The sequence below is a fragment of the Mizuhopecten yessoensis genome, unplaced genomic scaffold (genome assembly GCF_002113885.1).
Source record: "Mizuhopecten yessoensis strain PY_sf001 unplaced genomic scaffold, ASM211388v2 scaffold3901, whole genome shotgun sequence".
Lineage (NCBI taxonomy): Eukaryota > Metazoa > Mollusca > Bivalvia > Pectinida > Pectinidae > Mizuhopecten > Mizuhopecten yessoensis.
The window spans coordinates 73,382-187,478 of NW_018405276.1; the positions used below are offsets into that span (position 1 = coordinate 73,382).

Sequence of the window (114,097 nt, forward strand, 5' to 3'; positions counted from 1 at the left end):
GACAGGGGAGGAGGGTATCGACAGGGGAGGAGGGTATAGACAGGGGAGAAGGTTACAGACAGGAAAGGTTATAGACAGGGGAGGAGGTTATAGACAGGGGAGGAGCTTATAGACAGTTCTTAAAGTTAGGTGGGAGTTGAATTTTCATTCGCATATTAGGATGAGAATTTGCTTGTTTTGCCATCTCATAATTATTACTGTGATATGTTTTTATTATGTCTGTGTAAAAATCGTCAGAGTCGTTTCCAAGTTCCAACGTATTCCGATCCCAGATTGTCTGGTACTTAGGCGTTAAAGATGACTGCGATGTCTGCTGTAGAGAAGCATGGACATATAAAACTTAAATACGTGTCCTTTAGCTGGGTCCATACAATTGTCTGTCAGTGGTCGCATATACATTTTCACGCAGTCAATCATTTCTAGCTGAATCAGGAAGACACCCTTTCAAAGAAATGTACATTTTGATGACATGTTATTCTTGGTATCTTCAGAAAGTGTGTTCATTAGCACTCTTGGTCGAACGCATCAACGGTATCGTGATTGGTTTTATGGTTCATTAACGTTTTTATGTGATTTTACATGCAATTATAAGTATTGAATAATTAATTTGCTTTCACTACCTCAGTTCAAATTTTTTTTGAAGCTGTCCAAATTGAAAACCGCCACTGAATAGAAGCAGCTTGTCCAATCAATATACAGAAAAGGCTGAAACACTCATCGTGTATACGTCATCAACTCTTATCTTTTGATATATTCAAAGAAAAATTAATCAAAAGTTCGATGACGAGATGAAGATTTATTTATCTCCGTGTCTTATGAGGCGACAACTCATCTTCGACTCCGGTCTGTCATGTAGAACACGTCACGGTACCGGTTAGGTTCGCAGGCTCATTGACACCAGATATTGAAGCAGATATAAACATATCTATCATCCCTAGCCACGTACAAAGAGAACATGACTTTAATTGGACCTTAGCTCTTTACTGTAAGCATCTACCGAGGCGTAAAGACGACTGTTTCGCTATCTCGATCGGGTATCTTTCTAACGGGTAGATCGTCTACTGAGGACGAATTCTTCCCCCAGGGACGGTTCAGCTTTCCATCAAAGACCGATATGTCACCTAACGGTATTTTTGTCCGTAATAGTGACGTTTGTGGGTGAATGTAGGCTTTGTTTATCGTCCTTGGGGGAACGAGAGCGGTTGAAGACTTTCCACTTGATACGAGGAAAATTGGGCAATTACTTTTATTCAGTCCATACAATACGGTTTTAGCTATATTATCCGTTATTTAAATAGCGATATGCTTTCAAACCTCTCTGTATACCCGGAATTTGAATGGCATCCCAATTCGGCGGTGATAGAACCAGTTGTACTCTGGATACACGCAGAGGGACTTCTTCCTTATATAAACCCGGGTACCTTTACCTCTCGTGTCCCAGCACGACTTGAATCTAAATGTACATAAACATTTTCAAATACATCCTCACCATAAATTAAACATCCCAGACCGTTATCGGCATGTCACGTTTGCCAATAACACGTATATATACACACACATATATATACCCGTCCTCGACGGAATCAATACTCAGCTTTTTAACATCCTAATTTAAACTTCTTCAACATTGATGAACAGTTACAGGGATGTATAAAATGCTTTCAGGGCGGCTGTTTGTTATGTGTGTTAAGTAAACTAGAGGCGAACAATGGCTCTGTACAATTACTAGTACTCGATCCTGGCATCACACCACTCCCAGATCTGTCGGCGGTCATATAGATGGTACTATATTTGAAGTACGTGTAAGATATATATCAATAATATAAATAGCTCCAAACTTGATGTCATAACATTAATTTTTAATTGAACTCGGGGGTTTGTACGATGGTGAAATAAGGGTTCCCGATACAGGACATACGTCACACGAGACGGGCATTGTTTCAGGTGACAATAGGTATGCAGTAAGACATACAGGTATGCTTTATGTATAGAGGTAGACTTAAAAGACTATACCTGTGGTACCAGGTATTATTAGTCCACTATTGTCAATGGACATTGAGAGTGTGAAGAGAAACCGAATTCTACTCAGCCGTGGAGCAGGATGAGACAAGTTTTAGTTCGAGATCTGAGGCTGCGAGGCATGACGCGCGGGGGTCGACACGGGGGTGCTAATTATAATTAAAAGGCATTAATTAAAACCAATTAAAGTGACATCTGAGTAGTGTCAGGATCTGCATGACATAAACTTATCAACAAACATGAGTTTGTAAATAGTTAGACAAATTGGTCGAATATTGTTTGGTATAAAAACATGGGTATCTGAAATAATCATTTGTGATCTTACGTAATGGATTTAATTTCTGTTACAATTGCCTCACAGTCAATTAAGATAAGTATTGATTTATACGGGGTGATATTCCTATCCTCTCTATAAACGGTGTTGATACGAATAAAAAATGCGTCATTCTGCTCAAAATGCTTTCTTGGCTACCAAAGTCAGAGATTTAAAAAATGCAAAAGTCACCGGTAATTTATGCTTCAATTTGTGGTCCGATAGCAATGTATTAGCTTTATTTAGCATGTGCCTTTACACTATCATTTATCTAATTTTTAACTAAATCGCATTATTGGTCCATTTATAATATTTATTTCATTTAGTATGTAAATATTTTTAAATGTGATTAGTTTAAATATAAATGCAGGTCCCCTTTTTAGAATCTTTAAACATCATCATCCGTTTAAATAATGTAGTAAACCACGGATATTATGATTTTAATGGGCTATAAAATAAAATTGAATATTGATATTTGGTATTTCTCAAAGGATAAAATGCACACACCATCAACGGGGAATCTTAGTGTCAGTCATCTCAAAGTATTGACTATAAGGGGGTAGGTAAATACGGGGAGATTTTAGCGGCCCGAGAGTATAGTTATTAATAATCTGCGCCCCAGCCCACAGGTAAATCGTTAGGTGTTGGGCTACAGCGGGAGCTAGGACCCACTTTGTCGTTTGTATGTACCTGTGTTTGAGATCAATATATTTCTACCCGTTGCACAACCCGTATAGACTATCAAACATCTTCTTACATTTACCGTTGTTTGTGACATTTTTTTTTACCTGTATAGGACTAATCACAGGTAATCCCTCTCCAACAGGTACGTACATGGTTACCTGTACTTATTCTTTTCAGCCTCATTGGCTAATTATTCATAGCCTGTTCAACAGGTATTGTGTTAGTTGGCGTACCTGAGTCGGCCCCTTCGTGTGCCCCGATAGTGAGGCAGCACGCATGCCCCAAGAATCATCTTGGTCATTTTCACATCCGAGCGGATAACAGCGGTCCATAGTGTCGCATCATGTCCCGGAGAAAGCAGGCCAACCCCAGGCCTCTGAAAGGTAAGGCGACTATTTCTAATTACTTATTCGAGTAAAATGAAAGTTAGTTCAGCTTTGTTATGTCATGTCATCTGCCGTATATAACTTTTGTTGAAGTTTTTACCTGGTTCGATAGTACGTACTTATGGATCCCAGCCAGGTACATGTAAATAACGATTCAGGTGTGTTTACCTGTCGGCTGTGATACCTAAGCTATAGGGAAGCTGAAATGGATATAAAGGAATGTTAAATAAAATTGGCTATTATTGTGTATAACACTTATCACGGTGACCTCAATCGCTGAATCTTGTATTCGGGGATGAAGGGGCCGTTTGTATTATAGTTACAGGTAGATGTAATGTACAGGTGTGCTAACACACCTACAAACGGGATGATGATGTGAGGGGGTATTTTGAAATATGGGATATGTTTATTGTTCGCTGCTGTTTCTGTCACGGTGTCGTGTATGGGTAGCTGGTCTACGTTTGTGGTGAAGACGGATGAAGTGTACATACTTGTGTACCTGTTTCTCGAGCACCATGCTTCTCCGGTCCGTTCCACGACATCACTTGTACCTATTCTCCCGCTCAACACTTTCTGGTGCGTGACCGTGTGACTCATGTTATCCTCATCACCTGGTGATGATATCGGCAGGTACAAACTTACCTACTCCCACGAAGCATCATCCATGGCGATGTCGCTGAAAACAAACTCACCTGTTCAGTTGCAAGTCGGTAAAAAAATTAATAGAGATGCACCTTTCATAAAGTATCTCTAGCAATTATACATATTTTACATAAGAATTGTCTGCTTACAATTATAAATAGGTGATATATGTGTGTTGATATATAGAATGTAAATAATGTTGTGTTTTTTTTACTTGGAGCTTGAGTTAAACTGTTCACTACCCCCTCCCCCTTATCTAGCGTTGTCCAAACGAGTTCAATGTTTTGATAGGAGGAAGGCTACAGGTAAATGGCATGTCACCATTAATTAGCCAGAATGTGTGAAAAGCCGGTGATTAGTGTGCCCGGGTAGACACCCTGATTAGGACTCATTGTGACAAGCAATCAGACCAGCTTGACATACCTGTAGTATAATACCTGACGGTTTACCTGTTCAGCAGGTGACCTGCGCTCAGGTACAGCAGACGTATCTCCATCACTTATCTACAACTTCACCTGCCAACTTTATATATGGTACTTTATATTACCTACCTATGTATTGTATGTTACCTACCTATTTATTGTGTGCTATATACACACACATACACTACGTGGGCTGTTTGCTTTATGACAAATACGTTCCGCGTTTATTTTCGGTACTGTTTACATGAAATGAGATTTACTATCTTTTCATACATTTACCGCAGAGTTTGTTTTTTTAGTCAGACTCTCAAATTGTAAAACATGTAATTTTATCCTACATGTACCAGATGGTACACGCGACCATTTAAATGGCGTTCACACATACAGTGTAAATTGGACACTCTTCATCCTCATCCTAGCCAGCGATTATATTCGGGGAAACAGGATGACTATCTAAGATTTTTTATTCACCATTATGTTAAGCCAGCTCTACCTAACATCTCCGGTATGACAGACGCCGTCCATCGCGACGCGCCATGAAATATTCACGACTAGATGATGCTGGGACCAAAGGCTCCGTCCGTATACACCACAAAGGCCGGCCTTTGTCCCCTGGCTTCCCGCTGAAGCCGTTATCGTCAAATTCACCTGTGTGTCCTTGCCCCATCATACCTGTGTCATCATACCTGCGATAAAATTCGCCCAGCATGCCGACACTCTCCTCTCAGATGCTGCAGGTGTTCGGCTGTGCTTACCACCGAGATAGGAGCTCGTGCTAGGCTAGGGCCCAAAATTACCCCCAGATAATAAGCGGTTGCTAGGCAGTGGAGCAGCATCACTACCCCGGATGTTTGATTAGGGTATTTGTCAGGTCCTAGCCAGGTTTTATGGGGCTGACAGATGAAGTGTACAGTGCAAACATGAGAGTCTGATTAGATTCGGGGCCTGGAGTACCTGGGAGGGTTTATATACGTCACTGCACTCCTTTCCCGGTGACAACCACAGTCGCCAATTCAATACATCGACCAGGGTATGAACTAGTGTAATGGAACGCCGAGGAGAAGCATTGACGACCGTCTCACCCGAGTGATCAGATGCGGTACAATAAAGTGATGAGGATGAAGACTGTAGGCATCTTACCATTAGCTATTCAGAAATACAATCTGCGGCTGTGGAGCCCGACTTTAAAGGCTACACACCTGTGGTATAACGTGCCTCATTGCATCCTTTATCCTCCATCAACCACCCACCGTCCATTTTTGTTTGAGAAGTCACGTGACATTCAGCATCATCACTTCACAAACCTGTTTGTTATGAACCAGTGGGTTGATTTAGAGGGAACGGAAGGGGGACGAAGTCACAAAAAATCCTTTGATTGTAGATCGCTTTAATTCCCATGGTTTATGTATTGGCGAGTCGTTTGCGAATTCAAATCCCTCTCAAAAATTTGCAGCAAAAATATTTCGTGTAAAATTATTAGATAAATGTCTGTTTGGGGGCATGGCATCATGTCTTGATTTGCAGTTATGAAAAAAAATAAATGGGAAGAAACCTTTATAAGTGACCTTGTCATCATAACAAGGTCACTGGGAGATAAGACAGGAGGAGATAAGGCGGATCTCAATCATGACTGTCTCCAGCACGCCGAGCATCACATGGTAAAATTCTCAGCCCCAGCCGAACTGTTCCTTCGCTTTTGACTTCGTGGTGACCGAAAAGTATGGCTTATCTTTATCAGAAGTTCACCAACATCCCGTCAAGCCCAGCTTTGTCCTCGCCATCCTTATCGCTCTGTGTGGCAGTGGGTCACTTGTTTCGTGTTGCCATAGCGTGCACAAGACCGCATTACATACACACAACAACCTGACTGCAACAGATGTCGACTGTTTCCGGTGTAGGAGTACCGCGCACTGCCGTTTTGTGGCGGGAAATTACTGGTGCTGCAGCGGCTGGCGCTCGTGACAAAAGACAATAAAATCCATGTCTCGACTGTGCTTAAATCGCTGTGTTATTGCAGGTTAATGGAAATACAGCCCTAACAATCAATGCCGCAAACGATTAAGTGAACAATGTCTTTGTTTTTATGGCAGACTAATTTATTATTTATTACATGTAAAGAAAAGTGAATAGCGATATCGCCTTTTTGGAGATGGAAATATCTGTTTACATTTATTGTTTTGTGATCAGAGCACGCTATAATCGGAATGTTTGCCTGTTACAGTACAAAGCAATCGTGTTGTTATGAGTGTACGTATAATGGTCCTTGGTGATTATGTAACAACCATTTTATATATACCCTGTCCAATACAAATCGGTATCACATTGTCGGTACTACGGTTTACGGTCGGTATTCTGTGATTTAGGGAACAACTTCATGTATAACTGTGATAATCCGGGTCCTTTTTATCCTTTAATAAATCGCCATCGACACAAATTGGCTGTCGAAGGTTGATTTTCAGATTAATTTCTCTAATACATCCATTTATATCCGCCGAACAAAAGTAGGGTATGGAGGATTAGAACTGACCCCTCGTATCCACAATAAGAGCTGGTCAGTAAGCATCTTGACCTCCACCACTGGTCAGGGATGGTAATCCCGTGTTATACGGTGATGGTTGGAGAGGCTTGCTTATTTGGAACTTAAGCATTTAATGCGATTAGCAATTCGTTTCTGATCGTTTACCGATATAAGCTTCTTAATTCTTAGCCGATGCATGAATGCATGAAACAGGTGATGCTCAGTAATGTATATCAACGTATTGATGACGAATACGGGGAAAATAAAAATAAAGATTAAAAAAACATTTTAAGTTTGAATATTTCATTTATTTATTACGGTTGTAAATAACTGAAGCAATAAAGCAAATAACAGTCTGTACCAATTTCGCCTAGTTGATATTATAGATATTTTTCTGCGACTTTTCCAATTGCAAATTCACGAATAGATAGCTAAATTTGATCGACACGTTTTGATAATATATATATATATATATATATATATATATATAGTACGTGTGACGTTATCCTGTAGTATTCCTGTCTACCATTCCAACGACAATAACACCACAGCATTAAGGGTCCTTTCAGTATAAGGATTAAACAAACACGCATTAGTAAGCCGACTTCATCCCTTATAAGGAAGCAGAAGTTGCCGAAAGACTTGTTCGTCCAGTTGTGACAGGCCCTTGGTCAGTGTGCTGGTCAATGTAATGGTTAGCCTGATGCCTGAACAAACAAGTTAGGAGAATTAATTCGGACATTTAATACCTCTTACTGTCCGGAGCCAGTTAAGTGCTAATCAAAAATAGAAACGGTTCTGTCGTGAAAGAGAAGTGTTGTTACTTGGAATTGTAGCCTTTGCTAGGGATCACGGGATGATTATCAAGTCACTCTGACAAAACGAGTGCAAATTAACTCAGAGAAAATCCCGTACATGCTGAAGCTTATCCTGTGCCCGGGATTTCCTTCAAGTATCTTACGACTCTGTTCATTTGAGTATATGGTTCATCACGGCCCTGATGACAGATTCAATACGTAATATAGTAAAATGAGTATTACGGTCGTGGGTTATAGTGTTGAATCAATGTGTCAATATCAGTGAGTCTTTAGAAACTCTGATCCAAAACAAGTAGAACATAGCACGTTTATGGCATCTCGGCACTTACCCGTCAAGTATTGTCCAAGTTTAGAGCAAAAATAATATTCCAATCTGTAAGAAATCGCGTTTAATTTATGACGTCACTATGTTCATGACGTCACAATGATTGGAAACTTTTATTTGATTTATTGCGATAACGCTCACGGTGAACTGCTATACGGATGCATTAAGATTTAGGTAGCTTCGTTTGAAGTATGGAGATTGCACAAACGTAAGAGTGTTGTTGTTTTTCTATGCAGCCAGACCATCTTTTTATTACTAATTCAGTCATCCGAGTTCGATATTTATTGGTGTTCTGTATCGGGCACTTGATCTGGGATGTGCATGTTCAGATGCGTCTGAGCAACGCGGATGTAACTTGACATGTGACCGTTCTTTACAAACCTACACGAAATGTCCATATATACATATATAATGAACCGCTAGCTCCTTCTCACGTACCCCGCTTTGTCCCGTGTGTACTCCCCTGCGTTGAAAATGCTAATTGTACAATTATATGGATGCTCACCTGATTAGCACCCATATCTATACAGACTACAGACTGTATATATAGCGAGGACGGGCGACACTTAAATGTTTATATCATGCAAGACATTTCGGGAAATTAAGAAAAAAATCTTTACCACCTGTTCTGTCGAAAGATGCATGTAATATACACCTATTGTTCAGAATATAAAATATACACCTCATTGAATTATTTAATATGTCTATCTGAATGTCTAAGAGACTGCGCGGTGTTACGGTCGAAGGCCTTATCGCCTCCGGAATATCGGGCAGTCGGACTACACTGCCTCCGAATACAAGACCGTTTCTTAATTTAGTTAAAACATGATTTTTTTGTAAAATTAAGCAAATTGCTCGGGCACAGGTTTGGCCAGCTGAATCTGACAAAGTCAATCTTATATAATATTATCAATTGATTGTGCATCAAAATAATAATTATAAAACTTTTATTTGAGGTTTTGCTGATATATAAGCACACACTCGCCGGAGACCAGAAAAACTTCTCTTGATAAAAAACCCACTTGTATTATAAAAGTGTTAGTACAGTCAAGTACCTTTATTTAAGACGTTCTTAGAAAAGCACATCATGATACCAGTAGATGTTTATTTCTTACCCAAGTGAACTTTATATGACAGGAGTTTAAGTCTTAAACCCGGTATCATCGATTTCTCATATCGCAAGGTGCTGCACGGAGGTTCTCAGGTACGTTAAGGGATAAAGGTACGCCACACTTAAATAAATATTGGTAGACCCGCTGATGATATTTTGCTTTCTACCTTTCTCTGTATTCTAAGTCAGTTTTCATCCAAGTGGGATGTTTGACTATGTTTGTCAGTCGGTGAATTTGGCCTTGTTTTCTGTCGTCCAGGGGAACAGCTCGGCCCGAGGGGGATGCCTTGCTTGCTATTAATTGTAAGGAGCTGCCAAGTCAATATTGCTCTTGAATGGTGTGTTCAGTACTTAGCACATAACGGGGTAGACATTGGGAAGTCCTATAAGTGATGTCGTCCATCGCTCTCAGCAGTGTTTCTAGGAGCATGTTCAGACAGCGTCCCCGCCCGGCCATTATCATACCTTACCTATGGCCTGAGTTAGGAGTGATGGCGACCGTGCCCCGGAGCGCGCGTGCCACGCGATGTAGTATGACCGGGTATATATAAGTACAAATGCAACTCCTAAATCGATGGGTTTAGATACAATCAAATGCTTCTGTTGATATGAAATGCATTCATTCAAATGCAGACACGATTTTACGTCATTGAATTTAGTTTCAATAGCTAATGACAAATACAGGTAAATGTTGAAGCTGTCATATATTATGTAATGATTAAACTGAAACAAAATGTCAATGTTCCAGAATGCAAAATAATCATCTCTCGGTAACATACAACAATATACTTATATTTCTTCATAATCTTCACACACAAAAATTAATTGAACTTGACGTATCATTATGCGAAATATAACTTGTGTATTAACTGGATTCTGCCGAAAGCAATCGGCAATTAGTTTTGTAAATGGTCCAACGACCATGCGTTTGTCTGTTTAAGTGTAAATTGCAGTTTGTCATAGATAGTACTGACACAGTATTATGCCATTTTAATGCATTTCGTGTCATTTATTGCATTTTAATGATGATATTGGAAATATTGGAAATTTATTATGACAAATACTCGGGTGAGTCATCTTATTGAAATGCTCATCATTTAAATGTTGCTTACGAAACTTTAAATTAATTTATAATCTCAGCACAAATCTTGAGGCAAGATGGGGACCCGTTTTTACCAGCCCGAGATCTCGTCTGAACCGGTAGTCTGCTCCGCAGCAAGAAATAATTAGTAACTGTAAGATTTATTGAATATTTAATCTCCTTTTTGACACGTTTCCATCTCGTACCGATGTGACACCACCAGGTTTTTAAATGTACCCTCGAAAAGGTCTCAGCATCCAACCGTAGCGAATACTGGCTCGGAGATGCACAAGAAAGATTTGACGCGTGTATTGGAACATTTAAAACTATTTCAGGAAGCTCTAGTCTTTGTTCAAACTCAGTTTCTCGATAAACTATTAACATTTCCTCGTCCCAAATCACTGCAACTTTTATTAATGTGGAATTTAAATGAGGTCTGAATATATCTAGCAACCCTTGTAAGTCGTTTGTTCATGAATAACATGTCCCATCTCGCGCGGGATGCTTATATATAGTTCCCGCGCTCTTCTGACTTCCAGCACGAGACCTTGGGCGCGTTCGATCCGCTGATGCGGAGATTTGTGACAATTCAAGTTACTGTTTTATTCTGACAACCGTTGTAGGTGGAAGAATTTCACCTGATCGCTTCACATTTGTTTCCAGGTGGCATTTTAGACATGCAAACACACAAATATCGATTCGAACGCCTTTACCTGAATCAATCATGGCGACTCCTCGGCACGAACTCTGAGGTTTGAGCAGGGGTACATAGGCATGCCGACTGTCGGTCTAGATTGTAAGGGTTTCATGCGAGATGCTCTAGGTCTTGTCAAACGCTCGGTACATAGACCAGATTTCACATACATATAACTGTTATAACTTATAATTACTATTGCTGTCATCCTTAGTCGATAAAAATTGACTCATCAAATTTCCTTTACAAACGTGTTTACGTTGATCAACGACAGGCATCTGTACATGGATTAAAAGGGTTAAAAAGTGAATATTTTAATGCTGGTTAAGGTAAAATTTCATGGTCTGTAAAATTGATATATATTGCAATTAAAAAAAAAACAGTATTTTGGCGTGTTTTTTTTTTTAAGTTTGGCAAACCCGCCTCAAAACTATATATTTTAGACTTCAGCTTCCTATCAGTAGTTCTAAATAAAGTGTGTCGGTGAAGTTAGCGTGGTCTGGTCGATGGACGCTGCTATTGGCTACCCGACGCCAGAGTTGATGAAACCTCTTGGTTCGTGTTGGCAGGCTTTCAAAGTGTCGGCGATAATGAGAGTGGGAGGGGGACGAGGGTACGCGACCCCGCCATTGATGGCTACCCGTATACACCAAACACGACTTTCCTCAAGATGTTTGTTGTCGAAGCGACAATGGCGACCTGACAATTCCTCTGCACGAACCTCGCGCCCAAACAGACAAACACATGGTACCCAGCACTTTCAGCAGCAAAATGGCCCCTCTCACAACGTCCTATTACCTACTACCCGTAATCATGGTCCTACCGTTAAATCCTGTATAGGGCTTGTTTGCTTCTGTGTATAATTGTTTCCCCGCTCATGGGACTTGAAGGATTAATTACATAATTAGTGATTCGATCAATGGTAGCAAGGTAAAGCCATGGAAAACGGTTGCATCACGGTACGTACCGAAATAAAGACATAATTGGCGAGAGAAAGACGGTCTACATAAGTATGAACGATGTGTCTTATGTGTGGTTTGAACCCCGATTTCTCTCTAAAGCGAGTTCATCGGAGGAAGGTCTAGATAATTGTCGTAGTCTTGGCGTCAGACCAAATCTAATTGGTTTACGTCTACAACGTCACGGAGCTGGGCGCTTGAGATACATAGTCACACTCAGTTTCCGGATCTTCACCAATTAAATGTTTTAGATATGTGGTCATTAGGATTCCCAGTTGATAATTCAATGACTCACTGGATTTTATTTAAAAAAACTGTTAGCTTATTTTTTTGTCATTTATTCACAATCCCGAACCTCATTTCCGGTCTTACTAAAGCGCTATGTGAATAAAGTCCTAATTATGAAATGTTAAGAGTACTGCGAGTTTTGCGGACTGATTAACAATTAGTAATGAGCTGTGTCTGGCTATTCCATGGGTCACTTCAGGTCAGCGACCCAGATTTCATATCGGAGTAGTACGCAGTTTTAAAAAAACCCAGTTATTATTGTTATCCCGATCGGTATGGGGTGTTAGCCGAGTTGTGTAGCGGCATCTCGAATAACGGGCTTTTCTCTTCTCCCAGATTGAATCCAGCAGAACACGTTATAACCTACATCTTTTAAAAAATAAATTACCCATTAATAATTTCAAAAGATCTTTTATTTTTTTTACAAATCAAATCAAACTTTGCCCTATTCATCGGACACAGTGCCGGGATGCGCTGGGGAGCAATGTACAGTGGGACAGTGCTGAAAGCCGGTCGCGACACGTACTCACTACAAAGTTGGTCCTGTTTTCTATCTACAAAACCTTTAAGCAAGCACGAAAAGTAGGCATATTTATTTATCCTTGGCCATACAGAGCCTGGCTGGGGAGTCAATACTTTAAGAAATTGACATATTGATAAGCGGGAGAGATGCTCTATTGAGAACCGCGTTAACAAAGCTCCCTGTGTGAAAGGGGGCTAAATTCTGTAGGTAAACGGTGCTAGTCGAACGGAAATCACCGGTCGATAGCGGACTGTTTGATCAAGACGCGGATGCTATACAAAAGGAAAGGGAGCTGTGGAAATTATGTAAATATTCCCTCACCTATCGATGTTGTCGCTTTACGGATAAAAACCTGGACAGAATTCAAAACGTTTGACTCATGCCGAGATGTATTTGGAAGCTGGCGACCACTGAAGGAGACATCACGGCGTATTGGGGCGTTTCAATTCACAATTATGCTTGATGCATTCGAATGGTTTCGTTTTCCTCGATTGCTGGGTTTCATTATGAATAGAATGTAATCATTATTAGAAAAGTTTATTTGAATAAAGTTTACCGTATTGAAGTGTATTTAACACGTGAAAACTTGGGCCTGTTTTATCACATGATACCTTGTTCCACCGCTAGCGGCAATCTTGACTGATTAAACTTTTCTCATCCCACAGGTGTTGTTTGGGACTTCAGGGTTTTAAAATGGAACCGAACATATTGAGATGAGTAATTGAGAAGTAACTATATTTTGAATTTTTGTAACAACTATTTCTAAGTTTTTGTTAGTCCTTGTAATTGGCCACGTAATTAAGAATCCTCAAAGTTTCTGGTACTTTGGACGCCAATTACTGTGATTTTCATCGATAATGCAAATAATTTCAGCTCGGACAGTTATCAAAGAGCGGTGACGAATCCTTTATACACTGGAATGATAATGAGACTCGCTTTGCTCATCACGTTTTGAGAACTTATGTAAAACTACACGCGCGCTTTAGGGATGATTGCCCAGTAATTTTCTCTCTGTTTAGCCGTTACGTACCAAATGAAGCAGTCTCATTTGAAACTATCGAATTATCTTTGCCATTCGGACTTTATTCTTCACAATGTATAGAGACCAGCCTTCGTATTTAAATGTTTTGTATGGGGTTCAGCCTTGGAAGTAGAATCGAGACGATCATTACAGCCCCAAAAAACTATTGAAATACTAATATAAAAGATGGCAGGCTTCCAAACCATTCAAAAAGCCAGTCATACATTTTCTGCGCGTCAACTTGTTCCACATGTATCTTTTTAGAATGTCTGGGGCATCCTTGTGTTCAAGGGACTCGTGTAACTGTATCTGCATAGTCATGTCCAAACCGGCCCACACCAGCGCTATCGGTGAATCTACCGTTATAACCCAGTAATGGAAATATATGGGGGCGTCCATTGAACTGTGACATTGATGGGGATACAGTTTGTCTTCTCAGGTAGTCAAAGGTAGACATGCAATTTATACGAACAAATACAAACATACCTGTGATTTTAATTGCATTTGATTTATACAGGTGATTCAGTTACCGTGAATACATGAGTTCGGCAGGTCGGGTATCATGGCACTTTGCCAAATCATTATAACGGATGCATACTAGTAGGGTTCATTTATCAATCGTTATGTAGGTCTTTGTGGGAATTCTATAGACTCATATCTGGCCAAGATCGTACTGTGCAATAATTATTATTATTATTATTATTTTTTTTATCTTTAAAGAACTTTTGAAATACAGTATTTGCGTGACTTCAAAAAGAGGTGCGTCAGTATTTGTTGCCATGACTCCAGAACAACTTGCTTTGCCCATCATTGGGGCTCTTACGGGTGTCAAATAAAAAATACACCTTTTGGTCAGTTTGATATGACGGATTGCTGCTCATCAGTGGGTTTCCCGGGGGTTCAAAAAGTAAAACAAAAAAAGATATGAGGAATTACTAAACTACAAAGTCATGATATTTTAGCATGAGTTAATTTATATCTAGCGATGTCACAGGTTTACCCCTTTGAGCGCCCCTTTATGACGTTTCGGTATCCCATTATCCCTATAGATAAAGCCCCACAAATCGATTTTTGCCATCAAAAGGAATTTGTTAAGTGGTATGAATTCAGTGATATTGAAGAGGAGGAGTCTTTTGTCGGAATTCAGTAGCATACCCATACAGGAACACGTCTTCCATAACTGTTTATTTCTTAATAGAAACGTTTAAACAAAGTTGGATGTTGGCCCATGTACTTTTTTAGCTGCTGAGTAGGGGGTTTAAAACTTCCCGTTAGATTTTAAGAGTAGAAGGTTTACCAGGTGGGGATTTCTATCAACTTTCTTCCTTTTAATATTAAGATTCATCATTACTTAGAAATGTACTTATAACAGATGACAGATACGATTAATATAGATTTGATGTCAAAAACGTCCCCCCTTCATCGACTTTTGATCAAACATTTTGTAAAACCATCCAAGAGAAGATTTAATTCATTTTTTTTTATATATATATGTTACCTCATGTATGTGCTTTTTATTTTATTCTAACTACTCTTTTAGTTTTCAATTCAAAAATATCCTGCAGGTTAATTTGTCGGCATCGGCCCTGCACTCACTGTTATAAGAACTATCATAGATAAAATGTGATTATCAAACTTTCTCAGGTGTTCTACAAAAGGGGTTAAGCAATACTTGAAACAATACCAATAACAATAATATTTCCCCTTATTGTTTTACTTTAAAAAAAATGTCTGCCTTTTTTCTATCTGGACCTGCAACTGGTAGAGTGAAATTCAGAATTCAAATGGAAATGATTAAAAACTTGAAATTCAGTCGGTCTTGTTATACGAGATTGATTGAAAGGATGTCAATTTCATCAAAACAGAACAAAAGGCTATAAATTCGAGTTTCTTAATTTAAATTGTTTTGATCATGGAGTATCCATTGGTTTTTGAAATGTAAGTAATCGTCCAAATTAATTGATAACTTCACACTTTCTACCTTATCCAGAAAACCAAATTCAAACCAGTTCTGGTGGATTGGTTGGCCTGACTTGTTTTGAATTAAGGAATCTGTTGGGTCATGCCAGCTGTCATCAGAGTGAAAGTACCTCCAAACACAAAAGATGTCTAATAAAACCCCGACAATAGAGTTTACCTGGCTGCAGAAAGTATTTCTGAAACAAGAGCCAAAAGAGTCTTTTCCTTTCTACTTGAGACCATTGTGTGCCCATTGGGATTTATTTTTCTAAGTAGCCTTTGGCTTATAATTTGCCTTTGAATTAGCTGTATAGAGTTGGTCGTACACTATGGAACATGTTACAGGGATAACATCCAGGTAATACCTGGCTATGACTTAAACAATGCGTGAAACACCATCTATTGTAGCTTTAATCATGTCCCGGAGCTTGTTCCAACATTTAAACACTTAAGCAACTTTCTCATTTCCAGATTTCTCTTTCTATGGTTGGATAATTATTTTTAGTTCACTTTGTGTTTGGAAAAAAAAAAATGTTAGTCTTTACTATGAGTGAATAATTATTTCTGTTTCATTTAAGATGTGTTTGAAAACTCCCTCGTTAAGTCGTTGTAGAGAATAGTGTCTGAAACTTTTGCCACAGCTATTGTGATGTGTCGGGCAGCAGCCTTTGTCCAAGATTGCAGAAGTCAGTTGTAGTTTGAGTCGGGAAAGAAATATTGCATGCAGTGGAAAGATTAGAGGATAGCATTTCACTTTCGTGTACCGTCTCTCGGGGTAATCATGTGGTATTATCGTTACACCAATTACTTTACAATTGGGCCGTGAACATATGTATCTGACTCTGTTCATACCTGCAGAAAAAAATAAATTACCGCAGTGGCGTGATTAATAAAAATAATTGCCAAGGTAGTTGTTTTATAAGTAATAATTATTTTTCGGTAATTGTTTCTTTTCCGTTTTATGTTTACTATATTATCACTGAATTCTGATCCGAATGGAAATTACTAGTCAATGTAGATGTCCCCCTCCCCGACAGCCGATATACTTGGGTTCATATTCGTTGGATACAGAATAAAGTGTTTGGTGACAAATTGAGTCATCCCTGCATGCCGGTCCTGCTCATCGGGTGGTGAACTAGTACTATAGAGAAAACAAAGTTCTCCTAGAACCACATTCCTTCCTAATTACACATAGTACCTGTCACACAGGTAAAATTACCTGTCAACCATTTGCATGAGATTCCAATCACAGGTAAAGAAGCCCTCAAACCACTGTTTGCCCACCTGAACAAATTTAGCCACTTCACAGTAGTCATAAATATTGCGGATAAGAAGATGAGTTGATTTATTGTCATAGACGATGCAGTTTTTTTGAAGGGACATTTTTGGTACAGGTAAACTGGATGTTTGATGACAAGGTATGTTATCTGCACCTTGCTACTAAAATAACCATGGCCACAAAATACATAGACATTTTGACAACATAAAATGGATTATTTAACAAGTTTAAGGATGAAAGATAGCCATTTGTTTTCAATGAAAGCTTCAGTTAGCTTCAATGAAATTATTCAGAACTTCAGGATTCCAAAGAAATAAAATCAAACTTTAGTCCTGTATTAAATCAGAAAAAATGAAAAAATTCTTGGAAATTTGTGTGATGGTGGAAAACATCAGAGCCTTGAAGGTTTTAAGCGTCCTTTAAAATGGTCGTGTTTATGGGATGTGGTGGTTTGTTTCAAATAAAGATGTGAAGTGGCAGTATACATATTCGTGTGACACAGGTGAAATATCTCCAGTTTGAGATGAAAGCCTTCCCTGTCTAAGGGTTCAATACTTTACCGATAGTAATCCCCAGTCCTGTGCTGTATCGATCCTATAGCAAACACTGCCGCGTCATCTCCGAACAATTTATTACAGGGACGTAGGATGCTTGAGGGGGCCTAGCAGGAACATGGTAACCCCTCCTTCCTCTCGGTAGAACAAAAGTCCAGATTTATATCAAGCTCCTTTGGGTTTTCTCAACATCAGTAAATACTTCACTGTAAATTTTCATCAATAAATAAAAAAAAAACTCTTTTATTTGTCCTTTTTGATTACTTTTCCCACAATTTTTCTTTAATGTGGTACATTGTATACCAAGAATTAAAAACTATTTTCAATAAATTAACTAAAAGTAAAACCCCAGTATAACGCCCCTGTTTATCACTACAGTAAAACCCCAGTATAGCGCCCCTGTTTATCACTATACAGTAAAAACCCAGTATAATGCCCGTTTATCACTACAGTAAAACCCCAGTATAATGCCCCTGTTTATCACTATACAGTAAAAACCCAGTATAATGCCCCTGTTTATCACTACACAGTAAAACTCCAGTATAATGCCCCTGTTTATCACTATACAGTTTAAACCCAGTATAACGCCCCTGTTTATCACTACAGTAAAACCCCAATATAATGCCCCTGTTTATCACTATACAGTACAACCCCAGTATAATGCCCCTGTTTATCACTACAGTAAAACCCCAGTATAATGCCCCTGTTTATCACTATACAGTAAAACCCCAGTATAATGCCCCTGTTTATTACTATACAGTAAAGCCCCAGTATAATGCCTTTATTTCATTTGCCACCCATTCATCACCAACATTTTTTAAATAAATATCCCTTTTTCTTAGCAAATCATTTATCTATACTTCTCCCTGATATATTGCCAAACCTTGTTATTATTACAATACTTTAAGAGATAAATTGTATCGAACGACATTGACATCAATTCCTGTGTGACAGTATTCAGACTGAACACAGGCATCTGTACCGTTCATAATTATGTTAATAAATATCATAATTTGATACACTTCTAAACTTGACTCGGTGAGTAATATAAAGTTCCTGTCCGGTTAAGATACAGCTGTCTGAGAGAGGAGATGTTGGGGCATTCTTCTACGAAAAAAGAAAACTAACAATACAAGCCCCTGTGACTTTGCTGTTATTAGAAAAGTGTTAAGTTGATTCAATTTATAATTAAAATTATTAATATTTCAAATATTTGTTTAAAAAATTAATCACTGAAGCAGAAGAAGATTATAAATTGAAATGTTTTTTGGGGCATTTTATCCTATTTCCCTGTCAGTACCACAACCCACACCTGTGGTCTCACTATACCTCAATCCTCAACATCCTGGAGAGAATGATATTTGAAAATCTGACAAGGGATGTTGTATTGTCATACGGACTCGGCTATCACTTCAGCCATCAGTTTGTTATCTGCTACATTTAGATTTTCTGTTCCGAGGGATTTACACGCAGCTTTGTACACATCAAAATGATCAACTTCACACTGGGAAGGATTAAATACATTTTTCAATTTCAAACAAAATTTCTCCTTGGATGATAGAGAAATCTAGGAATATGTCGCATTTTTCATGAATATGTATGAATCTATTTTAAGAAGTAAACAGTTATTTCTTTTGAAGGATGTCGAAAGCTAATTGGAAAAGTTTTGAATACCCAGTAGGTTACTTTACATCACATTTTATTCCGTTGAAAGATATTTGATGCTAATTGAAAATTATCATTTCCGCAATAAATGATAAGTAGGAAGTTTTAAGTTTCTGAAACTTCAGGTTTTATACCAGACAAAAACTATTAACTGTAATTCTCAGAACTTAATTATATAAATGTTTGTGGTTCAATGTAGCATTATCAGATTTGTAAATTTAAGTTCCCGTTAGAATAGAGGAAGTTTTAACTTGAATATCTTGAGCGGGGAAGCGTGTAAGATGGTACAGTAATGACAATGAGGATAAAAATGTCAATAAATATGGAGGAACTCGATCTGAAGGTCAGAAACAAAAGCACCAGGAACATTTTCTGTCAACTTTAGATTCTGTTGTTGATAGAGTAAATAAAAAACATAAGCATCCTTCAGATGACAAATCGTGATAGCAAGGCTGACATTGGCTGTGTATTGAGGTGAATTGTGCTAGGGCAGATATTTCTGGGTGGGCATTGGGGAGGGGGATGAGTATGGGGGGATGTTGATTGTATTTACTGCATAGAAGTGTGGCTGGGACGTAGTCATCACGTCTACCCCGCCATTATCCCACCCGTGCCAGTCAATGCCTTTAAAAGCCACAGTCTCCTCTTTGTTCTGTGATGTGCGGCAACCTGATATTTTCTATACATGGGTCGCTTGACCTTCCACTGTTTCCTTTCATTATTTTTGATGATGGTGTGGTTGTTTCTGGTTTCTAGATTTCCAAAAAGATGCTGATAGGTTTGCACTGAAAAACCTTTCAGGCTTCCCTGTAGAATTTTTTATTAATTGAACTAATATTAATATTTTTCTCAAAATCCATTACTGTCGCTTTATAAAACAGATTTAAGGTTTTATCAACTAAATTGTATTAACATTTGAAAAGATCTTACTGATACTTAAAGAAAATAGATAAAGCTCAATTATTGAACACTGAAATCAGGACCAGTTACAGGGGGGGGGGGGGACCTGAATATCCTACGATGTATTAAAAGCTTGCCCAGGAACAAGATCGGTGTCACGTTTCAACGGGGTATATCAGATCGTTAATATCGGATGTTTAATTTCCGAAGCCGCAGACACCTATCATTGTATAGATGTTATTATGAATGCTCCTCAAGCCACGGCAGTGTAGGAGGATTTCAAATTTGATTGTACCTTGTCTTTTGATGGCATCGGGGTAAATTTTTATCAAGAATCTGGGATACGAGCCAAACAAGACGAAGCACATCACCGTTAGATAATTGTTTTGTCCTCCAGCTGAGGGTGCTATTGTCTAACGGGGCTTTGTCTGCTGTATTTACGAAGCGATGTATTTCAATACCAATCTCTCGGTTACACCTCTGGGGTACACCTATCATTCTGTCCTTGTTTCAAATTCCCCGGGTTCTTTTAAAGGTCGTTAACACAATCTGATAAAATTATTAATTATATCATTCATTAGTTTGATCAATTAGCAAGGTTAATCGAGTATCACTGTTTTATACAAGCTTCATGGGACATTCGTACCGATATCGAATTGTCAGACGCAGCGCACAAAGTCTGTATTCATCCCCCAGTCCCTATTGTCCCAGTGTAATTGAATTCTGACACCCCTATATCACCAAATATGGCAGATAGGTGCTAGATTGGCCCTGATGGAACCTGGAAGGGAGTTTGGCTGGTGTTAGAGCCGGCCTTTGAAGTGGACACAATAGATCTGGTTATCCTGTCCAAATATTGAGTCAGGCTGAGTCAGAATACTAAGACCAGCATAACATGATGGCAGCTAAGTAGAGCTATTGTCAGGTACTATTGCAACAAAAGATAAAAAGACTTGGACTGTGTAAATAAGTATGCTTACAATGGGGCCGCTAATCGGGATGAGAATGTTTCTGAAACAACACGGGTAGAGCCCTACCTGTGGGTAGATCCTGGGGCACACCTATTGTGACCGTCAGCATCTTGTTTTGTTACCAGCTTCCAGGTAATTCTCAGGTGGATGTAGGTGTTATGACAGAGGTAGATTTAGATAATAGAAATAAAGGTACAGCTGCCTGGTTCTCAGGCCCGTCGGTTCGATGATAAACATTTCGACCATAGTACCTAAACTTGTTAATATCCGGGTGGTCCGAACAATTTTGTTGGCTGTTTGGTCACCATTGACAACTGTAAGCCCGCTACTGTATCTTGCTCTTCTGTTGGTGTAACTGTTTAGTAAATTCTCTCACCTGCCTCCCTCCCCTATTTACCTACTTACATGGGATGGATTTTATTCTGAGTTCACCACAGAATGACCAACTTGGGTTGGAAGCTTCAGATGTGTTTTTATTAGGGATAGACTTAAGAAATATTGAATGGCTAGACAAATAAATAGCAGACTTAACTTGAATTGCCAGGGGACATACTTATAGCTTCTATGGGTGTTTGTTGGAGAGTTTAACAGGGTTATATAGGAAAGAATGGGAAACCTGTTACTCAGACTCCCTCTTATTGGAAACATCTTTAGAACATATTACACCGAGTAGAACTCTCTAGTGAAACTGGTACTTGGACTAACAGTGAACTGACAGACTTGTATCAAAGCTGTATCAGCTTAACGAAATATTTAGGTAGATTTTTATTAGCAATATTTTCTTAATCATTAAAGTTTGAGGACAATTTTTTTTTTCTTGGATTCAAAATAAATTACTGTATACTTAAAATATTCATATTTCAGTTAATAGCTCTATTTTTTTTTATATATTTTTTTAAATGACTAAGTTAACATATTAATAGGGAAGTTATTTGATACAACTAACTGCTGTATTCCTGGGAAGGTGTTTTAACTCATTCACCCCTTAAGACACATTTGAACTCTTCCAATTCAAAGGTTGGAAAAGTTCATTATGAAATTTCAGGGGTGAATGAGTTAATGAATGGTGTAAAGACTAATTCCTCCAGTCAGTATTTGCTGAGTTTATACTGTTTGTTTTAAGGATATCTCCCTACCCAACTTTGACAAGCATCTCCTTTCCCAGGAGAGTTCTACACTTGACATTCCTGTAAATTATCTTTGATGAATCAGGTGTTAAATATTGACCTGGTCAATATGTTCAAAATGAGTTCAAAATTAAAAGAAAAGTGTAATTATTTTCAAAAAGTATTGCATCGAAAACAAACTGGTAATTAAATTACTGAATTGGCTAATACTTAAAAGTAGAAAATGGAAATAGCCCTGCAGTCAACAGAAACGATTTATTATTAGCTAGCAACCTTAAGCCGCAATATACACTAAACCTATTTTTTGTGGTGTTTTTCTTCATTTTTTACATATAATTTACATTAATTTTATATAAATACTATGTTTTTAGTTTGGGCTGATTGTGAATTCCTTTTATAAATTGATAGTCACTTTCACTTCAACAACCCGGTATAGATGCTGTACTGGTGTTAATATTTATCTGTTTTCATTATCTCAGTCATTCACGTGGGTGTTAATTGTCGGTAATGGTCACTTAATTTCTTTATTACAAATAAAATCAGAGAAGAATTCCAATTGATGTCTAGCTTCTACTGCGACGGGATGAATTACCTGTGATACAGGTAACACGTTGAATTACCTGTGATACAGGTAACACATTGATGTAGCTTTGATCTCCGTGTTGCTAGGGGCTATTTCTAACATCATAGTGATAAGCTAAATGGCTTTTCATGTCCCAATGTAATGGTCAAGGTACTCACTTAGACTGGCCACTTGATGAGATTGACCAGCCTGAGGGCTTTGGTCAACAGCTGAACTAAACCTGCATCTAGTATGATGCAATATTATCTTCAGGCCGCTAGTTGAAGGTGAAAAGTGGATCGATACAAATTGTTACATGTTTACCTTAATTTCCAAAACTAAGGTTTGATTTTCTGTTTAAGATGGGTTTCTGTTTCTTTCATTATTAAATATAATTTTCAAAATATGATTGATTCAACAATCAAGTTTTTCTCTGTATAAAAATATTAGCACAAAACATGTTAATTAATTTAGATCGATGCAACAACAACAAAAATTATAAAAACAAAATCATGGAAATTAGTTGAAACTTTTATTGTAATTTCTCCTCTTTCTGTGTGAGACCACAAACACAGGTGGAATATGGCACGTTTTTATTCCTCACAAACAGATAACAATATGTTTCATCTGAGTTTAATCTTTGAACAACTCTTGATAAGATCAGGAAGAAGAAAATGGTGGAAATGTTATCTTTCTGTGTAATGGTTAGCCTTTGTATCTGAAGTCAGTGACTGAGTTTGTTCACCATTAGCCACCCACCCACCCCTGACCTCTGACCTGTTAGATGAGGGGTGTCGCTTTCCTCCACCTCCCAACCCACGCTAAACAAAGACCCTCCTCAGTCTAGTGGGGAGGGAGACCAGGATGCGTGCTACTTCACACTTGCCTCTTTCTGGTGTTGGCACGGCAACAGGCTGCTATTGTTCCAAGTTAAATGAATGCTTGGGAATTTTTAGTTTTCCGATTTCTCTGATTTCAAAGCTAGTAGTTGATTGAGGATGTGGCCTTTTCATGTGCTCATGTCTTTAGTTTGTCCTCATTGATGACGAGTATATAGATGACTATCAACTCGTGAAGGCCACCTCTTTGTCAGGACAAACAAAGGTTAAATAATGGCGACTGTAGATTTAAACTTCATCCAAGGAAGTCTTATAAATAAAGTCTCAAAAAGTTTTGAATACAATTTTTTTTGTGAAGCCTGAATAGGATTAATACATTGGGGCTGCAGTAACTTTAAATTGACATTACATTGGTGTGATGTGAAAAGATCAGATGATTCGGAGGTATACTCTTAACACTGAGCTTGATTTGAATATTTGAGACCGGCTAAATATGCTGGTGATTTAATCAATAAGTGTATACCTGCCTTGAGTACAATGCACACTGCACACCTGTATTTACCTGAAGGACTGATCACCAGTCTAAGATTTGTACAAGGTTAATTATGGCAGTGTCCACATTGTGCTTCTGTCTTTGTTCAGATAGTTCGTAATATTGTATTTAAAAATGGGGCCGAGTACTTTGTATGCCGTGACATCTTTTGATGCCGATGTTTAGCCATCAGATTCAGGATGACACGTCCCGGGCCGTTTAATGACTAAAGCTGTTGTGTACTTGGGTTTAACCGTTATCAGCGTTGGTCTGAAAACACTCCAGCCTTGGGGAATATTGGTTTTACAGCCCTGAAAAAAAGGATAACAATGTCCCCAGCCTCATCTATAGATTTAAATTGTATAATCGGCTCAAGTAAGAAGCTGAAGAGAATGAATCAATTTTAACAATCAACCAAGGATATTTGAAAAACCTTGACGGTTTCTTTTAAAGCCGTAAACAGGCTGGTCTCCTGCGTGGCTCTTACACTTTAGTTTATATTGATAATAAATCTTCTTTTGAGTCACTTCTGCTATGAAGATGGAACATTTTATAAGGAATAAACTGATTTGTTCTGTTTTTGCCTATAACATTGTAAGTTTTCCAGTCAGAAAATATATCTATTCTAAAAATTCTTTTCGTTTTTTCAGATTTTTATTTTGTTTTACATATATTTTAGATTTACTGCCAGCTTTATTTTTGCTATGTCAGCATAATAAAAATAAAAGTTTTGTAGCATTGGGTGCTCCCATGTGTATATTGATCACGATAATCGCCAATCATGGCAGATCGTAAATCTCGTTAATAGGGAGGGTTCAACTGTTAATTATCCAGGTAGAACTGATGCGGGGGGAAAATTTCACAGGTAAGTGAGGATAATGTGATTGAAATGATCTGTTAAGGATAACTAACACTAACCAATTCCCAAGTGTGGACCTGCCTGATGGTTATGGGTTTAAACAGAAAAACACACACAATAGATTATTATCATCACAGATAATAGCATCTCAGTTTGTATTTAACAGAGCCAATCAATGGGAGTTAATTAAACAACCGAGCTAGCAGAAACAATAGGAGTGGATGTGGTTCAGATTTCTGGACTCTGTTCAATGCCAATGTTTTGAGTTGGACAACAGAACAAAGCTGTTGGCGTTATCTCGTAGCTCTATCTGTGCGATAGCTGCTAGCTACACCAGTGTGAATATATACCAGAATGTCCTGAGATGAAGCTCAATACGACATTCCATATAAAAACCAATTGAAACGTAGTGTTCATTGTAGGCAATGATTGGGTGCGATTGGGCAGGATGATAAGAGATTGGAGGTATAGAGGCATCTACCCCGCAGTCTGTGGTGGGAATCTCCTGTCCGGCCCCGCACAGATCCCCATAGATAATGTTGCTTAGCAATGAAGCCACATCAATAAATCAATATCTGTGATCAAACCTCTCCCGGTTTTGTACCTGCAGTTGATGTGGAGCGGGCTTATGGCCCCCAGTTTACCTGGATTAGCTGGCTACAGGTGTGTCTGTCAGAGTATCTATAACCCGTCAATGTATGCCTGTAACCTCAATTGATTCAGGCCATTTTGAAATTCTGCCAAAAAAGATGATATCATTAAAAGACTGATAAAGATACGTGAGGTATCATTTTACGAAGGCAGATTTGGTGACATTTCTTTTATTTTTTTTAACTTGATAATGAATGTGCAGTAAAGAATTTGTTACAAGGTAATAATAGCATTACTATCTAACGATATAAATTGGACATTAATTCCTAATTGTTTCTTACAAAAGTATATAAAGAGAGGAAATTGTATTGAAAAATCATTAAAAAGGGAAATAATTCTCATTTCCTGCACCAAAAAAATATGATTTAGAGATATGTCAGATAGATCAATCCTTAAATCTTTGAGGCCTACATTTCGCGAGAGTGCAACGGAGAAATGTTCCCCTATGACAAATCATCTGATAATGTGCTGCAATTTCAGTAATTTATTTGTAGTACTGTGGGTTTTGAAAAATTTTCAAATGTGTTGTGGACTTTTAAGATTCAGCTTTCCTGATGAAACCACCACAATCTGTTTTTAAAAACTCGATATATATAACGTAAATCTGATATAATTAATAACTGCTGGAAAATAAAGGGTAATCTATATTTAAATCTGAGCTTCATGAATTAAGTAAATCAAAAGGGTTTTAGGAAAGTTGATCAATGTTTTGATGACTGTTCATCGATTCATAATGCTTCTCATAAAATGCTACCAAGACAACCAAACTTCCTGCAATAATAATTCCCTGTTCAAAAGGTCAAGTGGGTAATATACATGTCCAGTGCATGTCTGTCTGACCCATGACTGACCACTGCTGGACAGTGGTCAGTCCTTGTCACATCAATCAGGTGTTGTCTGATTGGCAATGTACTGTTCATGGTCAGTTTCTGATTTGTAATAACTACGTTGAGCTTACTCCCATCAATCATTTTTTGTTGCTTTTTCCAACACAGAAAATATTGAGTTATTTCCCCTGATGCACTTGTCTGATCACACGAGATCTACCTAAATTATAGAGTTTGACAATTTGTTAATAAAGTAAAACAAAACAAAAATGATCCTCATCAATTTCAAAATTATCTTTCCCCCTGTTTATTAGATAAAATCTAGTCTTGGTACAAAATCATATTGACCTAAAGTTATAGATTGAACATAACAAGTTGATAGTTGGGCTAGCTATAAATAAAACAAAAGTGGTTATTGCTATGTTACAAAAAGTTTCCGTGCGTAAGTTTTGTAAAGAAATTGGATTCTGTAATCTTGGGAAATGATTTGTGTTACAGAATTGTTATAAAAGTAGCGTAATTTCCATAAATTAATTGTCACCAACTAGCGCTAATGATGCACATGATGAGTTGATGAATTTCCTGTCATAAATTATATCAACGTTGTTCCTGATGCAAATGAAACTTTATGCTGCATATGAAATGAATATGCATCTGAAGTTAGGATAATGCAGGTAACACACAGGTGAGAATTTCTCAGGTGTACGGAGCAGATACATCTTTGTTTTTTGTATCTCTTTTATGATGTATATGTCCACTCGACTGTCTTCATTTGCATATACAGCCATGAACGCGATGTAAGCTCATCAATCATAGGCTGCAGTACGAGTGATGAATCATGGGAGCCATGTCGCAGCTAAAAAGGCTGTCATCAGCATCTCAGGAACAACATACAGGGTCAAAGGTCAACTATAGTCTGCTCTGGAAAATGATGGGTTGAGGAGGAAGTCCGAGGTTGATGGAGAAATGGCCGGCCTCCTCTGGCAGGACAGTTTCGCGGGCCATATACATCACATTTTACGTGTACAGGTGTAAAAGATGTGACTTTCTCACGTATAGTAGACGGCTCACACAGGCGAGTCTAGTAAGCAGACTCCATCGGTGCCCACGGGAGGGACACTTTATTGTTTTAAGCAGTCATACAAATTTCTAACTTCTCATAAGATTAAAAGAAAAAAAAAAGTTTTGTCTTTTATTTAAACATCTTTGCTACAGCCTTAAGAAAGAATTTAGTGCATGACACAAATTATAGTTGATATCAACGAAAATATCCTAAGATCAAATTTTAGTAAAGTCTATTTTCGGTTTTTAAAACATTGCTTTGCTAACATATATTTTCTTCAATGATACCAGTAAATGGATCTGTTGCAATATTCAACAGAGTAATTCAAAAAACAAAATTATGCAAATTTTTGAGGTTTGCTTATTGTGATGAAGCACCACCATGCACTGGTGTGTAAGTGGTGTTTAACACCAGTGGTGTTGGGAGAACCTTTATTTTATTGTTATAATGTTAAAACCAGATCATCTCCCTCGCCTTGCAGCTTCAAATGCATGTGTTGTGCCACATTTTTTTGTGACACAGTGTAGTTTGTTCTGAGCTGAGCGCTGCGTGTTCCGGCGACAATTACAGCTAATTTCCGTACTCTGTTGTTGTTCATTGGTCTGTAAAACATCCTCATCGGATGGAGTGGGTTCACTGATCAGCTTTCGAGATGCGGAGGAGATTGTTGTGGTTTAGTAACCTGGGTACGTTCCCGAGGCTGTAACCATATATCATGGTGCCCATCCATAATGGACTATTGTGATATGATGTATTTCAACACGGGGACAATTTACCTTAAGTAAAATGAATCGCCCAATATTGTTCTGTATGAAATTTAACACCAAAGTTTTTCTTCAAATGTAGGTGGATAGCTGCATGAAAGGAAGACGGACAACAGCTCCATGTGCTGGTGTTCATACCCGAATCAGGCTCTTTATTTCACCATATTTCTTTACATGAATTAAGATAATGGCTGTTGACACATCGATGGGTTGTAGAAGACCATGAGCTCGGTGTTCTGTTCACTGTAGTGATATGGGCCCTGCCTACTCTCCCGCTTTGTATGGGGTAGAAATTGAAGTATTTTCAAGTGGTTTTCAATGTGATGACATAGGATGCCGATCACAGGGTAGATAAGAATACTCCATTTTGACAGTTGTAAAAGCTCGGCCTTGAGTACGAGTCGCCAAAGAGACGAGATACTGTTCATTGTTAAACAAGTTTACAATCGAAGATGGAAGTGATAAAGGAGAGTAATTTTTTTTAAAGTTTTATTAGGGATAACTTAATTTATAATTGATGTCAGAGAACGGCATCTGACAGCATAACAGACAAACCTGATTTATCGTCTTCCTCCACAATGGCTGCCTCTCTTTGACGGTACTGGTTGTACCACTTGTATATAACGTCAAGTGACAAAAGAAACTGGGGAACTCTCTTGTCTGATGAGGTAAAATGATAGAAGTGTTTTATATGAAAAAATATATAGATGTGAACTTCGACCTTGTAGAGAAACTGTAAGTGGCATATAATATGTGGCTTTGTGGTACGACTTCATACGCATGTCGTTACCATCCTAGAACAGATGTCGGGCGATGGTGATGCTACATCACCTGTCTATAAATAGACAAACATTACCTGTACCACTCACCACCATCCCATACCTGTGTACAGGTAAAAGATGCTATGTGGTCGTTAAACGTGAATTAGGAGAATACCTGTGTAGACTACCTGTTACTGATGAAGATGTGAATACCTGTGCCGGGAACAATTGACATACACCTGGGCATGAAAGGTTTAAGGTACTCTAGGAAAGGTGTGGGCACCATCGGGGTAAAAAGGAGGCAAACAGGACAAATACATTAAGTGGTTCAAGCTTAAACTGTTCCTTAATTTGCCCATTGGAGCTAGGAACTAGAGTGTGAGAGAGTGTGGGAATGGTACAATCTGAAAGATGGGGAAAGGGAAAGAATGACCTTAACAGAAAAATTTGGGACTGGAGGGGAGGAGGGCTAGAGAGAGATTAATGATGGGAAGGAAAGAAAGACTGGGCCAGTTTACAGGAGGAAGGAGATAGACTGAGAATAGGCTTGGAGGGGAGGAGGTTAGGTTAAATAGATAAATTAAAACGGAAACTATCTGTTGAAAAGTTTTGAAATATTTCAACGAAAACAAGTGGAGCTGCTAGAGCAACTGGGGAGATAACGTGAGATTTTGGGGTTGGAGAGATAATTATAAATGGCTACAGCTGTCACACAAGGTCTAATCACACCTGTATTGGTTCCACACAGGTACACCCAGGTAGAGTTTTGACACCTGTATCTGTAAATGCCAGCACAGGAAGGTTGTGTGTTCGTACTACACAAGAGATTACACAGCTATCTATGGAAATCATCTGGCATCGTTCTCATCATCCCGAAGTCACTAACGGTCAAGTCACGCAGTACAGATTCTCGCCCAGATAGTGTCCCGGGGTTATCGCCGACGTTCCTCGTTGGGTTCATTGTTCGATTGTTCTTGCACCGGCTGTATTCTCCCTTGTCATGCAATGTGGCCTTCAATCTGCTTCGCCATCTTTTGAGAGCATCACTCAATTTTTCCGCCTCTTTTCATTGGAAAATATGTGGTCGTCATTGATACCCATGTACACCCCTGTACATCTTACGCATCGACTTTTAACATCAGTCATTATGGAAGAATTCATCATTTAACATTTTTTTGAATAGCACGATGAATCATCGTCAAGGTTACAAAAAATGTAGTAATTCAGTAAAAACCTGCAAAGAAATGGGCACACGATACTTGTTTATCGTGTTATTTAAATACCTATTATGATAACATTACCCAATACACCGATTCTGATTACTTTTGAATTCATAAGTTAAAATATCTTTAAAATATACTTAATTAATAAGTTTGTTGCATACAAGCTGACCACCTCCCTATTAAAAAAAATCCTGATGGATATTCAGGCCTTCCTTACCTTAATCTCTTGAAACAAAAACAAAAAATTTAAAAATAAAATATTCTAAACTATGTTTATTTGTTATTGAATTCACTTCAAAACAAATTAAAATCAGATGTTGTAATACATGTATATATTTCTTTTAATTTCCTAATTTCTCAAAAGTTATTTTTTTTTAATGTGAACAGAAGTACTTAAGGTAGATAGAATAATGTAACATGTTATGAGTATGATAAATAAAAGATAATTTTATTGTAAAGAAAATATTTAGGTAAACTGCTTGTATACTATCATAGACAATTTTACTTCGTGTGATCATGCTGTATACTATCATAGACAATTTTACTTCGTGTGATCAGGTTGTATACTATCATAGACAATTTTACTTCGTGTGATCATGTTGCAGAAAATAACGGGTTCCATCACCTTTCACCTGTCGTCAATACCTACCTGTGTCAGATTTAACGAGATCAATTTGTATGACACCTACAGGTATATACCGGGTTGCCCCTGGCACATGACACCAACAAGTAATCGTATGGGTCTGTAAGACTGCCGGAATGTCAGTATTGTTACAGCCAATTTTATTGTCCCTTTATCAATTACCCGAAAATGCAGAGGGCTGTTTAGAGGACAAAGCAGGAGTACCTAGGGATCCATGGCGATCTGTAAGGGATGGCCCACAAACTGCTTCATCTATCATAAAGTAATAAAAGCTGATTGCTGCGTTTGGTTATAGGGCTGATCCAGTGATAACTCACATAGATTGGGGCTATATTAGGACAATAGGGACCATATCTCTGAACTAGTAATCTTCATCCACAGCATATACACCTGTTGTCAGCTCCAGCAATCTATCTGATGTACAGGTGAAGCTAGAAATGGACAGTTATTTAAAAAAAAAAAATGAAAAATCTTTGTAAATCGTTTACTGGTGGTTTCAAAACTATATAATGAACGGAACACTATTTTAAATTTAGACAATACAGTTAACAGGTAAAAATTATCTGAAATCCCTACTTTTTAGTGTACCATCAATTAACAAGTCCAAATCAGCTTTTGTGAAAGATTTTGACAGGTTTCTTAGACAGTGGAACTCTTTAGTAAAAGATACAAGTCACTGAAAGGTATCTCCTTAAGGATGTATGCTACCTTATACATTATACGTTTATTTTGTGTAAGAGTTAAGGATATAAGCTGCCTTACATACCTGTGATTTGCGTTTGAGTGAAGGTTATATACTACCTTATACATTTTACCTGTGTTTTGTGTTTGAGTTAAGGATATATGCTACCTTACATATTATACCCCTGATCTGTGCCAAAGTTTAGGAATAAAGACATACATCCTTAACACATTTAATGAAATGAAATAAATATGTCATCAGGGAAACCTGGCAGGGTTGTACCTGAGCGGTCAGATGGCCTTCGCTGACACCTCCGTATAGATTTTACATATAGTGCGTTATGACAGGTATGGACATATAAATACACCTCAAGTATTATCATTACAAATATTTAGTGTTTGTAGACAGAAAAATGTAAACCAGCTACTTCATCTTCTTGCTGATAATATTTGGCATTCGTGGTGACGATTGCACGCCTCCCACCGCCACGTGCTGTGACAGGTTGCCATGGCAATGCCTTCAACACACATGGACGACATTCCGTTGTACCCTGAATGTGCCTGTGTCGGTATGGACCGCAGGCTCGAGGCGGCGGCGGCGGCGGGTGTACACGTATTTCACCCATACCTGGGCAGAGACAGGTCCTATATCCAGTAAAGCTTTCAATATTAATTTCTAACATTTTCTCCTCTTCAAACATTGAAACATGCTTTTATGCATATACACACTTTTCACAATGGAATGAAAATGGACTTTGGTTATAACGATAGCGGGAGTCGATGTAGGGTGTGGGATATAACCTCACTGATAAATATTTGTCTTGTGCTTTGGTGTAATTGCTGGTATGGAGAGTTGCTTTACTGACGTGTTGCTGTAAGGACTGAAGATCAGTAGTCCTGGCATTAAACAGTTTCAATCCTAGCAGGATTGTACAGATCAAACGATTCCTTCTAACTCGGATTGCTTGCACACTGTACTGCCATTGCCCCGTTCAGACAAAGCTACATACACTAGCAGAACGCTTTTATTATTGGAAAGTTAATTGCGCGATGCTCCAATGTTGAAATATTTAAAATTTTCATCTTTATCAAAGGTGAATTCTGCACTTTTGAGCTGATTGATGTCTAAGTCAATATTTGTACCTCGATGGCAAAATAGCTGTATCTGTGCATTTCGATTAGCAGTTTTGAGTTATGTACTGGTCTTGGCTTACAAACCTGACTTGGGATAAAATTAAATGCTTGTGTGTATTCTTACAGGCTGAACTATTACTTTACTTTTTATTTTTAAAAACTATCAAAATTTCCTCAACTTTTTATCGGTAATAACCAGGAAATTGTCTTAAATCCCAAATTTAAACATCGTTGTTGACATTAGATTTGGATGGGTTATATTGTTATCAAATATTTATTTAATTTACTTAAATTCTAAGAAAGAAATCTTTACCTACAGACCTACCCTAATGTAGAATTATTTTTGTATTTTTCAGCTCTGGATGACAATATCGAGGCAGAACAAGATGAAAGCCTGTCAAACATATCCTACAAAATGGTGGCCGTTGCCGACCACATACAGCTTAACGGGGAAACGCAGCAGGACTCGGTAAAACATTTATATTTGCCATCTCATCATCAGACAAAGATATGATGCCTTCAGAACAAATACAATTCTATTTGATACCAAAAAACTCCCATAAATATCGTTAAAATCACGAATGCACAATGGAATTAGCAGAAGAAAATGTATGTGCACAAATGTATATATTAAGTGCACTAATAATTTAAAGTTTTCAGATATCTTTTTTTCCCAGTGTATTTATACATTGAGATTACCAGATTCTGTTTTAGATACAAAAATTAAGTTTCAGTAAAATTTCAAATAAAGTTATGTTGATTTAAAATTTTAATCAAGATCCAAAGCCTTCATTCATTAAATGTTCTCTTTGATGCTGGTATGCCTGAAAGATTCTCATGAACTCTATGAGATTCTCAGAACAATGACGCGTTTAAAATCCATTCTGTCTTATTTCGTACGGAATTCTTCATATTATTTAAATCCACTGATCCATATAAGATTGCTGAGACAAGCCAAAATCTAGCCTGTTATACCTTCATAAAAATTCAACTGTCTCGTCCATCACAAGATAAACATGAATTTGAACTTTAATTAAATCCCACACAACTAATGTGACCGCCTGTTTATTGACACGGCAGAAACAAATAATACCTGTTCGTAGCCTCGATTACTTCCGAATCTTTGCCAAAGATTGGTATGGACGATAACGCTCAATGCACAGAAACAAAACCATCCCCAATACCAAAGTTCAGGTAATAAGTGATCACTGAGGGCCCATCATTTAATAGACACGTGATCAGGTCCTGTTTATCTTAGTTTAGGAGGTGTAATACTCTTAACCTATTACATGATGCATGAAGAAGATTTCGGAGATCCGTACTTTATTGAGATGTGCCCATACAGGTACATTCTGGGGCTAGATTGTACTATCATACCAATATTTACAACAGGATTTGAAAAACAAGCTCTAGTTTTGAGATGAATTAATTAACCACCATGCTCAAAACTTAAAAATTGAAATATTTTATAGAAACCAATGTTCATGCATTTTTAAGTTATTAAAGAAAATCACATACGGGACTTTCAGAAAGTTCATTTTGTTATAAAGCATCAACCTTAAGGAAAATTGGAAAATGAAATTGTGTTCTAAAGTTAGAGGCAAAATTAACATTGATGATGTATTTCTCGATTAGATTGAGCTAAAAATTGTCCATCTCTTTGGGAAATAGGACCAAATTTGAACGCCAAAAATGTAGACAGGGATAACTCAGGATAGATACTTTATTGTACATCTAAAATGTTAAATCTTGTTATCAAATGGGAGATCTTGATAAGATATTGAGTCCTTCCGTGCAGCAGTAATTGGGAGTTCTTATGTTGGGATTCCGATCGGAGATCTGTCATTTAAGAAATTGAGCTAGTGCAGCAATGAATATGTGACACCTGTACGATCGTGGTGTCCCTCATTAAAAACTCCTGGATCCTTGAGATGATTGTCTTGTTATATATAATGATGGTGAGTTAGCCGTTCTTAAGTAAATAGTTCAAAACAAATTTAGGCCCAGATGACTTTCAGTAGCGACAGTTTTTTACATCCACACGCTACTTATGCGTATATACCTGACCGACATCAGCTATATCAACAGTGGGATACCAAACGACTAATTACAAACCCAAGGTCCGCACTCAAGTCCTCACAGAGTAATTTGCCAAGGATAAATACAAAATCCAGAACAGAAGTTAGTTCTATATTCAGCTATTGAATATCACAAATGAACTGACGGTTTGAAAGGCGTGTATTATACGCGCGAGCACCACACAGATTACCGCACACTGTTATGAATACTGGTACAAAAACAACCATCACAGGTAGCCGAGATGGAGATCTCTATACAAATATCACTGATCACTTAACTCCTTAACTGTTTGTCATCAATTTCATGGTGCAAGGAAATGAGATAATTATTTGATGGGAGTGTTTTTTATCAAATGAACAAACAGTCTGTGTTCATCGCCATGGGAAACCACAGGCTGTGGCCACTGATGGCAAATCGGTGTATAAGTCACGGGTGTATAGATATTCCAGATAATTAGCTGTCCTTAATTTGTTCTATTCGGGGCTCAGTTTTTAACATATTATGAGCATGATGACTAATTTATGCGAATTTTATAACAAAATAACTTTTGAGAAATACCTAGAAATTTACATATTTATGCAGGTGATTCTTATTTGTCTTTAGATAATTGTCCAGATTATGCAAGGAGTTCGTTAAAATTGTACGTTAACTTTGGTTAAGCTGACTAGGCATTTGAACAACAGTGTCCAGGCTCGGAGGGGCCGTCGGGAAGCTTGGTTAGCTTAAGGACAAATTAACACAAAGTACAAAATTTTCAAAATATTCAATTTTAAAACTTAAATTATATTTGTATGAATGAAAAACTTTAATGTCATAGAGTAAAATATACAGAAATATCCCATGTTCCTCATTATGAAAAAAATAGGTAAATGATTCATGAAGCTAAATTGATCAGGACTGGAGCTTTCACTATATGTAAACAACTTGATGTTTTGTATGGATTTTTCACTAAGAAAACAAAACTGAATTTATCATAATGACGAACCTAAATTTAAGATTTGGAGGAGATATGCTTTTATGTAGTAGTTTAATTATTCATTAAAAAATTAAGAAAAATAAAGTTATTAATATTTACCGATTCCAAGCATAAATGACCATTGACAAAAAATATTTCACAGGCGTGTTGGTTTGGAACTCTCTTGTTTGGGAGGTACATGTCTAAGTAAGGTACTCTATAGCCTTAAATGTTCACAAAAAAAGGAATAAGAAAAATAAGATATACTTCAATATCTCACTGGTATAAATCACCTGAGTTTTGCATTAAAAGTTGTTTGGCAATATATGAAGCAGGTTTCACGCATTGTGAAACAAATCTTAGAAGAAAAGAACCCTGCTTTTGACTGTGAAGACTTAAAATGTAAATTACAATATGCAAATGCTGTGTAGATGTTGCTGAGATGGTGCATCAAGCTAGCTCACCTGTAACACACGGTGCATATATATGTATATACATTGGTCTTTACCGTTACCTGTGAGTTATATATTTACCTGAGATTTACATGAGATTTACCTGTATGTATGTACCTGTGGATCCAGATGACGAGGCTTTCTCCCGACCAGAGCCTGAAGCTGTCATTATGTGCATATTTGTATAGATATAACAAGACATTGTGTAGGTATTTGGCCGGAGGCTAGACTATCCTGCACGTTAACGGTAGTCGGGAGAATATCGTCTGTCAAAGGCAGATTCATCTTGTGTAAGTGCTGTTATGCATCTGATGACAATAGGTAAAATATGAAACAGGCTATAACTCCCTGCCTCAATCATAAAGCAATGATTACAGTACTCCATCATATCTGTTTCAGGACCCCGATGACTTTGATGAATACGGTCCCTTAGTCGTCGATACCTCCAGGCAGCCGTTAGATGACGATGATGAGAAAGATACCACAGACCAGGCTAGATCAACGTCTGCTCTCCATCTCGCAGAAACACAAGCTCAGCTCGATCTAGGACCTCACCTGAGCGCCGAATTGTCCCCGGTCGTTGTTTCTGTTGCGGGTCAGGAAGACGCACCCTCTAGTCAGCCTATCACAGACCTCCATCACCAGTCGATAGACGACCATCTCCCCCTCGTCAACGACGATTCTAATCTATCTACGTCCAGAACTCCGTCCATCTCCTCCTCGGATCAGCTCAGCCCCGGAGGTTTCAGTTCTAGTATATCTTCCTCCAAGACTCACCGTCGAGGAGTCAGGGTAAGTCACATTTAAGTCTTAGTACTGGCCTTGAAATATTGAGACCAAATCAGGAAACGTTGGGTGTCCGTCCTGTTGTGATTTGGTCTCTCCATCTGTTAAACTACTAAACAATTGGTGTGATTTCCCCCGGAATTGTTTCCATATGGCACCTGTATTCTAAAATCACTGTAGCATTACTCTGTGTGAATTGATGTGAAAAGAAAATCTTTCCTTTCCCTTGTAATTCTTATTTCTGTGGTAACCAACCTCTGTCCTCAACTGTATTTTAATATAAAACTTGATGGTTTATATTTTCTTCACAATTGACTAGATTTATCATCAATAAGTTCAGAATTCTGGTGTTCTTTTCTACTGTTAAGTTTGTAACCGACTTATTTTATAGATAAATATATGTATGTATTTATTCTGACATCTGTTTTTAAAGGAAAATTAAAGTATTCTTTTTAAAAATGTGTTTTCAAAATACTGATCATGATGTCTTCCCATTATGAAATTATTATGCTTTCAATAATATTAGGTTCTTGTTTATGCATGCTTTCAGCAAAATTTAAATGAATTTGATAAATGAATTTGACTACATTCCACAATATTAAAATTTTAATTTTATGTATCTCTGAGAAATATTTAATTATACCATCAAGTTAAAGAATTATTGCTTTTCTCTTCTCATACTTGTCCACTACTGCATATATCTAAGACATGTTGAATTTGAAGTTGACTTGTAAAATTGACTATTCTATAAAGAAAACATTTGTCATTTTCGATAATATTTTCATGAATTTATATCTTTTATCACAAAGGATTAGTAAAGTGAGAGAAAAAAAATCCAAGATTTTATTATATAAACAACTTGAGAGTGAAAATGTTCACATTTATTAGAACAAAAACATGTTATATATGCAGTGGTGACTCATTTAATGCATCTTCTGTCTGTTGGTCTGTGTGTTTAAGGGCGAGAGACACAGACAGTAGGTGCCAGTGTGTTTCTGTGTGAGTGGCTCTTAGTCTTTACCATTACTAGTAGTACAACGTGGCTAAAATTAATTTCAGAACCACTCTATAAGTAGCGAAGATTTAGCCCCCAAGGACGATGATCAAACTGAGAACAAGGTACTGTTTAACAAATTGCTATTGTCCATGGTGAGAAATGGGAAATGGCTATCTAGTGTATATATATTGACACCCTATTGTAATCATATCATCAGACCCTTGGGCAAGTGATGAACTGCCCATCCAGCTGAGCATGAATGGTGACGGTTTACATGTATACTGCATACCTCTAGGTAACACAGAGGTGGGGACTAACAAATTGCACTGCTTAACACTTGCTAACCACATCCATTTACATTTGTCATGGCTTATATCACTGCTTGCTTAATGCTTCATTCCCCATGTTCATTGTATACATAAGACCTGCAATTTTCACCTTCATTCAATTTATCTGCTCACAGCTTAACTCATGTGAAAATATTTAATGACTTGAAAACAAATAAGGATAGAAAATCAATAATAAAAAAAAGAAACCAACCTTATTAAAAATAATTCATCCATTTTAATAGCAAGTAATTAACATAATTTGTTACTAATTGATCAATGAAATGCTGTAAGAGTTACCCCCCTTCCCCCACTCAGCATGCCTGAGGCTGAAATCCTAGGGCTGCTAGGCATCAGTAGAGATGCAGACATGCCAGCACACAGCATGTAGGATAGACTAGAGGAATGTGTCACATGATTTGCTGTAAGTAGTGTAGATATCTGTCTTCAATGTAGCTAGATATATGTTTAAAATCATTTCTTTACTCATTTCTTGGAACTGTTAATAGAGAATTACACTCTAATTTCCCTATAATGCATGCCTCAGATTTCACTGTAACAGCCCAGCAGAATGATGACAGGAAAGAGGACATGTTTGATTTCCTATTGAGATGCTTCAGCTGCTGTTAGCTGGCAGGACACTTGTGAAGTGTAGTGACATTATGCATGTGTATAATATATAAAATAGAGACCTCTGGTCTTCTGGTGTTAAGTATTTTATTACAATGATTTTGTATGGACACACATTAATTAGGCTAGCTGAAGTAGGCCTAAATTCTGAGCACACATAATTTATAATCTTGATACCTTAGTGTTGGGCTTATGTATGTGGTGGTGCATGTCTGCTGTGGTTGAATACACAGTGACCAGAGGTCAGTTTATATGTTTTATTTATACTGCAATTCTAGACTGTAAACAAACCCAATAGACATAATTCCTACCCATCATTGTTTATTTTCGTTCCTAATGTTTGTTTATATTTGCATAAATTATTTGTTTTCTTGCAATTTTAAATTAAATCATGTTGATATATCCAGTCTTTCTTTAATTAATACTGATTAAATTAAAATTGATATATGATTTGTACTTTAAAATGAGGCTGGTATCAAATTGAAATCTATTTCATGTTTTATTCAAACTTATTTTTAAAAAAAATATATGGCCAAATAATAGGTAAACATCGGAATATATTATTTTATTTCAGGAATATTTGAAATGTTTTGATGGAAAACAAAAGCTTATTGGAATCACATTTATTGTTAATATTAATTTCTAATAGTGTTTATATTGATATCCTGTTGTGATTATAATTTTATTTATTGTATATATATATGGTATTAGGTGTTAGCTCTAGGTAAACATTCAACAGCGGTTTTGACAGATTTCTAGTGGTTTAAAAAACTACTTTATATGGCCTCAATTCGTTCTTTTTTGTTCGATGCTATAAATTTTCATCAACTTAGAGTTCAGATTTTGTGTTGAAGATTATTATAATAAACTGTACGTGGTATATATATATTGTTTTGAATAATTACGCTGATATAACTTAATCATATTGATATATGATATCCTTATCGATACTGGGCAGGTTCTACATTTGAGATATTTATATACATACCCAAGTATGTCAATATTTGATGGTAGTTTACTCATAAATGTACGTGTTATATATGTGAAAAATTAGCAAAGACTCTTAAAACATTTAATATGGATGCAGATATAATCTTGCTCTGTCAAAAGTAAAAAAATAAATTGAAAAAGTTCATATTGCAAATGTGGACTTATTTGATATGCTTGATTGATTACCGCTGAATCATGTCCTAATGTTGTTCTTCATCAGTGAGTAATGAATCAGGATGGGAATTTACCAACAGGAAGTCCATATATCATAATACATGGGAGGTCAGCGTGACCATCAAATAATTCTGGAAAAACAGTCTCCACGAGAATTTAACAAGATTTTTTTCCGTGACAGCCATTATAATGACAAACTGCAGGATATATATAGATACATGATGGTGATAATGAGGAAAACCTCGGAAAACACATTTCTGGCTAATGGCTATTATGCCTGAGTTCATCAGCTGACAAGATGATGAATCCGACCCTGCTGGGATAGAGGCAGTTGGGATAGCTATTGCTGTCGTAAGGTGGCAAAAGTCCTCCGAGCCACAGTGATGTGACGGGAGAATATTGACAGCTCTTAATACCTGTATAGGACGCTGATGCCCCGGGTCATTCCTGGACGTGGTTCAGTGAACCTCATATCACAGACAAGCCTGTAGAGATACTTGGGCTTCATCAGGCCCTGTCATTGCTGTTCTGTCGCAGGTACAGGTACATGTCTCAGGTGTACCAATGACATTACCTGGTCATGTTTGTCTCATTTGTAAATGGACAGGTGATCTAGCTAGCAGGTTTTGATGTTTTTGGCAGCGCATATGGATGTGTACTGGGAGAAGTGACTTTGCTTGTAGTGTTGTCCCGTTAGACTGGTTAGTGATTGTGGTGAACACTGTTTACACGGGATGATTTATCCGACCTGTAGCTGTTTATGAGTCTGACCCATTCACATGAGCGTACATGTATTTCTAGATCTTCCTCCGTGTGACCGATGGAAGATGAAAAGTCTTCTTGCTGCCATAAATGTTTTGTAGAGACAGATTTATGAGTTAGTTACATTGACGCTGTCTCTTTCAGATCTTACCTGTAGCCAGCGAGACTGGGGAGAGCCGCTACGTCTGTCCTATCTGTAACGAGACTCTGTCTTCATCCCACGAGTTAACCGTCCACATCCGAAGCCACAACACTCACACCGGCTCCGCCTCTCAGGCCAACTCATGTACGATCTGTGGGAAGAGTCTTAGTTCTCAGAGCTCCCTCGATAGACACATGTTGGTCCACTCAGGTAAGTCAACACTTCTAACATGAAAATTTAATACAGAACAATATCTTTTTTATTTATTATAAATTACTTGAAGGTTTCCCTGATAGTGGTGGTTGGTTATCATCTTTACCTTGAAGTCACGGTCTGTGATTTTCCACCAGGTCTTGGAAGAATTTCGGGTCAATTTCCACTTGGGATAAACTTTTTATAGGACTTTTGGTAATAGTTTGAGTTTAAGTTTTGAATCAAAAGCCTAGGACGTTTCATGTCATAGATGTGTCGATATCCTGTTTTGGAAATACTCATCCTTTAGCCTACTCTTACAGTAAGAAACGATATCTTTGTAAAAACCAAAAACATCTTGCGTGAATAATATGGTACTTTTACTGGAAGTTTGATCCTTAAACAAAAATTGGTTTTGTTTGATCTCATAATGCAATGCTACCTGTTACAAAAAGTATCAAAGCTGTTTTTGTTATGTTTTGTATATACACAAATTAACTGTTCACCTGAGCATTCTCAGGTGTGTTAACGAGGTTTTATAGTCCTGTTTTATGTACTGACTTTGGGGGCTATGTGAATATGCTAGCTTATCAAGCGGTACCACATAATATATATGTATTACGGAAAATAGTTTTGGGCAAAAATGTCTTCAGCGAGTAAACAAGTAAATATTAGGGAAACATTTCTGTGCGAAAGTGAAAATCATTGTAGTTTGGATATTTACTTATATTGTATTGGTAATTCAGTTTGACATTTGCAACTGTGAAACTGGTCATTTGAATATGTGATGTAATGTAAATTATTCTTTATACCTGTGTCAAGTAAAAAATGTTTTTTTATCTTTGTATATAATTTCAGTATTTTACCTGTATTGAGTAACTTTTGATTTATCAACATGTGTAAGATTTTGAGTTATATTATTACCTGCCCAAGACCACTCAGGTAAATTTTCACCTGTACCCACAGGTGATTTGTTGAGAACAGCTCCGTGTGAGGCTTGTGACTGGAGTAATTTGTTTGTTGTTACATCACCTTACGACAGGGACTGCTGCTGGGGGGGTGTTTACGGCATCCTTGTCAAAATATATACTGAACACTCTGGATTATGACGAAATACATTTGAAGTATCCCCCAGGGCACATGTATGATTACATCTAGAACTGAATACAGGAATTCAATAAAACTGACATGTTTTTACAATAAATCTTATACGAGATGATCTGATAATTTTAGTGACAAAGCAGGAGAGATATTTTTAATTTGTTGACATACTTGTGACTAGAGGTAATATAAATAAAATAAAAAAACGCTAACAGGTTTTAGTTTTCCTTTTTTTTTATTTATTGATTTGCATGAATATGTTATGCAGTGCAGGCAGTTTTAGGACTATTTTGTTTTTTAGGGCTGAACCAAGAGTACTTCTGAATAGTTTTATTTTACTTATAGTGCATATATTCCAAGATTTTTGACCGGATTGGACAGCAAATTGATCTTGAATTCACATAGTTGGAAGCACATATTTTCTATGACAACTATGTTATATTTTATAATAATATGCCATAAAATATACCTGGCCATCATATTACATATTTTACATTCAACTTTAATTGTGTGCCTTTCACAGAAAATTCAAAAGTTTATTGGAATTTAGAAAGTTAGTTACTGAAATGTTTTAAAGTTGGCCTGGTCCCATACAAAGTGAGGTTTAGGTGTAAGGTGGTTTATAGAAATACGAATTCAAGCTTTCATATAGATACTATTGTCCAAACTTGTTTAAAACTCAGTCACATAGTTGTCATAGAAAATATGTGCTTACTTGTAGAATTCAAGATCAATTTGCTGTCCAATCCTGTCAAAAATCTTGGAAAAATTCTGGGTTTTCCAAAGATTGTTGGTTAGCCCTTTCACCACTGTAGACCATAATGGATTCATCCATAACAATGCATGGTAAAGTCTACTGAAGTTACATAGGGGTAAAAGGGTGATATTTGTTCAAAAGATTTTTAATAATATTCACCTAAAACTAATTAAACTTTAAACTTTTGCAGGTGAGCGACCTTTCAGGTGCAAATATTGCAATATGTCATTTACAACGAATGGCAACATGCACCGACACATGAGGATCCATACCAAAGAGACGGAGGCGAACGCCCATAGCTGTGGCAAAGTGCAGAGGAAGCGAGCGCCGTCTTGGAAGCCCAAAGTGAATAGTTTTATCCACATTGAGCCAGCATCATCTAAACCTGTCGGAGGCCTGACCAGGTCCCCACAGTTAGTTGGAAATGATCTCCTGCAGGGGTCGTCTCAGCTGGCAAAGGAGCTCACCTCCGATTCCCACACGAGATACCAGTATGGTAAAACATCCACCCCAAAGACATCAATAGCCCCTGGCGTGAAGAGATCATTCAACTTCATCAATGTATCCCCGGGGGAATGGCCAATGCCGCCAATCAAACGTAACAAACTATTTGAAGAGGGAGTAAAACTGGAGAGTGAAATAGCCCAATCCAGTCATCAGGCCACTCCAAGAAGTATATCACCATCTGCTGATAAATCTGCTGAGGATATGGAGGTAAAACTTTGAAAGCTAAAAGATATTTGTTTGTTTTAAGTGCCTATCTTAATTTCTTTCTTTTTGAATGATTTTAGAAAAACAAAGAAATGTGAATCTTTGCCTTTGTAAAATAGAAAAAAAAATACAAAAGTGGAAACACAACAACATTATTATAAAGATTGTAAAAGTTTTGGTATCAAAAGAAAATAATTTAAAAATATTTGAATTTTGTAATGACCTTTGTGATGACCTTATCGGTGACCTTTATGATGACATTTGTCTTGGTTTTGTAGGTGTTTGAAAGCGAGGACAAAGAGGTGGAGCAGCTCCACTGCCCCGCCTGTAACAAGGCTTTTATTTGTAAGTATGGCCTGGAGAATCACATCCGGGAGAGCCACCCCAACTTCTCCTCGCTCAAGTGTCATCTTTGTCACATGAACTTCCACACACTTCGCAGCCTGAGTCTGCACAAGACGTTGGTGCACGCTAAAGCGCGAAAGACGGAGAAGGAAGATGACGAATGCAAGGAGGATGTCAGGGCAGCTGCGGCAGCCGTTATAGGATTTTATGATCTCAGCTTTGTCGACTTCTCCATCAAAAAGTTTTCTCTGATTGCAAAGTCGTGGTGCGAGCAGAATGCAAGGAAGTCAAGTAGCGTTTATCACCATTTTGTTTGCAAGGAATGTTCCAAAGCATTTCCATGCAAGGGTGCATTGAAACTGCATCTCAACACCCACAGTCGTGCCAAGACATCACAATGCCCGCTCTGCGAGTGTGACTACATGACAACTAAAGAGCTCCACCTGCACATGATAAAACACATGTCCGACAAAGCTTTCGCTGATGTTCAGAAACCTGTGCAATCCAACCGTCGTAAACCAGCTAAGGACACGAAAGCCGAGGAAGTCGGAAAGCACGATTTCTTGGCTTCATTTGGCCTCACTGCCAATGTCGAGTCCCTAGATGTGACGGAGAAGGAACACAAACCAGTATTGTCTGGTAACAACTTCAAAGTTCACGAAAGAAAAGAAAACAATGAATACTTCGCAAAACTTGGACAAATATTCTCACCAACTGTCTCACCGATTCACCCGTCCAAGAAAATGGAGCCTACAGAAAATGACAATGACTTTGCAAACATCGCCAAGATTTTGCAGACATCTGCAACCGGGGGTCTCCTTGCTGGACTGCCAGGACATGTAGCCGGCCTGGAACAGCTCGGCCTGCTCAATCAATCTCAACTGGCAGCATTCATGCCAGCATTCTTAAACTCCTATAATCATCCGTCCTTCCTGTCTACCATGCCCGCCATGATGAATGCAAGTCACATGATGAGTTTAGCCAATCAGGGAGATCCTAGTCCACTCTCCACACCCCCACCTTCTGGTGAAGGCAACAGTAGTGGAGGCAGTGCGTCGTCGCCTAGCAACGATTCCAAGATTGCTTTCCCATGCAAATACTGTGACCTAGTCTTCCCGAATTACAGAGCACTGAAAAGTATGTATACTTTTAGTTATTTCTTACTGAAGATAAGGGGCTAATGTTACGATAGCCCAGATAATGATCTGAAATTGTTTTTTTGATAAGTTTGTAAGATTCATGTGTTTATCATAAAATATAGAAATAAATACAAGATGTTAAAAAGACTAGTGGATATTTTTGAAATCCTAATTCATTATCAATTACTTCATTTATATGTTTTATATTATATACCTGTATTACTCTTCTTGGCTTAACCTTTGACCGTTGACCTTTGACCTTTCAAAACTGCATCATAGTCTTGTTCACGATGTATATCATGTCTTCTTCTCTCCTCCACCACGCCGCGTAGTAAGTATGGATCACTGACGCTGGCCACACTGTCAATCTTGCCCATTTTACTGTAAATATTCAACAATGCATCATGTCAATGAATATCGTGTCTCACTGGTGCTGTTTATTATATATATATGGTTGTTTGTGCATGTCTTACCTTTCGTTGATGTCCTATCGTTAGACTGTTTATACACTCAGGATATTTATCTACAATTCCATGTTGACCGTTTTTGTTTTTAAATCTTCCTAAAAGGGTTGATCTTTTTTGTTTGGTGTTGTGAAGCTGTGCCTTTTTTCCCCCAAAAAAATAAATAAAAGTTGTATATTTTGCCATCAGTTTCCCATATGCATCCTCTTACCTATTTGGTGATTTCCAAGTTTTTTGGTAATTTTCATAAATTTTCTTAATTTTCTTAATTTTATTTTCTCATTTTTGCCAAGAAAGATCTTCTTGCTTTTAAACACCATTTAACGTGAAGATTATGAATCGTGCGCTACTATCGGTTTCTTGATATTGTGTCTGACTGTTACCTCTAATCCTTTTTTATTTGTCACGGTAGAGTTGGACATGCATGTAATTAGTCAACAAACATTTGCTAAACAAAATGTAATCCATTTTTAAAAGGCTTACTAAAGGAAATGATCAGACATGGAATCTGCATGAAGTTTGAAAAATATTTGGAAAAAAACCCATTTGAATTGCAAAATAATGTGTAAAAATACGAAAAAGGCTGTTGTGATATTTTTTTAGCATTGTGAATAAAAGCATGTCACATGATTTTGGAAAATGTTGATTTGAATATGCATGTGCAGCTTGTCTCGTTGACCTGCATGGCTGATTGCTGGTGTCTATAGACAGTCAGTCTGAAACAGACCTATCACCTCAAAATTGTCTTCACAGATATATCTACGATGAATATAAATCACATTAATAGTATCATGTTTTGATTCTGTAAATCAGCATTTTTTTTTTATGATAGAGGTACCAATTGTGCAGGTTTATTTAATATATTCATCGGCTTAATGCAATTTATGATTGTAAAATCCCACCAACTGCCAGGTATCATATTGTCATAGTTAGGAGGTGTAGTGTAAAATAGAACACAGCAGTTTGATAGGGTTACACAATTAAAAAGGTTAGACTCTGTGTGAGTCGGGGTAGTTATTGCTGGTTTTAATTTCTAATAAGAATAAAGGAAATTCTTATTAGTACTTAAAAGATATTTTTGTTAATTGTAATTTAACTTTTTTTCAGTTCACCCTGAAATCATTTACCAGTGGAAACAGTAATATTATACATAAACATGTGAGGAATTTTGTGAATTTCTGAATTTGAGATAAATTTGAGCAGCTGTGATTATGCATTATTTTTTGTTGTATATAGGTCACACCCGTACCCACCTTGGACTTTCTCCTTACAAGTGTAATCTGTGTAGCTACTCCAGCGCCGACAAAAGCACCCTCATCCGCCACCTCCGCACACACAACGGTGAACGCCCCTTCCAGTGCCGCGTCTGTGACTTCGCCTTCACCACCAAGGCCAACTGTGAACGCCACGTCAGGTAAGATTCAAAACCCAGCGATTAACTTGATTCAAATTATTAAGAGATGCGATTCAAATAGCTCTTTCACTGTTTTCTGAATATTATGCATCAAAACACTTAAATGAATATTTTATTTTTGAATAATGCTTATAAGAAACCTTCTGTCTTTTCTTTTGAATTTGAATATTTCATATTGTAAAGACCTGACTGTAATGAAAAACTAAAGGCATAATATTAAGGTTTTACTGTGTTTAAAATTTATGATATTTCCAAAGTATTAAGTTGTTTCAAATTGATTTTGCACATAATGTAATGTTTCCTATTTCGTTTTCAGGAAGAAGCATGGTAAAATAGTCAAAGAAGATATAGAGATGGCGATCGGTTACAACAAGTATGTAACTGAACATTCTGCCATGGATTCCTTCCACTCTCCAGACACGGTCTGCAAGTACTGCGGTGTTGACTTCAAGTTCTTCCGTGCGCTGAAGCACCATTTACGATCCCACAGCAGCTGTCGTCAGAAGCCGTTCCAATGTACCCGCTGTGACGTCGGTTTTTCCACTAAAGCCAATTGTATCCGTCACGTCCAGAAACAACACACCGAGATCTCACAGAACCATATAGAACAATATATCGTCGTCCACGAACCACTCCTAGGGGAAGGAAGCGACCGTTCAGACGGCGCTCTTTCAGATGACAACACTAGTCAAGAATTACCCTCTCACCCGCCAGCCGCTCACTCCAACTCCAGACTGAGCATGACCCCGAATAGCAGTCGTGCCGAGTCTCCACTCGTTATTAAGACAGAACCAATCGACCCTGACATGGAGGATAGGCCGCTAGATTTTAGCGTGAAATCCTCGTCTGCCAATTCTACCCCTAGTGTCACCCCTAGGGCAACACCAAACAAAAAGATGGCGAAGTCTCTTGGAGATGAACTGCCCATGGATCTATCAATCAAGAAGAAGAGTGAAAGCCCAGTGGTGAGTGCTACCTGTTATATGGAGCATTGTCAGTGATATAAGCGTGATGGTATGAGGGCACCACTGTAAATGTAGTTGGGGGCGGGGGGAGGGGGTATCTTGCGTCGTAAGAGACGTTGAAGAAACCAAAACTGATGTGCTGCCTGCAAGTTTAATTCTTTATAACTTCTGTTTTTCTCCCGTTTTTTTACCCCTCTGTCTGTATGCACCTTCAAAACGTATCTAATAATAATAATACAAAAACAGACAAATTAATCTTGCTATGAATCTACCTTTTTGACATATCTTAGGGTTGAACAATTCAAATACTTTGTGAAAGTGTATGTAACAATTGCTTCAAAAATGTTTTACAATCTTTTTCTTCAGATGTTGTCAAATAACAAACTGAAGGTTATGTACGACAACACCCTACACCAGTGCCAGTTCTGTCCGATGGGCTTCTCCAGTCAACGTGTCCTCGACCGTCACATCTGGCAGCTCCACCCACAGATCGCTGAGATAATGGGTAAACACTACTTCACCCCGATCCTCCCGTCACCAGCCGATAAGTCAATGACCTCGGGAAACCTTCGCCTGCCTCTGAAGCCGCCAATCGGAGATGGAGCTTTAGACAACAGATCACAGACACCAAAGTTGAACAACAACTCAGAAATGAAAAAGTCGGCCATCTTAGATAAGATCAAACGTGAGGCGAGCTCTCCTTCTGGAAGCCTTCAAGGTGGGCTTATTTTCTGTTCTCTAGATAATTTCAATCATTCAAAATTAATACCAAGTTATTAACATTTCATCGACAACTAACATCAAGAAAATGAAAATTAACAACTCAACCCACAGTTATTCAGGTTTTGCTTTCATGTTGTGTAACTTGACCCCCAGATAAATGTATTACATTCCTAACCATTGTGTCATGATACCGTCATGTTTCTGACAGTATTTTCAATATGCAACACTTCGCTGTTACATCTAGGTTACGATAGTCATATCGTAGGGGTGTCGTTATTGATGGTGTTTATTTTTTACTTTGCTACAAAATGTGTCATTTTAAACAGCAAAGTTCATCATACATGTATATATTGGGACAAAATAGAATCTCAAACTTCTTCTCATTTAGCTAATTTCATATAAATCGTCAGAAATTGGAAGTTGTTTGGGATTCAGCTGCTGTTTACACCATATTTGACTCGTTTACTTTACCGTTTAATGCACTAGTTCCTGCCGTGTAAGTACATCATTGTGTAGCTATAGATTCTGACATCTACAAAGAAGAGTGCATTTTTACTGTTATTATTTCTTTTTATATTCTTGTATGTAAAATACTCTTATGATTATTTTTCTTTGAGCTATTTCATCAGTTTTTGATGCGTGATTGTTTAGTTTTGTCATCATTGTCGTGTGTAGATGAAAGGTTTTTTTCATAAATTTTACTTTTGTTATGTCTCTGTTTTAAATTGTCCAAAGGAAACGAGATGAGTTTTATTTTGAATTTTAATTCTACAGCAAAGAGTTTTGTGTATTGTACTCTCTTACTCTAAATGTCAATTAATAGTTTTATATTGTTGGTTGTATGCTATGTCACTGTGATGTTAAATTTGCTTTATATTTATTTGGAAGGGAAATATGTTCAGATGGAATTTGAAATTCTTTTTGATTATTATTCATTGATTTCCAAACCAAAGAATGGTTATAAATTAATTTGTGAGTTCACAATATTTCTACACTGAAATTAAAATAAATTATTGTATAAATTGTCAGAAGAAGCTTTTGTGTGACGAAAACGAATTATTTTAAATTCTAACGAATGTGCATTTTACTACAAATGTAAGGTCAACCCCGTATTATCCAGTTAATAAGCCTGAAGAGGTTTCAAGGTTTCTGAAGACATGTTCGTTTTCTCTATCGGAAAGTTTAAAAGTCTGTAGAATTTCGCTAGTTTCTGTTTGATGAGAGCCCATTGGTGAGAAGAGTGTGAAAGATTAAAGGTTACTGAGAATAGACAATATCCATTATGTGCCCGACTGTAACGCTGGCTGTACTGTTAACAGGTAATGACCCTAACTGCGACTTGGCCTCCGTCAAGAAGATCATAGACACCACCAACGCCAACCATTTTCAGCTGTACCTACAAGAGAACATCGGAGACTCGGACTCCCAGGACCGCAGCGAGGCTGCTGATGGAGAATACGAGGATCTCGACATGCCAGAAATATCTGACACGGACAGAGAGGAATCGGCCCTCGTGATCGCTGAGGATCCTCCGGTTCTGAGTCCCCGCTCCAAGGCAGACACCAATTCGGAGACCAGGAGCCTCAACGGTGACGACGATATGCCAGATCTTAACAAACTGCTCAGCAGTGAACTACGCCAACAGGTAACATTCTTAAATACTAAAATTATATTCAGATTCCTTCACAACATTTTTCATCAGTAAAAGTAACATCGATTCTTAGTTATGACTTGACATGACAGAAACCATGGACAATCAAAACTGCAATGCATCATGGGATATTGGCTTCCAGGATATAAGTGTTTGTCTGCTATATGTTGGATAAAGCATTGCACAGTTGATATAAAATCGGTATAATATGATGTTTGTTGTAGGTAATGAACATGTTTCAAAACATCACTCACAGCAAGGATGTATTTGATCTAAAAATGAATTGAATTACACAAAAGAATCGATGCTAAATCTCAACACAGTGTCGACTTGAAACACTAAGTTATGATCATGACATCATCAAGAAGTGATGTCATCAAAAAATTATCATGCAATGATGCTGTTTGAATTTTAAAAGAAAGACACTTGAGCTTCCAGAATCCTATGATGAAAGCTGATATTAGGTTAAGTTGGTATATGTCTATGTAGGAGCCTATATGCAAAAATGCTTATGTATAAACTATTTCTGTGCAGATTCAGGCAGCACAGAAAGCCGAGCGTGAGTACATCCCCAACCATCAGAAAATAAAGGGAGATAACATTAAAAAGAAGCGCAACTCCTATGCTGACTCTCCCCATAAGCTGCAGTGTCCATACTGCACTCGAACTTTCCCTTGGGTTAGCTCCCTTACAAGACATCTCCTAACTCATACAGGTATGTTAATCATTTCACTTCAGGTCAAACTAACTTGACAAATACAGACATTCCTAGAAATATCTGCATCAACAGAAAAATTGCGGCATTTTTTTTTATCTTTGACCGTAATTTAAGCTGCTTAAACTGTTGACATCGCAATTAATTAAATTAAAGTTTATCTCTGAAATTTAAAAGATATTATTTCTTTTCGGTTACTGTGGGAATAATATAGATAATCTTTGTGTCTGTTGCAGGTCAAAAACCATTCAAGTGTCCAAAGTGTCCAGTGACATTTTCAACAAAATCTAACCGAGAGCGTCATCTGATCCGTAAACACGGAGTCAACATGATGGACCCACTGTCTCGGCAGACCATGGACAGACCGTACAAGTGTCACTTGTGTGTCTTCAGCTCCTTCTCCACCCAAGGTACGTACAGAATAGACCTTCTACATCTCTAATGGTCAGATATACCTAGTTTAGAATTGGGACTGTAGCATCCTCCATACCCCAGGGATTACGCTCACTTTCGCTCTCTACACCCCTGGAATATGTCATAGCGAAATTGAAGGCTCAGTGTGCGCCACCTTGTTGATGAGACGAGAAGACTAGTTTGATCCTTTGATGTACATCAAAAGAATCTCGCGGTCACATAACAATAAACAATGACTGGCTTTGAAGTCAGGCGTCACTCCTTTGTAATTTTCAAAGGACAGGTATCAGCCAAGCGATCGGTCGTGTTTTTTTTTTACCTAAGACCAATCAAACAGCTATCTTCGTGCCTTCAATTTTGCTATGATAAATTCCTGGGGTGCAGAGAGCGAAAGTGAGCGTAACCCCTGGATATCGAGGATGAGACTATAGGTACCATTAGAGAACTTTTAATATACATTTTCATACTTTTTCTCTGTAACAATTATTCATACAAAAGAAATTACCATAAAAATTCATACAGAAAAATTTTGTGCAGAATGTCTGAAAACAAGAATAAATGTTAAAAGTTGACAGTAGAACTTTTCTACCCACTTACAGAACTAAAACCGTTTGTGGTTATTTACAGTACTGTACTTTACTGTAGCTGAGAGGTCAAGTGATATTAAACAATAGGAAAATTTCATAATTAATTGTCAACTATTAAACATAAGAAAAAAATGTTATTTGAGACCCCAAGCCAATTTTTTTAATGGAACCAAAATGAGATATTTAAATGTAACTGCTTTTCCTCCAATAGGAAACCTGCTTAAGCATTACAAGGAGCGCCACAGTGGCTGCAGCCTCCCCGAGTCCCTCATCGACCTTGACAAGGCTGTCACAACTGGACTGGCCACTACCTTGAGTGGTGAGGAAAGGTCACTAGCCCGCGATAGAGCTCTGGGCATTTCCCAGGACGATGTCCTTGAGAACAGTTCCTATGCTGCGGAGGAGCAGCTCAACCAATCAATGGTGAGAAACGAAATAATAACCGTAAAAATATTGTAAATAAGTTCATAGAACTTTTTTTTAATAACTTTTGTTTGGTACATATCTCAGTCTACTGGTCTTAATGTATGTTTGATGCGGTTTGTGTCGTCATATAAGACATATAAGACATATAAGACTGAGTTTAGAGGAAAGATGTATGTATAGTCTGATATGTACTGTCTGTATTATAACCTTACTAAAATTATTTTGTGTGATGAAAAATATTCATCACCTTTTCATTTCAATTTTAATTTCTGGTAAATCTGTGAGCCATTTGTGAAAATGTGATTTATTTTTGTTTTCAGGAGAACGAACGTCCAGATGACCGATTCATGTCAATCACCATTGATTCAGGCTGTAAGTCGGACAATGAGGAAGAAGATGACCTGGAGTTATCGACCCCGTCCATGCCCACCATGGAGGATATAAATAACTCCATTAACACAAGCCTCAACAGCTCAACAAAACAGTTCACCGGCTCGGCCGAGCGACAGATCAACCCAGAGCGTGACAACTACAATGTTGATAAAATCACTGATTGCTGGAACTGTGGCGAGAAATTTGTGTCTCGCAAGTTGTTAGTACGTCATCTCAAGGAACACAACATCGATCTGCCTTTCAAGTGCTACCTGTGTGACGCTTCCTACGATGTCCGCCTGGATTGTCTCTTGCACCAGGAGAAGTTCCACGCCTCCGATTGGGTGATCCTGAAGGACAAGAACAAGGTGGACAATGTCGACTCGTTTTCACGTCACATGGACAAGGTCGTCGAGAACAACTGTAACAAGGTCGACCAAGGCGTTATCCTTGAGATCCCCGGCCAGAGTGCCGACGACCCCAAGATGGAGGTGGTGTCTGCGGACTATATGCAGCGTAAAGTCTACTGTTCCCTGTGCCCCAAACGCTTCTGGTCCCTGCAGGATCTACGCCGACACATGCGATCCCACACAGGTACACACCTTTAACAACTTCATATGTACATAGATCGTTTATTTCTCTTTGAAAATATATTTGAAATTACAAAACCCTCGAATTTGTTTCCTTTCCAACAGAAGTCAGTTTGGTGACCACTCATAGGGTTTAATTGAAATTCAAACACAGGTGTTTTTTAGAAAGAAAACTGCAGACATTAATAAGAAACTCTTTATTATAGTAGCTTATCGAAAAATTCTACTATGCAACTATTGCTGTATAAACTTGTCACTTGGGACCCCAAAACTTAAAGTCACATTATTTGTAGGTGAGCGACCATTTGAGTGCGACATCTGTCAGAAGCGGTTCACGCTGAAACACAGTATGATGAGACATCGTAAGAAGCACATGGAGACTGGTTCCCTCAGCCCCAGTGATGACGAGGATATCAACCCCTCCACTGACGATTTATGTAAGTAAATCTCTGTCATCTAACCTCTTGGCTTCATCGTAGCTAACACATTCCCATCAGTATATCTATCTGTCGATAAACATATTACTTCATCGCAGGTACATCGTAGCTAACACATTCCCGTTAGTATATCTATCTGTCTATAAACATATTGCTCTTCAAGATTTTTTATCATAAAGTTTTCATGATTTGTTAATTTTATGTTTTGGGTCTTAAAACTTCTTAACATTCTGGTACACTTGTATTGCATTGCATTTTTGTCTGGTGAAGGTGACAGAGTACATATCGTACTAGTCATTGAAATGTCACATATAAACACTTAATGGTTGTGCTATATGAATCTTTTCACAATCCATACTTACCAACCTGAAGAAAATGTTTAGAAAATCTGGTACCTTAATGTTGTCAAAGCTGCTTCATTATAATAGTAATTCCATAGAGTGATATTTTCACGTACGGGTATTTGTATGAAATGTTATTCCTCGAAAGTGTTGTCACTAATATGTAATTTCTATTCATAAAATAGGTTCATAATTTAACTTTATTTGTTGTTTTTTATAGCTTCTCTAAAGATCAAGGGTCCACGCTTGCTTCCCAAGCCTAGTCCAAGCATCCTTGTCAAACAATCGACAATCCCGATCCAGCTCTCCCAGCCTCTCCCAATCAGGCCTATGACAAACATGTCTGGTATTCCCGTCATCGCTGCCATGCCAACCATGACTTCAATGTCCGCTATGCCTACTATCCACCTCAGCAACAGTTACAACTCGGTCAGCATCAACGGAGACAAAGCCAGGGTAAGTTGTTCAGCCTTTGTGGCATTCTAATGCCGAAAACATGTCTGATTTAGATCAAAGATACACTCCATCCTCTGCATAAACCAACGGGGTTGGATCTTCCAACACATCATCAGGAGTACATTTAAGCTTCGTGTAGCAATGTCACACTCTGAAAAGTCTCGGTGTGTGTGCATATAACTAATGCTGTAAAAGGATTTTTTGTGTGCCCTAATTTCTGTGTATTCAATAAAATGGTCAATTTCCCAGAATCTATTCTCATGGTATCGGGTGGAGTAACCAAGGCACCAGGTGCTTTGGTAAGGGTGGATTCAGTTGCTATTTATTTGACAGTTCACAAATTTGTCCACAAAAAAGAGAATCCTGCAGAAAGAACCCAGCCTGTACAGTATAGAGATTCGGTAATGAACGGTCACTAGCACATGGCCACTGATGTTGTTGATGTAATGATGTACAATACTTTTTCACAGCAGGTATCCTGATCTCTATAAATTTAAAGCCATGAATCACTTGCAAGGAAATCTGATAATTTCTACCTATGATTCCCTATAAAATATCTATATAATCATATTTGCTATGAAGGATTTTAGTAATGTATGTTTAATTTGTGATAAAATTGTAACGCTGCTATCCATTCTGTTTTTCAGGAAGGGCAAGGTCAGCGTGCTAACAGTATCATCAGCAAATTGACGCCATCAGTAACTGCTACACTGGGGTCAGCACTAGGATCAATGGGAGAGGGCAAAGACAACGATATTTTACACAGTCTGCTTGGAGTGGAGCTGGGGTCTATTGACAGTATGTTGGACTCTGCAGACAGCGCAGCGAGACTCCTCGGTGTGAATTAAAGGGTCTGTCATCATGGCTCCTCAGACTAGATCGGAGATCTGTCGGGGAGGCACCTTGGAGGGTATTAGAGGTTCAACACAGTCGACTAGGAGTGGAGATAAAATATATTGGACTCCACAGATAGCGCAGCATAGCTCCTCGGAGTAAATAAGAGAATCTGTCGGGGAAACGCTTAGGAGCAAATGAGAGGATCTGTCAGCGAGACTCCTCGGTGTAAATTAGGGATAATTTATCATTTCTCGAGGATGACACTTACATAAATAAAAAGCCTACATGAAGGCTACAACGTATGGAAGAACTTGAGTATTGTCAGAACTCCACTTAATGACGAAAAAATCTTAGCCAAAATGAAAATCAAAAATGGACTTTACAGGAAATGTCTGTTATAAGACATCTGTTTGTGCTGTGAGACACGAGTTGTTCGTAGCGAACTGTTGGACATTGTAGGAATTGCTGAATATAAGTTGGTGAATTTCACCACATTTTGCGTGATGTTATTTGCATAAATGGGATGACAAAAATTAATAGTTGCCAATGTTAATGAGATGATGCAACGGAATGAAATATTGCTGTCGGTTATAATGCTGTTGTAGAAGCGAAAACTATTTACTGTTAAAAATGAGTCGGCTAGTTTGAAAATAGAAACTTATTGCTGTAAGGTTACTCATATTCAGATTAATGAGTACTTCAGGACGAATGAGTTGCTAGATTTTGTTTTAACGAATGTGGACTTAGAATCTGTGATATTTCACTTGTGTGTGACCAGTGTTTTAAGGCGGGTGTGAGTTTAGAACGAGGAAGACATCTGTGTGTGACCAGTGTAATATAGTGGTGGGAGAGTATAAAATCAGAAACACTGTGATCCTTTATTGAACAGCATTATGCAAATATGTAAATGTGTTCATGTACTTTGTTAAATTTGACAACATATCAGTTAATGCAATTTTTGTACATACTGTAATTAATTTGTGCTAGAGATTTTTTGTACAGATTTTATCAGATGTATTTAAATTTGGCCATTCTTTGATATGTTTATATACATGCCAAATAATGGCCAACCCAGAGGTGTAACATGTAATTTATAGTTATTATATTTGTATAAAAGTGACCAGGGATCAAACAGTGGGAATAACGATGTGGCCGTAGGTACTTAGACAGTTTTATTTTTAGTTTAATTAGTACATTCCTCAAATGATTGGTCTGTGATGCGTGGTTGCGTGCCACCTAGTTCATTCCTCAAGTGATGCGTGGTTGTGTGCCACCTAGTTCATTCCTCAAGTGATGCGTGGTTGCTTGCCACCTAGTTCATTCCTCAAGTGATGCGTGGTTGCGTGCCACCATGACCAGCAATATATGCAAAGTGTTCAGTCAAAGGGAGATAATTCATACTGGGCAAAACATGATGCTGAAATAAAAGGCAGCGGGGGCGACATGTTCTGTGAACATGAAGACTTATGTCCCAGCCATTAATCATTCCCAATCATTTTGTCTGTGAACATGGAGACTTATGTCCCAGCCATTAATCATTCCTAATCATTTTGTCTGTGAACATCAAGACTTATGTCCAGGCCATTAATCATTCCCAATCATTTTGTCTGTGAACATGGAGACTTATGTCCAGGCCATTAATCATTCCCAATCATTTTGTTGGAGTTTTTTTGGGTGTTTTGTTGTACATTCTATTTTCGTATCGCTCTCTTTAAGTATTTATAAAACTAACCTAGTCTCTTCACAAAGATCTGTACTATTTACATTAAATTTGTTATTTATGATTTTTACTAGAGTGACAATGTTCAACATTCACTGATAGCTGTAGTTTATTTTAGTTACTCTTTTGTCCTGCTGTTTTTATCATTGTATAGCTTAAGGTATAAATATATGACAGATGATAATTTAAACCGATTGAGTTTTGATGAAATTTTATCGATTCATTTATTCATTTTTGCATTGCTTCAATGGCATTTACAGTTTCAAGGCTGTCGCTGAAAGAACCTTTCTCCGGTATGATGTACCTAATAGTCTGGGCTGTCAGTTTGCTCAAATACGGCTACCTTCAATTTTGCTGACATTCTTCATATTTTAAATTATTTTCTTCATTTATTTACATCAAGATATGTTGATAATTTATTTATTGCTAGTTTATGGTTTTAGTTTTGATGTGACTTAAATTCATATATAACCAATCAAAAGTGTTATGAATGAGAGACAGACAAGTAAGTTGTGTGGACAGATAAAAAATGTGTACGCTCATGAAATAGGCTGTTCCACATTAAATATGACTTGTTCTCGTGAGAGAATCGATCTCTAATACAGGAAATTCCTTTTAATGTCATGTGACCGAGAAACACATAAAGGGTGACATGAGCTTGGTGAGAATTCTAGGAATATTCTGTCTCAGACATTTGTAAGCTTTACTGTTTTAACACAAAGAAAGGTCAAACATGTTATGTCTCAAGTCATAGGCTCAAAATATCCTGATTACAGACGGTGGTTTTAAACAAATTGATTCAAAACACATGATGAGATTTACACAGGTGATCAGCCATCCTTCAGATGAAATGTAGTGCATTTTGTTTTAATTTTGTAAAATGGCTGTATATATGTTTTTGTATATAAATCATTTGTTACAAATTGCATTCCAGAAGATAAAGATCTTTGATTTTCTGTTGAAATTGTTTGCAAACATTCCATTTTCTTCTGACAATGGATAAACCGAAATATATATTTTTAAAAAGAAATTTCCTATTTTTCAGATTTTCATATCAAATTGTGTACATGCTGATTGTAAATTATTTATTTTATTGTTTTATACTGTGTGTTTTCCACAAGTGATGGGTTATTTCTTCTGATGTTGAAATAAACATCTCATAAAACTAAACAAGGGGTCTTTGTTTTCTGTTCTCAAATACTTGTCCAGTGTACTATTGACATGTAGCAGAATGCTGAAACACGAATTCCACGGAAGTGGATGTGTTGCCTACCACCCACGTTGATTTGAAGATTAAGATAAAAATCCACATGGCTGCCAGCGTGTGACTGACATTATAGAAAGGTCTAAATCCACATGGCTGCCAGCATGTAACTGACATTACAGAAAGGTCTAAATCCACATGGCTTCCAGCGTGTAACTGGCATTATAGAAAGGTCTAAATCCACATAGCTGCCAGCATGTAACTGACATTATAGAAAGGTCTAAATCCACATAGCTGCCAGCGTGTAACTGACATTATAGAAAGGTCTAATCCACATGGCTGCCAGCGTGTAACTGACATTACAGAAAGGTCTAAATCCACATGGCTGCCAGCATGTAACTGACATTATAGAAAGGTCTAAATCCAAATGGCTGACATTATAGAAAGGTCTAAATCCACATGGCTGCCAGCATGTAATTGACATTATAGAAAGGTCTAAATCCACAATGCTGCCAGCGTGTAACTGACATTATAGAAAGGTCTAAATCCACATGTTTGACATTATAGAAAGGTCTAAATCCACATAGCTGCCAGCGTGTAACTGACATTATAGAAAGGTCTCAAATGTTTCCTGAAAATCAAAGCACTCTGTCTAGAGTTACAGTGCTGAAACAGTGTCTCTTCATGAAATCCAAGATGGCCAAAGGTGACCATATTGGTTTTCAGATTCAATTGAAAATCCACTTTAGTGGATAATTGATACTTTGTGTATATGTAGTAAGTTTAATGAAAATCAAAGCAATCCTTCAAGGGTCGTAACAGACTTTAAATGGGGTGGGTGGGGGCGAATCAATGAACAGAGATGAGGGGGGACACCAGATGAGTCGATGAACAGAGACGAGCGGGGGGCACCAGCTGAGTCATGAATCAATGAACAGAGATGAAGGGAGACACCAGGTGAGTCATCTTTGTCATACATGCCATATCTTAACGATTTGTGCGCAAGACTCACGAAAAATACTTCAGAAAAATTCCTCACAGTGAGACATATTTCTCACGAATTTCATTCGGTCTCATGAAAAGAAACAGAGTTTGGTCAATCTTAGTGATAAACAATAGCTACATGGATTCACAATGACCTTGGTCACTGAGAGGTCTTAAGTCACAGGCCAAGCCAATATGACTCCATTTTAACATCCACTATTGGGCTGAATGGGTAAACATATTACCTGTCCCACTGACTGCAGTATTAAGAGTGTTACATTGGTATTTAAACGCAATGTTTCGATATTATTCATACAGTTGACTTAACTGACTTGGCACGTTGTGGCCTAGCGAGTCGTTTTCAGCAGCATAGAGTCGAGAAACCTGTCATGTACTCTTTGAACAGATGATTCCAAAGCTCGCAAAACAAGTTTTCAGTTACTGTTTGTGTTCAAAAAAATAAACACTTATAAGTATAAGTTACTCATACCAGTAATATCTAGAGCAGGTAAAAAGGAGAGGGGGGGAGGGGCATTCATGGGAACAGGGGTTCATAGGTAAATAGAGGACAGTCTTAAAGAAATCCTCCGTAAGATCAGCAGGGCTAAAAATGACATGAAAGTTTCATATATGTGTATAAAATTTCCTTTATTTTGAATCAACAAATATTTTGGAAAATTACAAAAGAAGTCCAGTAAAAAAAATCAAAGAAGTAAACTATATAGTCAATTATACAGTAAACTATATAGTCAATTAAACAGTAAACTTCATAGGCAATTAAACAGTAAACTCTATAGTCAATTAAACAGTCAACTATATAGTCAATCAAACAGAAACTATATAGCCAATTAAACAGTAAACTCTATAGTCAAATAAACACTTAACTATATAGTCAATTATACAGTAAACTATATAATCAATTATACAGTAAACTATATAGTCAATGAAACAGTAAACTATAGAGTCAATTAAACAGTTAACTATTTAGTCAATTAAACAGTCAACTATATAGTCAATCAAACAGAAACTATATAGTCAATTAAACAGTAAACTATATAATCAATTATACAGTAAACTATATAGTCAATTAAACAGTTTACTATTTAGTCAATTAAACAGTCAACTATATACTGTATAGTCAATTATACAGTAAACTATATAGTCAATTATACAGTAAACTATATAGTCAATTAAACAGTTAACTATATAGTCAATTAAACAGTTAACTATATAGTCAATTAAACAGTTAACTATATAGTCAATTAAACAGTTAACTATATAGTCAATTAAACAGTTAACTATATAGTCAATTAAACAGTTAACTATATAGTCAATTAAACAGTTAACTATATAGTCAATTAAACAGTTAACTATATAGTCAATTAAACAGTTAACTATATAGTCAATTAAACAGTTAACTATATAGTCAATTAAACAGTTAACTATATAGTCAATTATACAGTAAACTATATAGTCAATTTAACAGTTAACTATATAGTCAATTAAACAGTTAACTATTTAGTCAATTATACAGTAAACTATACAGTCAATTATACAGTAAACTATACAGTCAATTATACAGTAAACTATATAGTCAATTAAACAGTAAACAATATAGTCAATCAAACAGTAAACTATATAGTCAATTAAACAGTAAACTATATAATCAATTATACAGTAAACTATAAAGTCAATTAAACAGTCAACTATATAGTCAATTAAACAGTAAACTATATAGTCAATTAAACAGTTAACTATTTAGTCAATTAAACAGTCAACTATATACTGTATTGTCAATTATACAGTAAACTATATAGTCAATTATACAGTAAACTATATAGTCAATTAAACAGTGAACTATATAGTCAATTATACAGTAACCTATATAGTCAATTATACAGTGAACTATATAGTCAATTAAACATTAAACTATATAGTCAATTAAACAATAATCTATATAGTCAATTAAACAGTAAACTATATAGTCAATTATACAGTAAACTATATAGTCAATTATACAGTAAACTATATAGTCAATTAAACAGTTAACTATATAGTCAATTAAACAGTTAACTATATAGTCAATTAAACAGTTAACTATATAGTCAATTAAACAGTAAACTATATAGTCAATTAAACAGTAAACTATATAGTCAAATAAACATATTTAGTCAATAAAAAAATCAGTTGGGATATACTACAATCATTGTCTTTGTGAGAATTATACAGTACACACTCAAGCAGAGTCAATTTTTTTTCAACATTTTGACTAAGTTAGTATTCCCTGAGAGAGATCAGAACAAAATCAAACAACAGACAAATGGGATTCTATTCAGCCACAGGCAGCTTCAGAATCCAATGAGGAAAACTTGCATTTTGTCTCATGGTCTTTAAAATCTTTTTATACAATAACCTTAATCTTTCCAAATAACCTAATGTCACGCTATCACAATTGGTAAAATTTAAACAGTTTTTCAGTGATATTTAAAAATTCAGATCTTGTATCTGGAATGTTTCTTGATTCTTGACAAAGACTCCCCATGGTGGTTCATTTTCAGATTTTGTTTGTTATTCTAAGAGATTTGTTTCTGAAAATAGAATGCTAAACTCGCAGCAAGATTTCGTCCGTTTTTTGGCCATGATTAGTACCCAAATTGGTACACCATATCACAGGCTTTAAAACTTGTTTTATTTCTGTAAGTTGATGTGCTAATTGCAACAAAATATATTGCATTTATAACTATACACTTTCATATTACATGTGTATCANAGCAATAGGTCACTTGAGCTAAAGCTCAGGTGACCTAAAAACCCAGAAATCAACATATAAACATGCTATCCTCCACAATTTCGTCGACGTACGTCGGTTTTTACTGGTTTTCTGATATATTTATTTTGAAGCCATCTTGTACTCTTAAAAAGTTCCTGAAAACAAAACTATTCGGTGGAAATGCTGATAAATATCTCTTGTTATACTGTCAGAGGAAAATACTCAAATTTAATTTTAAAGTTCTATTTGTATCTTTTTCTGACCGTGTACAAATTGTGGTAGCGTAACGTTAAATTTACACTGAGGAAATATTTCACTATTTCAATCTTTCCTTTTCAAATATTCCTCAACATTTCATTTACATATTTCCCTCTTTAATTTGCCAAAACCTTTATAGCACTTAGCATCTACAAAGCCACTCTTTTGTTTGTTGCAATCTATCCACAAATACTGACAGTATAACAAGGTTTAACTGACAAATACTGACAGTTTAACACGGTTTAACTGACAAATACTGACAGTATAACACGGTTTAACTGACAAATACTGACAGTATAACAAGGTTTTACTGACAAATACTGACAGTTTAACAAGGTTTCACTGTATAAATAATACATAAATGTAACAATACTGAATCTTATCTAAGATTACAATTTCCAGTTTGTTTATAAATCCAGTTTTTACTTAGACACATTTCCTACAGAGAAGAACATAGGACACTGATTGGACATTGATTGACTTAGTTTACAGACGCTGTATCTCTTCACCTCATAATTTGTTTCTTCTTTGGTTCAACCTATAATTTTTCAACACTACATAAATATGTCATAGTTTTATAATCAACAAATCATTTTGCGCTCTCTAGTATTAAGCACTTCCCTCAAAAGACCGTATACCAGTATATTTTTGCTGCGGTTTAATTTTTTCGCCTTTTATCACTACAGCGAACATTTGTTAATAAGTTTGTAATAGCCAGGGTCCTGTGAAGACAGTCCAGGTATATAGTTTTAAGTAACTCCTGAAGACTCATTTGAACTCTTCAAATTTAAAGGTTGTGATAGTCCATTACGAAATTTCAGGGAAGAATGAGTTCAGCATTCCATCAACAGGAAACCTGTGATCCTATTTCTATTCTTAAGACATAATGATCCGTTCCTGCCTTCACACCAAGTCTGGCCCACATACAGTTCCTGGCATGGAGGGACATCGCAGTGTTTTTTTTTACATTAACCCGTGTGGACACATTTCCGTTGTGTTTCAAGAATCAAAGTTGTCATGTATACACCTCACTGTTGAAAGCTCTGTAACAGAAAACACAAGATTACAGTACTTAAGGAACGGCAAGAGTAAAACATCAAAAGAAACAAAGCTAGTGAGTTTTGATGGACATCAAGAGAAGTGACAGCAGTTTAACAGTTAAATTGCCCGGCTTTGAAGTCAGTGTAGCTCCTCCGTAACCTTCAAAGGAAAGATAACAGCTGAGTGATTGGTCAGGTTTTTTATACTTCAAACCAATCAAATAGCTAATCATGTGCCTTTGATTTTGTCATGTGATGTTCCAAGGGTGTAGAGGAGAGTATGGGAGCAGTACCCGTGGATTTGGAGGTGGATACAGCGATGTACTGGCACACCCAGACAAACCTGTTGACACTCACCTGTTCTTATCCTGTTAGGATACAGCGATGTACTGACACCCCCAGACAAACCTGTTGACTCTCCCCTGTTCTTATCCTGTTTGAATACAGCGATGTACTGACACCCCCAGACAAACCTGTTGACTCCCACCTGTTCTTATCCTGTTAGGATACAGCGATGTACTGACACACCCAGACAACCCTGTTGACTCTCCCCTGTTCTTATCCTGTTTGAATACAGCGATGTACTGACACACCCAGAAAAACCTGTTCTTATCCTGTTTGAATACAGCGATGTACTGACACACCAAGACAAACCTGTTGACTCTGACCTGTTCTTATCGTGTTTGGATACAGCGATGTACTGGCACACCCAGACAAACCTGTTCATATCCTGTTTGGATACAGCGATGTACTGACACACCCAGACAACCCTGTTGACTCTCCCCTGTTCTTATCCTGTTTGAATACAGCGATGTACTGACACCCCCAGACAACCCTGTTGACTCTCCCCTGTTCTTATCCTGTTTGGATACAGCGATGTACTGACACCCCCAGACAAACCTGTTGACTCTGACCTGTTCTTATCGTGTTTGGATACAGCGATGTACTGTAACACCCAGACAAACCTGTTGACTCCCACCTGTTCTTATCCTGTTTGGATACAGCGATCTACTGACACACCCAGACAAACCGGTTGACTCTCACCTGTTCATATCCTGTTTGGATACAGCGATGTACTGGCACACCCAGACAAACCTGTTCATATCCTGTTTGGATACAGCGATCTACTGACACACCCAGACAACCTGTTGACTCTCACCTGTTCTTATCCTGTTGTTCCTGGATCGTTTTCTGAATCTTCTCCAGATCAGGGAGTCGACCGAGGTACGCCATGAGCCGAATGTAGAGGATGCCAGCCCACATCTTCATCTTATCTAACTGTATGTTATAATCGTAGATACAACGCTCCCACCACGCTCGCACACGCCCTGACACCGTCAAGTGGAACTCTCCTGTCTTCTGGCACCCTGTGATAGCACTGTAACAGAGAGGTGGACACAAAATATAAGTGTTACCTCGCAGTGACTGATGTTGTTGACTGCTATTAACTAACCATGGCTGACCTTCACTAATACCGATGGTCCTTGTCTGACCTTGAGTGTCATTGTATGACCTTGACTAAGCTGACTGACCTTGAGTGTCAATGACTATGCTGACTGACCTTGAGTGTCATTGTATGACCTTGACTAAGCTGACTGACCTTGAGTGTCAATGACTATGCTGACTGACTTTGAGTGTCATTGTATGACCTTGACTAAGCTGACTGACCTTGAATGCCAAGACTATGTTGACTGACCTTGAATGCCAAGTCTATGATGACTGACCTTGAGTGTCAATGACAAAGCTGATTGACCTTGAATGTCAATGACTATGTTGACTGACCTTGAGTGTCAATGACTAAGTTGATTGACCTTGAATGTCAATGACTAAGTTAACTGACCTTAAATCTCAATGACTATGTTGATTGACCTTGAGTGACATTTACTGAATTTTAATGAATGTAAATGACAATAACTGACGTTGACCAAAGATGAACGACATTGAATACTGTTGACTGACCTTGATGTGAAATGACTTTAACTGACCTTGACTGATAATTACTGACTTTTTTTTATAAAGTTTTACAACAATTATGAAAAAAAAAAATCTCACTTATACCAATCACTCTTGTTAGCCAGGATGGAAGCATGCAGAGGATCTTAATGCCTGAGAAAACCATAGTTATACCCTGAGAAAACCATAGTTATACCCTGAGAAAGCCATAGTTATACCCTGACTAAACCATAGTTATACCCTGAGAAAGCCGACGAGGTCCACAGGTGAACCAATACCTGTTCAAAGTTCTAGCCTGATTGGGGAGTCGAACCCCGGCCGTTTTGATAAAAACCAAGTGCACTATTCACTGTGTGACCTTGACTGATATTGACTGACCTATTAATAATAATAATAATAATTTGAGGTTCTTGTATACCGCTTTATCACAACCTAGTTCGTAGGTTGTCTCGAAGCGTTTCACAAATTATTATCCCTCGTTATCGGATACCTAGATACATACCTCCTTGCCATGATACTGTATCTGTCGACCACATGACCATGCTCCCTACAAATAGCTCGGATGGTGTTCATATTCCTGTAAAGAAAATTTACAGACTACAGGACACACACTCCAAGCCTTTCAGCCAGTGAATAAGAAGTCATTTCATGTTTATAATATTCACGTTTGAACCGACTCATATTTACTATATTATTGTATGTTGAAATGATTAAAATAATGTTCTAGCAGTTAGTGTTACAGGGACTTTAGAAATGTCTTCAAAATATCCCCACAGTCACGACTGAAGCATCATAGTAGATTGCATTTAAACAGGACCATTGGTCAGCTGCTCAACGTTTGTTTTTTCCTACACTACATTCAGGTGACAGATTCCATCAGTCTTAAAAGGGTATATTACCATAAAAATTTAATAAAATAACGCCTTCAGATATCTCTTATGCTCCCTCCCATCTTTCCTAACCCGTTTGCCCAATGCAAACAGAAACCCCTGACCACTGGGTATCAGTGAACAGAAACCCCTGACCATTGGGTATCAGTGAACAGAAACCTCTGACCACTGGGTATCAGTGAACAGAAACCCCTGACCACTGGATATCAGTGAACAGAAACCCCTGACCACTGGGTACCAGTGAACAGAAACCCCTGACCACTGAGATCAGTGAACAGAAACTCCTGACCACTGGGTATCAGTGAACAGAAACCCCTGACCACTGGATATCAGTGAACAGAAACCCCTGACCACTGGGTATCAGTGCACAGAAACCCCTGACCACTGGGTATCAGTGAACAGAACCCCTGACCATTGGGTATCAGTGAACAGAAACCTCTGACCACTGGGCATCAGTGAACAGAAACCCCTGACCACTGGGTATCAGTAAACAGAAACCCCTGACCACTGGGTATCAGTGAACAGAAAACCCTGACCATTGGGTATCAGTGAACAGAAACCTCTGACCACTGGGCATCAGTGAACAGAAACCCCTGACCACTGGGTATCAGTAAACAGAAACCCCTGACCACTGGGTATCAGTGCACAGAAACCCCTGACCACTGGGTATCAGTGAACAGAACCCCTGACCATTGGGTATCAGTGAACAGAAACCTCTGACCACTGGGCATCAGTGAACAGAAACCCCTGACCACTGGGTATCAGTGAACAGAAACCCTGACCATTGGGTATCAGTGAACAGAAACCTCTGACCACTGGGTATCAGTGAACAGAAACCCCTGACCACTGGGTATCAGTGAACAGAAACCCCTGACCATTGGGTATCAGTGAACAGAAACCCCTGACCACCGGGTATCAGTGAACAGAAACCCCTGACCACTTGGTATCAGTGAACAGAAACCCCTGACCACTGGGTATCAGTGAACAGACATACATTGTTGTGCTCTACATGTGTCAATACCAAAATCTCAACAAATGCCATTTTCATTCATGATTTCTTTTTTCAAAGAACTTTTTTTCTGTAGAGTTTATCAAAACAAGAATGTATTTCAAAGGTCTTACATGAAGGCTGTGTAAACGAGTTAAAGCCACACGGTAACAGTAGAGGGGTGACCAAAATCTGTAGTTGATCACGCATGTAGAGAAGGGGCCAAAATGCTTTTACAGGGGGCAAAGGGTCAAGGTTACACCTCCTTTCAACCAACCTGACAAGCAGCAGCATTGTCCGTGGCATGTCTTTGAGAACAGTCATGATTTTGTCAAAATGCTTTTGTGCCATGATTCTCATGTGCTCTAGATCTTTGTCAGTCATGCGGTTTGGGAGTTGGAAACTCCCGCGAGAGATTGGCCTTTGCAGAAGGATTTCACCCAGTACGACATGATCTGACAAGATACAACAGGAAACAAACTTAAGCTAATAATGGAGGAAATACCTAAGTGAACTTGTCTAGAGACTGAGTAAGAAGAGATATTACATCACTGCCAGGCAGACATCTCGTGTAAGGTAAGGGAGATAACCCTGTAAGCCAATCAAGCAATTAGTTAAACAAGGAAAGGTCAAAACAGACCAAAAACGGAAGACCAAAAAATTAAGGCCATTTTAATTTAAAAACATATACCGTACAGCAGGAATTTTTTGCAGCCACAAATTTTAACAATTTTAAATATTTTGTGATTTTAAATTTCAAAGATCTGTCGGACGAAAGATGTATTTTCTTTTACCATATTGGTTTAAACTGCATAGTGTTGAAATAACTATTTCAACCCTAACACGTTTCCCAATAACCCCCAGTAGCAGTGACTTACAGGTGGTATAATGACGAAATATGCCATGAAATTACCAGAAGCTCTGTATGTGACACTTTGCGGACGATACAAGTAGACCGGGTTTGGTCCTGTGTACAGCTAAAGAATTGCTCCCTAGGGTAACTTTAAAATTGACCAACTTTGAAGTCGACTGTCTCAACGCTGTTTTTTTCAAAGGAAAGGTAACAGCCTAGCGATCGGGCAATTTATTTAACCTGAAACCAATTGAATAGCTAATCGAGTGCCTCTGATCTGGTCATGACTTGTTTCAAAGGAGACGAGCAGGTTAGCCTGCGTAACTATAACAGAACCCCTGAAATGTCAGGGAAGCAGAAACATGAGCCAATGGAGGTATGTGTGTATTATTTAAGTCTCACCCGAACCGCAAAACAAACCCAGCCAGTAAAGCAATGGCAACCATTGTTTTCTATTAATAGAAACAGTGACCTTGACCTTTGATATATGACCATGAAACATGAACTTGTACCAAGGTATGTTTACTGAATGCAGTAATGATGTCAAAATTGCAAAGCGAAGGAATTAGAGAGACGACACTTGGGGAAGATCCACAGACGAATACACAACCGAGAGTGACGCTATATCCCTCCTGAATAACTGCCTACTAGTCAGACTTGTAACGAGAGAAACGGGATAAATTTCCTTTTGATGAACATAATACTCAGTGTTTTAAATTTTGCCTATCTCAATGTGGATCCGCTTAATTGTCAAAATCATTAACTAAAAAAAATTACCTGCTGTAAGGTATGTTTGTAACAGAAGAGAAACTGACACTGTACAAGTATAGTCTAAAATTATTAATCCAGTCAAAAATACACAAAGCCGGAGTCTCATATATGTGTGATACATTGGATTGATTATATTGAATATAATATATGTTTTTTTCATAATAGAGATCAGTCGTTCCTCCTGGGGAGCCTGAATGGGCTTAACCACTCTGGGATTTCAATTTTCAAAGTTCTGCTAAACACTGATACATATGTATATATATGTATGAAAATCTAACAAACTTGAAGCTTAATATATAATGGATCATACAACATTATATTTATAAAATTTGAATAAACTACACTAACCCTACCCCAAAGTTTATGAGAATTTGAAAGCTTTGTGTAGCATCCAGAAAGTTGAAAATGTTCTCAGATTCCATTGTCTAAAGTGTATGTTTCCTTTAACCTTTTATTGAAGGGACTTAAGTTTGTACGATTTAAGGTCCTTTTGAAGAGGACATTTTTTTCATTTTCATAAAAGTATTTTTTCATAATTCTATACATGATCTTGGAATTCTACCATAATGGAAAATATTTTGAGGGTGATTTAACTTTGCAATACAGCTAAACCTCAAAACATTTGTTATTGCTAACTCACTTAACACCAACATTTATTAATGCCCCTCCCCCTTGTGTTTTTCTTAGCAATTTGTTTACAATATGAATCCTGTGTATTGCTTTTCATACTAAAATGTAGCTGGAAAATGCTGGCAGTATAACAAGGTTTTACTGACTAATGATGACAGCATAACAAGGTTTTAATAAACAAATGATGAAAGTATAACAAGGTTTTACTGTCAAATGATGACAGTATAACAAGGTTTTACTGACAAATGATGACAGTATAACAAGGTTTAACTGACAAATACTGACAGTATAACAAGGTTTAACTTATAAATGGTGACAGTATAACAAGGTTTTAATGACAAATGATGACAGTATAACAAGGTTTTACTGATAAATGATGACAGTATAACAAGTATAAATTTGGGCAATATAACCATGCACAATGCTACTGCTTGGGTTGTGATAAGACCAGGTATTCTAACATGTTATCAGTGATCCTGAAGGCCAAGCCTTATCTGGTATCGGGCAGTCTGGTAAACAGACAAAACTGATTTAAGATTAGTACGACATTGACTTAGATCAGGGCCTCATTGTTCCATCCGATTAGCTTGATGTTGAGTTATAGAAACTTAATATCAATATCATCTTTTATAAAATAACGAAACTTGTAACAAAAACACAATTATCAGGGGTTCCAGATGCTCATCTGATGAGAGTAAATGCAAGAATATCTGTTATTTGTAAATTTTATGATATTTCTAAAACGTGTTATTCAAAAAATGTTGGCGATCACTTAAACCAATGATACTTTGAGTACAGGAGTCGAACGTTACTTTTAATCATTAGTGAAATTTACATTAATTTACCTAAATATTTTTAGAATCAGATGGAACTCTCTATCCGGTCAGGCATGTTTTGGAAACTATTTCATATGCTAAAATCAAAGTTTTACTTTCTACACAAACAATGCATGTATTAAACGTGTCGCAACGTTTCAAGACCGACTGGTCCCATTGTCAAGGTATGACTGTGTGAGACCGACTGGTTCCTTTGTCAAGCTATGACTGTATCATATGATACTTGTAAAATGAGCCAGGAAATTTTGATTTGGAAAAGCCTTTTTGCAATAACTACAAGCAATACATTTAATGAAGATATTCACGCTTCTCAGGAAAGGTACCTGAAAATGAAATACAAGCACATAGGCATGTCCTTGAAGGTTCCGCGGAATCGATCCCACATCTTATCGTAATCCTCCTTCCACTCCACCTGAACGTCCTTCGGCATTTTGTAAAACTGCCGTTTAGAGGTTATACGGTGACGGAAGAACGAGTTTGTCTTGAACTTTATAGGACCTTGTTTAACCATCATAGAAAAAATCTGGTAATCTGGAAAACAAGGCTAAAGATGAGGACAGCAGTGTTTAACTGTAGCATACACCAGGGAACATCAATATTTACTGTCAACACTGAAGACTCATTAACAACTGAAAATTGTTCGCAATGTGGGAATGCTCACTTTTTTTTGCATTGAGTTAATTAAACAATAGGAAACTATCCAGATGTTAACATTTATTTAGAGATTATAGATACGTAGCATAAATAAACTTCACAACCATTACCAACGTGAATATTTCCACACCGCGATCAGTTCAGTAAGTCACAACCCAAACATTTACACATGCCAGAATTTTCACTTTATAGCTAAACCTTCATCAACAAGAGCTAAATTTCATTATCTTAGGCCAAAAAAAATATATGTGAGTTTCAGGTATCACAAATTACCCTAGATTTTCACGCCAACCCTAGATATTTTATCACCTACTTGTATCTAAGATTAATTTATTAGCCAGGCAAAGTTCACAGCCACTCATTAAAATGGACTTACTTCCGGTTCTGGGAGTGTGACCCTATTCTTGCCAAATTGAGAACCATTGTAATGCGTGGAAATGCATTGTAAAATTTGAAATTAAGCATAATATTAATTCACGAAAATATAAAATTAACACTAATATAAAATTATTTCCCTACTATTGGACCCTATTTTTTGTTCATGCATGTAACCTGAAACAAACATTTATTTTGGTTTAATTAAAGGATATGACAAGTTCTCAACACGTAGACGTAACAATACACGGTATGGTAGCAGATTTATACAAATTGTTTTGTAAAAAAGACATAATTGTGAGATGTCAACAGGATTTTTCTTAATCAGACTGATCACAGTTTATGATTTTAGATAAAATATGCCCTCACTGATCCCGACTTATCTATTTTATGAATCAATCCTAGGAAAATTACTGTTAATAATTATAAACTATAACTTTCTGTTTTTAAGTTAAGAATTGTTAACTCAAGTTGAACACAGAGGAAATATACATAAATGGCTTTGATTTGATGTATTTATGCTCAAGTGAAATTATCACCTCATGACTCCTTCAAAAATAGAAAATCATATTTCAAATTGGACGATGCTTATAGAGTACTGGTGTCAACTTTTAGCAGCTAATTAAAATGAACAACATCTGCACCTTATGGCTATATGCTACCTTATTCAGTATACCTATGAATGGAATTGAGTTATATCCCTTATAGGGTTGTAATTTTGAATTATTTAAAGACTGAGTGTATATAAGTCTCAACAATGTATTTTTTCTTGTGAACCTTTTAAAATTTGTCGCCATTTAATTTATCATGTCCTAGTTTTGTAAATAATACAGCATTTTTCACAGCTCAGTCAGCGTGGAACTTGTTTTGAAAGGCAAGGTTTGTTATAGTAAGGTAGCATACATCCTTAACCTATCTAATATATGACTTTTTTTTGTTTATAATTCCTTCAATGAAATTTGACAATCGATTCCTACTCAGAGACATATGAATCAATTTTATCCTGTCCTTTGACGCTAAACCAACTCGGTACCTTACCTTCAACCCCAAGTTCCTGGGAATATTTCTGCATGTTGTCCTCATTTTGCATAACAATTGCCTTAAACAAATGGCACAGGGACTGTCTATGGGAGGGCGTGAGGATATCGTACAGACCATGGTCCAGAAGCACAAGTTCGGCCTTTTTGTCACTTCCTTTACGTACAAACACTGCAACAGAAAGGAATAAATACACATGCTTTTTCTAAGAAGCAGTGATGGATTAGCTCCCCTTACTTACAAACACTGTCTATGGGTAGGGATGTTGTACAGACCCTGAACCACATGCTCTTCCATAACATAAACAAACAAACATGGTAACAGCATGGATGTGATTGGAGAAAGCAAAAACAGAAAATAAAGCAAATGATTCAGAAACTAGGAATTACAATTGAACAGAAACGGTCTTTGGGCAAAGAGATCTTACCGTTTCCTGGGTGAGGGTCAGCATGCACAAATCCAGAAAGGAAAATCTGCTCGGAGAAACACTTGACTAGTTTCTGATCCACCTAACAAATACATTAAGGAGAACAGTCACATCATACATTGGTCATTCTCTTAGGGACACAGATTCAACAGATGTCATAACAACTTTAAAAAATTATGAAATTGAACTACTGCTTTTTCATGTCTACTTAATTTGTAATTGAAAAATATCTAAAGTTAATAGATATTGATTCCTTTATACTAAAATTTACAATTAAGGAGTTGTCTTTCTTATCTGAACCGCTGAAATTTTAATGACTTACACATATTATGAATTAGATCATATTTTGAAATTATTACATAATAGATATAACGAGTTAACTTACATCTTTAAGAGATAAACCCATATCCTTGATAGCACCGGAGTCACTGATCTTACAACCCTCGATGAATTCTGCTGTCAATACTCTCTGTAAACAAACACAAGTTATGCATTTTATTAATATGATCTTAAGGTAGAAAATCAAAACAATTTTCTTGATAATTTCATTGGGGGCTCTCACTCATTAGTAATCCATATCATCTGTATTTCATATTTCTNCTCTGGAGTTCGGCAGAGTCAAGCCTCTTCTCTAGGTGTCTTTTTGGAGTCTTGATGTTAAATTTTAAGTTTAAGTTGTATTAAGGGTATGCTAAGCAAGTAGAGTGAGTAGCCCCTGATATGCCAAATGTTAATAATGTATACATGTACTTCTCAGTGTATCTTATTCATGTTTTTGCTAACATGTGTAATAAACAGATAACTGTTTATCGTGTTTTAGTTGTATATAAAATATATATATATATATATATAGTGACATCATTAACAATGGCAGAAATTTTGACGTCATAAACAATAGGTTGTATTGTGACGTTTAAGTCAAAAGCTTTAAGATTTATATATATATAATTAAGTAGAGATGTACTTACTTTGGTGGTCATGTTCCAGAAAATCTTCGGTACGTAGACATAGTTTAGGTGTTGGAGATCTTTCAAGCACCGCTCTCCATTTTTGCCTTCATTAATAAAGTCTAGTTCCAACTCCAGTGTTCCTTTCAAATCCTGAAATATTTTAAAATCATCACTAGTATTAAGGCAAACCAGTGAATCCAATAATAATTACATAATCTAGAACTGTAAGCTGCAGGCCAACTTCATACCCCCAGCTACTATGTAATTTACCTAATTCCCATCTGAATTAAAAATTAAATTCCAATTGCACAATTTAAAGTATACTGTTCAGTATTACTGATGATTTTGTAATTATATAAAGGACCGTAACTCCAACAAAAAAGACTGGATTAATAAAAAGTAGATCAGCAAATTCAGAAATTTAAGTATTGTTTGTAAATATATATGTATATGTGCAATTTCACAAAATCTGAATAACAAATGTAGAAATACTTTTATAAAAGTAGCAAAACTTCCACAAAATTAAAATAAATTAAGTTCAGGTGTAGAACTTCAGAGAATTATAACTATATAACTGAAGTTTCACTAATTTCAGATAATCTTATTCACTTTTGGAGGGAAATTGGTCCATTTTTCTGGCCTAAAGGGGGCCCAGAAATATCCCACTTTACACAGTTTACCTGGGTATTATGGCTGGTGTTGATTTCCTACCTGAAGTGCCCAAGCAAACCCAAACTTTGGATGCAGCCAGCCAATCAGCTCCAGTATAATCTCACAGGTCTTAATGTCACCATAGAAACGGTCCTGGAGGTCAATATACTGGACCTGTAAAATCACCCATGTTAGGTTACTGTATAGTTGTCGTGATTTTGTGTCCGGAACTTATTTGCAGGGGTTTGATTTTGCAAATCACAATTTCTGTACGTCTATTTCGGAACACCTTGTTAAGTACAAAAACTTAAGCAGGAAAGAGAAATGCTGAAAAAAGTCTTTCTCACTTGTCAGGATCTAAACTGTACACATTTCTTTGTTATGCTCAAGTTTGTATGTGTGAGCTTGCCTATTAATGCCTACAGGACTAATATTATGGCAATACATACATGGTTTCGTTGTGACCCACAATACAATTAGACTGATGGGTTTATCTATTGTGTACGACTCATCTGTTCACTTCTTTATATAGTGTTCTTCTTTCAAAGCAATGTTTTGACCTAGTAGCCTCAGCTCAAATACTTTTTAAATTTTGATACAAAATTACACCCATTTAACAATTTTCAGAAGTACAATGAATGTGAAAATTTCCTACTGGTAGTCAAAGTAGCCGCTATTGTAACTTTCATTGAATCAAGACATTAACTTCACAAATACTGTGACTTAATTAATAACTATTTCTATATTGTCACATTGTCCTCATGAAGATGGATTTTAATTTATGAAAAGAATGACAATAAATAGAGGATATCTAACAGTGTCTTCAGTTATACCAAATATATTTCATAAGTGTGGCTAATATCTTTCACGAGTAAAAAATATCACTTTTATAGAATGAATAATTTTCAATATTTCACTGGTAAAAATATAATAGATATATATACAATTTCTTTAAATTGTCTGAATAAATAAAGTCCCAACACTACCTATCTTTTAGTTACAGTGTTATAAGACTGTTTATTATAACTAAATTTTGGGGGTTAAACTCGTGTGGATGGTAGAAGTCGGGTGTTTCTCCTCTGTAATCATTGGAGGACAAGTATCAGCTTTACAATTGGTTCAAACCTGAAACCAATCAAATAGCTAAACCACGTGCCTTTGATTTTTGTCACGACATATTCAAGGGATGCTGAAAACATATGAAAGTGAGCGTAACCCCTGAAATTTCAAGGATGGTTGAATACGGAGTGACAGTGTGACACATGTTACTGTTACCTTGACTGCCACGGTCTCTCCCTCCTTCGTCACTGCTCTATGGACTTGAGCAAGACTAGCTGCAGCGATAGGTTCTTCATCAAACTTGGCAAACATCTCCTGTGGAGTCATCCCGAAGTCTTCCTTAAACAGCTCCTCTACCTGTACACATCAATGTTACAGATAAATCACACGATCTACCTTTTTTTGTAGGGAGCTTTATCTGAGCTTCCATATAATGTATCAACACTGCCTGTAATATTTTTGTCAGATTTGATATAACTGTTAAACAGGAGATTTTTACCTCAATTTTTTCTCCATTCCTGCCTTGAACAATAGAGTGATTTCAATATGAGACAAAACAAATGGGGGAGATGTTGACATGACATTTTAAAACGATATGGGGGGAAATTCCACAGAGTCTGTGTTAAATCTAGGACTTCATTCCAGTGAGTCATGGAACTCATCATTTTCTGATTGTCCTGAGAATTATTTTGCGAGTCCTTTTTAAAAATAACCAAGTTGTATTAAAGAGAACTACAGAACATAAAGGTATGACATATTTTATGTGTTAAGCTGTGTACGTACACATTGTTGATTCCCCTTGCAGCAGAAGACAGCAGTTGATCTGTGTCAAACCTTATGATGGTTCTAATTGCTGGCTCTATTGTGCTGCCCTCTATGCTATGATGATGTTAGCCAATTCAGTTTTTTGTTTTCCATTCAATATAAGAAAGATAATCTGCAAAGTTTCAAAATATTTGGATCACAAAAGACACACATACCGTTAGAGTCTCCATGTCACAGAGAGGTAGCATACATCCTTAATTCTGTTTATATACAACGTCAATATTTAGTGTTTAAGTTGATATCACTGTATTAGCATTACCTCGTGGGGCTGTCTGCTGAGGGCTTTGTCCTGTAGAATGACTAGGGAATCTATGTATTCTCTGGGTAGGATGTGGTTCATAGACACCATACCCTGTCCTAACTTCACATACAGGCCTCCGTTCTGGAGGCACCCCAATAGCATCCTCTCCGCAGCCCGTTTGTGACAGGGGCGGATTGCCTGGTCATACTCCTCCGACATCTCGTCCAGATTCCACAAGGTCCATTTGTAGTCCGCGGAAATCAGGAGTCCTATTTTTAACGACCTATGTTAATGACATATACAAGTTAGTTATAAGTATTCATTTATATTTCAAATTTTAATAAAAAAAAATGAGAGTACAAAATCTTAAGATTTTTACCAAAAGTAACCTTTACAGTATGATATTACAAGTTTTTGTTGAGAAATTGTTGCCCGACTCAGTATAATTGTCAGTTTTTACATATAATTAAAATTATCCTGATCATGACCATATGCTCACCTTAGGAATCTGACACAGCCACCAAGCAAGACTCGAACCTTGCGTTTGTTTTGCTCCGTAAGTGATAAATAATAAGCACCAAATCCTATTGATGTTAATCCTAAACCAAACAGAAGGTATTTAGATTTACGATATTTCACTTTGGGTTTTTTCTTTGCTGTCACTTCACTTAATGATGAAAAGTTTGTCCTAGTTTGAGTAAACTTTCGGATAACTTGACCGCAGTTATGGCACTTGAAAGTGACGGATGGTCGTAGAGAGGAGCTGGTCAAATGACCGACTCTTTGTAATGAGGGTGCTACAGACTGGTATTGTCTGGTTAGACTTGATAACAGTTTTAAGGAATACATCCTGTCCGCTCTGGTCTATGAGGGTTTTTTGTTGGCAAGGTCGAGTACACTTCAGCTCTAATGCAAAACTGTCATCCTCTGTAATATCTGAAAGATGAATGCAGACATTAAAACACAAGTAAATCAGACATTAAAACAGAATTATTGGTAAACATGCTGAATCTTGGATTTTTGATTATTGGCTATGGGAAAAATTAGAAGTTTGAATTACCCTTAAATTCTGAAAAATGCTGGAAATACCCACCTCCTTTTTCCCTTTGAGATATTATTTATTGTTTAACCATTAGTATATATTGCAATTGAGGAACAATACTAATATGATTGAGGATATACATAAGTGACATCTTTTCATTGGCCAAAAAAGGCTCAATTTTACAACCGGCGATTACTCACGTTACAGTAGTGTAACCGGGATGTTTAACGAGCTACAACCTGTACAAAGGCATCCACAACACCAATGCACTGATCATACCACCATATATCAGTAGTAACACCAGAAGTGGAAGGAGACAACATAACCACGGCTATATCAACATACAATGCAACACACCGACACCTACAAATACAGCTTCTTTCCAAACACCATCATGGAATGGAATGAACTACCATCAGAGGTTGTCGAGCAGCTGACTGTAGAGGCATTCAAGACCTCGCTCCACAGTCATCTTGCAGAGTGAATGTGGATCCTGTAAATAGTTTTAACTTTTTAACCTGTTTTTAACGAACTTATGTGGAAGCCACGCCACACAAGTCTACCTGCAAGTTGATGCTGTTTGACGGCCCTTTGCAGTATCGCCGTAAATGTGAATGTAAATGTAGGGCTAATTTGCTTGTCTTTGTATGAATTAATTTGTATGCATTGGAACTGGAATGGGTTGATCGCTGGCAACCAGGTTGGTACCAAAATGGCAATAATGAATTGGTAGAACGTCCGTCTAGAATTTTGAAGGTCCAAGATCAAATCCCAGTCTGGCAATGCATTTTTCCGTTTCTATATTACAAACATTACAAAATTTGTAGTTAGACTACCTGACCCTGATTCAAACTTTGGACCCACCTACAGATGTAGCTCTAGACAGTTGTTCTACCAGTTGAGCTATATCTGGTCACCGGCCATCAATCAAGTCCAATTCAACTACACTTACACTGTATCCCCACGGAATTAGATGAGGTTGTTATCCAAGTCCGTGGTATAACTAATAAAAATCATGCAACACGCCAAACTGTTTCATCACTTTCAGCAGTTGTTGACCTAAGCGACAGTAGGAACCATTTCACAACTACAATACATGTTTATATAGATGTTTGAAAATAAATTTAGTCGTATGCAATCCATACATTCATGCTCATATATAACACGAAGGTTATTAGAAGTATATGCACTGTTTTCCTACACGGGGTATCGACCGTATATGACCAGACTTAAGCAGCCGACCGGTTTTATCAGTAACGTTACATATCAGCTGATCGGTTGACAACCAGACAAGTGAGGTCAGAGCCACAGCCGAGCACCAGAGACGTAACCTATGCTATTACAAGCACGTAGCAGACTTACTCTCTTCTCAACTACCGTGATCTTGAAACAAAAATGTATAATCACGTCTATTGAAAAGGCGTGATCATTACACAACGTTCTTTCCCAGTTAAATAACGGTGTGTTGTTTTGACCTTCTGTTATTCGAATTAAAGAGTTCTTCTGAAGGATTGAAAGCAGAGTTATCTCTCTTCGTCCTTCTCTTCGAATACAGGGGGTCGTTCCGGCCCCCGAGTTGGTCCGTCCATAGTCGTTCCGACCAAAGTAGTTTCGGCCCCTTCCCGATCCGGCCCCGTATTCTTAGTCGTCCCGTCCCCATAATAATAATATATATATGATTCATGTTTATTTAAATTTAATTCCAACTGATTTTATTTATATAAATTAATGTATAGTCTATTTTACCAATCAAAAGAAATAAAATTAAAAATTAAAGCATAGTTAGGCATATATAACACATTGTACATTTGTTGTCTTTTCATTTTACCTGTACATGTATGTTGTCTAAAATAAACGGCAAAATACACCTGTGTAAACATAAAAGCACACAGAGTAATGTTGCTATTTAAGACACATTACAATCACGGTATTCAGAGACGTACACTTACGTTATAACTGTTAGCTATATTTCATCATTGCGTACACATTAGTTATATTTATAAGATATATTTTATCATTACTTATATATGGATTATGATTGTTAGATCAATTTCATCACTACGTATATATTAGTTATAATTGTCATATCTATATCATCATTACGTACATATTAGTTATAATTGTTAAATATATTTTGTGTTACATAATTGAATAATATATGTAAGTTAGTGTTTGGTCTTTCATAATACTTTGTGGACATATGTTTTCGTCTACTATTGAGTATAGGTTGGTGTGTACAGATAATGGAATTGTCGCCAATTTCTCTTAATATAATAAATTACATAATCTATTTTCACGTGGTATATTGCACCTAACACTTGGTAACTTAGTATTACATGTTCTGAATTTACAATACGCTTTGGCAGAGATGTGTACCACCACATCCCTGGCTTTGGCTAGTATCGGAGGGAGTTCTAGTAAGTACTTTTCTAAACAAAGTTCGTAATTATTAAAAATACTGTAAGCTGTTAACTTATTTGCTATTAAATATAAATTATGTTGATTGCATTAAATATTACATAATGAACGTAATGGTTCATATTTCTTTTCTTACGGAGTTGAACGTAGAGACGGTTGTATATATTCACTAAAAATTGTCCGGATTAAGGGCGACAACCCGTACACTTGTACAATAAACACAACTTGCAAAATGTAAAAATGTTACATACAAATATATGTATACAAACGATCCACGGATAAAACATAATTCAATGGTAATATGTGAAGGAAAACACTACAGTTAGGCCGGAACGACTTTGGGGCGGGACTTACTAAGGACGGACCGGGTAGGGGCCGCAACTAATAGGGGGCCGGACCGGGAGAGGCCGGAACGACTTGATTCGGTCTCTTTTTGAACAAATACTTTCTAGCTTCGGTAACAAGCTAAAGAAAGAAAACGGAAAGAGAAATGTCCTCAAATGTCTTTTATCTAGAAATAATTAAGGATTGAACGTCTGTCAGATTCATTGCGGTTACAGCCAATATGAATGCAATCTGGGTAACAGATAAATAGAATGACGTCTTAAATGGTTTTGTCCTATGCCATAGTACTGTAGTTTTCTGTGTAAATTTAGTTTTGTGCTTTTATATATATACACGTAGTGATTTACTTTCTGTATCTAGCATGCTGTTAAATCAATCGTTGTTGCTAATTTTTATACCTTTGTTTATAGCTGCACTAACGTAGTGTTTCTTGAATCTTAAATGAACATGTAATGTGTTGAAAGAGCTATGGCGGAAATCTGCCCATATTTCCCTTAGTCGGCATTTATGAAAACGGAAAAAAATATTAATGAATAAATAATTTCTAGCAGCGAAAATCCATAGAATAGATATAAAACCAATTATATATGAATTTTTGAACTGCTGATATATTCACAATATCTATGAAAGTGATGGGGTTTCCCAGACTTAAAAAAAACGGTATCAACACTTTCCCATCCGAGGACCAACTTCTGAATTAATTATTTAATTCCGTGATGTAATATGAGGAAACAAATCGTATTCCGGAAAAGTGGTCCTCCTTTGGGTTAAGTGCTCAAAATAATGAAAAACAGTGGTGAGCGAATTTCTTAAACTGCGACAGGTGTTTCTTGGGTTAAAACAGTTTGTATTCAAATCTTCGTCTATGTCCGATGTAGCCGAATATGTAACGCAATTGACTTGTGACCAGACGAAATGGACGGTGCAAGTTCGAATCCACGTTTAGGTGTTTTTTTTAAATACTTAGGCATGAGATCTTTTTCCTTAATTAAGTTATACATTATTTTTCAAACCAATGAAACATTTGATTTGATTTTAATAATATACCTATTGATTTATCTTCTATGCAATCATGTAAACAACTCACTATACACGTGTACAGTACAGCTACGCTTTGTAGATAAGACATCATTTAAATAATATTTATGAATTGATTTTCCCTCCAATTGACACGAGTGATTTTATCTATCTAATTTAACCCAACAAATGATGCTAAAATACCAAATAAATGTGGGATTGTTGCGTCAGAATAAAAAAGTCCAACCCAATAAAAATGAACTGTTATTATCGCAAATAAATACCGAAAATACGGTGAAATTCATCGTTGCGGACAGTCTCATTTGTTTGAAATGCAGGAAGACTGTAGGACAAATTGAAAGTAAGGATCGCAATACACGTGTAAGAAATGCTTTTCGAAAATGATGTATATCATTTTTGCCATTCATTTGTGCAGGAAAAACAAAATCAAGATGTGTATTTTTGTAAGAAAGCATGTAACGGCATGACGCAGGAAGTATTAATGGAAATTAAATCCTTTCAAAATCTTGTTGGTAATGATTGTACAATCTTGTGTTACATACAGCATATCATTTGTTTCAAATTCATAAAAATAATGCGAAATCAATAGCCATGGCCTTGAATTCGGCTGTTTACAATAATCTATTATTAGACACAGGATTCCGATAGATACATGAGGACGCGTCATGACCGTACACGGTGGCACGCGCGAACTCGCGGACACAACTTTGGGGAAATAGGCAGATCAACCCGCCATAGCTCTTTTAATATAATCGTTTAAAGCTGATATTTGGCCTGAACACCATAAAGAAAGTTATATTAGATCTAGCACTGTCAGTCTTCATAATATATAGGTACCTCATCGCTTTAGATGCATGTTTTTATTTAGATATTGTTGTTTGAAGATTTCAACAAATTTGACCCTTGACATTAGTAAAGTTCGTTCATTATGATGATTGAACTCTATAAAACTATATTCAAGGTCCCAGAATATCATGAATCTATGACTTCCAGTTCTTGCGGAGAACCCATTTAAAGTACCGGGGGTCGGTATCATTCATCCATGAATTTAAGCAATAATTGCAAAATATTTTCATCAAGCAAGTATTGCTCCCAGTTTTGGTCCCTTAGCCCCATGAAGAACAACACTTTTTTCATATAATATTTGATTCTCGGTACTAAGGGTGCTTCATAAAATTTGTTGAAATATGATCAACTGGTCAGGAGGGGTAGTATAAACGCCCTAATTTCCCTCTTTTGGGCCTTGATTCTCCTTACTCAACTGAGCTACATGTACGCCATTACTTTATTACAAAAATGATATCTAGGTCCTCAAGACCAAGGGTGATTCATAGCAAATTTTGGTGATATCCGTACATGGTTTTACACGAGTTCTTTCTATATATAGAAATCATCGTATGAACGATTATAGAGTGAAGATGTAAACCAATTTTATGTTATGACTAATGGAATAAGTCCACAGGGGCGGGACTGTACGTCAAGGACAATTCTGGTAGCATTAAAGTGTGCGTTTCTCTATGATTAGCAAATACATGGGATGAGAGTCTGAATGTGTTTTCATTTTACGATCCAAGGACTAAGTCTATAGGGGCGGGGTCATACTCAGGGGCTTATCCTGGTAGTATCGATATAGTCGACTTTGCATACCCCCAATTTTGTTCCATAGGGTTTGCATTAACTTCCTTTACACTTCATATCGCCTTGCTCAAGTGATGTTTCAGACCAGATATACTATATGTTCAGTCATTTTCAGGATGTGTAGGTTTTTGACGCTCAGATTTTTTCCTTTTTTGGACCTGTTTTATGCCACACTCCTCTGGCTCAGGTGGCCTCGACAACACCATGTATGCAAAATAATATCGTCTTTGCTCCAGTTATGTTTCAAACGAAATATGTTAACCATCCACGCAGTTCTCTTGGAAGACTAAAACTTTTTAATATTAAAATGCAAACCATTCTTTCTTTCTTCCCTGCTTGGCCGCAAGAATGCGGAATAGCAAATGTGGTTTAAGTTCATTTGTAATTGACCAAGTACGACCTGTGCTGTGAAGTCCTTCGGAAAGACGAAGAACGGCTAAAGACAACTCTTCATACCATTTAGCGCACATATACTTCGTGTCTGTCGAGATAATAACAAGAGCACAACAAGCGGTATACATTAAACGCCTGCCGATAGATTATTGTGGGGGTCAGATCGATAGTGTCTACATAATCTAATGTAATGGTGATGGTCACTGAGCCTGTATGTGTATGTGTACATAAACAGTTCGGGAAGGCAATGTTACGGATTTCGTTTTTTTTTTTATAGAAATTGGCTTGAAACGTTTGTCAGAAATGCGTGGACAAGCCAATTTTCCAACCCGAATATATATATTCTGTAGCAATGACCTTAAAATTGAACGTATGACTTTGCCTTTCCACTAGTCTCAAGAGATTCATGAGTGTCTGGAATATTTGTGTGAAGCGTCATTAGATTTGGTTGGATATTTAAACGAGGTGCCAAAGGACAGGATAAACTTCCAATTTTCCCTGCATCGTGTAAAGTATCTCTAGCTGTGATCTTTGATAATCTTGAAAGTATAATATTGACTTTCAAGTGGTGTTGAGACACGTACGGACGTCAGAAACATTTCAGTAAAGTTAAATGAAATTTGCGTGTGTAAAGTTAAGTCATTATATAATTAACCTGCTGACAAACAAAGGCGGTAGTGTTCCCGAAATTGGCGTTATTGGCACTTTATGTCACAGTTTTGGTTGCATGATTTGTTTCGTTTGAGGTGATGTCACAAAAAAGCAATTGTTGGAAACAACAAATTAAGGTGTTTTGTTATCAAAGAAGTTATCGTGCTATTTTAAATATAGACATTTTTTGTCCCTTCATCCCATTTTCAAGAAAATTACGTTAGTGGCATTCCCAGGGATGAGTTGAGATATCCATGTAAGAGTTATATGAAATTCAAGTGTCTTTTAACATTTAGACATCAGGGTCACACATTTTGGACAAAGGTCACATGCAATACATAATTATATGTCACAATTGTTTTTGTAACATAGTCGGCCAAATTTCTAGCATTGGTGGACAGACGTACGGACAAGATGCCGCCCAATTGTATACGCTCCGCCATACCAAAAAACAATGACAATAATATTACAAAGACAGTGTTTATTTTCAGTAAGTACACCACCAGCATGTTAAAAGGCCCGTCGGTGTCGTGTTAAAGACTTACCTGTTTCTGTTCGGAGTCTCCTTATAAATGGCTGCATCTGTCAGGAATCAGCGATAGAAATACATAATTGTACAATGGCCCCCACTTCCTGTTCAAAGTGGGCCGTTACCTTACTCTATATATATATACGTCACAATCATCTGATGTTTTCAAATAAATAAATGATAACATCCGGTCATTTTGATTTATCAAATACTATTTTTAGATTGGATAGTGTGTCGTAGTTTTCCTACTCTCCGCAAGACTTCGTTTCGGAAAAAAACCCTGACATTTTGATTTGCTGATATTTAAGTCTCCAACAGGGACATCCCTTTCAAAGATGGCGTTTGGCAATTTCGCGGGAAAACCGTCTGAATTCTGTACTTACGATCACTTTTATCTAGGAGAATGCTCTGTTTCAAAAAGGCGAACGACGTGTCCGTTACTTGACAATAATTTTCGATAGTATTCTAAAGCCATGCTGATTGAATGTTTCTTAATCAACACCGAGTAAGCATTTAAAACGTTTCTAGTACAAATAAGAGAGAATTCCGAAGCTCAAACCAAACCGACGTATATCTAGATCGATGTTTGAATTGATCAATCAGCACCATCATTCGATAAGGATCAGTATCAAAGAGCGCTACCTAGCGGAGAGAAATGGTACTAAGGCAGGTTATCCAGTCTAAAATCATCTTCATAATATCATCAACCTACATGTATTTTGATTTTATCGAATAACAAAGAAATATGTATATAACTAAACATAAAAATATTACTGTTTTTACAGTGACTAAAAGTGGATTTACTTGATCCGTATTACCTAAATGGCAATGCTAGAAAATACCCGATAGGCTTGTTGTGGTAGAACACAGTTGTGGTATTCAAGAGTATCGTAAAGATTGAATTCAGCTTTGGTGGATTTCATTGGGTGATGCATTGAGTTGATCGTGAGACAAATTCAACATATATTGCCTTGGGTGATGAATGGAGGTTTGTTTTGAGACGAATTCAACATGAACAGCTTTGCAGTTTATTATTTTTTTCTCAAGACCAAATAAATTCATCAACTCATGAAATCGGCCGAAGCAGGATTCAATAATTACATATAAATCAACACGTTTTTTTCAATAACTTGTAAAATTCTATATAGTTTGTCGCTAATATCGAAGCCTGTTTTAGTTTAAACATTTTGTATTACCGTATTACAGTAAAAGTAAAAGGATTGGGCAAAAGTTCCCTTATAATTTGATCAAGCGAATATATACAGCATAAGAAGGCTAACTATACATATATAATATACAATATATAATATACAATGTATATCACTATGATTGAATAACGAGATGATGACAGAGAGGACGGGCGAAGCAAAGGAATACGCATTGACCAGTTAGAAACAATTAGTCATGCTTGCTTGCATACACACAAATATACATACACACACATGTATGTACAAACACACACGACCGCGCACACACACACATACACATAATCTCACCCACACATACATTTAGTCATTTAGCTTATAGTACAATGTATTTGAGGCCATGTGAAGGGCCCTGTCCAGCATCGACAGTACTAGTGATGAACTTAAATACACTATTCCTTACATTCACCGGCTGGATTAGAGCTTATACAAATAATGTAAAAATACAGCCCATCAGTGGAGGACAATCTTACAGCGATGTAGTGTAAGCTGACATTTCAATACAGTAATATCACAACAAAATACTATAACAGATTACAAATGCAATATCAAACTGTATTTGATTTCCTCTCGCAAAATCTGAAAACATGTAATCAAAAGAAAACCGAAAAAAATGTGGTTTCAAAGTCTAACCTGAGTAGAAAATGAAGCATAACAATTTGACACACTTGTCCAAAAATAAAATAATTATTATGTAGATTTATGTTAGGGTTTTTTTCACTTTAAAAATACATGGAAACATCAAACCTTCAAGGAAAATAAAAGTCATAATTAACATGTTCAAAATTATTAGTTTTAAATCGGTGAATTTGAAATGAAGTGTACAGCGTTCCTAAGTTCGTATTTTTTTAACTGAGATTGACAACATGTAACCTTGATGCCGTTTTGTGATTACTTCTATAACAAATTGTGATATGTCCGTTTTAAATATCACGGTCGAATGAGAGATATCATTATTGGAATACGTGACAACAACTAGTTTTAATAGGCGATATAAAAAATAAAAAAGTCGATATTCACACCAAAACGAGACTCCTCTGGTGTACAAATATATTATGACATTATTGACACGTCAACTGCCAGTAAAACTATGTATCAATGCTGAACACCATAATAAATCGGGAAAACAATTTGACAATTAAAATTAAAAAAAAAAAAAACGTTTTTAATATGTCTGTAAGAAAACATTTTGTAAGTTATCAAAAGCCACGTACAACTGCTAGACACTATAAATACATCGTACTGTATCAGGGACGTATTTCAATGTAGGACACACAACCCCGATCAACAACGCTTGTCTATGTATAATACACACGGTACCCTGTAGACGATACTAAATATAATCTTAATTGTGTTTTAAAAAAGATAATGAAAATAAACAACATTGTACCAACAACCTTTACATCCGCATTTCACAGTAACACGGACAAACATGCCGGATCTGTAATTAGTTAGCCTCGCCCAGCTCCGGTCGAGATGAACATGTTTAGGTCTCTTGGGATTGTCAGTTTTCATGTGTATTTACACGAACAATATTTTTTTTGACAGCAGGTACTTTATACAATAACAAATCTTCATAACAAATTGCCGATAGGGCCTGTACGCCCTCGGGCCAAGTGATCTAAAAACAAGAACACCTTTTTGTGGTTTTAAATTTATAGAGCGATTTCGTCGAAAAGTTGTGAAATCGATCCCGGGACATCAGTGAAACATGACAACTCGACCTTTTTTTTTACAAAAATACACCCACAGCATTCTGACAAAACTCAAGGAGGTTCTGTAATTACCCAATACCGCTTTAAAATATACCAATAGGAACACCAAGATAGAATAGCATATTGAAAGAGAATGTCTATCATTTCTTCCTGTGTGTTTAAGAGTGTACGGCATCATACTGCAGTTTTATTACTAACATTTCCCACGGCAAAGGGAGCAAAACTCAAAAACAACCAAAACAGATTTACTTTTCAAAAGTTTGGTTCAAAAGTCAAAAATCTACATTTGTTACTCCATCTCAAGCGGCACTTACCTAGTAAATTCCTATGTGATATAAAAAAAATCTATTTTCAAACCCAAGGGTTGTCAACAATTACCTTGCCTCTACGTACTCTGTAATAACATAAGTAGTTATGCCCTCCGAGTGTTTTGTCTCGTCTGTGTATTTATTAGTATTTTCGATATTTGTCAATGTTATGAGAAAGTATATATATATATATATATATCATGTATATGTGTTACACTGATGAGTCGCAAGACTCAAAGTTAATAAAGAACTTGAACTTGAACTTGTAATGTGTTCAGCCAGAGACATACATTTACAATTTCAGCACAAATCAAACTCGACGTCACTTAATGCAATTTCTCTCATAATGAAACCATACTTAAACTAAATCTATTTCTGATATTTCTAGCTCTTGTTTTTTTGTTTTTTTTGTTTCAGTTGGTATTAATTTTTACACTGGAAAAATACCTAAATTATTTTATGTAAATGTATTTAGTTAGTGACAGAAGTTAACGGAACCCGATCATCCATGGTATCTATATATCGAATATGTTGTTTGTTACCTCATCAAGGATGCTTTTATTTTGCATATTCACCTGTTTTGCAAGTTGCAAACAAGTGCTACCCTGGCGGAGAGCACCGTGGTAAAGACAGAGAACCAGTCTTTCTCTCCTTTCCCACCTTTCTGTGAACAACACCGGGAGGGGACCCACATCATTACACGCTGGAAACCAATACACTACAATCACTTTGTTATCATACAGGGAAACACGACTTTGGGATCGCTCTTTTTAGAATTTGTATATTTTTGTTGCCATGGTAACGTGTGTAGTATTCTGCGCATGACGTGAGGCCGGCACCGTAATGAAGCTGGTGGTACATGCGCCTGAGAAGGTTGTGGTTGTACTCTGGGTTGTCGGCCTTGAATCCTTCCTGGTTTCCCGCCTTTGTCGTTTGGTGGAGGGCCACTAGAGTATCAGTGGCGTCGATGGTTACATGTTTTTGTTTTCGTGCGTTCGATACCAACCAGTTATCATACGCCCTCCGGCCAATTACTACTTCCGGTATATCCTTCCACGGATAATTAGTCGACGTTATAAAATAATCTTCGGCCCACACTGTAAATATTTTCCCGCGAATATTTGCTGTCCTTTGTACACTTTTCCCCGAACTCGCTTCCTCTGACGTCACATCCTGAACATTAGTTCTTCTACCAACAATCATGATTGGTTTGCCCTTCGATACTTGAGAGGAATTAAGAACAGCCTTTAACGTGTCAATAAGTGAGTTAGAGTAGAGTATATCTCCATTAGAAAAGGCATAAAACGAAGAGCTGTATCTCCCTATGACATCTTTATACATATGTTTGAGAATAGGTACCCCTCTTCCGGCTCTTCGGATCGGAAGTACATCCCAACCTTTCTCCATTGCTTCCTCGGCTAGTAAAGTCTCGTTTGTGAAGAGAACCGGATGTATTAACGGTTTTAATTGTAGCCAATTACGAATTGTATTGTTGTGGCACAAATATTTCTCTGCTTTTGTAGGCCAGGAAGTAAACAAGGTCAGAAGCACTTCCGGTTTATGACCTGCACCTTTGCTTTTGGAATCATGGATAGGTGTACGGGTTTTCTCGTGTGGCACAAACAATAACTTGGACTCGTTTGTCGCTTTTATTACTGAACCAATATCAGGTTTTGATTTCTGAACTTTAATTTTCATGACATCACGATTATCGTCCGGAAATGACGTATTTTTGGCGTCTTTATTATTAGATTGAGAACCGCTACCACCAATCATCTGTACCCAGCCTTCCATTTTATCCCGCCATCTCTGAATATCACTGATCGTGCCCTTCATGACTTCCCCGATAACGAACGTCTGCATTGTGATGCTTGAGTACAGATACACGTAGATGGTCGTGCTCAGCAGTAGTAGTACGCTAAGCTTGATGTACACTCCTTTACCAGAACACACCCCTCCACTGCTGGTCCCTGTCATACTGTGGCCAGTAAAACGTCCTACAACACAAAATAACATACATTATAAACTTTAATATTGTAAGAATTCTGTTTTAGCGAGGTATTGTCAATAACGGTTTAAGACTGGTTATCCTTGGTCCCTACAACAGGAAAGGGAACAAAACCAGATATATGTACGACATTCAAAGGCGACGACGCAAATTCGCAATGGACACATTCTAGAAGTAAGCTTCAGAACGCCATCGATAGTTGTAGCCCAGTACGGAGGTCAAGCACAGTTCAACAAAAGAAACGCCATGTGGTACCACTGGCCAAAGCAACACTTACTAAAATTAAGCAGGAACAGCGTCTATGGACAAGATTTCTAAATACAGGGAGCGATGAAACGTACCACGAATATTGCCAAGTAAGAAACCAGGTAAGGAGGTTATCCAGGTAAGCAAAAAAGACACGCGTAAAGAAAATCGCACAAGAAGCGAAAACAAATCCCAAAAACTTCTGGAATTATGGTCAGTCTAAAACCAAAACAAGAACTGATGTATCACGAGGACCAAGTCACCAAAAGTGATACAGAAAAGGCAGAGGTGCTCGCAGAGTTCTTCACTTCCGTATTTACAGAAGAATCAGAGGACAACATGCCCAGTGTGGACCGTACGCGTATTACAGATAATATGATTGGAAATGTAGTAATAGATCCTAGCGTTTTCTTTAAAACCCTGGAAAAGCTTAAAACGTCGAAATTCCCAGGCCCAGATGATATTCACCCGCGTGTATTGAAAAAAAATAAGTTCCGTTATAAGTCAACCGTTATCAATCATATATAATACTTCTATATCAACAGGATCGTCCATAAAACGAGTATGTATGGATTCACGGGACACATTACCAGGTGGATCAATGCTTTCCTTCACAACCGGAAACAATTGAAAACGGTCCATGGAGAAACGTCAGTTTGGAAAGACGTCAGTAGTGGCATTCCATTCTGATCTTGGGCCAATCCTGTTTGTGCTTTATATTAATGACCTACCGGAAATAACAAGCATCAAAACAAGAACATACCTATTCGCTGTCACTACACAGTTTTACCGGGCAATATCGAACAACCAGGACTGCAAGGCTCTACAGGAAGATTTGCTAAAGGCCCAGGCACGGAATAACTAGTGGCTACTTCACTTCGACCCGGACAAATGCAAAGCCATGAGAATAGGAAAAACCGATAGCATTACCTTCACGTACAACCTAGAAGATGGTAAGGAACTTCCGTTTACCGCAAACGAAAAATATATGGATGTAGCAATTGGTAACAAACTGTCATTTGATGTACATATCTGGAAAAAATCAATAAAGCGAACTCAATTAGGGGTGTAATTAGGAGAACAATGGAATATATGGATCATAATACATTCAAGGCTCTGTACAAGGGACTCGTTAGACCTCATCTTGAATAAGCCAACCAAGTTTGGAGCCCGCACCTGATACAACAAATAGAAGCCATTGAAAACGTCAAGAGAAGAGCAACGAGATTGACACCGGGAATAACAGACATGTCCTACCCAGAAAGACTTGAGGTATTGCAGCTTCCAACATTGGCTTACAGACGCGTCACACTAACCCTAACCCTTACCCTAACCCTAGGGGGGGACATGATTGAACTTTTTTTAAATAATGACAGGCAAATATGATCCCGAAGTGTCCACGTTTATGTTTATGTCACAAAAGAAGGACAATACTGTTACAATGGGTCATGAGTATAAACTATTCAAGGATAGAACGCGCCTACACGTGAGAAAAAAATCATTTTGTCACAGAACTGTTGACATCTGGAACAGCCTGCCACAGAACTGTCGACATCTGGAACAGCCTGTCACAGAGCTGTTGACATCTGGAACAGCGTGTCACAGATCTGTTGACATCTGGAACAGCGGGTCACAGAACTGTTGACATCTGGAACCGCGTGTCACAGAACTGTCGACATCTGGAACAGCCTGTCACAGATCTGTTGACATCGGGAACAGCGTGTCACAGAACTGTTGACATCTAGAACAACCTGTCACAGAATTGTCGACATCTGGAACCAAATATGATCCCGAAGTGTCCACGTTTATGTTTATGTGACAAAAGAAGGACAATACTGTTACAAGGGGCCATGAGTATAAACTATTCAAGTAAAGAACGCGCCTACCCATGAGAAAAAAATCATTTTGTCACAGAACTGTGAACATCTGGAACAGCCTGTCACAGAATTGTTGACATCTGGAACAGCCTGTCACAGAATTGTTGACATCTGAAACAGCCTGTCACAGAACTGTTGACATTTGGAACAGCCTGTCACAGAACTGTTGATCTCTGGAACAGTCTGTCCCAGAACTGTTGACATCTGGAACAGCCTGCCACAGAACTGTCGACATCTGGAACAGCCTGTCACAGATCTGTTGACATCGGGAACAGCGTGTCACAGAACTGTTGACATCTAGAACAACCTGTCACAGAATTGTCGACATCTGGAACCAAATATGATCCCGAAGTGTCCACGTTTATGTTTATGTGACAAAAGAAGGACAATACTGTTACAAGGGGCCATGAGTATAAACTATTCAAGTAAAGAACGCGCCTACCCATGAGAAAAAAATCATTTTGTCACAGACCTGTTGACATCTGGAACAGCCTGTCACAGATCTGTTCACATCTGGAACAGCGTGTCACAAAACTGTTGACATCTGGAACAGCCTGCCACAGAACTGTCGACATCTGGAACAGCCTGTCACAGAATTGTTGACATCTGAAACAGCCTGTCACAGAACCGTCGACATCTGGAACAGCCTGTCACAGATCTGTTCACATCTGGAACAGCGTGTCACAAAACTGTTGACATCTGGAACAGCCTGCCACAGAACTGTCGACATCTGGAACAGCCTGTCACAGAACTGTTGATATCTGGAACAGTCTGTCACAGAACTGTTGACATCTGGAACAGCCTGTCACCAGAGATTATGTTATCAAGAACTATCAAATCTTTCGAGTCTCGCCTAGACCATCACTGGAGAACCCAACCTATACTCTATAATGATAGAGAACCAAATTTATTATACACCCGTAGTTAAATATATGAACTGTATATACTTTCTGATAATTAATTATCAAATTAATGTTGTAAACACTAATTACTCTAATTTGGAATTAATGTATCCTTTTTCACCTCGACTATTAATGTATAATGTTATTCAAATGCCTATGCTCTTGTCAGAATTTGTTCAAACCGTATTGAGCTGACAGCAAGTCCTACAGTCAGAATAAAATAGGTGTAACTGTGTTTCTTAGTTTCGGTACTCGACTACTCTCCCAGGTTGCTTTCCGCTTTACAAAGACCGGAAACAATATATTACTTCAATCGTAACCATTCGGCCATTTCCGTAACCGAAAGTAAAAGTTTTTTTCGCAGAAAAGACCGAGGAGTTCCGATTGATATTACTTTTGATTGCCCGCACCTTTCCCACGATATGGTGATGGTGCGGGTTTTTTTTGTTTATCAAATTTGAATTTTGGAATAAATCAACCAACGCAACACATTCGATGCAGACTTCAAGAGTAGGATTACCTATCGAACAGGGTCGCCTACCAACAGAAACGACAACCCTGGGTAGAGATTATGTTTCTTGCCGGCAGTCTTTTTACAGCAGAGCGCGGCCCTGTTGGAGAGTAGCAAAACTAAGTCCAAGAGTCAGTGTATTAATAAAGCTATAATAAACAGGAGGCACAAAGGGCCGGTATCGTCCTGGATCCCTCGAAAATCAGGGCAAAAGATTCATAATGAATTTTGCAATTAAGGTCCGACAGGGCCAATCCTGGCAGCACATGTTTATGGGGGTAGCCCCTCCATTTTTACAATTTTGATTCCTTACGTCACGGTTCGACATTAGCTTGGCTTGGTCCTTCGGACAAGGTGAGCTAAAATTCTATGACGTCATATTGACAAATATAGTTTAAACTTCGTATTGCAGAGCTAGTCAATGCAACGCCAGTATGAACGCACATTGATCAATATTGTATGAAGCCCACTATTTTGGATAGGAATAATCTATTTGCAATTTCCGGCAAATGTTGAAAAATCCATTTAATACATATATTAACTTTCTAATATTGCGCAACTGAAGTTACAGTGTCATCAATGCAAACGATTCAATAGTTGTATTGTCTCACGTTATACGAGACGAGAGAAGTATCGTTAACATTACTCTGATCTAATTGCTTGTTTTTGTATATATGGGCTGATAAATATATCATACAAGTCTTGTAATGATGTTATCTTTACATGAGATTGATTAAACACGTGCCGATTTGTTTAGCGCGGTTCCCCGAAGTCGTCGTACGCATGGAATATTCAGAGAAAATGTTTTTCTCCTGCCCACACAACTCCAACAACCCAGGTGGAGTATAATAGGGGTGTATGTTGCTGAATATGTGCTGTAGCAAAACAAAAAACACCTTTTGGCCTTTTGGCCTTTTATGAGAAATAACAACGGTCTGAATGTTAACCTCAATGTGGGGCTAAACCGGGATTCGAAACGTAGATTTCAGATTGAGCGACCTGTACAACTGAAGCGAACTTGCCAACTGTGCTATAGTTTAGTCTCGTTCAACCAGACGCTTGATCACTTGTGTGTAGAGGGCGAAAGTGAGCTTAACCCCTGGATATCGAGGATGCGCTCACTTTCGCTCTCTACACCCATGGAATATGTCATAGCAAAATTGAAGGCACGAAGATAGCTGTTTGATTGGTCTCAGGTTAAAAAAAACCTGACCAATCGCTAGGCTGATACATTTAAAGATTACAAAGGAGAGACGCCCGACTTCACAGCCTGGCAATTTTACCGTTACATGACCGCGAGATTCTTTTGATGTACATTAAAGGATCGAACTATTCTTCTTGTTTCATTAAGAAGGTTGCGCACACTGAGCCTTCAATTTTGCTATGACATATTCCAGGGGTGCAGATAGCGAAAGTGAGCGTAACCCCTGGCTATCGAGGATGGGGTTAGTAAGAAACTCAAACCATTGATTTGCTGTAACCAGTAACCGGTTTTAGCCGTTGATCTGATCTGCCGATTGGTTTGCTTAAATCATTGATCGATTGTACCTATTGCTCAGTACCACAGGGATCTGAGAACTTATTACAGCTATATTTGGACCTAATTTGAATTAAGGTGATCAGAGTAATTTCGTATATATGATCATTGGGGGTGTAATTTTTACCGAAAGTGGATCAAAACCCCTTAAACATATACATATATATATAATTACACTGAACATCTAAGTTTAGGTAGAAATAAAGCTGTAACAAAGTTTCAGGTCCCTGTGCTCTGTACCACGTACGGCGGACATACGAATCACTAAACGGCGGACCGCAGCGCCAAGAGTATCCGACCTCGTATATATATTTTCCGTTACTATTTATTAAAAGTAACACTTTAATAATATATAAGTGTTTGGCTACAAAACTAACAATATTTCAATTACTTACGTAACTAGACATAATATACGTACAAACATGTTTGGTTTATGTGGAAAGTATATTAATAATTTTGATTTATATTTTAAAGGTAATATACATAAAATAAACTTGGTTTAAAAAGGTTTAATTACAGCCGCATCATCAAGCCGCCTCTTACAGCGAATTCTGCTATAGCAATGGCAGACGACCGTTCTAAACACCGTCCCGCACAACAAAACACAAACAACAGTCCAGATAAATTGGACAGGTAACTGATTTTCTCTCCCACATCGAAAACCGTCATTAATCAATAAATAGTTGCTGTATAGATTACAACTGATAGTTTATGAGAACTATTGCGTTTTTATCTGTAGTGGCAGTTTTCTGAAAGCCAATCCCGTAATGTGTTCGTTCGGTTCATGTTTAAATATGCATATCGCAGACGGTGCAAGTATTCTTTAGATTTCGTGATAACGCGCACTGCCACGTTTAAGATCTCGTGATTCCACGTGACAACACGCTTTTAATCACGTGGCAGTGTGATATGTACACGATATTACACATTTCCTCGAGATGTATTGATTACCATCATGTTAAATATTACAAGACATCAATAAGGTTATGAAGTATGTGCTGTTCGTCCACAATAGATGATCAACCCCAATGTCTATTTAGTTGTATAGGTAACAGTGACACCACGACCACAGAATCTGATCATTTGGGTGTAATGTTCACCTAAAGTCGATCTAAACCCCTAAAACATGTAAAATTACTCTTTACGCATCAGGCGGTTTAGGTACAAAATATAGCTGCAACAAATTATCAGGTCCCTGTGAGCATGACTACTAAAATTGAGCTTGTTATATTTTCTGTAAAACATTCGTCATCATTACTCCGTATATTAAACGAACAACGATGGCAGACGTCGAGGACGAAATGATTGCGTCATTTTAACATACATGAAATGGCGTTAAAATGTTCGGAGCCTTTTCTACTCAGCGGCAAGCTTCGTTTCGAAAATATCATAAAGCGCCTCCTAGCGAAGAGAAAAGGTACTATGACAGGTACTCAGTCTTCTTGTTTCAACCATCGGGAACTGCGGCACGAATTTTTTCGTTTACGGAAAGTGCCGACGGTTCCTGATTGCTTGTTTCAATTCATCAATATCAGTAGTTTAGTTTAAACATATTTTATTGTACAAATATACAAATGGATCGGACAATTTATTACAACTTAATAGAGTCCTCTCCTCAGTACATATATGGTAAAAATAGTGTATATGTTGTTGGGGAAAAGGAAAATGATAGGCCGGGGAAGGAAAGATGGGGTGGGAGGGGATGGGGGTGATGGAGGGGTGGGGTGTTACCTAGAAAAGTAAACGTGTAAACTGAGAAATCGATCCGCATTTGAATAAATTATAAATTATACAGATTTAATGACATGCATCCTGGTAGAGTAATTTCAAAATCAACAGAATCAATGTAACAAATAAATCAGGCAAAATAATGAAATACAATTTCACAAACACATATAACAACTTACATATAAATAAAAATAGAGAAGTAAGTATAACTATCAAAACCTATTGCTGGATTTGATGTAATGATGCACATGTCTAAAGATACTTATGTTGTTTTCTACCGAAAGTTGACTATTTCCAAACAAAAGTAGTTCTAAATTAAAATCAACATGCAAGGCATTCAAATTTTGGAGCAGGGTATGTCTTTCGTTGTTAAAAAGTAAGCACTCGCAAAAAAAGTGCAAGGTATTTTCACAGGGATGGCCGCAATAACAAACTGGACTATCAACCAGATTTACTCTAAAAAGATCATATTTAAGTGGACTACACTGATGTCTAAGCTTAGTATGAAAAATGTTCAATTTACGTTCACCGAAACCTAAGTAGATTGGTGGAGGAGATTGTACATTTAAAGTTAACGAGTTTTTAAAAGAATGTAATGAGGGCAATGATCGTACTGAAAGGTCCAATGAATTCCAACCGCGAAGAATTGAAGGTATAAAAGACGAATTTGTTAGAGAAAGCCTGAAAGGACGAATTCTATAATCATCATTGTTTCTAAGGGTATAACGGTTATTTTCTGCAACGGAAGATGGCAATAGAGAATTTAAATAGTCTGGAGTTAATTTGTTGTGCATTTTATACAAAAGTTGGAGTTTTCTGCGATTTCTTCTATTCGAAAGAGTTTCTAGATCAGTTTCAAAAAGTAAGGTTTCAATTCGGGCATATGAAGGAAGACCAGTTATAATACGAGAAGCTTCTCTTTGGGCTTTCTCTAACATTTCTGTGTCATAAGTTGTACAACCATCCCACAATTCACAAGCATATTCTAAAACAGGTAAAATAAATGATTTATAAATCTTTAAAAGATTTTCACGATTTCATAAGTATTTTAGTCTACGTAAGACGTTGACTTTTTTCATAACTGAAATATATATTGCACAAATATGATCCCCCTATGTATCAGAAACAAGACTACTGCCTTAGTTATGTCGTCTTTTTAAATTTGCGAAATATATTATTGCTATTTAGTGATGACATTTTCGTTTCGTTATTGTACAAGTATTTTGACATAATGTAATCGGTGAAATGTCTTTACCCTGTGGATTACTGCATGTGAATAAGATGTGCAGAAATATGCCAAACCCCAGAAAGACTTGCATGAATGCGCTCGTTAAAAGTTTTTCTTAAAAACAATGCATGTTTTATGTCAAGCGTAATTTTAAAACTTTTCGAGAAATTTCGTTGGGGGGCCTCCTACACTGTATTGGGGGCCTCCTACACTATATTGGGGGCCTTCTACACTATATTGGGGGCCTCCTACACTGTTTTGGGGGCCTCCTACACTATATTGGGGGCCTTCTACACTATATTGGGGGCCTCCTACACTGTATTAGGGGCCTCCTACACTGTATTGGGGGCCTTCTGCACTATATTGGGGGCCTCCTACACTGTATTGGCGGCCTCCTACACTGTATTGGGGGCCTCCTACCCTATATTGGGGGCCTCCTACACTGTATTGGGGGCCTCCTACCCTATATTGGGGGCCTCCTACACTGTATTGGGAGCTTCCTACACTGTATTGGGGGCCTCCTACACTGTATTGGGGGCCTTCTGCACTATATTGGGGGCCTCCTACACTGTATTGGCGGCCTCCTACACTGTATTGGGGGCCTCCTACCCTATATTGGGGGCCTCCTACACTGTATTGGGAGCTTCCTACACTGTATTGGGGGCCTCCTACACTGAATTGGGGGCCTCCTACACTGTATTGGGGGCCTTCTGCACTATATTGGGGGCCTCCTACACTGTATTGGGGGCCACCTACACTGTATTTGGGGTCTTCTACACTATATTGGGGTTCTTCTACACTATATTGGGGGCCTCCTACACTGTATTAGGGGCCTCCTACACTGTATTGGGGGCCTCCTACCCTGTATTGGGGGCCTCCTACACTATATTGGGGGGCTCCTACACTGTATTGGGGGCCTCCTACACTGTATTGGGGGCCTCCTACACTGTATTTGGGGTCTTCTACACTATATTGGGGGTCTTCTACACTATATTGGGGGCCTCCTACACTGTATTGGGGGCCTCCTACACTATATTGGGGGCCTCCTACACTGTATTGGGAGCTTCCTACACTGTATTGGGGGCCTCCTACACTGTATTGGGGGCCTCCTACACTATATTGGGGGCCTCCTACACTGTATTGGGGGCCTCCTACCCTGTATTGGGGGCCTCCTACACTATATTTGGGGCCTCCTTCACTATATTGGGGGCCTCCTACACTATATTGGGGGCCTCCTACACTAAATTGGGGGCCTCCTACACGTATATTTAAAACCAGACTTCTACACGCGCAGGATGGGGTCATCCGAAAATCTTACCCTCATACCGCGAGTTTCATGAGCTAGACTGAAGTATTACTAAACTGGGGCAAGTTCCTCCATCACAAATAAAGTCCAGAAGACTATATGAAAACTTTGCTTTGTATTGTGTTGTTAAAAAAACTTTAATTTTGTTCAGTAAGTATTGACAAAATGTAATTTAAATATTTGTATTATACTTTTTATAGAGTTATCGATTGTTTGTTATCTTAGGGACATAACATACGTGGCTGTCAAAGCACCTAGTAGTAGAATGCTATCAGACAAGTTAAATTGTTTGACCCGTAAGGGGTAAGGTCATAGAAGTGTACTTCCCGCCTCATTGTTTTACCTTATGTATTGTACTGTGTCTACGTGACAAGTCGGTTCAAAATCCAATCTCTGAGCTAGGCCCCCGTCTATGGTAATCAATGGCGAGCCAACACACGCGACATCTAATGCATAAAGACGAGTTTTTATTGTTTGTACCGGCCTTTAAAGGTAGCATGCATTGATTGTTAAAATATGTAAATCCGAAGACGTTCGTGCCACTGCATATAAATAGACCCGTCCCAGAGTGAAACAAGGATCACATGTATGACGAAATTGTGAGATATATGCAGCGTATATATATATATATAAACAAAACAGATTCCCTATCAATTGTTTTTTTTTGTTGATTTTGAAAGTCTATCCTTAGTTTTTTATGCCAGTTTTTTGACAAGTGCTATCAAAATCAATATCCTTGTTCTATATAATGTGTGTAATAAGATTAAACTATAGCCGGAAAGAGAGTAGTGTGCTTCCATCGGGGATTGAACGAGCAACCCCCTCCCCCATCGTCCCAGCTTCCCAGCTCACCTCTCTTTCGATTGAGCTTAGGGACATTCCCTCTAGCTCAAAGCTAGAAGGCGACCGTAATCCTATGTACAAACAGAGCCTCCCACAAAACCACTCCCCTACTTACCGACCTTAAGTAATTAAGTGCAAACCGGAAAAAAACTATGTTGGCCTTTGGTTGAAACAGTGCTTAACTTTCAGAAGACCTCTTGCCCGTGACGTCACAAAGCATCAATTGGGGTAAAATCACTTTTCTGGAGGCATAACTATCTGACCGTGGTAACTACAGATTTGCTTCAGTTAGAAGTCAGTTAAATTAGGAGTAAATTTTGTTCTCTTTATAAATGTTTCTCCATTATGTTATTATCTTACAGACTTGTTAAAAGTTTGATAACAATTCCTGTTCATCCAATTTCACTGCACAAGAACATAGCACCATATCAGGATTGATCCACGAGCTCTGCACTACCAGATTCTGAGCAGGTAAAAGTTCGGGCATACGAGTCCGGGGTTGGTAACTTGTTTAAGATGTTTTAACTGAAACAAATCCTTTTTTGTAAAACTCTTTCATACCGAGGGTAACCAGAGCATATTAACATGGTTGTTAATTGTAATATTTAGCCCACGGTATCAGAACAGATCGAGACATTCCTGTTTCATTGATAATGTAAGATTATCTGTAGTTTTCCATGTGCCAGTTAAAAGTGCAAGTTGGACCTATTTAGTGTTAACATCATAAATTACTTTAAAAGTAAATCATAATCGCCAAAATGGTCATCTCTGTTGCACAGGATGTGTGTACAAAAATAACGTTAATCTCTCACAACCTCCTTAAACGACCTTAGCTGTTAATATGATCTTCAACAGAATTAAACCAAATTAATCTCTCCAATAAAATTCTATCGGGAATCCTCGGTACTTTCCGTAACCGAGCAAAACATTTTTGTCACCGCCATGCTTGTTTTGGGGACAGACAAGTTTTATTAAATAAATGCATTTTATTTTAGGGGATTTTATAGCAATCAGTTTAGGGGTAAAAAAATAATAATATTGTCTTTTCTAAGGAAATACTGATAGTCATTTCTGAATATGATATAGATAATGTTGTCAAAATGATCCAATAATTAGGTAATCGTGGGGCTGGAACCATTTTATTTCGTTAATTAAGAAAAATCAACAGAGACACCCCGGAATATATTACAACCTACATCATCAATCATCAATACGGCTCACAGATATATCTGCCGGTAGCGTCTTTACAGAGTGTTGATCTAAACCATTTAAACGTCTAATATTACTTTCTACACATCAGGATAAGACAGATAACACATTCTCGGGGCTGTGAGGTGGGGAGGGGGGGTCTATAGATGGATGGGAAACAACCACACCATACCACCGGAACTCGTGTGTATACAGTATGCCAGCAGTACTTGACCACTCCGACTCGACCGCTGTTGACCACGGCCATAAAGACCCGTCTCCTAACAGATGTGACCACCCCTGAAGGGACAAGGCCCAGTTTAATAACATAATACCTATGTGATCCTTATGTGTGACGTCACAGAGGTCAGGATGCAAAAGCCTACTTCTGTAACTCTACTTTTTGTTTTTATTTTTCTAATGAAATCATTGCATACATCTCCGAAGAGTAAGACAGTTTATCCACATACAGATTATTATAAAGTGCGTATAATGTAAACACGGGGTAGTGTTATGTATAAACTATAATTAATATGGCGACTGATACCTATATAATCGTTTCCCATGATGAGAAGGAGAACATGGAACTTTTCGCTGCTATAAACTGAAAGTTATGTAATAATAATCTAAAAGAACATGCAAGGAGAAATATATCCCAGTTCAGACGTGGCAATGTGAAACTGAAAATTGAAATTTGAGTATATTGTAGGTTCTATTAACCCCTTCCAGAATGCGAGTTTTATAGTGAGTTGTGCAATGTACTTTTTGAAGAAGCAGTTATTTTTTTTATGAAAAGCTTTCGGAACTGATCTTACACGGGTAATTATACTTCCTTAAGACAATCCGAGTATCCAGACTAACTAATATACAAGATTAAATTTCAAACGACTCGAGGACTAGTTAAATTGATTCTATATTTAGGTCTGACTGTGACATTTTAATAAAATATGTTTGCACTGTGATCGGAAAGTGTTGTTATGATCAGTTGATGGTGAGTGTGTGTGTGTTGGAGGAGGGGGGTAGTGGGGGGTCTTATTTTAAAGGATGCGGGATACAGTACCATGATCTGTACAACATAAATAACGCTGAAGGTTGATTAACATTGTTATCATACACTTATAGACACACATACACTTACAAAGAACGTACGTAAACTGTGTGGCCACGATAGGGAGATACGTGAAGGCAAATTTCTGGCGAGACAGCTACAGCATCATTGTGTGTGAAAGGCCCCCACCACACACGTACTCATACTCACATGATGTTCAGCACATAAATAGTTAACAAAATCGCCAACTTACCAGCGAACTAAAACAGACGAAGGGCGTCAGTGGTAGCAGACCGTCTTCCAAGTATGACAAATTTCGTTAACACAATAGCATTGCTGTGAGGTCAGATTAAATAAATGCACGGCCACATCCTGCTTATATGCCTACGCATGTGCGCGAGAGTCTGGCTTGGTCGGAAACTGCCGATTACCAGTGATCAAGTTACATTAATAACTTTATGTAAGCCCGTACCATACTTTAGACAGCAGTCTCTGTGTGTGATTCACTACAATGCCTCTCGCGCATCTGCCTTATACGGAGTCTCATGCGCTAATTAGCAACTTATTATTGATTAATTTTGGCCCCTCGCACTCGCTTCTCTTCGGAAAGAGAATAAATTCTGTTTCCATAGCAACTGATGTTGCTTGACAATGGCAGACTGCTGAAAGTGAGCGGCGTGAAATGCTGCCAAGAGACAATTGGTGTACAGATGTTTTTCTCTGTCGTTCATCAGATAATACCGAAGAGGTCCGTTTTTAAATAACAAGGACTAACTAATTAGTTGTTAGTGTGTGGCCATTGTTACAATTAATTGTTCACAATTCGCTGTGGTAACATGTTATTTCAAAACCATAAGACAGTTGCGCCATTTAACTTCCACGCTCTAAATTATCATTAGGACAAACAAGAAATGATATCTATATATATATATATATAAATAGGACCATTAACATTTTTCATCAGAAGCTCCGAAGGTACGCCTGTATGTGGTGCACACATTGGATTGTTCTATCTGTGTCCTGACCAATTAGGCCTAATTAATGTACAAGATACTACTTATATGTATATGGAAGATGCGACGCTGTGCATTTCCGGCTTTGGTAAGGTTCAACAGCCCCCTAAAAGGTGATTTCATTACCCTAAACGAGGCCACACAATGACATTGCCTTAAGGATCCCCGTACCACTGTCACACATGTAACTAAGCACTGGGAACGCTATATTTCGGCATTACTAGGTAGAGCTTTGATTAATCATTTCTGAAAACCAAAGCAGAATTTCTCAGCCTTTTACCTGTCGCCCAGGAATCCTGAAGTTTTGTCTTCCCGCATACTTGGGTCATGCGCGGCTTATTTTTCCTTTTACCACCTACATATGTATGGAGAGGCATACGTACCAAGATGGGCGTGGCTATAGTAAAAAGCCCCGGTAATTACCGGTTTGTTAATGTAAAACTACGGGCCTTGCATCCAGAATGATCAGCATATGTTGTAAACATAATAGCCCTCTTCATTTACAATAACGATAACACATAACACCAAAGAATGTAGTGAAATGACACATCATCTTAAGTTCACTATCAATTTAGGCCACTTAGCCTTTGTTTTCTGATTCACAATCTTCTAAAATATATTACCGAGGTATTTCACTTGTTGTGGTTTCACATGGCAACACCCATCTTGATTTGAAGACGGTATACCTCTCCACCACAGGGACCTGAGAATTTGTTACAGCTACATTTCGACCTAAACTAGTAATTTTATGTTTTACGGGTTTTGATCAACTTTCAGTAAACCTGCCACCCAAATGATGATATATATACGAGTATATATCAGGGGTGGCAACTTTACCGAAAGTTGATCTAAACCCGCCAAAACAAATTTATTCTGAACACCTTAGTATAGGTCCAAATATAGCTGTGACAAATTAGCAGGTCCCTGTGCTCTCCACAACTTGTAAAAGTAAAAACAGAAATCAAGCCTCGCGTGAACTAGATACATAAACGATGTTTATATATTAATACGTCATTTTGTAGATTTCTGTTGGTCGCAAAAGAGACTGACACGTAATGGTGCCGGTGGTCTATTTTGATGGAGACATCAGCCTTGTAACATTGACTAAATTAACGGCGCTACGTCCTACATTGTATTTAAATACCTAACGCACAGGTTAAATTTTACATATCTAAATTCCATTGTTAATTTTTTTATATTTAAATATGACTTCAGGGGGTAAACTTTAAGGTGACCATTTAAAAGGGCTTATTGAACCTTAAGATCACTTTTCCTGTCGTCCAGACTTTAAATTTCTGATTGCGTGTCGGTGCCTGGGAAATTGTTCGTGGACTTGTGCTTTAATTTCTTTGTATTTGTCGCTGAGGTAAACTTAATGATATACGGAGACGTTTATAGGTATTTCGTTGTGGGTGCATGGTTTGTTTGGGAAACAATAAGTGCACGCGCATGCATTTTTTTCCCGTGGTTATGAATCTACGAAAAGAATCTTTGATAATTATTAGATTTAGGGTAAATGGCTTTACTGCTGTACCAAACAGACACAGTTGCGTATTTTAAACCAAAATATCAAAAAAACGAGGAAGAGAACTATAGCACGGTTCTATTAATAAACTTCTAACGATATTAACTATCATAGTAACAATACATGTTACAAGATGATAATGATAATGAGTAATTAAGTAAACAGGTACTCGAAGGGCTAGGATAATCTCCATTTCAGTCCACATTTACGGAGACAATCTTTCGCTCTAGACCTATACCATTGGGGCGGAGGCGGGATGTGGCGTTGTAATAAATCAATACACGGGCGCTACAGTTAGCATGGCTTAAATTACCTTGATCCATACATCACTTGTTAGCAGAACAACTGGTACCTTGCTAAATCCCGTTAAGGATCTGTTTTGTGTAAATGCATTTTAAAATACAAACAAAACGAAAATGTGTGTAATATAGGTCAGCCTCATGAATAAGCTAAAACAAAACAAGATCGTGTGTTTTTGGAGGATACGGAGATCATGTCTGCTATAATAGGAAACTGCGTTTTACGTGGATATAGAATGCGACTGATAGAAAACAAATAGCCGTCTTTAATTTTAACGATACCAAGCCATTTTGTTCACCCACCAGCAATGGGAAATTTGTTACGAAATAGTTAAATAGAGTCGACTATTCGACACGGAGAACTTTCCACCCTTCTATCATATGCCATCATTATATCCCGCAACGAAGTGAGACAGGTGGGTTCTGCTGAAATAGGGTTGTCTGTCCTTCCGTCTGTCTATCTAGTCCGTACAACTCCGACGACAGTAGAATTCATCGGTTTGGAAATATATTATATCAATGTTTTACTTTATATACGAACAAATAAAACATTTTTTGTATATTTTTTTTTAATATCGTCCTTCAGTGTTCGGCTGCATTTCATGAAACTTCACTGATCCTGCAATTAATAGTTTGATCAGGAGGCACGGTAGTCTATAGGTAGGACGCTGGGCTCGTGACCGAAGGGTTGTGAGGCACGGTAGTCTATAGGTAGGACGCCGGGCTTGTGACCGAAGGGTTGTGAGGCACGGTAGTCTATAGGTAGGAAGCCGGGCTCGTGACCGAAGGGTTTTGCGAGTTCGAGTCTCGGAACTGTGTTGTATCTTTGAACGAGATACTTTACTCTGCTTGTTCCAGTCTACTCAGCTATAAATGAGTACGTGGTTGGGCAGTGCTAGAATTGTAGAACGCTAGCTGTGAGCGCCGAAATGGCAGCACCGGCTGTATGCTCCCCATGGAGTTGAGTATTGGCTGGTTGCGAAGGCCCTAAAACCACGGATAATAATTTGTGAACCGCCTTGGGACGACCTACGATAAGAACCTCGAATTATTATTATAAGTATCGGGCCATGTGGGAGTTATGTCCCTTGTTACAAAGCTAGCCAGCACAATGAACAGCTTTTAGCCAAATTCCATGAAATATCGCTGATGTAGTCAATACCCCTTGGCGTTGCGCACCTGTGTTTAATATTTCGATACGGCTATTTTTTATGAGTTGTGTGCCTTTTTTACAAATGCTAGCAAAGACTAAATCCTGCAGATTCGTAGTCTTTCCTCTGTGTCTTCTTGGACATAACAGAAACCAAACATGATCTCTTGCCCCATTGTAACATTTGGGATCTTTCTATTTTCTCTCTACCACCTTTTTTTTTCCTTGGGCCAAGCTTGTCTAAGACCTCACTTTTGCTTATAATGTTGAACATTCGTCCAAGTGGGGTAGGCAACGGGTTCTGTCCCCAGGCAGGGACATACCAAAGTCCCTAAAAATGATAGATGTGACTCCCTGCTTAACGTTCAGCATTAAGTGTATCGTTGTTCACCTGTTGTCAGTATCATGTGGCCGGGTGCAATACATTACACACATAGAGGCACGCCCTTAAATGACCTTAGCTGTTCATAGGACGTTCAACCTAAAAAAAAGTCCTTTCAAGTTCATGAAACTTCAAAAGCTGGATGCTCCTGCGATCAATATTTTAACCTATTACTATTTTCAACCTAGTTTCCATACCAATAATTGACAGGTGCTGATTGTAACGGTGACCGTTACAAAAACACCCCCTCTATAGGAACGCGCCCAAATACACTGTTTCATTGGATTCAGACATGTGGTTTCCGAGTAAAGTTGCAGAACATTTCATGGCGGAAAAAAGAGAAGAGGAGGAAGAAGAAGTTGAGGGTAAAACAATAACTAATCCTATTTTCCTCGAACCTATTTCTACTGATGGACAGTTTCTGCACACCTCATAGTTATTCACATATAAATACGAGTGTTGTTGTACTAATCCTGGTAAAAACTTCTAGGCATGCAGAGTTGAGGATGTTGTCGACAGTTAAGTGTGTAAGACTCCTTTTCTCTTCTGAATGTTTTTTCTTAAAAATATATGTTAACCGTATCTTAACCCATTAAAATGCTATTTCAAGGTTTCCTACTCCATATTTCAATTTGCCATCAGTCGTGATAAATTCTGATGACATATTTGTTTCCCAGTTTCAGAATCTTTCTTCTAATCTCTTTGTCGTTGACCGCACGAACAAAGTGGCTTATGTTACATAGATAGGGCGCTATATCAAATGCTGTAAAGCATTATTATTATTATTGTAGTGTAAGTGTTCCGTGTTTTTCTGTGCCTCGATTAAGGAGTGGATTGCTCTGAAAATTTGAAAACTGTAACATTTTTACTTCTTCCGCTTCTGACACCAATTATAACATTTGTTGTACTTCCGCTTCCGACACCAATTATAATATTTGTTACTTCCGCTACTGACACTGTTCTTGCTTTCCTGGCAAACGAAATGAACTGCCACATAGAAATTTCAAAAGGTTTGCAAGTATGCCTTATACTGTCGACAATGTTGGAATTCCTCCCTTGTCCTAGCCTTATACTGTCGACGATGTTGGAATTTTTCCCTTGTCCTAGCCTTATACTGTCGACAATGTTGTAATTCCTCCCTTGTCCAGCCTTATACTGTCGACAATGTTGGAATTCCTCCCTTGTCCTAGCCTTATACTGTCGACAATGTTGCAATTCCTCCCTTGTCATAGCCTTATACTGTCGACAATGTTGGAATCCCTCCCTTGTCCTAGCCTTATACTGTCGACAATGTTGTAATTCCTCCCTTGTCCTAGCCTTATACTGTCGACGATTTTGGAATTTTTCCCTTGTCCTAGCCTTATACTGTCGACAATGTTGGAATTCCTCCCTTGTCATAGCCTTATACTGTCGACAATGTTGGAATACCTCCCTTGTCCTAGCCTTATACTGTCGACAATGTTGGATTTCCTCCCTTGTCCTAGCCTTATACTGTCGACAATGTTGTAATTCCTCCCTTGACCTAGCCTTATACTGTCGACAATGTTGGAATTCCTCCCTTGTTCTAGCCTTATACTGTCGACAATGTTGGATACCTCCCTTGTTCTAGCCTTATACTGTCGACAATGTTGGAATTCCTCCCTTGTCCTAGCCTTATACTGTCGACAAAGTTGGAATTCCTCCCTTGTTCTAGCCTTATACTGTCGACAATGTTGGAATTCCTCCCTTGTCCTAGCCTTATCCTGTCGACAATGTTGGAATTCCTCCCTTATCCTAGCCTTATACTGCCGACAATGTTGGAATTCCTCCCTTGTCCAGACTTGTACTGTCGACAATGTTGGAATTCCTCCCTTGTTCTAGCCTTATACTGTCGGCAATGTTGGATCCCTCCCTTGTTCTAGCCTTATACTGTCGACAATGTTGGAATTCCCCCCTTATCCTAGCCTTATACTGCCGACAATGTTGGAATTCCTCCCTTGTCCCGCCTTGTACTGTCGACAATGTTGGAATTCCTCCCTTATCATAGCCTTATACTGCCGACAATGTTGGAATTCCTCCCTTGTCCAGCCTTGTACTGCCGACAATGTTGGATTTCCTCCCTTGTCATAGCCTTATACTGTCGACAATGTTGGATACCTCCCTTGTCCAGCCTTATACTGTCGACAATGTTGGAATTCCTCCCTTATCCTAGCCTTATACTGCCGGCAATGTTGGAATTCCTCCCTTGTCCAGCCTTGTACTGCCGACAATGTTGGAATTCCTCCCTTGTCATAGCCTTATACTGTCGACAATGTTGGATACCCCCCTTGTCCTAGCCTTATACTGTCGACAATGTTGTAGTTCCTCCCTTGTTCTAGTCTTATACTGTTGACAATGTTGGAATTCCTCCCTTGTTCTAGCTTTATACTGTCGACAATGTTGGAATTCTTCCCTTGTCCAGCCTTGTACTGCCGACAATGTTGGAATTCCTCCCTTGTCATAGCCTTATACTGTCGACAATGTTGGATACCTCCCTTGTCCTAGCCTTATACTGTCGACAATGTTGGAATTCCTCCCTTGTCCTAGCCTTATACTGTCGACAATGTTGGATACCTCCCTTGTCCTAGCCTTATACTGTCGACAATGTTGTAGTTCCTCCCTTGTTCTAGTCTTATACTGTTGACAATGTTGGAATTCCTCCCTTGTTCTAGCTTTATACTGTCGACAATGTTGGAATTCCTCACTTGTCCTAGCCTTATACTGTCGACAATGTTGGAATACCTCCCTTGTTCTAGTCTTATACGGTCGATAATGTTGGAATTCCTCCCATATATATATACGGGTGTTGTTAACCCGGCAGAAAATAAAGAAACATAGGCGGCATAGTTTTGAGGTATGTGAGTATGTCTTAATAGCTGTGTATGCCATTGCTTAAAACAAATGATAAGACAAATGGATCTTGAAGAAATTGCTAACTGCACCAACAAAAAAACACATCATTAGTGAAAATCAGGTTGATCGTTCAAAGGGAGATAACTCGCAAATGTGTGTGTTACAATTATTCTTGTGTCGTAACTAGAGATAATGTAATCGTCTTAGGAAATGGAAAGCATAATTAAGCTATCGTGATATACGTTATTTTCCCAATGTGTAAAGTGAGGAGTAATATATAGCGTGGTTTAGTTTGTATCTAAAACCAAGCTTTCATTTTGTAGAAAGTGTGTTGTTAACCAATCATGTATGAGTCAAAGAAGCGATGAATCTCAAAACGATCTGAAGCGGCTACGCCATATTCAAAACCTATTCGCTCTTCACTTCAAAAAATATTTTTTATTTTGTAGCAGGGGCGGGAAAATGCACGTTAAGCTAGGACAGTTAGATGTCTCGTGTCAAAATGTCTAAGTCTGGTGTTAAGACCAAGGGAAACTCGGGCTAGGTCTGACCGGGATACGAACCCGGGATCCTCATAATTAACTGTTGACGGACGCTATACCAATTGAGGTACCTGGTCGCCCACGATCGAACAAGTTCAGTTCCGTTACATTCCTCCCTCCTTTTCAAAATCTTTCCCCTCGAATTCATCACTATGTTCAACCCAGGTTGGTGTATCCCCTTTTCAAGCATTCATCCAGTGCTTGTAACAAGGGATTGTCACAAACACTAATTATAGTAGGAGCGGAAAAATACACGGCCAGACCGGGAATCGAACCCGGGAACCTCCGTACTCTTGACGGACGCTCTACCGATTGATGCTGTTTCAGGAAACTGAATGCCTATGGCTTATTCTCGATACTTCCGGAGTTACGCTCACTTGTCCAGGAAGCCAATGTTCTTCTGACTTCATAAATTTTGAAGAAAAAAAATGTCCATTCCTTTAATGTATCGAAACTGCGCATTAAATGTCCCGAGTTACTTTCCGTTGGAAAATCTAAATACTAAAATCTGCTTTTTTGCAGTTATTAATTTCTTTCATAAACTTTTTCACATAATTTAACAGTGTTATGGTTACATAGCTGTGTATGAAAACTCTTCCGTTTATTATATCTATCTACACAATTGTTTGTGAAGAAAGTAAAACATTTGATATCTTCTGTTTATCTTTTAAAACAAGTTCCCTGTTATTATGTGATTTATATTAAGATGCAAATTAAGACGTTTCACCACAAACAAAGTCGATAATTGTTATTTTTGTCTTTTATTAGACATATCATGACGTCATCATCAGCTGTTTTTAATGATTTTACATTATTTATACAGACGATCCGCGAATAAGTCTCATCAGCCTATCGAGTCCATCTCGGACACATTGCTGTCGTAGTCTCGTCTAACATTTTCAAATCCACCACGTCCAGTTAAATTGAATTTAACTAATCGCTTAAACGACCGCTGGTAATTCCGCTCCAACCTGTTGTAGGCCGGCTTGACACTGTCCTCTGAAGGCCCCCAGTCAGCTGCGGGTTTTAAGAGGACCGCAAATCTCTGTGGAAGTACAAAGGAAAACATTACCATATTGTCAGCGTAAACGGAAAATCATGATTCAATGTCGATACAAAGAAGGACAACACTAAGAATGATATCTACAAATTCGAAGAAATGAAAATCTAAACCTAACAATAATGACAGTTAAAATGACGCCAAGGAGACAATAATGACGTATTGAAATCAAAACGTACCTTTTAAGGTCTCTTATTGTCGATTTGACCAGAGGATGACAACCGATAAGTTCGAGCCGATAAGGAGTTCGGTTACTGGGATGATAATCTCTTGTATTATCATAGTGAGAAAAAATAGGACCTTGAACTGCACAGCCTGAAATTGTCTCATAACGTCAGTGATATTGAAATGTAATAATCAAGCGAGTCTTCGAAGTGACTGTTTTAACCACATACCTTTCGTAACGATCCCTTTTCGTTTTTAACAAGTATTGCCATGTAGACAAAGATCGGGACTATGGAGGCCATGGAGAAGCACCAGCCGACACTCCGGGCGTACTCCGGGTACTGGTACGTACCGTACGTCGGGGGCTTGTACTTGAATATGCTCACCAGAACCAAAAACTGCAATAGGATGGCGTGTTATTATCTCATCAGACATTTTCACACGCTTAATTTGTGGTCAGCATTTGTTTACATGGATATCGATATTAACTCACACCATTGACCATTTCCGGTACTTTTCCTTGATATATGCAAGCAAATGGTAGTTTTTAATGGTAGTTTCGAAATCATCTTTAATTCGACAAAAAATAGATATATTGGTTTTTTTCAAATTGTCACTCACCGTTAGAATAACTGGCATGACGAAAGCCGTTGCGATCCGAACAAACGCAGGAAGCGGCCGTCCCAACATCAGTAAAGCATCGCGACTAAGGCGGTCGCCTCCTATATACATAACATTATTTAAATTACCATGTTAGCAGTGGCATAGAATACATGTATGCTTGTATGCTCAAGCAAACACTAAAATTTGTTTTTTAATCATCTATTTTCATTTAGTTCTTTTTTTCATGATGAATATTGGCCGTCAGTATCAATCATAAAAAGGGGGATTTAAAATTAAATCTTGAAAATTTTAGTCTGATAAAATAGTGTTGTTATGTCTATACACATTGAAACATCTCGAAGGTTAATGTAAAATTCTAAATTAAAAACTACCTAGTGAAGTACAAAATTTAATATTATTTATATAAAAAGTCGCGTTTTACTTATTAATAATCAGACTAAAAGGATTTCACAGATTACGAAAGATTGCTTATAGGATCTAAGAGAAGTTTGTTTTTCAGCTATACGACTCCCATACCCTCCCCCTCCTTTGGAGCTACGCGCCTCGGACGCTCGACCCTCTGTAAGCATACACTCCCCCTCCTTTGGAGCTACGCGCCTCGGACGCTCGACCCTCTGTAAGCATACACTCCCCCTCCTTTGGAGCTACGCGCCTCGGACGCTCGACCCTCTGTAAGCATACACTCCCCCTCCTTTGGAGCTACGCGCCTCGGACGCTCGACCCTCTGTAAGCATACACTCCCCCTCCTTTGGAGCTACGCGCCTCGGACGCTCGACCCTCTGTAAGCATACACTCCCCCTCCTTTGGAGCTACGCGCCTCGGACGCTCGACCCTCTGTAAGCATACACTCCCCCTCCTTTGGAGCTACGCGCCTCGGACGCTCGACCCTCTGTAAGCATACACTCTGAAAAAAGATTTGCCACACCACTGGTTAACACAGTGTGTCCAATGCTTGACAGATATAAGATATACTTCAATTCACATGTATAGTCCTTCGAAATGTTGACGTACATGAAGAACCGATCTGTACTGAAACTATGGACTACAGTACACAGATGACAAGGGTGTGAAGTGAGCTGAAATGCTCACAGATTCATTTATTAGCATATTCCTAAATACCCAAAACAAATGGTAGTTAGCTGCAAGGTCGATCTCCGCGTGGACATAAATGACCGAAGGGTTGCGGGTTCAAGTTCAAGTTCAAGTTCAAGTTCTTTATTCACCAAAAGTCTTAAGACTTATAGGTACAAAGTAATCATGATATATTGTACATGTATATATGTTATAGGAGAGTGACTATAAGCATACAAGTGCAAACTAAACAAAGAACATAATACAAAAGCACAAAAATTATAAATACGTGTAGCTAATTAATCAATTTCGCCGCTTAGTGGCTAGATATAAATATTTACCTAGATTTGACAACTCTTTGACATTATTTACAGATAAAAGTTGGACAAGTTTGTAAACAGAGGGACTCTTATAATAATACTTCTTTATATACTTTAACCTCAAATCATTATAAAAAGGACATACAAAAATGAAATGAAATTCGTCCTCGACGTCTCCCAAATCACATTTGCTACAGTTTCTATTTCTGCGAATGATATTATTGTGTCTACCCTTTTCGATATTCAGTTGATGAGACGACGTTCTAAATTTAGTTAACATATATTTGTATTTTGTTTCAATATGTTTACGGAGATAAAACTGAATACTATGACTGTCTATAAGATATTGATATAGTCTACCTTTTGATGAAGCTGCTATCTTTGCCAACATATTTTGCTTAGTAACATCTTTCAATCTGTGTTCAATAATTTCAAAAGTGTTTACCAATGGTAGATTCGATTCAAAAATATAACCAAGACCTAGGGCAGTTAATTCATTCTTAATGTTACAAATCCACGGATCATT

At 37.7% G+C, this 114,097-nt stretch overlaps 4 protein-coding genes across 8 annotated transcripts in view; 1 reads left to right on the plus strand and 3 right to left on the minus strand.

Annotated features, from left to right (window-relative positions):
• The first annotated feature begins 3,316 nt into the window (after positions 1 to 3,316).
• On the plus strand, positions 3,317 to 58,618 carry LOC110448185 (ras-responsive element-binding protein 1-like). Of its 2 annotated transcripts, XM_021494299.1 has the most exons (18): positions 3,317 to 3,399; positions 33,155 to 33,267; positions 36,684 to 37,076; positions 38,130 to 38,189; positions 41,094 to 41,301; positions 43,332 to 43,855; positions 44,131 to 45,334; positions 47,037 to 47,214; positions 47,531 to 48,179; positions 48,546 to 48,897; positions 50,222 to 50,547; positions 51,088 to 51,268; positions 51,505 to 51,678; positions 52,481 to 52,692; positions 53,016 to 53,661; positions 53,951 to 54,094; positions 54,656 to 54,891; positions 55,539 to 58,618. In XM_021494299.1, exons 1-18 carry the CDS (start codon positions 3,360 to 3,362, stop codon positions 55,737 to 55,739), a joined length of 5,841 nt encoding a protein of 1,946 aa, XP_021349974.1. In that variant the 5' UTR covers positions 3,317 to 3,359; the 3' UTR covers positions 55,740 to 58,618. The 2 variants fall into 2 exon arrangements, with proteins under 2 accessions (XP_021349974.1, XP_021349975.1); XM_021494300.1 differs by lacking the exon at positions 38,130 to 38,189.
• A 3,794-nt stretch (positions 58,619 to 62,412) lies between these two features.
• LOC110448186 (uncharacterized aarF domain-containing protein kinase 5-like) lies at positions 62,413 to 79,372 on the minus strand. 4 transcript variants are annotated; one of them, XM_021494305.1, is made up of 13 exons: positions 79,250 to 79,372; positions 77,345 to 77,781; positions 76,864 to 77,128; positions 75,996 to 76,136; positions 74,781 to 74,894; positions 74,088 to 74,219; positions 73,505 to 73,588; positions 73,120 to 73,201; positions 72,693 to 72,863; positions 67,813 to 67,990; positions 66,160 to 66,234; positions 64,864 to 65,082; positions 62,413 to 63,707 (listed from the first exon to the last, which is right to left on the minus strand). In XM_021494305.1, the coding sequence occupies exons 2-13, from the start codon at positions 77,692 to 77,694 to the stop codon at positions 63,680 to 63,682; spliced, it is 1,839 nt and encodes a 612-aa protein (XP_021349980.1). In that variant the 5' UTR covers positions 77,695 to 77,781; positions 79,250 to 79,372; the 3' UTR covers positions 62,413 to 63,679. The 4 variants fall into 4 exon arrangements, with proteins under 4 accessions (XP_021349980.1, XP_021349976.1, XP_021349978.1 ...); XM_021494301.1 differs by lacking the exon at positions 67,813 to 67,990 and adding an exon at positions 70,949 to 71,156; XM_021494303.1 differs by lacking the exon at positions 67,813 to 67,990 and adding an exon at positions 70,949 to 71,156 and having other exon boundaries at positions 79,295 to 79,358.
• Positions 79,373 to 84,836: 5,464 nt separating this feature from the next.
• On the minus strand, positions 84,837 to 103,010 carry LOC110448187. Its single transcript, XM_021494306.1, has 3 exons — positions 102,803 to 103,010; positions 88,391 to 90,124; positions 84,837 to 88,213 (listed from the first exon to the last, which is right to left on the minus strand). The coding sequence occupies exon 2, from the start codon at positions 90,102 to 90,104 to the stop codon at positions 88,863 to 88,865; it is 1,242 nt and encodes a 413-aa protein (XP_021349981.1). The 5' UTR covers positions 90,105 to 90,124; positions 102,803 to 103,010; the 3' UTR covers positions 84,837 to 88,213; positions 88,391 to 88,862.
• An 8,074-nt stretch (positions 103,011 to 111,084) lies between these two features.
• LOC110448183 (sodium- and chloride-dependent glycine transporter 2-like) overlaps positions 111,085 to 114,097 on the minus strand; it is a 27,405-nt gene continuing 24,392 nt past the window's right edge. The window contains exons 12-14 of the mRNA XM_021494298.1: positions 112,178 to 112,278; positions 111,787 to 111,954; positions 111,085 to 111,376 (exon numbers count right to left, since the gene is read on the minus strand). Coding sequence (XP_021349973.1) covers positions 111,176 to 111,376; positions 111,787 to 111,954; positions 112,178 to 112,278 — 470 coding nt within the window. The 3' untranslated portion in view covers positions 111,085 to 111,175. The remainder of the gene's footprint in view (positions 111,377 to 111,786; positions 111,955 to 112,177; positions 112,279 to 114,097) is intronic.

What these genes read in the sequence shown, in the direction of transcription:
- LOC110448187 (XM_021494306.1), bottom strand. Translation starts at nt 90,104, where the DNA reads ATGACAGGGACCAGCAGTGGAGGGGTGTGTTCTGGTAAAGGAGTGTAC.
- LOC110448185 (XM_021494299.1), top strand. Translation starts at nt 3,360, where the DNA reads ATGTCCCGGAGAAAGCAGGCCAACCCCAGGCCTCTGAAAG. An exon ending in GGGAAACGCAGCAGGACTCG is followed by an intron (nt 33,268 to 36,683) that starts GTAAAACATTTA and finishes TATCTGTTTCAG; the next exon opens with GACCCCGATGACTTTGATGA. An exon ending in CTCACCGTCGAGGAGTCAGG is followed by an intron (nt 37,077 to 38,129) that starts GTAAGTCACATT and finishes AATTAATTTCAG; the next exon opens with AACCACTCTATAAGTAGCGA.
- LOC110448186 (XM_021494301.1), bottom strand. Translation starts at nt 77,694, where the DNA reads ATGTATTCCTTAAAACTGTTATCAAGTCTAACCAGACAATACCAGTCT. An exon ending in GGTTTGCTTGGGCACTTCAG is followed by an intron (nt 74,220 to 74,780) that starts GTAGGAAATCAA and finishes AAAATATTTCAG; the next exon opens with GATTTGAAAGGAACACTGGA. An exon ending in TCTGGAACATGACCACCAAA is followed by an intron (nt 73,589 to 74,087) that starts GTAAGTACATCT and finishes GTTTGTTTACAG; the next exon opens with AGAGTATTGACAGCAGAATT.